This window comes from Peromyscus maniculatus, chromosome 11, assembly GCF_049852395.1.
Source record: "Peromyscus maniculatus bairdii isolate BWxNUB_F1_BW_parent chromosome 11, HU_Pman_BW_mat_3.1, whole genome shotgun sequence".
Lineage (NCBI taxonomy): Eukaryota > Metazoa > Chordata > Mammalia > Rodentia > Cricetidae > Peromyscus > Peromyscus maniculatus.
In genome coordinates, this window is record NC_134862.1 from 56,745,966 (window position 1) to 56,890,144 (window position 144,179).

Here is a 144,179-nt window from a genome sequence, read left to right on the forward strand (position 1 = left end):
GTTGTTCAGACAGTGTTTGGGTACTGTGAGATTCAGGCTGGGTATGGCGAACTATGGAGAAGGCACGGATAGGAAGGGTCAAGAGACTTATCAGGCTAGGTGCTTGAACTGCATGTAGGAAATCTGGCTGGGAAAAGAGGTTAGATGCAGAGCAGAGAAGACCAGTGGTAGTAGTACATAGGGATATTCCCAAAGGAGCAAAGTTATTATTATTATTATTATTATTATTATTATATTTACCATAATATATTACAACCTCAGTTTCCCCTCATTTTTCTCCTCCTTGTCCCTCCCCCACCACCTCCATTCTTCTCCAGATCCACTCCTCCTTTATTTCCATTTAGAAAAGGACAGACCTCCCATGGATATCAAACAAACATCACATATTATGTGGTCAGATTTGTAGAAATGTCTGTGAGGTGCTGAGGAGAAGGTATATACTGATATATCTGTTAGGTCTATTTGGTTCATAAATTTTATTAGTGACAGTACGTCTCTGTTTAGATTTTTTTTCTGGATTACATGGCCATTAGTGAGACTGGGGTATGCGTGTCTGAGACTATTAATGTGTGAGGTTTTCTATGTAATTTAAGCTTTACTAATGTTTCTTTAACAAATGTAGTGCCCTTACCTTTGGGGCACAGATGTTAAAATTTGAGATGCCATCTGGGTAGATTTTTCCTTTGATAAATATGGAGTATCTTTCTTCATCTCTTTTGATAAATTTTGTTTGGAAGTCTATTTTGTGAGATATTAGAGTGGCTCCACCAGCTTGTGTGTTTGGTTCTTTTGCTTATGGAATCTTTTTCTAATCCGTCATTCTGAAGTAATGTCTGTTTTTGATGTTGAGATATATTTCTTATATTCAAAGAAAGATAGATTTTATTTTCGCATCCATTTTGTGTCTTTTTATTGGGGAATTGGCTCCATTGATATTTAGAGGTATTATTGATCAATGATTGTCAATTCCTGTTATTTTTTTGGTGGTGGTATTGTGTGTGTGTGTGTGTGTGTGTGTGTGTGTGTGTGTGTGTGTGTGAGTGTGTTATGTTCATAGTCAAAAGAAAACAAGTGGGAATTTGCTCTCTCATTCTACCATGAGGGTCTAGGGATATAACTCAGTTTTCCAGGCTTGGAGGTAGAAGTCTTTGCTGGTGGAGCCATCTCACTGGTCCAACATTGTTAGCTCTTGCTTACCCATGTCACTCATTCTCTTGTTGATCATTATATATTACATATACATATTATGTTGGAGAATTCAAACCATTATGACAACATCTATAAACTGCATGCTCTAAATAACTGTCATTACATTTCACAAGTAGAGAAGCTGGGTCATTCAATGCTAAGTTGCTGACTGATTAGGTCTTGCTCAAAGCTTTCTTGTATTGCAGAACACTATCTTTGTTCTCATCTGGAGAGTAAAGGCAAAGGAGAAAGAGAGATAGGTTTCCTCTCCAGTCTCTTCTTAGTGTAATATTTCCCTCATAAAGACTACTTGGCTCCCAAAGCCATCTTAATGCCATCCTCTTGGTGAGGGCTTCAATGCGTGGATTTCAATAGCATACAAGTATTCATTCATAACACATATGCCATCTTGGCTTCAATCCCATGTGGAATTTTGTTAATTTGTCTTGATTATTTTTAAGTATTGAAGAAATAAAACATATTTGGTTGATTATATATTATTTTAGAGAGTATATATTTAATAAATAGCAAAATATGATAATAGAGTAGTATACAAATTGCATGACAAATTGTACATAACACTTCTTAAATTTTAACAGAATATTGCATCTACTAGAGCATTTCAAATACACACACACACACTCACAGACATATATATATATATATATATATACATATTTATATAAAAACTATCATTAAGGAATCTTTGAAACTTTACTAAATGGATCAAAACAGTATTTTCATACTTACCAAGACTGCATTTTCATCATAATTCAATGAATATAACAAATTAGATTTCCACATTTATAGAGAGAATCTGAACCATTTATCCTCCATCAAGTTTATATATTTTTTATTCTCAATTTTTTTCTAATGTTAAGGCATAGATAGCTTGAGAGACAAATAGCTTGGCAGGGGTGTCTGTAGAAAGAAGTCAGAGTTTCAAGGCAGAAGTGGAAGTCTGAGCTCATGGCTTTTTGAGGATGGGGGATGTTTGACAAGAACCTACAGTCAGTCTCTCTAATTCCCAAACAGAAAGTAAGGAAGTGGATGAGGACCAGGATGTATGGCTGTGGTGTAAGCTCACTGCCTAGGTGAGATATCTGGTACCAGGATGGTTGGTTAGCTAAGGATTCCCACATTATTCCTCAGTAAGTTGCTTGTTTCATATTTGAGAAAGGAGGAAGAGGGGGAAAGGAGACTGTTGGATGTATTTTGGCCTCAGCAGTGGGTGGATTTTGACAGCACATTGATTAGATTTTATGTGAATCTCTTTAATAGAAAGTCTTGGAGTTAGTCTTTGATAGTGTGTTAACTTAACAAAATGTACCTCTACATGATATGTTCAATTATCTACATCCCTGCCATATGTGATGGTTTTCAACCAATTTTATGCAACAGTCTAAAAACTATCCAGACACAGTTCTGAGAACCTAAATACTGCTCACATAAAGAAGTGAATTATTAAACTTTAATTTATTGAAATTAATTTAATTTTAAATGCAGTAACTGAGTGTTACCTATAAAAGTCATAGTGAAGAGAATGGACTATGTGGCTTGGATGGAGTCCAACATGGAGGCAGTTCCCTTAATTTCTCTAAACTTTTGAGTTAACCCAGAAGATTTACTAGGAAATAAATCAAAATAGAAAATGTGAACTATTACAAACAGTAATTTAAATGTTTTATTTTAAAGCCTTTGATGTGGTCCCATAAGTAATCCTGATTTTTAGTGCAATCTTTTCATCTTGTTTTTATTATCTTCAAGATGATAACACTACAATGATCTACTTCATATAATTTAGAATTAGCCAACTGAAGCAGTTCATACATCATACCATATCATGCTTTACAAAGCATGAAGTCAGAATAATGAGGTTGTACAGGGTATGAGTTTGGAGGTCAGACTAGGCTTGGGGTCACAAATAGTCCTGACATGGAATGATTATATTGCACTGAATATACTCACTGCTTTAAGTTTCAGATTCATCACCTGTAAAATATCAGTAGTAGTGCTTAACTCCAAAGATGTCTGTACAAATTAAGGAAGACAACACCGATTAAGCCCTTGGCAAATGGAAATGCCTCAAGGTTTTACTGTGTCCACATTGTCACTGTTATATAAAAGCAGTATGAATATAGACTGCTTCTCCAAGATTTTTTTTTAAGTTCCTTTAGGCATTTCCAACACCATGCAATAAACAACATTTAATTTGAATATTCTTTTTACTCTAATTAGAAAGCATCTATAAAACATAAACACAGTGGGGTACCAAAATTAGATGACTTTTGGCTATACTCAGGCAGTCACAGTACATTTTGAGGCAATCTGCATGATCAGGGTCTCCCACAGGCAATATGAGTGAGTAGCATTGTCTCATAGTCTGCTGATCTAAAAATTATGATTAGTAACTTGGAATCACAGCCATTTGTGCAGACAGTTTGTGTCCAAATTTGGCTTGGCCAGGGTCCTAAACAGCAGAGCTTTTGTGAACCTTCTAATGATAATTAACTACTATGTGATTGGCTAAGACACTTGGGATGGTTTCTGGATTGTGGTGCTCAGATAGGCACATCATCACATGACTGTAAGTTTTAGTTTCTATAGAGATATACAGGAAAGCAAAATCTTAGACGATTTTCTAATTTAAAAAAATTATAATCATTATTTGGATAGGCATATAAAACAGAAACATTTTTCAGTTTTTTTTAAAAAACATGTAATACTTAAAGTTTAAAAAAGTGCCTTTAGCATAGTTGTACAATAATACACACTGAGTCCCTATTCTTTTTAATGTTCTTTAAAGTTCTAGTGTTTCTTGACCCTGAGGTGTGGCAAATATAATTAATATTTTTCTTTGTGTTACACACCTGCGTTGTCTGCTTCACTTTCTTCTAGAGATATAAGTCCTCTAAAGGTCCATCTGTCATGGGCACTTGCTATATATCATAATTTATAACCACATCTATACCGAAGAATGTTTAGTCCATCATCCAACTACAGATCTGCTGCATTAGAACACTGCTGTAGGTCTTTGCATACTCAGCTATGGAGAGACAAGCAGAGCTGTGTGCCACAAAGAACAGCCATTTATAAATAAAGCAACCTTCACTACAACACAGTTAGCAAGCATCACTTTGAATCTTAAAGATTTAAGCAGGATTTCTGTGGTTTTTTACAATGATAAAATATGATAGTCCATATATAGTTTGCTAACCATTACATCTGAATAAATGCTCTTACATAGTTAAAAACATGTGCACAAGTTTTTATTGTAGAAAATTCACTAACTATTAATGACATCAGTTATTACCTATAATAATATTCATGGATTTAATTCTTAATATGTTATTTTGGAAAGTATATATTAAATAATAAATACTGTATGGAAAACTGAATAATACATTATGACACATCATTAACATGAAATAAGTTCTATTTTATGGTTTTAATTTTTATTCTGTCAATAAAATTTCATTATTTATATTTGTGGAAAATTATAAAATATGACCTTACTTGTTGAATATTTTAATTTTTGACATTTAAAAACTAAGCAAATATTTTTATTTAACTTCTATGAAATATGCTTCTAAATATCTATATCATTCTATTAATGGATTTGACTGCAGTTGCCAGCCACTACCAAAGGAAAGTATCTTCAAACTGTTTCTGATTACTTTATGTGAAAAATGTAGATCTTAGTTCATGCTTGCAATCCAGTTTGTACTGGACATCAAAACTTTAAAACATTCCCAATCTTTTATGCAATGCATACATTATCTTGAAGCTTTGTTAGGGGAATGGGTTACGTGTATGATGGATGTACATATAAGTGTGCAGGCTTGTAGACTCCATAGAAGGCCATCTGGTGTCTTGTTCTATAGTATTTCTTTTTTTTTTTTTAATAGAGAGAGTATTTCACTGAACTTAGTGGCCAGCTAGTTCCAGTGCTGCTCTTTGTATACACAGTGCATTGTGATTGTCCATCTAGTCTTTCCTAGTAAGAAATCTCTTCTACCACATATTTGTTTTACTTTATATAAAAAAATATAGTTATAGTTTTTAATACAAATATTTTTATTTAATGTAATTTGAAAAATGCATGGATATTTTAATTTTATTGTCCACACAGCATCATAAAGTGTGTGGGGGGGTTATAAAGATCATTCTGACATTATATACCTTATGGCAAACTCCCCGATTAACAATGGCATACTCACAGCTGGGTGGTGGTGGCACACGCCTTTAATCCCAGTACTCGGGAGGCAGAGCCAAGCGGATCTCTGTGAGTTCGAGGCCAGCCTGGTCTCCAAAGCGAATTCCAGGAAAGGCGCAAGGCTACACAGAGAAACTCTGTCTCGAAAAACCTAAAAAAAAACCAAAAAACAAAAACAAAAACAAAAAACAATGGCATACTCACTTATCAAACAATAACTATAACCTTCAAAGTATGGTTTATAAAGTTTTAAGAATGGATAAATTTTAGTCTGGGCTTAGTTTCAGTAACATAATGTGTGGTGATATATTGTGTCCTCAAGTATATTGTGTACCTGAATTATCTTATCTGGGGTCAGAGAACACAACAGCTACTAGATAGACATAGAGGCCAGAAAATGGTGGCACACACACCTTTAATCCTACCATTCTGGAGGCAAAGAACCATCTGGATCTCTGTGAGTTCGAGGCCACACTGGAAACAGAGGCAGGCATGGTAGCACACACCCTTAATCCCAGGACTTGAGATCTCATGTCTTCTTTGTGAAAGACACATGTCTTTAATCTCAGGAAGTGATGGCAAGAAGCAGAAAGGTAAATAAGGCATCAGGACTAGGAACTAGAAGGTTTTAGGTTTTTTAGCAGCAGTTCAGCTGAGATCCATTCCAGATGAGGACTCAGAGGCTTCCAGTTTGAGGAAACAGGATTGGCTGAGAAGTTGGCAAGGTGAGCTTGAATGTGGCCTGTTCTGTTTCTTTGATCTTTCAGCATTCACCCCAATACCTGGCTCCAGGTTTGTTTTTATTAATAAGACCTTTTAAGATTCGTGCTACAAAAATGTGCTTCTTAAGCAAGCCTAACAAGCTGAGTTTGGATCTTCTGGAATCCATGTGAAATCCCAAAAGGGTAGTACATATCTGCAAACTTGAAACCACTGTAATGTGATTGGTGCCAAAGATAGGAGGATAACCCACAAGCTTATGGGATCACTAGCCTGGTAGTAACAAGAAAGTTCTCACCTGCAAACCAGGTGGAAGGGAGAACTAACTCCTAAATCCTGAAAATTGCCCTTGACCTCCACCTGGGTGCTATGGCATGCGCATATCGACATACACACCCACACACCACATGCACATACACAAAGATTTTTCTAATGGTACTGTTAAAATGGATAAATTAAGAATCACTGTTAAACATGTCTTCTCTTTAACTGGTATTGTTAAGGTAATAAAAGCACAGTTCTCTGGCTGTGAGAATGTTTTTAGGTAGGCTATATAAAGCACCATGAAAAGATACAAATACAAAAAAAAAAAAGAAAGAAAAAGAAAAAAATAGTAGAAATGTGGGCCCAAGTTAGGAGCAGTCACTTCTGTAAAGTGGTTAGCTGTGGTGCATTAGTGATGGCCTCCTGAGGAACTTGCTGAGAGAAGAGCTGGCAGCAGCTGGCAACGTGAAAAGCAGACTGTCTCACAGCCTGTCCTGTGTTAGTCTCGATGCGCCTTAGATGGACACCCGCTTCAGCTTCAGACTCTCACTTAAGTTCAGTGAAAGTGCTATATGCCTTTTGGAGTCTCTTTTAAGGGTCTTAGGGTGACAAGAAGAAAGCCAGTTCTGAGCTCCTGTGGTTACCTGAAGAGTCAGAAACCTCAGACCCAGTCCCGAGCTCCCTGGCAGCGTTTTGGACAAAGCTGGCTCCAGTTTTTTTGGTCCAATGAGAAGCAAACTTACATCTTGCCAATACTTTAAAAGGGAGAATTCCACAAGAGTGTGGCTACAGAGTAAGGATAATCGGACCCTGTTTTATGGTCTATCTATTGCTCATGGCAGATGGACACAGAAAAACCCGGTATCACTGATATTTGGGGAATGTTCACTTGAAGCCTTGATATACCACACCAGTCCTAAATAAGAGTGAGTGAAAAAATAAAGCTGACTGTACCGGTGATTAAGCTATGAGAATAAGTGATCCATGTAACACCTCCAAACCATAATCTTTAATAAAACTTTCCTCGTTTCAAGTTGATTTAGTAAAATACTTCTTATAGTAACTGACAGCATATACATTATGTTTATTTCTTCTCTCTTTCTTAATATGTGGAATTCAGTTTTTCTGTTAAATTTATTAACAAACTGGTGGTTCAATATTCTAATTAATATGTTTACATATATGTTATTTAACATATTCAACATTATTTTATGTAATTTGAATTCATATGCTAATATTATATCCACATATACATATATTTATTATATGCTTGTTTTAAATTGCATCATATAACTAATTGTCTGATGATTAATTAATTAAATGAAATGCTAATCATACTGTTTAAGCTTAACATTACTAACCTCATCATTATTCTCAAATGACCCAAAGAGAGAAAACTACTTATCTGAAACCACTGAGAAGTTGTTATATAAAAGGAGGGACATCTTCAGAAAGAGAAAGAAGAATCAAGAAGACAATGTGATGATTCAAGGTGACTTTTTCCTTGTATCATTAAAAAGCTAGCCTATATCTGAATACGTTTGTCAACTGATGTGAACCGGAGACTTAAAGGAATTTCTCACATGCTCTGTCTTATGATAATGTGACTATCCTGTGCTGTGGATATCGCTCTATATAAATAAAACACTGATGGCCAGTGACCAGACAGGAAGTATAGGCGGGACAAGGAGAGAGGAGAATTGGGGAAATAGGAAGAAGGAGGGAGAGACACTACAGCCACTGCCAGGACAAGCAGCATGTAAAGACGCCAGTAAGCCATCAGTCACGTGGCAAGGTATAGATTTATAAAAATGGGTTAATCTAAGATATAAGAACAGTTAGCAAGAAGCCTGCCATGGCCATACAGTTTATAAGTAATATAAGTGTCTGAGTGATTATTTTATATGTGGATTGTGGAACTGCGGGGCTTGGTGGAACCTGGAGAGAAGCTCTCCAGCAACAATCCTGTGCCTTTCTCACTACTTTGTGTTAAGTGTAGGAAAGCATTCAACATGCCTCTAGTATCAAGATCTTCAGCTCCAGAGGAACTGCCTTTAAAGCACAGTGCTTCTCTAAATCAGACCAAATAAATCTGATGAAACGAGATCTGTTAAATTTGGGATTCAAAGTGAAACCTGGTCTCATAATCTGATGAAAACTGGGGGAGATTTTAAATTTTTCTTTTGCCAAATGGAATAGTACAGTGTATAGAGACATAAATGAACTTTAAAAATTGCACATAAGGATTTTATTTCTATAAGGAAAATATGCTGGTGTATGAAGCTGGCAAGAGGTTAAAATTATCTTTTAAAATAAGATGACATGTTTATTGAATATCTTTAATTATGAAAGAGTTATACTGAAATTTTAGAATTTGGCAGTATTATTTAAAATATATGATTTGTCACTGAGACTGGAAAATGAGATACTTCATTGAGAAATGAGCACTTACTGTAAATTCATCATGGTTTGAAAATAGGTATTTTTGTATTTAAAAGTAGTTAATTTCCTGGATCCTATTTTTCTTATCTGCAAATTTGAAGTCATTTAATTCCACTACTAAACACAAGTGATAAATTATTCACAGATGGTAGGTATATGCTTTCAGGAGGGTCCAATAATGATTAATAATGTATGTACCTAGTCATATTGGACATTGCTATTGAAACTCAAATTCAGTTTCTCATAGATATGTTATTTTTTGCTTCACAACAGTCTTTATTACAAGAGAATAGGAAGGCTAACACTATATTCCACCTCTTAAAGAAGTGTCACTATTAATGTTGACTCTGTGAAAGTGTCACCCACTTACCCTTCCCATTTTTATGAAACCACCAGAAAGAAAAAAAGAAGTACATTTCTCTGTATTAAATTTTTATGCTTATGATTCCTTTGTATAAAGAGATGTGCAAATTAAATATTTTAAAGAATTAATCAGAAAGTGAAAATATTTCAAGTTCCGGTTTATTTTAAGCTACAGCTCTTGCTGATGCTTTCATATTTGAAAATTTATAGCTAATTTTCCCAAGGTATAAGGTCTTGGATTACATATCCCCATACCCATGACATCCCCTGCTTTTAAAGCAGCTTAACAATTTATTATAGCAATTTAACAAAAGTATTGCTGCTTACTGTCAGGATTTACTGGCATCTCTGCTCATTGCTGGAGGTTAAACATGTCAGTGTGACCCTTAGCAGTATCCTTGAAGTGTGGCGTTGATGCTGTGTGATTTTCCTTCTGGCTTTATGTGTGTTTGCAATTCACATACACCTGGAGATCTCAAAACATCTTTAATATACTTCTTGTATTTGATGAAAATAAAATTTCTATTAGTGGCATAAAAATTAGAAAAATCCAAAAACTTAATGCAGGAAACATTTACTATGAAAAAAGCAACACACACTGAGCTATTTAAGGGCAGATCTGACATGAACAGAATCACCTAATCATAGCAGAACTACAAACCGGATATTATGAGTCAGCTTCCTCAAAGGGGCAGGACGGGTGTGCCAGCTTTCTCTAGCTTTCCTCATACATTCTTGCTGAGCACTCTGGAAATAATAATCATGCTTTCTCTTCACCATTCTGCTCTCCTCCCGTTTTTTTCATGTGGAGTATGATGTTTTACGAAATAGTAAGGAAACCCAATACTACTTTAATCCTTTGTTATAACTCAATATACTGGAGATGTTTTCTAAGTGTGGTTTTCTCCTGTGCCTAACATCATCGTGTACCTATTTCCATAACCTTATATAACGTAGCTGACCCACAAGGAGGCTATTAAAGTTTCTCCTTTGCTTAATAAGTTTGCCAGACAGTGAATGGCATCAATGAACTTTCATTATTTACACAGAAGCAAACCTCTATTCCTGAAACAACATTCTCAATAAATACTATTGTCATGATTTAATGGAAGGCTATTTTAAAATTGTGATGATGTTATCTTTGCATTTTTAAATAATCTGAAGCCAATCATTGTTTCTGGAGGGGTGGAGGTGGACCTAGCAGAGCTCCAGAGAACACTGCTGGACTGCAATATACCTTCCCCAGACCCCGCGACCTACCTTTCCCTTTTTTTGTAAGTTACCCACTAAATAAATCTTCCTTTTAACTGCGTGGAGAGAAGCCCTCCAGCAACAAATGGTGCCCAATGGCTTGAGTTTCCACCTTAAACCTGAAATATTTAACAACCAGTTCTAAACAGAGCCAAAACCAGGTTCCTGCTTCATGTCTCATACAGCAGCTAGACACTGCAAAATGTGGGTTTGAACTACTGGTGGGTTCCTGGCATATGCATTTGACTGGCAGTATGGCATTAATGAGGCATCTGCTAGTGGCACATTACGCTGTATTCTTTACTAGTATAGGGGGAAAAAGGTTTCTGGGCTACATAATGCTTTGATAAAAGCGTAGACCCACTATTTCTGAGACTTGATGGCTCACAGAACTGGAGGAAAACACCATGTTGGGAAGCTAAAGTGGGCGGAGCCAGCAGCCACAGCGCTGTTTCAGTCTTAGAATGCTACAGTTTAAAGCAATAGGCTCACAAAAAGACTGATTCAGATAAAATCATTTACAATGTGTGTAAAATATACGTAGGCTTGAAAGAGACAAAAAAAGATAAATTAATATAAAAAGCCACATAAAGATGAATATTACACAGAGAATCTGGATTGTGTTGTTTTTGGGATTTTTAACTACAAAAAAAAAACATTTGATCAAAAAAGATGTTGAATTAAACCAATATGTATATTTTAAAGGTACCTTGACTTCAAAATTTGGATGTAAGGATATGTTGCTTTGGAAAAGAGGTTCTGCTTTTGTTTCCACAAAAAGCCAGAGGCTATGGATTTGTTCCAGATTAAGATACATCAGGTTTCACCAGCCAAGACCACTAGAAGGTCTCCAATGACCCTATGGTCCAGATAATACAACATCCAGAATGGTTTCAGGCAACTGGCTCAGATGATACACCCTAATGGACTACTCCATAAGCCTAAATTTTTTTTTGCATCCCCATAAGATACAGCACCCCCCCCCCCCAACAGGAAGTAGTAAGAGATGCTATGCCCAAATTCCCAAATATACCAAGCTGGCTTTAGAGGTGGAATTGGCTCACTCCCCCTCTAAACCCAGACATATTAAAAAAAATGGTTAAGAGATTCTTGTGTCCCAAATCAAAAGAGCCCTCTGGTGTGGGACAGAGAAAAACCAATATTTTTATTTATAAAAGGTTGATTATAAATGCGATCTCTTTCTAAAAAAAAAGGAAATATGATATAGATATATAGGATATAGAGATGATAAGATAAAAGGGTAGATTAATGAACCTACTTTTAAAGAATAACTTGCTTAAAATGTTTTACATTGGTATAGATTTTAGTTTATGTTTATAATGTTTTACATTGGTATTGATTTTAGTTTATTGATATAAATTTAAACTTAATTTTGTTATACTGTATATATATATTCTTGTGTGAGGTATGTTTTTGTAACTCATTTAAAATTGTAATGGATAATTAAAAATAGAAGTCTTCTAGGTATACATAGATATATTTCAGATAGATAGGTAATCTTCAAACACTTCATAGACCTAGAGAATATGGCATTTAAATAACTTAGAATTCTGTTGACATGAGACACAATTGCTCCTGGATGCACCAATTTGATCCCGAGAGAATGTTGGGCTTCTAAGACATTTCCATTTGGAAGTTTGTCTTCTTGGCACAAAATGGCCTACTGGGCAAAGAACTGCCCTCGCCTTGATGGCTGACAGTACAAACACAATGTTGTCCTTTCTGGACAAGCAGGACACAAAGAAAAGTGACTTCTGAACTCTGCCAAGACAGGGTAAGATGGTCTCTCAGAATTCCTGCTTCTAAAAATGGTCTGTCAGATATTCTAGGCCTGTAGACAATTTGAATGCACCAACAATCCTGAGAAACATTAGGTGACTGTCCAGGCTGCCAGCTTCCTCTGTCTATTCTTGCAAGATTCCTGAAAGTTGCTTGAATCAATCTTCCATTTCTCAGGGTCCAGGCACAGAGAGAGCTCTGGCCCACCCAGGTCTCAGGTCTCCAGGCGCCTCCTCTGGCTCCGCCTCGTAGGCGTGACAGTTGCCAGAGTCTCAGTGGGGGTTGGAACATCCAGATCCAAGCTGGAATGACTACCTACTACAAATCATTTTTATATTTAATTCAATATCTTGATCTGAAATATTTCCATGTTCTTAATTGTAATAAAATCATGTTTTAAAATTTTGAATATGTTAATTGTATAATACATTAGAGTGAGAATTCCTAAAGAAAATATAACACTTGTTATACAAATATTACAAGAATATTATGCCATCTGAAGAAAAACTTTGTATAACATATATGTATATTAGCATACATACATAGAATTATGGACTGAAAGATATAGGCATGAGTGTGTATATAATACATGTGTGTAACTATAAATGAACATATATGTGTATATATATACATATATATTTGCATAAACATATATGGAAGAGATATCAAAACGTTCATTTTTTATGAAACTCATTCAAAATATGTAATTATTTTTGTTGTAAGTTAAGCAGGTTTTGAAATTTAGAGAATGATGAAACAATTACATGTTAATATGCCACATACTAAACCAAATGTTAAACTAATGATTCTTTTGAGTATATATATATATATATATATATATATATATATACACACACACATATATATATTTACTGACACTTCAATGACTTTTAACTTAGAATCATTCTTATGCTTGTAGCACCCACAAGTAAAATTTAAACATGTAGACCTAATAAAGTGATAGCAAATTGAAAGTTGGAAAAGTAGTGAATAAAAATTTATAACATTTTATTTTTAAAATGCTTAAATATACTGTCAAATATTAAATAATCTCTTTATTTGAAAATATTTGCTAAGTACTTGTGTAAAGTCAAAACTAGCATCTAGAAATAGGTCCCTGGATAGAATTCTGTAAAGTTGCTTACTTTTCTTTAATTTCAATTAAAATGTTGGAACAAAGAAATTATCTGGGAAGGGATTGTAAAGCTAGAGTGTCTTGGCATCTCACACTGTGTTGCCTGTGTAGAGACTGGATTAAATAAAGTAACAGCAGAATTTCCAAACAAAATAGAATGTGGTTAATTCATAATTCTTGTGGCCCTCCACACTTCCCCCCACCTCCAATAATTAATGCTATGACATTGAGTGTTAGGTTTTTAACATGTGAATTTTGAAGGGCACAACACTCTGTGCTTAGGCAAGGTTATTAGATAAAAAGACATGTTCCTTTAAATTTTCTCTGCATTCTCTTCCCAAATTACGTTTCCCTGGAACTTCTCAAATCCCAGTCTAATCTTAAGTCCTTGATTTACATGTTCCACTTCTGGTGTTAATGACAATTCTTTCTCACATATTTATGGCCCTTCTCACCAATTCCATTCTTTTAATGGCACCTTCTCAAAAATATTTTTCTTACCTGCCTCACACACACACCAAAAAACACCACTGAATTTCTCAAATTTCTATTTTTAGCTTGCTTTCAGCAATAAAACCTCCACTTGATACATTCTACGTTTTGACTTTTTGGCTTTTCAAGACAAAATTTCTCTGTGTACCTTTAAAACACACTCTGTAGCCCAGGCTGGCCTCGGACTCATAGAGATCTGCCTGCCTCTGCCCCCTGAGTGCTGGGATAAAGGGTGTGTTCCACCATTGCCTGGAAACCTTCGATGTTTTTAATCTTATTTTAAATTTACTTCCACCTGCTGTGGAATAATCCCTTTGTACATTGGGAAGATTTGCTGTGGTGGCTGGTTTAATAAACAAGCTGACTGGCCAATAGGTGGACAGAATAAGGTTAGACAAGAGGGCCAAACTCAGAATGATGAGAAGAAGGGCAGCCTCTGGAGTCACCAGCCAGAAACAGGGGGAGCAGGAGATGACCGTGCCACGTTGAAAGAAGGAAATGAGAGGCTGTGGATTCATTATGGATTAAAGAAAATCAGTATTGATCTGAGAAGACCCCCTGAAATCTTGACTACAGATATAAGAATATATCTAGAGGAACTACAAGACATGTAACGTATGTTTTACCTGATCAAACATCAAAGTATCTTCAACTAACTTGTGCACACCACATATTGCATACTTCTAATGTATGTTATCTTTAAAAGTTTAGGTATTTTCAGAACAAGGGGACCAAATGCCAATGAAAATGAATAGCCCAGGTGATGCAGCATTTCAAAATGCCTCTGTTATAGTCTCCTCAAAATTCTGCATCCAAAACAGCTTCAAGGCAGTTGATCCAGCTTCACAAAGTACTCCAGCCAATATATAACAATTATCCTAATTTTCTCAAGGGTTCCTAAAAGATGTCAACACCCACCAAAAACAGGAAGTGTTGTAAAGAAATCAATGCCGGCATTCCCAAAAGATGGATTGTGGATGTTTTTCTTTGTTAAGGGGGATTTGTTGCAAATTATTATTGGTCATGGTAAAAAAAAAAATTAACCAAAGGAGCCAGATTCCGAGATCTCCTTCTGAAAGAAAAAATTGGATATATAATATAGAAATGACCAGATAAGAGAATGGTTTATTGAATCTACTTTAATTCAGAAAACAGCTATTAATCTTAACTACATTGGAATAGATTTGGGTTTGTTAGTCGTGCCAGAAACCCCATCCAAGGACTGAGGAATCTGGATGCATAGATCCAAGGCTAGGCCCTGGGTGGAGCTCCAGGAGTCTAATTAGCGAGAAAGAGGAGGGTTTATATGAGCGAGAATTGTTGAAACCAAGGTTGGATAAAGTACAGAGACAAATAGCCAAACGAATGGAAACACATGAACTATGAACCAAAGGCTGAGGGGTCCCCAACTGGATCAGGCCCTCTGAATAGGTGAGACAGTTGATTGGCTTGATCTGTTTGGGAGGCATCTAGGCAGTGGTGCCAGGTCCTGGGCTCATTGCATGAGCTGGCTGTTTGAAACCTGGGCCTTATGCAGGGATGCTTGGCTCAGTCTGGGAGGAGGGGACTGGACCTGCCTGGACTGAGTCTACCAGGTGGATCTCAGTCTTCGGGGGAGGCTTTGCCCTGGAGGAGGTGGGAATGGGGGGTGTGCTGGGGGGAAGGGGAGGGGGGCACTGGGGGGAGAACAAGGGAATCTGTGGCTGATATGTAGAACTGAATGGTATTGTAAAATAAAATAAAAGGAAAAAAATTATTTCCGTTATACTGTATGTATATTTCTTCTTGTTTGGAGTACTATGTTTCTGCAGCTCATTTAAAAATGTAATGTATAATTAAAAAATACAGGTTAATAGTCATCCATAATAGTCAAACTTATAGTCATGTTAAGTATGTTTTCAATGTTATATATATATATATATATATATATATATATATATTCAAACAATTCAAAGACATACAATTATGACATTTATTTTTTTAAGACCTAAAGCTTTTCATGATAATGAGACATGTCTGCTCTGGGTAGCACCAATCTACTTCAGAGAAGATGATTGGCATTAAAGAAACTCTATATGATGTTTACTTTCTTTGTGGCAAAAGTTAGCCACTGGGCACGAAACTTCCCTTGCCTCAACTGCTGATAGTGTGGTTTACAAACTGGACAAGCAGGACACAAAAGAAAGTGACTGCTGAACTTTGCCAAGACAAAGTAGGACAGTTCTTCAAAATTCCTGCTTCACAGAAAAGTCTGTCAGATGTGCTTGACTTGCATGCTGAAGATTGGTGCCCCAGTGCTATAGAGGAACTTTGGGTGACTGTCCAGGCACCTAGCTATTCCTGTCACCTCCTGTTCACTCAGGTAATAGTATATCCTTCTCAGGTCTCTGATGGAGTTGAAGACTATATAGCTATAATTATACTTTTTCTTAGTTATGATGAAAGAGTAAATTAGATGTAAAACTTTAGACTCACCAAGATAAAACAGATAATAGAGTATTTTCTCTAATTTTGTCAAATACAAATGGACTGGATATTGTAACTGTAATTTTTACTTAAAAAGTATTTTCCTTGTATATAATCTTACTATGTTGCATTTAAAAACTTTTTAATTAGACAAAAATAGGAAATGCTGTGGAATAATTCCTTTGTACACTGTGAAGATTTGGAGCTATGTTTGGTTTAATAAACAAGCTGACTGGCCAATAGCTGAACAGAATAAGGATGGGGGGATAGGCAACCCCGGGATGCTGGGAAGCAGAAGGGTGGGATTGGAGTAGCCAGCCAGATGGAGAATGAGTCAGATATACAAAATGGGATAGAGGTAAAAGCCACAAGCTTCAGGGCAGCACATAGATTAATAGAAATGGGTTAAGTTGAAAGAGCTATTTAGTAAAAAGCTGGAGCTATTGGCTGAGCATTTATAGTTTATAATAAGACCCTCTTGTGGTTTTTATTTTTGTGGGGGAGTGGCTGCCAGTTATTTGGGAGCAGGTGGCCAGGACAGAAAAACCCCACCTACATCCACCTGAGAATGGAGGCTATTTGACACATGCTCTACATCCAGTGCTTGGAAAAACATCCATTATTTTACATAATACAAATGCTATGTACTTAAAAGAAATGAGTAGATTAAAAGAAGGTATTAGTAGAACTCACTTCTAAGCAACCCACCATGAACAGGTGCAGTGGTAATGTTTCTCAAGGAGATTAAGCCAATCTAGGTTAAAATTAATTTGAACATCATGTTCTTGATGCCTCTTGCTCATAGAATACCTCTTCCCTCTCTTTGGATGGACTTCTGGAGCTCGTCTTGGTGATTGTCCATGGCTCTCTGCATCTGTTTCCATCAGTTACTAGATGAAGGTTCTATGATGACAGTTAGGGAATTCACCAATCTGATCACTGGGGTAGGCCAGCTCAGGTACCCACTCCGAGACTGCTAGTAGTCTAAGCTGGGGTCATCCCTGTGAATTCCTGGGAACTTCCCTCACACTAGGTTTCTTCCTTTCCCCATGATGTCTCCCTCTATCAAAGTATCTCCCTCATTGCTCTTCCACTCTGCCCCTGTTCCAGCTCAACCACCTCATTCCCCCATGCTCTCAGGTAACATACAGATACAACCGAACCAAGCTAGTTGGAACTCATGTACATTTGGCCTCAGCTGTTGAACCTGCATGGGACTGGATTGGGTCCTCTTCATGGGCAAGACACTTATGTAGCTTGGTCTCTTTGAGGGGTCCCTGACAGTGGGAATAGGATCTACCACTGATACATGAACTAGTATTTTGGAGCCCATTGCCTTTGGTGGGACATCTTTCATAATCTTGATGCAGGGGGAAGGGCTAGGATCTTCTTCACCAGAATGTGCCTGGCTTTGCTGTTTCCCCATGGGAGGTCATATCTTTTTGAAAGAGGGGATAGGGGATGGGCTGGTGAGGAGGAGCAGGAGGATAAATGAAGGGGGGGGATTTGTGGTTGGTATGTGAAATGAATAAAAAATTTCTTAATGAAAAATAAAAATAAAAGATACACAAAGAAAAAATAAAGTGTAGATTTCTGGTAAAAAACAAAACAACAAAAGCAAAAAAAACATTAATTTGAACAAATGACATGTTGTCATTCATAAAGATGCACACATCCATACGCTACTATTTTAGAGAGACAATTTTGAGGTGGATGTCTAATCCAACTGGTCTGCTACTGGAGAAAAATTTGAAGCTGAGATCATGAACGTAAACTTCACTTATTTTTAACTGATTGATTCATTAACAAAATAGATTTATATATTTTCTATTAGGATAAGAGCAGATACCCATTCAGAAGAGAAAAACAGTTTACTATATCATAATGAAACCATACTGCACATAAATCTCATTTGGGGTTTATTCAGTGCCAAATGACTGTAAGTTCAGGTAACATGGTTCCCCTCCTAGAATAAAGAAAAACAGGAAGCCTTTAGATATGCACATTTTGTTATTGCTGGACAAATCCAATGTAGATATAGAAAATTGGATCAAAAGAATCAACATTTATATTCTGTCCTTACTCTTTGAAGAAACAACTTCATTGATTGCCAGGGTTATGACCAGGACCACTATTAACAACACTAGAAGCAAGCAGAGAAGGATTAATCAGGAGGATGAATCAGAAGATCAAGAAGGAACAAGGATAACAGTCCTCAGCTCTGGCTGCATGCCAAACACATTCTGGACAGTGCAGCCTTCCTCACAGAGACAAGAACCAAGGAGACTGCTATCTGAATTTGTATAGAAGTAACAGTTTGCATAGAATGTTTTAATTGCATGTTGATGTTAGTATGGAAAACTCTGGAATATACTTTAAACTTGATTGAAATCTGAATTCTGATTTGAAGAGTCCTTTTGGTGCTAAACTAAACATCAAACCAATATCCAGTTAAAATTCAAATACCTCAAAAGGAGAAAAAAAATGAAGATTATAGTTGACTAAAATATTTGATAAAAAGACAAATTTAAAATCAATTTATTGTTGATATTACTATTCTTAAATTGATAGAGGTATCAAAAGGGGATGGGAAAGAAATTATTTTGATGGATTCATGATTTACATCCACTTAATAATACCTTTTGTTCTTAGAAAACCCAGCCATGGGCCACTTTTTGACATACTTGCGTCCATAGGACAGTACATACTACCCATGATAAAATGTGGTTCCATAATAAGATCATTAGGAAATACACTTGAAAACTAAAAATTACTGGGATATTGTGGAGATATTTTATTAAGGACTTTGTAATTTATTAGCCAATTAAAATACAATATCAGAGGTTCATGATGGATGTTTTGTATACAAATTAGTTCTTAAATATGTGGAGAAAGCCTTGGTTCTGTAGTGGAAGGTTTTTCTGTGTCCTGCCTGGTCCTGCAGCCACTCAAACCCAAGTAAACACATAGAGGCTTATATGAATTATAACTGCTTGGCTATTAGCTCAGGTTTAGTACTGATTAGCTCTTACATTTAAATTAACCCATAATTTTTAATCTATGTTTAGCCACATAGTTTGGTACCTTTTCTCAGTTCTGCCTTGTCATATTGCTTTCTCTGTGTCTGGCTGGTGACTCCTGACTCTGCTGTTCCTCTTCCCAGCATTCTCCTCTTCTGCTTGTCCCACCTATACTTCCTGCCTGGCTACTGGCCAATGTTTACAGCATACAGAAGGACATCCCACAGCAGGGTTCAATGAACACAAAGCAATATATGTTATATCCTATAAAAAACATTTATATAAAAGAAACTACTGTTTGTAATAAATAGAGAAGATAATAGAAAACTGTAACTGATTGAAATACAGACAGCAAGAATACAAATGTTGCCTCTTCCCAACTGATACACCCACAACACAATTCCTTCACCTCATCTTCAGGGATCATTATGGAAAGGTAGCAGAATGATTCAAAGAGCCAGAGAAATAGAATGTTTCCTGTGAAATAGTTCCTGCTAGGAATACCAGAGAGGTTATACCCATGAAGTTTCATCAACATGACTGCCTAAAGAAGGCATCGGCAACTATCACATCAATGCATACACTAATATGTAAGAGGGAAAGCTTGAGGGATCGTAACCCTAGACAAGGATCTGCACACTACAAAGGAATGCTGAGTGGAAGAAATGGTGTTCTTCAGGGAACACCCCTCCCCATTCGTTATCTAATTCCAAGTGGTCAACTAAAAGATATGTGTGTGTGTGTGTGTGTGTGTATACATATATATGTATAGATAGATAGATAGATAGATAGATAGATAACATATTACAGAATGAACAAGTTGTATAAAATTTTGAATATATATTTATATGTACATAAGAATATATGTAAAAACAAAAAGAGAAAGAGAGGCCATAATTTTGAATGAGAGCCAAGAATGTGCATGGGAGCAGCTGGAGGATGAAAAGGGAAGGAACAAATAATATAATGATTTTGGTGGTCTGAATAGAAATGGCCCCATAGTCTCATGTGTTTGATGTTTTTGATACCAGGGAGCAGCACTCTTAGGAGGTATGGCCTTGTTGGAGGAAGTAGATCTCTGTGGCTTGGAGTGGTCCTAATTAGTCTTAATAATAAAAACCTGAAGTCAAATATTGGGGTAAAAGCTGAAAGATCAGAGAAGCAACGGAGCAGCCACAGTCACTTCTTACCTCTATATAATCTCAGACCTAAAAAGGATGATCCTTTCTCTAGGAATCGTCCAGGCTGTGTGGTTTGAGACCCAGTCTCTACCCACCTTATATTCCTGTCTCCACCTCCCAAGTGTTGGGATTAAAGATGTGTACCACCACTGCCTGGCCTCTATGGTTAACTAGTGGCTAACTCTACCCTTTTCTCTCCGGGCAAGCTTTATTTGTCAGAACAAAAACAAAATATCATACAACAGTGTGTGGGTAAGGATCCAGTTTATCTATAGTGTGCATTTGCGGGATTTGTGGAAAAGCTGGATGCATCATTAATTCCAGAGCTGGAGGGACCACTACGTTCTGATGAATGCCCCCCACTATCTGAACTCCCAACTGGTGGTCTTTGACTAGCATTCAAGTCTTCATCGCTTCTGACAATGGCATCATAATTTCTGCTGGGGAGTAATTACAAATGAGAATATATCACCCCTTATCCTTAACAAAAGGTGGGAGTATTAGGGTCTAAAGGAAACTGGGACCCTGCTGGAAGGGACCACACCTGGTCATCCTTATCACCACCACCGCTGTCAAATTGCACTTCAACACTTGGAAATATCACACCCAGGTCAGGTCACAACGGATGATTACCAGGCTGTAGAAAAATGGAACACCACCAAATCCTGAAAAGATCCACTAAAGATAAGACTGACCTGGAGTGCATATTAATAAGGTTGTTTTGTCTGAGTATGTTCCCTCCTGTTCTTTCATGGGATATATGTCTGGATCCCACTTTAAGATCAAATCAAAATTTGCAATAAATGTCTCACAGCTCCTGTCCACCACTTTGTCAGGTGGATGTTCCTTTCCTCAACTCTCTGTTGAAAATGTATGCTTTGCTTAATATGAGAGATTGCATCCCTCCTTGGCTACTGGCATGTTCATCTAGCCCCAACATTGTGTATCTTAGTATTCCCATTTCCCCGGATGTTTGTATATGATGATGCAGCAGGAAGCGTGCACTTGTATTTGCAAATCTTTTCAGCACCCCGGGGCAGAAAGAAACATGCATTTTTTTCCTTACACCCCTCATAGTAATTCTAGGATTGAGATCAGCTGGATCTGCTCTTAGGGTCAATAGGCATAGTAATGGCTGCTGTCAACTATAAAAATTGAGGACATCAAATAACCCAGGATTTATTTGCATTAGAAAATTCTATTGCAAAAGTAAAAGAACAGGTCAAATCATTAGCTGAGGTAGTCTTACAACATGGTAGGGCACTTGATCTGCTTTATGCCGAACAAGAAGGTTACTGTATGTCCTCGGGGAAACCTGCTGCTTCTATGTGAATCACTTAGGAATTACCAGGAATAAATTCGTGAAAATTTGAAAATGCCACAGAGAGAGAAAAAAGGTCCCATGAGAAGGGTATAAATGGCTCCCTGTTCTACCTACTTATGACCTTGAAGGACGAGCCCCTGGGGCATGGCCTCAGGGCTACCCTTAAGACCCAAGACACAGGTAGGACTCACTCTTCTTTTCCTTGTGGGCTTGGATGGTGCAGACTGACTCAGGCAGCAGAACAGCATGGGGCAGTACCTCAGCCTTCCAGGACTCTGAGAAGAAGATTCTCCTATTTTGTTTAGTGAATTTTCTTTCTTAGTAAATTCTTTGACCCTTTAAGCAGACAAGCAGACTCCCATGGATTTCTCTTTATAGCTCCATTTCTTTCTTTCTTTCTCTCTTTCTTTCTTTCTTTCTTTCTTTCTTTCTTTCTTTCTTTCTTTCTTTCTTTCTTTCTTTCTTTCTTTCTTCCTTCCTTCCTTCCTTCCTTCCTTCCTTTCTTTCTCTCATTCATTCATTCATTCGTTCTTTCTCTCTTTCCTTATCTAGCTATTTATTCATTTATTTTTATTGATTCTTTGTGGATTTCACATTATACATCCTAATCCCATCCATCTCCAACCCCTTCATATTCACCCTCTGCCGTTGCAACCTCCCCCTAAACAAAACAAAATTCAAAACTAAAGCAAACAAACATACAAAAAACAAAAACAATCAAACTAACATCAAAAAAAAAAAAAAAAAGGTCCCAGCATGGTTGCTGTAGTGTGAAAGTAAACCCTTTAGTCTATAGATCTTTACTTGTAAGTATTCATTGCAATAAATCATTGGTCTGATTAAAGGCCTCCAGTTTCTGCTACACTCTTGATACTGGGCCCTCAAAGGGACACTTGAGTGTCCTATTGTTGACTTGTGTCATGGAGATTCTGCAGGTCCAGCCCCTTCACCTGTTCCAGCAATTCATAGATAAGGTGGATGTTGGGGTGGGCCAACTCATAACCCTGGTTCTGGGGCTGCTTGGTAGCTGAGTTGATCAACCCACCAGCTTTCCTTCATCAACACTTACAGGGGAAGCATTGCCCTGTCTAGTTCACCAACTGCAGCATGCACTAAGGGGTGAGGGGCAGTTCCCTTCCTCTCCTGCCTTCCGGCCTGACTTACCTGCAACATACCCACATCCACACCTCCAGGGCCAGCACGACTCTTTTGTCCATGCAAGGTACCTGGCCTGCTCCTTGTGGTGCTGCAGCAGGTTAGGCAGAGGGCCAGATTTCCCCCTCTCACGACTCTCAGATGGGGGAGGGTATCTCTCCCTGGCTCACTTCGCAATATGGCAGATGAGAGGTGGGGGCCATATCTCTCCCACAGGCAGCTGTCCTGAGTGCTGCAACCAGTGAGGGACAGAATAAGCTCTCCCACTCTCTTGACCCAGAGAACAATTTTCCTGACTGCAGTAAGTGTTGAGGGATGAAGGGGGTTATCTCTCCCTTGCTCATGCCACTGAGTGACAACCATTTTCTTTCTTTGGTTCTTCTTGGCTAGTAACTCTGCTGTCATCCATCTCAGGGCATATAGGTCTCCTGTTCTTGCTGACTAAGTTTGACCACAGTATAACTAATGCCTTAATCAGATAGATGCATTCCCACTTAGGGAGCTATTAAGCTGATGATAATTAAATCCCAAAACGAACAGGTACTCACCATCAAGAATTTGACTCAGGGTATAACTCAAGTGGGGAATGTGATGGCTAACCTTATGTTGATGGCAAATTTATGCTTAAAAGTTGAAAATCTCTGTGCTTAAGAGAACTATCAAGCAAAATTAGACCTCCAAATGTTAAGGGCTGTAAAGGATTACATTTTTCACTGCTGTTTCTGCTTCTGTAAACAAGCTTGTTTTGCATAAGAGAACATTCTACTTACAGAACAGAAAGTAACTATGTGCTGTTTGCCTTTATAAACCCCTGTCTAAGAAGGCTGGGGGCTGCATTTGGGAATCCCGAGTCTATGTCCTTTTAGACCTGACCCAGTATCTGAATAAATGCCTCTTTTTTGGTAAATTTATTAATGGTCACATTGGTGAATCTCTGAGGAACCTCAGACTCATACCAGTGGCCTCATTTAGAAATACACTCTATCCAACAAGTTTACCTTCAGACTGCAAGGCAATTAATTTTTAATCAATTTTAGGTTTAAAAAATTTCTTAATGAAAAGACTTATTGATGATTTTTTAATCTTTTTTATTTTTTCATGGTAATAAATGAAAACTAGAACCATAATTTTATATCAATGCCATGGCCAAACTTAGGCATAGAAAAATAAAATCAGTTATTATTTTTTCTACATCTTTGTGGCACAGAATCTCACTCTGTGGCTATGGTGATTTCAGTGACAATGGCCACCATAGTCTCATATATTTGAATGCTGGCTCAAAATGGAATGGAATGTTTGGGGAGTTTTAGGATGTATGCTCTTGTTGGGGCATACATCAACTAGGGGTGAACTTGGAGGTTTCGAAATCACAAGCCATTCCCAGTTACCTGCTTCTCTCTCTCTGTCTCTGTCTCTCTCTGTCTCTGTCTCTCTCTGTCTCTCTCTGTCTCTCTGTCTCTCTGTCTCTCTCTCTCTCTCTCTCTCTCTCTCTCTCTCTCTCTCTCTCTCTCTCTCTCTCTCTCTCTCTCTCTCCCTGCTGTCTTTTCAAGATGTGAGCACTCACCTACTGCTCCAGTGCCCTGCCTGTCTGCCTGCTGTGCTTCCCACCATGAGGGTCAAAGATTCTAAATATCCCTCTGCAACTGTAAGTCGCAACTGTAAGTCACAACAAACTCTTCCTTCTATGAGTCCTTTAGTAGTGGTGAATATATATATATATATATATATATATATATATATATATATATATGTGTGTGTGTGTGTGTGTGTAGACATCATGAAGGACTAGAATGCATTCACTCATTTGTGAATGTATCTGTACATGTATATATGTATAAGTGATTTCTGAATATGTTTTATATTAAATATAGGCTAAAGTAATGTATCTGGAATAAAAGAAAAGGAAGGACTATTATTTTATTATTTGATATAATGCAGTGAATTGCCTTATCCTCCATATTCTTATTGCAATATGGAAAATATATATCCTTATTTTCAAACTTTCTATATGGTTTCACAATAGTAAATAAAACAATTGTATCAAAACATTTCACTGACTTGTTTTTTTTTTTAACTTATGACCCCAAAGTAGAGAATTTTAATCTATTCAGTGTCTTTTTTCCATATATCTGTATTCATTGTTTTGCTTCTGGTAATTTTGAGTCTCAGCACTATTAGAACCACTTATAAATTCAAAGATCATGCATTGGACAAGCTAAAGTACAAAAAATGTTTTAAATAATTATAAAATTGTAATTTATTTCATCATTTTCCATTACCAAGTATGCTTCAAATGCACACAAGAAAGGAGGAGCATCTGCAAAAGTTTCCACCTCTTTAAGATAAAAAATATTCCAAGGCAAATGTAATAAATTAATACAAGACAAGATTATTGGAGTCAACAGTTCCAAGAAGATTCATTTGCAACATTTTGTGTAATTAAATCTTATGGGATATAGGATCCAAATTAAAAGACACAAAAAATCTTTTATTGTTTTAAAAGACATTTTAAATATTAGAGAAAACAGTTACAAAATAACCAATGGTATGAATGTTTGATTGAAAATTTTATCAAATATATGATGACTTCAATTAAATGTAGAAATAGATTCTAGAAAGAAAAGTGACTCAGCTACGGTTTGATTGTGTTAGAAAACAAATTAATAGCCCTTACAAGGACCAGCACTGAGAGGTCCACACTCTTTTGTCCCTTCTCTCAAACTTGCATCTCACAGTTCAGTTTTTCTCATCAAAACTTTCTTTAGATTTAAGATATGCTAGTAAATTTTTTCTTTATTTTTCTGCATGCAACTCCATTTCAACTTAGGTTGCTCATTTGCTCTTGTTTCTAAACATGAACATTGGCCTAATTTCCTCATACATTTTCATTATCTAAGTTCACCTATGTCTCTTTATGGGAGGTGGCATGTTGTAGGGGCAGGAAGAAAGCAGGAAAGGAAAGACAGTTGGGAGACAATTTCATTGTATATGTTTCTGAAATTCTCAAAAGAAATAATATAAATGAAATATTTTACAAAATGCAGAGGGATATATTAACAACTATAAAAAATGATCAGAAATCTAGAATTTTCAATTTAATGCATTATAATAAAGGATTTTTAGCTCTGATCATTTATCAGTTCTCTCTAATAGATCCTATATTAATCATCATACTTACAAAACTATATTGCAACTGTCATTTACATCTTTGTCTCTTTCAATATGAAGTAAGCTCCTGAAGGTCTAAACTGCTTTTTTTCATTATTCAGCTATCATTTCTAATTATATGTCCTGTTTCATGTATAATAAACTACAGCAAATATTTGCCTAACCACTGAGTGACATAAGATAACAAGGATAATTAATTTTCATAAAGCTATCCCTGATGAGAGCCAAATTCACTAAAGACCCCAAAGCCATTAGATGTATGTAATTTGGAATGCATAAATCTCTATGACTGTAGTGAATATTATTGTCACATACAAAGAGACCACCCATTGATCTTCATTATGATAGTTTATTTAGTTAGTATTTGGTTACCCAAAATTAAGAGTAATATCAACTAATCAAAGCCACATAAAGAAAATATTAAAAAATTATTTCATTCATCTCCCTTTTCCTAGCTTTCTGAAGGTTGATCATTTCCCATAGAATTTGTTTCAAATAAAATTTCCTTTTGCCTTGCAATACCTCTGTTAGTTTTTTCAATATGCTGTGTGGCTAGTCTAATGGATTGGATTTGGAAATTGCTTCAGTTCAATCCATAACACATTTGCATACTGTATCCAGTGACAGGGATCTTCCACATATGGTTAATCACATATGTCATGCTGATTTTAATTACTTTCGATTTTATATCATGTACTTAGTGTCTTAGTAGAACTCATGAAGCTACTTATATTAGGAAGAACCTGCATGTAAGACAGTTCAGTTCTTTGTCAATTTATTGCAGCAAGACATAATAAATTCAAAAAATAACATCTTAAATTTTTATAAACCAAACAAAACCCTACAATTACAATTAATTTTATCAAATATTTTTAACATTCTCAATGATACCACTTATGAACATGTCCCTGCTTGGTACTTGGTACTTGTCTAGAAATCCTGTCTTCCTTTTAACAGAGTTTTATTTGTTCAATGAGTGTTCTCCTCCTACCTCTGGCTAATTTCATTTTACTTGGCTTCCTACTCCTTCAGATATCAGGTTCCCCTGTCTTCTCTTTCATGGTTTGACACCAAGCTTCTCAGTGGTCCAAATTAGAAACTGTGTTTTCTACACTCAATTATATATCTTTTATCATTTTCTTTTTTGTGTGATTTAATTCTTTTTTAACTTTATATAAGAGACTTAATATTTTATATAAGAGAATAGAAACATTTATACAGTGTAAGGTTTTCACTTCTTCGTGCAGTGATAAATAGATGCATTTGTTGAATTTAGAAGACATATTCAGCCCTATGCTTTCTTCATATGGTCAAATGTCTTATGTGCTTATCACTAAATAGCACTATGGATTAAATTGGATTATATTTATGAAATATGTTCTTATAGAAAAATTATGAGGATCACTGTAAGATTAAATAATTGAATTAATCATCTGATGTGTTCTTTATATTTTTAAAGGAGATGTTTCACTTTATATAATTTGTATTTTGTGTATGTATTTAGATGTTAACTTTTAGAGCTTATTTCTGCACACTATTTTTGCATATATTTGCTGAATGTATTACTTTTTAAATGAAATGTTATAAAGTTATTACAAAAAGTTGAGAGCTATTCTAGTTAATGGGTCTTTTCCTTTTATGACTTTTTTTTTAGTTTTAGTTTTTTGTATATGGATGCATCTTTGTTTGGATGTGTGCATGTGACTACAGTGCCACAGAAGCCAGAGACATCAATCCTCCTGCAGCTGCAGCTACACGCAGATGTGAGCCACACAACATACATGTTGAGAATCAAACCTGGGTCCTGTTTAAGAGCAGCATATGCTCTTAAATCACTAACCCTAAGCCATTCAACAACAGCCCTGTCCATTGGTAAGATTGGGATGTTGAAGTCTCCCCCTACTAGTGTGTGGGATTTGACATGTTATTTAAGCTTCAGTAATGTTTCCTTTATATATGTGGTTGCCCTTGTATTTGGGGCATATGTGTTCAAAATTGAGATTTCATCTTGGTGGATTTTTCCTGTAATGAACATGTAATGTTCTTCCTGATATCTTTTAACTGATTTTAGTTTGACATTTATTTTATTAGATATTAGGTTAATTACACTAACTTGCTTTTTAAATCCATTTTATTGGAAAGCCATTTCCTAGCCTTTTACTCTCAGGTAGTGTCTGTCTTTGAAGTTGAGGTGTGTTTCTTGTATGCAACAGAAGGATAGATCCTGTTTTCATATCCATTCTGTTAGCCTGTGCCTTTTTATAAGGGAATTGAGTTCATTGATATCAAAGGATATTAATGACCACTGATTGTTAATTCCCATTTTCTTTTGGTGATACTTTATGTCTATTTACCTTCTTTGGGTTTGGCTGCTGTGGGGTTACCTGTGTTTTCTATTACCTGTGTTTTCATTGGTGCAACTAATTTCCTTAGGTTGGAGTTTTCTTAATGTGAATTTTCTAAGTGGAATACATTCAAAATGATATTGGTTCATTTATTTCATGGAAATATTGTAGGCATTACATACTTAACATTTTTTAATTCACTAAATAATTTTACATATCGACAAGGAACAGAATTTGGGAGGTAAGCAAAGTTAGGATTGCCTCAGAAATAAAGACACCAAGTTAGATCAACTATTTGGGTGAAACAAAAATGATTATTCTGAGAAAACCACTTTATCATACTGATCACTCCAATTCTTAGCACGTAGGCCAAAAAGAAAGGTAACTATTGTCGGGACAATTCACACACAAAGCTCTCAGAGTCCCCTGGATCAGTGTGTACCTTATTTTCCTCTGTATCTTGGCTTTGTGGGAAAGTGAAGGGATTATTTTCAGCCTTCCCAATATAAATAGATCACTCATCATGAAGTTAAAAGTTGAAACGTTATCAAGAGAGCCGATAAGTGACAGTCCAGTTAAGCTGTGATCTTCACAAGGAAGCACAGCCACCAGTGTTGCCAAGGACTGGCCTTCCTTGCTTTGAGTCCATAGCATACTGTAGTTTTCCTGACCAAAAATTTCCAACTTGGAAAAATACAATCCGGAAAAAAAAATTGCTTTCCCTCTTTGTTATGCTTGAAGGTTTTTTCAAAATTAATATTGTATAACTTATAGCAAGTTTATAAAATTTTGCAGCAATGACAGCAATGATTGAGGAAATATTACTAATATCAAGTTAGAAGCATTTACTTCTCTTCGATACAACAGCAATAACAAAATGAATTCAAGGGCATTAAGTTCAACTTTTTAATGAAATAAATTCAGAAATTAATTCTTTTATTTCACTATCCTGTAGGTAACAGCACAACATATATTTTATAAGGCATCATGAATCTGTAATTAAAAAACAAATATGAAAACTAAAGGAATAATTGTCACATGGAGGTGCAGCACAAAAGAGATGACGAGGAAAATCAATACTAGAAGCCAAATATGAGAAAGCGGTAAATATAAGCATATTTGAGAAATAGAATGAAATTATGTATGGGAATACATACATTTTCATGGAAGTTCCTTTTAAATATTTCAAAAACTAAAATAGAAATTTTACCTAGAGATGATGATTTCCGTTATAAACAATTAAAAACCAAAAACCATATTGAGCTGTCTCAGTTAAGAATAAATACTAACTAGGAGGAGAGAATTCATTATGTCGTATGCCATTCAATGTGCTAGAAAAGACAGGATTCAAATCTTGATTATAAGACAATTTAGTCTATTTAAAAGTATTTTCTTCGAGTTTCCCCATCGTGATCTTGGTGGGAACTCATGAAATTTAGACCAACACCTGTGGAGCCTCCAGACTGGACTAGGCCCTCTGCATAAGGGAGGCAATCTTGTAGTTTGATCTGCTTAAAGGGCCCCCTGGAGGTAGAATCAGAATCCATTCCTGGTGCATGAGCAGGCTTTTTGGAGCCCAGTAACTAAGGTGGGACACCTCACACATCCTTGAGGCAGGGAGAGGGGCTTGGACCTGTCTCTACTGGACGTACCAGGATCTGCTGACACCCCATGGGAGTCCTTGGGAGGCAATGGGGGTGGGTTTGGGGGGGGAAGGCTGGAGGGGGGGAGAGAAAGAGGGGGATCTATAATTGGTGTGTAAAATTAATAAAGACATTTCTTAATAAAAATGTATATTCTTTATGTAGTTGAGAAGATAGCTCTCAGAAACATTCTAAACATTGCAAGTATATAAAAGAAAATATAGAAAGCTTTAACTGCTATTATTTAAGGAATTAAGTACCATTTCCATATCTTTAGACCATTTTATACTATGTAGATAGAGTATGTATTTAGATTATGTAAATAGAATTCTCATTTTGGAAAACATTCTTCCTTGAAATTCAGTTGAACATAATCAATTTTCAAATGACTATATCTTATCTTTAAATGAATGTGCTTTTGGTAAGTTGTTTATCAAAATTGAGAAGATCACTACTTTTTTAATTATTTAAAAATTAATACTGGCATCCCAAGTTGGGGCAGGACCAAGCGCCTCTCCCTGGATCAAGGCTTAGCAAGGCCTCCCACCATAAGGAATGGGCTCTAAAAAGCCAGTTTATGTACCTGGGATAAGTCCTGGTCCCTCTGTCAGGGGTCCCACAGACAGATCAAGCTACACAACTGTCACCCACATTCAGAGGATGTAGTTCGGTCCCATGCAGGTTCCCCAGCTGTCAATCCAGAGTCCTTGAGCTCCCACTAACTATGAGGAGTGGATGGAGGATGTGGAGGGAGTGAGTCTGGGGGAATGGGAGAAGGGGAGGGAGAGGGAACTGGGGTATGTATGTAAAATAACAAAGAATTTTTAGATAAAATAAAATGTAAAAAAAAAATATTGTATTTTTTCTTTTTTTACCTGTTTGTAAAACATACATTAATCTTACAAATTTTAAACTATAATAACATGATAAAGCTGAGTTAAAGTAGCCAAATATTTTAAAAAATAGATAATAGAAAAAATAAATAGACACCTAAAATAGTGTACACAAAATTTAAAAAGCTACCAAAAGTGGTTGAAAGACATATTCAATCATGGTATAATGCCCCTTCTCATTGAAATATAAACTGTTATAGAAAAATATACACATGTTCTGTAAAGGAGTAATCAAAATAATTCCTCTCCTTGAAGGCTCACTTGTGTCTTGAAATTTTATAGATTCTCCTTTTTTTCTAGTTGACTTTTATTGTTAATTCTATGCCATTTTTTAAAACTAAAGTTATTTCCTCAGGGAAAGAGAGACAGTTACAGTACATGTATCATTAAGTATCTCCCCTACTGTGTGCACTTATAGTTCCACAGAAAACACACTGTGATTCTTAAGAACATTAGCTATGAGGAATAAATGGAGCAAATGTGTATTTGATTATGAAAAATCAATATCATTTCTAAAATGATGTCCATGAAAATGATGTTTCCTTTCAATAAAAATAAAGCCTATTGCAGAGTGACCATAAAGAAAAACATTTTTAACATAACAATAAATCTATATACTACATCACCTCTCTTGAATCACAAATGAGAAGTCATGCAGTGATTGGTAAAAAAAAAAAAATTACACAGAATCAGATTCAGAGAATAAGTGTTTTGTAAATGTCTTCAGGGTACAGGTGTGCTCATTCTTCTCTGACTGCAACAAAACTTGTAGGGTGGTCGTGGACTCATTCGGAAAACAGTATACAGTTAAAAGACACCCTAGGTATTTATACTTACACTTCACACGCATGCATACACGCACGCACACGCGCGCAGGCGAACTATATTTCCTCTAGTTTATATTAGAATGCCCATTAGGAAGTGCTGGTGATAACATGAGGATCTGCCTATTTGGGAAGAAAAAACTACTGAAAATATCACAAAGAAAAAAAGAAAAAAAAACTAAGAAAATACTAAGATTAAGTTGGATGATAACAGAAAAATGGCGTTACTTTTGATAGTGAAGTGTTGTTGGTATTTGTGAAGGGTAGAGGAAGGTAGAAGTGCTGGGCTGATGAACGCACTCACTTGCAGTGAATCCAGAGAGCAAGTGAAATCCATCATGCGTGACCATTGATAGCTAAGGGAAACACGTATGGCGACTCCATCTCAGGTCACGTACCAACCTGCCAAAACCATAAATCTTTCACGATCAAACCCCTTTCTTTGTGAATCAGCTCCCAAATAGGGAATTTCTCTCACTTTCTGTGTTGCTAAATTGTTGACGGATTCCCCAGAACGTGTTGATTTCTTTTACAACTAACATGACTCTTCAGTTTCCGGCTTTCTTGACACACTCATTAAAGCTCATTGCATGTGCATTGCTTGTCATGCAGTTCGACAGGAGATGAGGTCAACAAGTTAGCGACGAAGACAAAGCTTCCTCCTTCAGAAACCTTGTTTCGTCGTGAACTTTGGGAGAGAGAAGCAGAAAATAAAAAGGATGTTTTGTTTTAGGTCCTATGCAGTGGAGTCACATGCTGTAAAATAGAGTGCGTTTACTAAAGAGGCAGAGACTGCACCAAGGGGACCAGGTTTATATTCGTTTTTCATGAAAGGCTTGCTCATCCGGGGGACACGCAAGCAAAGACCCGAAAGAAGGAAGGGGGAGCTGGGAAACTCAAGAAGCTGGGAGGAGTGAAGGAACAATGGCTATGTGCTGGTTTAATTGATGAAGATTCAATAGAATGGTCTGTGATAATGAGGCAGGAAGAAATTAAGCGACCCAAGAGGACCAGACTTAAGAGAGACCTTCCCCACCTAGGCATTGTCTGGATTCCTTTGCAAGACTCTGAAAAGGGATTGCACATTGAACTGCTTCTTCAGCTCTAGATATACACCATGACTACCAGTCTCAGAAATCTAGGTTTCTGGACCTAAAACCTCGTATTTGAATATCTCCCCGTGGGCTTGGTTTTTTCCTATCTTAAATGACAATATTTCTTTGAAATTGGAAAGAATTTGCACAGATGAATCGAAATTAGAAAATGGTATAAGTATAGTCCTACCCTAGTGGATGAATTAAAAAAAATGAAATGAATTCCCATATTAAAATTAACAGGGAATTAAAACAACAAAACTGAGAATGGAGAAAAGTGAAGACATTTGCTTCATTAAAGAATTAAGAAAACAAATTAAGATATTTCCAGCCCCAATCTTCTCTCCAATGAGTCTAAAGCACGATGCCTCACAGTCCACTCATCTGACTACATCCTCATTACCGACAGACACTCCTCTCATCTGAATATACCCCTCATTACCTATAGACACATGTTTCAATTTGTAAATAAAACTAGAATAATCAGTTCATAGAAGTAAATCAAGGTACTTATGTCTATTAAGATGTGAATGAGAAAGGAAACTAATTTGAGAAAGGGATTGACAATAGATAGGAAGCTTTGAAATATCAAGTGAAGCACTATGTAATGAGGAAATTTGGAATTTTAATACATGCAAAAGGTTTTATTGAACCTCTGTAATAGGAAATAAGCTATGTAGCTCCTGAAAATTAGATGCATGAATTAAACAATAGAATCATCTTGTAAAATCTCTGCCTTTGCCATATGCATCAGGACTATTTGCCTAGAATGAACAGTCCTCTCGTTAGACATTTTAAAAAAGAATAGAGGCCTATTTAATATATATAACATGTGACAAAAGTAATGAGAAATAAAGTGACATTTTAGAAACTGAACATTGCTCCCCCTTTATTATGTTGATAAAATAGATAAAATTAAAAAGTAGCTAATATAACATAAAAAAGAATATAAGTAATAAAGAGCAAGGTTATGGGATGTAAGCTAAAGCCATTGCTAAAGACAACTACAATAAAACCATTTGCATTTTCTAATCTATTGGTAATAATACTTGCATTTCATTATATTCATATTATTTTCATAATTTGTTTCATTTCTATAAAAGAATGTAGAATCAAGAATAACAGTATTGGAGAAGTATATAATCATTTTGGAAACTAAATAGAATTTAACTAAAACATAAAATTGTTGACATAAATGGAAACCATGTGATACTTTGATATATATGCATATTGTGTCCTGCTTGAACTGATCTACATAAACAGGATGGGAAGAAATCATATACAAACCTAGGGCTAGAAAGAAGGATAAGTAGCAAAGAGCATTTGCGGCTCTTACAGAGTATCCAAGTTCCATGCACAATGTAGGGTAGATCATAACTATATATAGAACATCAGACAATCCTTTGGCTTCTATAGGCACTGTGTGTGGCATATACACACTTACACACAAATAAAAATATATGTTAAAAACAAATATACAAGTAAAGGCAGAGCTACCAGGTTAGAGACTTCATTACTAAGCATATTTGAAGTAATAATTTTGAAATGTTCAAAACATAATCACTAGAGAACATTAATTGGTCAACAATATTGAGATCATATTATGTATTTGCCTATGTGACTCTTTCTTGAATGAGTATCTTGGATCAGTTCCGAAAGGGTTATATATTACGGTCCCTATGGAGAGGACATAGAGAATGTAAGGGCCATTTCAATTGCTTACAACATAAGGCATAAAGATAGCACTGATAGTCATTTAATCCCTTATCATAGTCTCTAATGCAATTTTGCACTTGAATGATCTTGAGAGAATAGCTGCTCTTTCCACTAGAATATGAAGCTTTCCTAATGAACACCTGTGAATGATATAATAAATGATACACTGAATTGCCCACATCAGAAATCAAATTCTGATCTATGGGAACTATTTTGCAACCAACCAACCTCTACTAAAATATGCATTGTTACCTATCTTGAGAAACTATAGATAATAGAAATAGACAGGTTTTATTATTTTAGTGGATTAACTAGACACAAATATTTAATGTGAGGGATATACCTACTTATGGTTTATACTTTCTCTGATTGTCTGAAGATCTGAGCCCAAATTAGAGAATATATTAAAAATATACTTAAGTTATATTTACTTCATGCACCAAAGTGAAATAAAACAGCCCCCAAACCATTAAAATTACTGTTTAAAATATTCCAATTTCCTTTGAGAAAATGAATCTTAATGTATAATCATTGCAGCATCCCCTGAAGTTAAAAATGATATCTAGCTTGGTTACATGGGAAATGGTGAGCAGAAATCTATATTTAAAATAATCACAGTAGTTTATTCTGATGTATGTGGTTCAGAAGCTAGACTTTCAGAAAGAGTACCAAAAAGATAGGTAAAACACATATTTCCCACTTTATTATTTTTAAATACTTTATGATATTTTAGTGATACAGTAAATAAAACAAGTGTTCATAAATAGCTTCCAATTCCTCACTATACAACTACAAACATCATTCAAGAGCTCTCTGTTTCTTGATAAATAATGTTAATAATGTGATGTGTAGGTTTCATACTGCTATCTTGCAAACATACATCAATTATATTTTACAAAAAAAATGGTTATTGCTTCAACACATTTTTCCTAGGTTTGAATTATGGGATAAATCCATGTACTTTATGCAGGCAAGGATGGGATAGCAGCCATCGAATGATTACTACAAAGCAGACACATGTGGAATCTTGTTGAAAGAAGATAAAGAAGTGTCTGACTAATCAATGCAAACACATTCTTCAGTCGTCACTGAGTAGTCATGATTAACTACAGAAGCTAAGCTGTAGATACGGACAGAATGTCTCACATTTCAGGGACAGGACAAAAGAGTGACTGGCAGGCTATATGAATATTCTTGGACAAAGTAATGCAGTGTTAAATGGGAACATGAACTTGTGTACAAAAATACCAGTATAGACACAAAAGATCCTATCCAGATTATGGTGGAAAGGATGGAGAGTGGAGGAAGATCTCAAGGAATGAACAGCCCAGAGCCTGAGTACACACTGGAGGACACCAGAGACTTTGCTATAGTCATAACTCTGGGAAAATTTTATCATTGACTCACAATGTATCAGAAATAGTCACCATATTTTAAATGAATAATTAAAAAGAGTTGAATCTTGTATTGATATTTTTGGGAGGAGAAACATTATGACCAAATAACAATCTTGATAATAACAGAATAAAACCAGAAAATGTGTATCCCCAAATATAAGAATACTTCAGCGTGTAGTTTTGAATGAAAACATTAATTAAGGATCAGAAAAATTAATATAAATCATTCTGATTGCCTAAAGAGGATACACATAATGAGAACACCAGTTAACAATTTAGTGTGGATGGGGACCTCATACCTAGATGAAAAGCTTCAAAGAAATAATGATAACTAAGATCGAGAGAGTCTATTTTCTCAAGGGAAAAGCTTCTAGATAGATCATCCTGTCATTACTTCTCAGCGTGAAATGCATTTATATACAAACAACACTAAATGGACGGAGTGTATATATGTAACTAAAACAAAGTTGAGGTCACCAGTTAGGAAAGAAGTGGTAGTGCTTAGGAGGAGCTGAAGGGGAAGCAGAAAGGGTGGGAAAATGAAAATGCAGTGCTAATGAGTAAAAATGTCCCAAATAAAAATTTCAATTAAAAATAACTAAAAGCAAAACATAAACAAATCATAGGTGATTAAAGAAAAATTTGAAATTGAGGAATAAATAATCAGAAAAGAAAATGGTAAATATGTAAGAATACACCTGGGGTTAAGAACCCTGATACCCACATGGTACAAGGACAGGACAAGCTCTAGCAAATCAAATCAATCAAATCTCCACATGTGTGATATAGATTCCACACATGTACACACATGCATGCATGCATGCACACACCCACCCACCCCCCACACACACCATGCTCATTGGCAAAGTAATACAAAAGCAGCATAGTTATTAAATACATAAAGAATATCCACAGTCAAAGCCATAAAAGTATTTGGAAGATGAATAAGGAAGACATTCAGTATAACATACAGAAAGAGAACAATGATCCAGTAAGTTTTCTACACAGATTACACACACAGAGAGAAGTAAATATTCCATATGGATGATTCCATAAAAGCAAGCTAATTCCCTATAAAAGAATTACATTGTTATTGTGAATTAAAAAAAAATTGAAAGATGCAGAATTAACCAAATATTTAAAGGATAAGTCTAATACACTGGAAAACAGAATTATGTAACCAGCAACAAAACCTATTTTACTAAAATGCACAAACTGTCCGAAATCTATACAACTGACCTAAATATTTAGGTTAAAAGCAAAATCACTTATAAAAGAAAAGAGCTGGAATCAGCCCTCAATTGATTAATTTTAGTTTCCACATGCCATAGCCAGGAAGAGACCAATAGCAACTACCCAACATCTGACTCAACAAGTTAATATGCATCTTTTTGTTATGTTTAACTGTATTGATGGTTTTCTGTGGTTTATTTATATTTAATTAATATAATTTAATCTAAATAACTCAAAAATATTGTTTCCATTTGTTCTTTGACTACACATGCTCAAAAATAAACAGAGGGTTCTAAAGTCCCTGGAGAATCATCAAGACCAAAGCAGGCAGATTCCCAGGAGCATGCTGTACATGCAGGTTAAAACAAACAAACAAACAAACAATAACAACAACAACAAAAAAAAAACCACAGGCAGTGAACCGTGTCAGCTGACTGAAGAACAGTGTTTTTTTTTTTCTTTCTTTTGTTGTTATTAATGAAAGCTTCATCTTTTAAATCCTTCATTCTATGCTGAAATTTGGATACAGAGAGCTAAAGTAAAATCACCTTCAGGTTATCAACACCCTGTTGTGTTTCTATTCACTGGGCTTTGAAAATAAAGTTGCTTATTTTAAAACCCAGTGAATATAAATCCAAATTTATATTCAATGGTTAAGAGCACTTATTGCTCTTTTGGAGGACCAAGGATCAGTTCCCAGTAACCATATCATGCCTCACAAACATCCAAAATTACCATTCCAGAGCACCTGATCCCCTCTTCTGATATCCATAGGCTAAAGACACATATGTGTACACATACATACATACAGGCAAAGCATTCCTATACTCAAAATAAATAAGTACAAAATAAAATTGCAGAATAACACTATAGTTAAGATCTTGCATTGCTTTAGTATATTTATCACATCATCAAGTCAATTTTCATAGAGTGTCATTAGCAAAGAATAGACTTCTTTCATGTTTTCTCAGTTATCACCTAATTGAGGATTTTATTCACAATCTCATTTAGGATACCTGTAGAATACCTGTGATAAAATTATATGAGACTCTCTATATATGTTCAACTTTATGTTGTGAAGTAAGTATATTATTTGTAAAACATTTTTTAAAATGTTTTGACAGTGGGAATACACTATCAAAATTTAAATTGCGATCATTAATAACTTAGTAAATTTAATATTTTCAAAGCCTTTTTAAGCATCCACATATAGAAATACCTGGTAGAATATAACCATTCCTCCTAGTACTTCTGTGTTTTAAAAACTAGTAATGAGGATTAATACAAATATCTTCTGTGAAGACTCTGAACATGATTGTGACTCTCTTTTGTTGTCTAAAACCTACCTAGAAGAGAAGAAAATCAAACTGTACTCACACAGGTACAAAGTTTTACAATGGTAGAACATGTCATCAATTTAGAAATTTTCAATACCATGCTTATCTTATAGTATCAGTGGAAAATTACGCCAGTAGATCTTAATTCAGCTGAGATGTTGGTTGAAATCAATGCAGTTTCTCTGAGAATGACTTTTATTGAGTATGCTGCTCATTGTTCATCCAGACACAACATTTTCTGATGGTATGAACTGATTATGCACTTTATAAAGTTTGTCAAGTGAGTGCAAATTAAAACATTAGATCCCTTCCTGAAATTCCACAAAAGAAAAAAATAAAAAGGTTATTAGATTATAATTTAACTAGAGAAGATAATTTAAGCACTCTTATTAGTTTTTGTTTTTAATGTGTGTGTGTCTTATGATAGTGTGTGCACACATGCATGCATTTGTGTGTGTGTGTGTGTGTGTGTTGTTTTGTGTATATACTCATGCACTCATATGAGTGCATGCCAAGATGTTCACACGTTCATTAGATATCAGAGGACAGCTTTTAGGAATAAATTCTTTTTCCTTTTTCTGATTGTTCTATGGATGAAAATGAATTCATAATTTTGGGGTAGCAAGTGCTTTTGTTAACCCATTGAGCAATCTTGTCTGTCCAGTGCTATACCATTTTTATTCATGTTTTAATATTTTATCTTTTTAATTTATAGTATAATTGCACCATCTCTTCCAGTTCATTTACTACCTCCAATACTTCCCATGAAGCCTTTCTCACTCTCAAATTCATGACTTCTTGTTCTTCAATTGATGTTACATATATACACATATGTATTACATATATACATAAATATATGTATATGTATTCCTAAATACTTAAATACAACTTGTTCAGTGTGAAATCATTTACTTGTATGCATGACATCTCATAGTTAACTATTTTATCCTGGATATGACAACCTTGTATTATCAATCCTTAAAAAAGGGGGTTGATCTTAAAAATCACCTATACCTGTACACTTATTTAAATGGCAGAAATTTAGTAAAATATCAAATATTTTTTTAGAATATATGGCAAAAAAGGTCTTATTCTAACAGGAAGGAATGCAAAATTTATCTGCTCTTAGGAGAGTTATAGAGTTTTACAAAGCTCAACAGTCTTACCCCAAGTTGTTCATTCTAAGAATAAGCTAATAAAAGAATTCATGGGGATGTATGTAACAGTTTTACTCAGTGTTGTTAGAAAATGTAAGTAATATTGTCTTTAATATATGAGCAGATAAATAGAATATTACAACTGTATAAACTTTATTCAATGACAAAAGGGAAGATTCAGAGAACTAATGAGTATTTGTGGAATAAAATTAAATTTGTATGACTAACAAAAAATGTCACAATGAAAAGTCAGCATATTGGATGCCTCCAACTTAATGAAAGGGGTAAAATTACAATAGAGCATTGGTTGCTAAATATTAGAAAGAAAGTAGAGAAGGAATAACAGGTGAAAAACAGGTCAGTTTTGCAGCTGTGGAAATTATTTTGTATGTCATTACAATGGAGGACTTGTGACATTTTGAAGTTGCAAAACTCATTAACTTTTATGAAGAGTGGACATTTATATATTCAAATAAAAATTGCTAGGCAATTGACAGTCCCATAAAAATAAAGATTATGACAGAATTATCTAATGATATTATAGGAGTAGGAATCCATGTAGCTGAAGGGGTGGGGGGAAATGCAGAATAAATGATGTCTATTAGACTAAGTCAAGAGCAAGTTTGTGTAATTGCTTTTCTCTTGTTCTTGAAACATTCCCCTGTGCGGGCAATGATTCACAACTTTGCTATTACTATCTATGTATACCGAAATCAATCAGATGAGTGTAGTTATGGCACAGAGTCAAGTTCCATGCTGATTGCAGAAAACTAGAGATCCAGAATAGATAAAAGTGAGGCATCCTACTGCATTGCACTTTGAGTTCAGTTAAGATATTTATCTGCTTATATAAAACATAACTACGTATGTAATTGGCAGTTAGGTTCATTGATGTATATGATCATACATCTGTTTAATCTGTCAATCCAGGAGCTTTAAAATGACACATTAGTTGTAATAAAAACATTAGATATCAAGGTATTGCTATTTATTAATGATTGATTGCCACTGGAATCGAACTTGGCTTTCAGTTATGTTGGGCAAACACTGTAACACTGAACCACACATTTAGACATAGGCAGTTTAATACTACTATCATTGATAAAATATCAAGGATCCTTGGAGAAGTAGGTGATTCTAAGACTAGGACAGAAAGTATAGAAAACAAACCTGAGATGTCTTGTATCAGAAAGTAAGCAATATTTTCCCCTCTTTCAAAACAATCACTAAAACCAAATCCAACCAGAACATGCACTAAAGGATATAAGATCCATTTAAAATGTCTCAATGGGCAAGGATAAAATTTCAATCATAAAATAAAGTAATATTAAGATAAGGAAATATTGGGTTACAATTCAAAGTATAAACAAAGTATCCATAGGTTATAAAAGAAGTATCCATAAATCTATAGACTTATTTGTGTAATTAATATTATTATGTATAAAATGATACCAAATCAAAAAGACAAAGCTTTTTCATGTTAGAAGTTCAAAACAAATTATATGAATCTTCCTTTTTTTTAGAATTAAGGTTTGGTTTTATTTTAGTTTCTTTTTTTTTTCTTTTATAATTTAATTTAATTTTACATATCACCCACGGATTCCCCTGTCCTCCCTCCTCCTGCCCCCCAGCCCTCCCCCCAGCCCTCCCCCAGCCCTCCCCCCAGCTCTCCCCCAGCCCTCCTCCCAGCCTTCCCCCCAGCCCTCCCCCCAGCCCACCCCCCAGGTGGAGTTCTGGGAGTCCAATCAGCAAGAAAGAGGAGGGATTGTATGAGCGAGAATCGTTGAGACCATGACTGGAAAAAGCACAGGGACAAATAGCCAAACTAGTGGAAACACATGAACTATGAACCAATAGCTGAGGAGCCCCCAACTGGATCAGGCCCTCTGGATAAGCGACACAGTCGACTAGCTTGAACTGTTTGGGAGGCCCCCAGGCAGTGGGACCCGGACTTTTCCTTAGTGCATGAGCTGGCTGTTTGGGACCTGGGGCCTATGCAGGGACACTTTACTCAGCCAAGGTGAAGGGAGGAGGGGACTGCACCTGACTCGAATGAATCTTCCTCTTATAGAAACACAAATAAACCTCAAGCAAAGCGTGGTCAATTTGTAGTGACATTCTTTTTAAACTGGAGTATAACATGGAAGTAAGGAAAGCTAATTTATAATAAGATGTGATAACAATATTTTGGGTGGTAATTGGCTTTATAAGTACAAACAAGTGCAGAAAATCAGTAATTACCTGATCTGTCTTCTTCCCTTTAAATTTTATTACCTGTGTTGGTAAGAAGGCTTGCCACTGGCCTGACAACATGGATTCAATCCCTTGGATCCACCTGGTGGAAAGAGAGAACTTACTCCAGCTTGTCCTGATCTTGACTTAATAAGATACAATGGAAATCCTTATGTTCTACCCACAGCTATTTACTCAACTACTGTGTGTTGTGTCCCTCTTCACAGAAGCAAATTCTTTGAGTGTTATTTCTAAAGTCAAATAATTTTGAATGGCTTACCTCATTTTTTTTATTTGTCTCTTTTTAAGGTGGTCAGACAATTGAAATCTTTGACAAAAGCCTGTGTCTTTTCTATCCAAATACTGTACTTATTGCTCCACAACCCCCTTGCTGCCCTTCTGTCCAGAGCCTCTACAACCTCAAGCTGGGATGGTGATAAGGTTAACCAATTTCCACACCACATGTTTTGAACTATGAGCCAAATTGTTGTTGGTTTTTTTATCTTTTATTTATTTATTTATTTTACAATACTATTCAGTTCTACATAATAGCCACAGATTCCCTTGTTCTCTCCCTTCCTGCCCCCCTCCCCTTCCCCACAGCACACCCCCCATTCCCACCTCCTCCAGATCAAGGTCTCCCCCGAGGACTGGGATCGACCTGATAGACTCAGTCCAGGCAGGTCCAGTCCCCTCCTCCCAGATTGAGCCAAGCGTCCCTGCATAAGTCCCAGGTTTCAAACAGCTAACTCATGCAATGAGCCCAGGACCTGGTACCAGTGCCTAGATGCCTCCCAAACAGATCAAGCCAATCGACTGTCTCACCCATTCAGAGGGCCTCATCTAGTTGGGGGCCCCTCAGCCTTTGGTTCATAGTTCATGTGTTTCCATTCATTTGGTTATTTGTCCCTGTGCTTCATCCAACCTTGGTTTCAACAATTCTCGCTCATATAAACCCTCCTCTTTCTCACTAATTAGAGTCCCGGGGCTCCACCAGGGGCCTAGCTGTGGATGTCTGCATCCAGATTCCTCAGTCCTTGGATGGGGTTTCTGGCACAACTATTAGGGTGTTTGGCCATCCCATCACCAGAGTAGGTCAGTCCCGGCTGTCTCTTCATATTGCCAGCAGTCTTTTGTGGGGGTTTCTTTGTGGATTTATGTGGGCCTCTATAGCTCTTTGTTTCTTCCTTTTCTTATGTGGTCTTCATTTACCATGGTCTCCTATTCCTTGTTCTCCCTCTCTTTTCTTGATCCAGCTAGGATCTCCTGCTCTCTTTCCCTTGATCGTCGCCCTTCATTGCTCCCACTCATGTCCAGGCTGTTCATGTAGATCTCATCCATTTCTCCATGTCTTTCTTGGGGTCCCGTTTTCCAGGTAGCCTCACTGGTGATGTGAATATTGTATTAGACTATTTTCATTAATGCTCAGTCTTTCTCTAGTTTACTCATAAGAATAGCTGGTATCTACTCCATAGTTGTCCTTCCATTCTCTCTCTCTCTCTCTCTCTCTCTCTCTCTCTCTCTCTCTCTCTCTCTCTCTCTCTCTCTCTTGCATGTCTCCTGTGTGTGTATACAAACACCACAGAATATACATGAATGTCAGAAGAATACTTTAAGGAATTGGTATTTGCTTTCTTTCATGTTGACCCCAATATTTAAGTTATGATGTGAGGCTTGGTAGGAAATACTTTTACCCCTTTCCCCTGACTAATTACTTCAGCTCCTATTCTACCTTTACCTGCATTCAAGCTTAATTTTATAAGTCACTCGATGAACATAGTTCATTTTATGAATAACATTGTCTATGATGCATGTTACATATACCAGAGATTACCTTCTATATTGGGTAGAATTAACTCTTTTGGATAATCAGTATGTTATACTGTTATGTGGACATTTTACAAATACACTAGCATTTTAATTCATGTCCAAATTATCTGGGCTCTACAAAGACAATCCTAATTTTTTGTCAGCCTTGTCCTCTTTACACTTACTGAATGAAATAGATGGTTTATTTAAAGTGTACTTCATTGAATTTGAACAAATGTTACATGAAAAAAGGGTATAGACTAGAGTGCAGATTTTCATATATGATTAAAAAAGGAAACTATATTAGGGCTAATTAACTCAGGATACATAATTCACACAAAAGACATTTGCCCCACATACTGATAATATACTGTATAATATATAACAAGAAGTATTTTTTCTGGGGTGGTGAATTTTTTCCACTCTTTCAGTTTTATTAATGTTAATCACACTCTGCTCCTGAGGTTGTCTGGAGGTAACAGGTCAATAAACATTTCTCATGTCCATAGCCAAGCAACTGATTCAAGAATTAGAAAGTAATTGAGCAACCAATGCAAGTAGCTATCTTATCGCCATTATCTAAAAATGGAAATGTATAAAGTGTTGCCCAAGTTCTATTCACTTCTGGAGAGATCATGTGCCAAGTCAAGCCTGAAATGGAACTTATATCTGGTTTTCAGATGCACGAAATAGATATCCTTCTGGTTTAATATGGTTTTAGAGAGTTTATCACACAACATAAAGATTTTAAGTATCAGTATGAATATGACATGAAGGGAATAGACTTTTGCCTGGAGTGCTTAAAAGTGGGTTTTCGAAAAAAAATAAAATATTTAAAATAACTGGAGCTTAAAGATTAGAGTGGAATAAAGGAGGAAAACATGAAACTGAGTGTGTTTACAAGAAAAAAGTCATGGTGTCCTTAAGAAACAATGATAAATTCAATAAAAACATAAACAAAGTTTCAATAATGTATAATTTTTTGAGGTTATGACATCCATTGGACAACTAATGATAGGCTCCATCACCCTTCAGATATCCTGAGTGGTCATACAACTTAATGAGGATGAAATAATAGCATGAGTTTTGATAACTCAAATTTCTATAGAACTACACCCATACCTATGGGAAATTTTTAATTATGCTCAATTAAAGGATGTATCTGAATAAAAACAGCAGGTTGTAAAAGACAAAAAATAAAAATGGCAAAACACATTGATATGAAAATTGTCATTATTATTCATATGAAGGCATCAAACCTGTAGAAAAGCAATGAAGCGTAAAGAAGGAACAAATAGTAAGGATGCTGGTCTGGTATTTTTACTAATAATTTTGGTCTTAATTGTATTTTTAATATTTTAAACATATTGTTAGCAACCATTGTCTACCTATGAGGTTGCATTTGGTACCTAAATCTGCTGTATTTTATAATTGCCAAATCATAAAACCAGTAAAGGAAAAAAAAACCCAGAAAAATGAAAACACCCTGTGTGAGAAAATCAAGTTATTGGAGTACCATCAATTGATTTTCCCTTTTAATAATCTTCCTATAATTTTCTATCTTTCCTTTTTGAAAAAAGCATCCTTATTTGTCAAGCACTTATACTATGTCTGGTGCTCGTCTTCTTATAAAGAGTGTGTTAAAAACATATCTCTAAAACCAATCTATAAATTAAACATATGCAATAGCATTCATGGTTCTATGGAGTAGTGAATAATGCATTCATAAGTGTAGACAGATGTTGAATTGCATAAGGATTTAGGCTGGAAACAGTAACACTGCCTGGAGTCCTTACAAATGAGTTTGGGGAATAAGCAAGAATTAAACTAGCTAGAGCTTGAAGAGCTGGGTTGAATTTAGAGACAAGCGATATGGAAGCAAAGTAGTTTTACTTTAAAGGGTAATGATGTGACAAAAGGATAAGGGTGAAAAACTCCATGAACATTTTGCTTGTCAAGTTGCCTAGCTTCACAGAAGCTTGTGTTCTGGATAGAGAAATGATGGAAGGTCAACAAACCTGAGAAGACACTGAATTGTAATGTTTTGAAATGATGATTGGGTTATTTATATTTTGGCAGTAAGGACTCATTGAAGGTGTTAATAGTAAAGGCTGAAACTAATATCTGATTTTAAAATAAATAAAAAAGAAGAGACTACATGGTAGAAAGCATTTCTGATGCAGTGAAAACAAAGTTACTGAAATTTTTCAGATAGGATAGAATAAAATTAGTATAAATACAAAAGTTCATTAGGACTAAAGTACATAATAAGGAGAACTAGCGGTTGCTGATTTCCTGGGCAGCTTCTTATAGAAAACCAGAGAAGGTACTGCTGAAATGCTGGCCCTCTTACATGCCTATTTTAGTACAAACATTCAATAAGTACAAATGTTTTAGTACAAACATTTTTCTTTTCTCCAATTTCATGTGATAAAAATAAAACATTGCTAATACTTGAACACTGAACTGATACAAAAACATACTGTGCATAAACATTTAAATTTGAGTTTGAGGAAAAGAATAGCTTTGTCTTCTACAAAGCTATTATGATTTTGAAGTGTAGAAGACCTGTATCATATTCAGATAAACTAGGTCTATTTACATTAAACTATGAAGAATACCAAAAGAAAACACTACACATCATTATACATAAAGTAAATCGCCTTGAGTAGCTGGTTCTTATTATCAAGTTCTGAAGTGTAATCCAGGCCATTGGCAAGAGTCTGTTATGATTAGGGATCTGTGGCCTCTTATTTTCTCATTTCTCCAAAGGAGTTAACAAATTCCTTCTACTGGGCTTGTCTTTGTTATCTTGTGGTATTTAGTGTGTGCCTCGTTCTCTTCTTACTGGGTAAGCTTTAAACTCTTTTTATGTTATGTATATTTTGGACATTTCTGAAGTAACAGATTTCCATGTGACATTTTCTTTTTAAAGTTTTATTTTTCTGTTTTGTGTGTGAATGCTTTATCTGGATATGTATACATGCCCATGGGTACAGTACTTGCAAGAGGCCAGAAGACAGCTTGGGTCTCCTAAAATGGAGTTACAGAAGGCTGTGAGCCACCCTGTGTGTGCTAGGAAACAACTCAGATCCTCTGGAAAAGCAACCTATGCTCTATAATGCTGAGCCACTGTTCCCAGCCCTTCGTGTTATTTTACAACAATGCCTTTAATGGTATTTATTCCTCCCGCATCTACATTTTCCTCCAATCTGCCTTTACATGGAAATTGGAAAACACAAACACTGAGAACTTGAAGTCAACTTTCAAAATGCTTGCATGAGTTAGAACCCATTTACTTTAAAAAGAACTGTCTTGCTTTCACTGAAGTAGTTAATAGCTTTATACTATTAAATTTATTTGACACATTATTTTTCTCATCAGTTGGTAAATTTTCATCCCTTACTAGTGAGAAATGTTATAGAGATACCTTCTGTGAATTAATGTGAAGGTAAATGTGATCTTGCCCTGTCGTTTCTCCTTCTGCATGCTTTGTCCTTCTACCCAGTGATTTCCAACTCTGAATATTAGACTGAAATGGTTGATATTAGTTCAGACAAACATGGCAGCAACAGTGGATTGGGGTGGAAGGAAATGGTACTAACTGTAGCTGCCTGTTAGTTATGACACTGAGGTTGGGATTCATAAGCTTTGTTTAAAAATTGTCCCTCAGCTTTAGTATTACTCGAATAAATTTATTTTTAAGAATCAGTTATGTTGCCGGGCGGTGGTGGCGCACGCCTTTAATCCCAGCACTCGGGAGGCAGAGGCAGGTGGATCTCTGTGAGTTCAAGGCCAGCCTGGGCTACCAAGTGAGTTCCAGAAAAGGCGCAATGCTACACAGAGAAACCCTGTCTCGCAAAAAAAAAAAAAAGAATCAGTTATGTCAAAGCAAAGTTTTCAGTTCCACTCCAGTTTCCCTGAGTCATGTTTCCTTCCAAATGAAGTGTTGCAGATCTTGATTTATGGTACACTCTACCATTCTTAGCTATGAAGAAAATTAGCATAGTCAGGACAGATTTTTATATATATTCCTTTTATACCTTTATACAAAAAATCGTGTAGCATTCTACTTTATGCTGGGGAAATTTAGGAATCTTCCCCAAGATGTTGCAAATTAGACTTGGAACTGTTACCTGCAGTTTTGGAACACATTACATTCATTGTTTGAAAGGAAAGTTTTCAAGTCTATACTGTAGGATATACATATATGGAGATTTTCTGTTCATAATTAATGAGATATTAAATGAATTGCTATACACCAGCTTGTTTAGTCAATGCTGGGTAGACAAATGCCAAAGTTAGTTAGTATAGTGATGAGAGAAAATAGACAAACGGTTTACATCAAACATACTATTGATGGAGATAATTACAGAGGAAGGAGGGGGAAGGATTCAACAAGAGTGAGGATGCCCAAAAAAGTTACAGGATATCATTCCATTAACTATCTACTTAAAAAAAATCCATGTAATAAAATGTATATAAAAAACATATATAAATTAAAACATAATTTTACATCTTGGCTGATAATGTTCACTCCCAAAGCCTAAACAATAATAATAAACCTGACAAAGACTCCAACATCAGCCATGAGAAGTCCTTTTTGAAGTTGTTGGTCAGGGTTTCCAAGAGACTCCCCAAAATTACAAACTTTCTCTCTCGCCCTTGGTTGCTCCTTGGACATTTCTAATCTGGAACTGATCTGAATTTCTCCCCTACCAGAAAGCTCCATGCAAACTTCCAAATGGTGTTTTCAATCAATGATCATACCCAATTATGATACTTCTGAACCACAACAGTGACCATCATGGCACAAAAATCCAAAGGGCACAGTAGTCCCATGGATACCTTTTTGGTAACTGATACTCTCTAATTGACTTAAACCTACTCAACAAGAGGGAAGTCAAATCTAGTCCTGGAAGCTTAGCCAACTAACAGGCCTGATGAAATCAAGATTTTTTAAAGGAGAACCCAAAAACTGCCACTATTCTAAATCAGTCTGACACCTAACTACATTCTAAATATTTGTCCTTATGCTGACAGGTATGTTCAGTGCTCACACCTTATCAAGGTAACAGATGGAGATCATTACAGAAAAGCACAACCAGTCCAGGCAGGTCTAGTCCCCTCCTCCCAGATTGAGCCAAGTGTCCCTGCATAAGTCCCAGGTTTCAAACAGCTAACTCATGCAATGAGCCCAGGACCTGGTACCACTGCCTAGATGCCTCCCAAACAGATCAAGCCAATCAACTGTCTCACCTATTCAGAGGGCCTGATCCAGTTGGGGGCCCCTCAGCCTTTGGTTCATAGTTCATGTGTTTCCATTTGTTTGGCTATTTGTCCCTGTGCTTTATTAGATGGATCTCAGTCCTCGGGGGAGGTCTTGCTCTGGAGGAGGTGGGGATGGGGGATGCGCTGGGGGGAAGGGGAGGGGGACAGGAAGAGGGAGAACAAGGGAATCTGTGGCTGTTATGTAGAACTGAATAGTATTGTAAAATAAAATAATAATAATAATAATAATAATAATAATAATAATAATAATAAAAGAAAACCACAACCAAACAAAATGCAGAGTTGTAAAATCTAGTTCCAATGGATCTATCTACAAAACCACTCCCTTATCTAAATCTCGGGGTTTCTTGCAGAAGAAGCAGTAGAGAGATTTTAAGGGCCAAAGGATCAGGGGGGTTGTTGTAATAATGTGCATCCTAGTAATTTCAGAGCTACACCCCAAAAAGTCTCACCAATGTCACTACATGAAAATGCGCTGGAGCCAGATCAACACCAATAGACATGCTAAAGTGAATGAGGGTAAGACCCTGAGTGTCCAATCCTACACAAAGAACTACAGAAAACTAAGAAATGATTATAATTCAAAAAATAGCCTTCGTTAAGAACTAATGCTTCAATTGATTATCTAATAACAAATAATCAGATTTGAAACTACACATACAAATAACATTAATCAGACTGAGTAGGTTGTATCTAGAAACGTATTTATATATGCATACATATACATGTATATATATACTTGTAACAACAATAAAGAGAAAGATCATGAAGAAGTGTTCATACTCACATAAATGTGAGTAAATAAATATATCTAATAATATTTTTTTCAATAAAAATCTTACAGAAAAGTAATGGAAATAGGACTTAATTATAGGTTATTGGTAGAACACTTGCTTAGCATGCCTGAAATCCTCTAGCACCAAAGGACTAAAAAAATAAAGGAGAAAAAGAGCTTAAGAATTTCAAGAATAGTGATATAATAGAAATTTTCAGATAGTGCTACCTTTAAAATATGGAAACAAGAAAATATAAGGTTCAGTTCAAATCTGGAAATCCAATAGGTAGTGACTAGAATGCATTGTAATACAGTTACACTATATTGTACTTTGGAACATAGAATAAAATTTTGTAATATATAATAAAATGAACACATTAATAATAGATTTATTTAAATATTATGTAAAGACTGATCATTTAAAAATAAATAATACATAAATTGGCGCTCACCAATGCAGGTTTCATCTAAGAACAAGAGTCAGTGTGTTGTTTGTTTTATGCTAATTACAGCATTCATGAAACCGATTTTAAATTTCCTCTTTACTCGCCACATTTTCATCTTCCTCATTTTATATGCTGTCAGGAAAACCTTTTCTTTATGCCTCAGGCCCTTATGTAGCTGCATTTTATGCTCTGTTTGAAAGTGACATGGCCAATAAAAATCAGCAATTTATTGACAAAGCAAACGACTACTGTACATATTATAAAGAGTTAATAAAATGCTTTATTGGTGTGATTTATTCATGCCATATAAACAAGGGTGAAAAATATATTCTTGAAGCCTGCCAATACCACAAAATAATATCACTTGAAATGCACAAAAATATAAATCATTTTCCAAATTGTCACCAAATCTTTCTCTTGTGAATAATTATTTTCTGGATGCCATTATTTTCTGGAAAAAAATGTTAAATGGGTAACTAGGTATGGTTAGGAATAAAGCCATGTTTGGCTCCTGATTTCATGTGACTTGTGTGCTCACATCTTCTATAATTATTTATTGAGTTAGAAAAAATAGCATGGAGTTTGTGTTGTAAATATTGTAGACATAATAGGAAAAGGCATGCACCAAACATTTGGATGGATTTTTCAAACGTGAGAATTCTGCTTATGCAAGAAGCACACACATATGCACAAGGCACATGACAGGCACATTATTTTAAATAATTTCAGATGATACTTTTAGCCTTTTATATTTTTGTTTATATTTCATAATGAGAGTGTGTTACACACAAGCCCATGAAGACAAACAGAGAAGATTATATCAATGTATCCATAGTGTCAAAAGACATGTTTAAATATGTCTTTTCTTTATTAAAGCCAGGCACATAATTGTGAGTCTTTAATGCACATACATGTTTTGTCTTTAATGTCCGTGAAGTTCTTATTTTATATGTACAATTGTTTTAGAATTAAGGACTCCTATTTTGGATTTCCTAACTCTTAATTATATAGTAAAAATTGTCATACTTATTACTATTATTTCAATATATTTTTGTGATGCAATGACCTGACATATTTCAGTTAAATATTTCAGTGGCACTCCACTCTGAAGATTGATGCTAGTACAAACTTGCATTTAAGAAAATCAAAGCCTTAGATCAGGTTGTTTGTTTAAGCTACTAGTTGCAAATTGCAGCAGAAATTTGTTTATCTGTAGTTTCATCAAATTATTGATTAGAAAAAAGTTAAAATATCAGGCATTATATAGTCACCAGTAGACCTTATCACATGTGTCTAGATAGGGATCTTCAGAAACATGGCCTTCAATTTCTCATGCCCATACTCAAATGTACATTTTGCATATTTTACATTATTACCCATTGAGTAAAATCAATTCTAATCAAATATTTAACACCAGGGAAATAAGAAATGTCATATAAATTTAACGGAAATTCAATCGTGCTATCACATGTAACCCAATAGTTTTCTTTGCGTATATACCAGTATTTTCAAATTATAATTCTTAGGTAGGTTCACACTAATTCATTACAATTCTGTAGTGTATGTCTTCATCTTTCTACTTAACTTTGGCTTTACTTTTGGTATTATAGCTTCTGTTGAATCATATTTATAAATACCAGGTTCAAAATACAAAGTAATTTTCAAAAAAATTAGTATATTTCTTTTTTTTTGCAATTCTTCCCAAATTTATTAATCCTACAGCAATGTCCTCCTGTGAGGTCATAGGTGCATGGATGGATTATCAAATGAAGACTATAAATTGGAGAAAGAACAGCATTTTAACAAACAATGATAAGAAAAGTAGAAAACTACAGGCGGGAGAATGAAGTTAGATACTTGTGTTGTAGTGTATTTCTTTATCCTAGCAGTGATATTATAAATATTACTTGTTTTAAGATAGTTTTATTTTGTGTTTTTGTATTATTTAATCTCCATTTGGCTGTGTTAATAGCACTTTTTTTCCTCTCAGAGTCAAAATAAAATAATAATTCTCACTTCATAAACTGTGTATTGCATTAGTAAGTAGTAAGTGTAGCACATTTACTAAAGTTTCAGTTCATCTTCTTACAAGATACTAATGGAAATAAAAGCATATAATTAAGGGGTTATGTTTTTTTGTTTTGTTTTGTTTTGAAAGGGAGCTGAAAGTAAGTATATCTAACAAGAAAATGTGATATTCCATGTCTTACTCTAGGCAAAACAGATTTCCCCCTCAGGATAAATTTCCTGTGTATGTGATTTATTAATGGTTTGTCATCAATAACTCAAGAATTGGTTTTGATTTAATTGTGGCAGACTTTGTATACTAATTTATAAAATTGTAATTTTAAAATTCTGAGAAATTCACTTCCCATTTTATTAAGAGGTGATGCTTTCACTTTATGATCTGTTGTTAAGACTGGTAAATTTATAAAAAAAAAATACACCCTTCACAGCCATTTACCATAGATATCCTGATCACGTAGCTGGCACTGTTAAAACAAGACATATACACATACATTACATTAATTTTAACTTTCATGAAGTCTTGAAAAAAGTCACAAAGACTATTAAAAAAGGCAAGAGAACAGTAGTGAATTTTGGGAATTGTTGTAGTTTGAAATATAAGTTAACTTTTCTCTTGCTTTCCAAAACCCTTGGCCCATGATTTTACAGATGGAGAGCATGCATCCTCCATGGACTTAAAGAATTTATAAGTCCCTGTGTATCTATGGATGTTTATAGTGGCAAACTCTAATTGAAAGTCACCCTGAAGATAACATTTCACTTTGGAAGAGAAATTAGTTTAGCATTGAGAAAACAGCAGTCTAATTTTCCAAGATATTTGCATTTATTTGAATGACTGGCATCTTTAGATATTTGTGTCATTACAACATGATCCAAATTCATATGTTTTGTGTTTTATTCACTCTGTTTTTTTAAATCATTATCATTGTCATTGTCATCATCATCATCATCATCGTCATATTTTACTTTATCTTCCCTTTAATGTGAACATTTAGAGTGTTTCTGTAATACACAAGGCAGTCTTATTGTATGCAAAGCTTGGAAAAACCTTTATCCAACTAGAAATTATGTAACTTACTGACATTATAATTAGATATTTATAACTAATTTTACATCTTTCATTCATGGCAAACATCAGGTTAAATTTATGGTCATTCCAATATACATGAGTTCTTTTGAAATATGATATGTTAGAGGGCAGTTTCACACATATAAACTTTACATCACTGCCAATGTGAGACACTTTCATGACACATTGGCATCACCACATGTAGACATGCACATGGCATCCTGTTCTGACATACTTTATTACATTTGTATATGGAAACAGAGAGATTGAACAAAATTAGTCTATTATAATCACCAAAGCTGAACTAAGCGGTAGAAAGGATAATAGTTGTAGTAATTAGGCTGAGGACATTAGCTGAATCAAGCAAAAACATATTGTACTTTGTGAATTCATAGGAGGAGTACTTTGTAAGGATGATGAGGAGACAGAGGCCAATGCATTTGAGGAAAGTACATTCTAGTTTTTTATTTAAAAACCTGTTTCTTGTAAGTTACACTTAAAAACCTTAGTATGATCTGCTTAAGGGGCCCCCTGGCAGTAGGATCAGAATCTATCCATTGTGCATGAGCAGGCCTTTTGGAGCCCACTTCTATGATGGGGGACCTCCCACAACCTTGATTCAGGGGGAGGGCCTTGGACTTGCCTCTACTAAATGTACCTCCCCTTGGGAGGGCTTATCTTTTTGTAGGAGACAATGGGGGGTGGTTGGGAAGGGGAGACTAGAGGGATGGGAGGAGGGAAGAGGGGAGGGAAGAGAGGGATCTTTGGTATATAAAATGAATAAAAATTTTTTCTTAATAAAAAAATCTTTTATAGGTCCTTCTTTTTTATAGAATTGAATTCATATGGCAGGTAAGTCATGGAAGACATTTGACTTAGATTTGAAAGGTATTCATAAGGCAGATTAACTCTGTGCTGGGGATTTGAATACCGTTCTGGTGCCGTGCTTGTATAGTGCCTTTAGATGTCATTAGCATTCACTGGCCTTGTAGGCAGAAAACTGTCCCACAAAACCACTATTATCTCTAGAATCTCTCTGTTCAACTTCTTGAGTCCCATTCTGATTTCACAATGGACAGTGTTATACAGGAGGAGATTCTGATTCTAAGTTGTAAACTTCAGGGCAGAAAGAGTTTTATTGTGGCCAAGTCACTGCTGATTTTCCACACATCAGAGTTAACAGTTTAGTTCACTTTCTATACTTCTGTCATTGTTCTTCCTGATTGGCAAGCTCTGCAGGAAACTACAAAGCCAGAGACACTGTCTAGTCCCTTGAGGGAGATCTTCACAACACATCCTAAATAAAATAAATGTTTCTATAAATGAACATGAATCTAAGTCTTGTGAGCAAACTTTAAGTAAGAAATTGCCTTAGTAAAATGAGATATCATTCTAATATATCTGCTTTATCTAATAAATTGTGAAGGCTTTGTGCTCTTATCTCCATTGTTTAGTTTCTTCTGATTCTCACAAAATCTTTCAGAGGGCAGAAATGTATAATAACTTAAAAACTCATGACCTGTAATATTGGAATGAATAATTCAAATATTTCAGATTTGAAGACTACCCTACTTCATTTGTATATAATCAGTTCTGGTTCTAAAGACAGACTCAAGCATGTAGTACTGCCATGATCATCAATTCAAGTGTATTCTTCATGGACACAATAGCCTCCTTGTAAATTGAATTATAAAGATATTTCCTAAAGTAGTGTGTGTGTGTGTGTGTGTGTGTGTGTGTAATGTACCTTAGAGTTTTAATTTTTAACAGATCACAAATAATGTTTGTTTCTTTCAACTTTTATATGCCTACTTTAAACATATAGATAATTAGTTTACATAACTTTAAACTTATGCCATATGCACACATTCATAAATTACGTGTGTGGCTTTGATGTAATTGTACATTGGACATTAATGGGTTCAGAAAAATTACTTGAAATTTGATAATTTATATCTGATTTAACTTGTCTTTTTCTCCTTACTATGCTTTGGACTCACATACTTTTTCTCATTTCCACAAGCTACCTATTGCTGCTCCAATAATCTATTGCAGATGACCAAACCATACAATATTTTCAACATTAACATTATTGAGTTCACAAAAATTCCATTTACATTAAACATGCACAAATAGTAGAAATAATCTCCATCATTTGTGCATCCATCCTTTCACAAACTCAGATTTACAAATGAAACTATTTTAAACTTACAAATTTTTTTTTATGTTTTTGAACTAATCTTAATACAAACAACCTGTTTGGTTTTGAATAACTAGTGCTGTGGGTCAGTCCCAGGGTCTTGTGCATGCTAGGTCAGCACTTTTTATTCCAACTAAGATCCCAACATCTTCTTCCTACTGTTTCTCATTTTCTTTTTCTTTTATGGTAAAAATAAATATTGCCATTCATATTCTGTTGCTAAAATTTTATTCCTTCTGCATTTTTAGTTTTTCATCTGTGATCTTTTTTGTAGACTATTTTCATATGTCAAAAAAAACTCCAAGGTTAAAAAATAATTTGATAAATAGACAGTGCCAAATATCATTTTATATCTTTGAAGCTAATTAAATTGATCCATTATATATCTAACTGTATAATATACAGGATGGCATAGAAAAGTTTGAAACCAAATGACTTTATAGGTTCTGTTTGATTGAAACACTTTAGGTGAGTTTACATACTTATGTTCATAAGTCAACAGAAGAGAGCAACTAAATTACTCTAGATTGATTTCTTTTATACATCACATCAATAATATACACCTATAATTAAAATATCATACATAACTTGAAGTCGTTTTGCGTAAGCCAAATGATACTATTTATCAAGGTATCTCAACTTGTCTCTCACTTGTGAATAATTAATTATATATATATATAGTCACGTTGTTTTTTAAAAACAATAGAAATAATAAAAAGTCATGGTTTTTATAAAGCTGTTGTTTTTGAAAGAATCATTTTCAAGGTTCTGTCAATCCTCTGAATGAAGGTAATTGTTGTTTAAGGATTTACTGGTAGAATTATGATGGCTATAACAGTTCCTAATTAACATGTGCTAAATTATGAATGAGACATTCTGTGTGTGTGTGTATACAGACATGATTTCATATATGTATTATTCTTAATATGATTTTTTGTTTATTATATTAGCAGACTAATAAGTTATTTTTTTGGTAAAGCTCTTGGGATTCATAGAAGCAAAAAATATATTTCACTTGAATTAAGAATTGTATGTTTTCATTATCCTTTTATAATTAGTGTGTTTAATTTCATTAAAATTTCCATAAAATATTTTTATAATTTTTTGTTTCTCTATTTTGTCAGTTTCATTATATATATATAATGATTGTTATTATATTCACCTGCCAATACCCTCTAATTTACCTTTTCCTGTCTCTGTGATTCTCTTCTTCTCACCCAATCCTCTAGTAATTACATGGGCAGAGAAAATGACAACCCCCTTTTATAGCGTAGTGTCCTATGAGTGGGTGGGACCTCATGACTATCCTTTCTATCTGTAGTTAGAGGAACCAATCATGTGTAGGCATCCATAACTACTATGTCTTAGTAACTACTGTGGTGGATTGAATTGTTAATGTCCACCGTGGACTTCATTTTAGTACACGATCCCCATTTGGCAGCACAAATAGGGTAGGTGTAGAAGGGATGACCTTGCTGGAGGAAGTATGACACTGAGGGTGGGCACTGGTTATAAAAAACACCTTGCCTCCAGCTAGTTTGCTTTCTCTGTTTTATGATTGTAGATCAAGACATGAGTTCTCAGCAATCAGTTCCTGCTGCCATTCCTGCCATTTGTCCCATATTTCTCTACAGTGATGGACTCTCATCCCTATGAAAATATAAGTCCCAATAAACTCTTTATTCTATAAGTTACCTTAGTCTTGGCATTTTCTCATAGTGACAGAGAAGTATGTATTTTAGCTACAATGACAATGATGTGCCTGTATGGACACATTCCATGGCAATCTTCCCTGTCCTCTGACTCTTAAATTAGTTCTGTCCTTTTTCTATGATGTTATCAGGGCCTTGGTGTGAGTGAGTGAGTGAGTGTGTGTGTGTGTGTGTGTGTGTGTGTGTGTGTGTGTGTGTGTGTGATATACACATCCTCTTTAAAGATTAACATTCATCTCTCACTGTCAGCACTTTGACCATATATAAGACTGCACGTAAACCATCACCCTGTACACAAACATGCTTCTCTATTCCAAACGGAGAGCAACACCAGTCAGTCAGTGAGTGTTTATATATATATATATATATATATATATATATATATATATATATATATATTTAGAATGCACTTTGACCACATGTCTTTATGGAAATAGCAGCAGTGTGGTAGTTTGATCTTCTTGTGGGCTCATAACTTTTCCAGCCATAATATTTTGATCAAATTGATAGGAGACAAAATATATATTAGAGAAAAAAACTACTTTTTTCAATAAGAATAACAAAAGATTATACCCACATATGGAATTCAACTGAATTTTCTCTCTCTTTCTTAAGACTTTGAAATTGGTAGAGGAAAAAAATCAGACATAGAAAAAGACATCTTAAACAGTTTCTGGTCAGTCAGAATTAAGGACAAAATTGAAGAATAATGATCAATGGATTTTTAAAGTTTCTATCTAGTAAAACATACTTTCAATTGGGTGAAGAGGTCCCAACTAGAATGGGAGAAAAGATTGTGTAGCTATATATCTGACAGAGAACTAAACTTTAGAGTATAATTAATTCAAAGAACTAAACATTATGACAACAAACCTAATCAACCCACAGCTTCTTATGTAGCACCCTCTGGGCCTGTACAAGACTGGTCTGTAATTAGTCAATCAGGGTTCGAGGAGGAGGACTTCATGAGGATCTATTCCTCCCTGCAGAACTATTGACTTTTGAACTGATGGGGAGATAGCCGTCATTGTCTTTATGTCTATATCCATAGTTTAGTCCATTATGAACTGATGAACAGTTCAAACCCATGATCATACAGATGTCCTTGACTAATCTTAGTGGGTAACAACACAAAAACTTAAAGACATGAGTCTATGAAAGGTGTTTGTAGGAATGAGGGTCTTTACCAGCGTAGTGGGAACAGAGGAGAAGCCAGGTAGTAAAAGTGAGCTAATGCATTATGCATAAGTAATAAATCATTAAACACATTTCAAAACACAAAAATTTTAAGATTGGGCTTTAAAGCTGGTAAGAACTCTTCTAACAAGAAATGATAGTTGCTTGCGCACTGTTCAAGTTACCCTCAATTTGATTCTTAGCACTACATACAGACACTGAGAGTGATGACCAGCTCCTGTAACACCAGGGCTCTGGAGTCTAGATAGGAAGATCAGAAGGTCAAAGGCATCTTCAGTTGCATAGCTAATTGGAGTCAAGCCTTGCCCAAAGGAGACATTGACTTAAAATTTACCAATTAATTAATTAATTAATTACACATACATGAATAAAAAATCCTATATTTGTAACAGTATTAATGAATGTGGAAGACATGATAAGTGTGGTAGTTTGAAAGAAAATGCCCCCCAAAAGTGAGTGGCAATATTATATACATGGAACTGCATATACTTAAGAATATATATGTACATACATATACATATGCCTATACATATATATATATACATATACATATACATGCACTCAATAACAATTAGTAAAAAAAGAGGCAAAAAAACTTGAAGGATCACAAGAGAAGCCTATGAGATTATTAGAGAGCAAAAAAGGAAGGGATAAATAAATTATTATATTTTATAACCTCAAAAATAAATTTTAAAAATGTATAGGAGGAGACTTAGCTCAAATGATACCCATCTTATTATACAGGAGGAAAGTTGAGTTAGCTGTTGTACGTCTTTTATTATTTTTTATTTTTTTGGTTTTTCGAGACAGGGTTTCTCTGCGTAGCTTTGCGCCTTTCATGGAGCTTACTTGGTAGCCCAGGCTGGCCTCGAACTCACAGAGATCCACCTGGCTCTGCCTCCTGAGTGCTGGGATTAAAGGCATGCGCCACCACCGCCCGGCAGCTGTTGTACATCTTAATGCCTGTGGTTAACAATATTCCATGATCCTGAGAGCTGCTAAGAGAGTGAATGTAAAACATATTCACCATAAAATTGATGATAATTTGGGTTTATTTTGAAAACGAGTTAAAGCATCCAGTCTTTGTCGCATCATAAGATTTTTATCAAGGGTATGTCTTTCTGCTGGATGAGTGAAGAAGAAGGCTTCATCCCTATACTGCATATTCTTGAAGGCCACTTCAATGAATAGGATCAATGCAGCATAGAAAATAACAGTACATTTGATGTCTGAATGTTCAGACCACAATTTAATGAATATGCGAACTTTGCAAAGTTAATATCTCTGAGGAGCAATCATCTCATTATATCATCTCATTGTAACTATGTATTTTTTATGGATGATAAAAAATTTTGATTCAATATTTCTGAAAGCTATTTTAAATAAGGACATATTTTATTAATTAAACACTTTGATATAAATAATGTGTTATTAAGTTGTGTTTTGATATTTAAAGACATAATTTCATTACATGTAAGTACCAAAATAAGCAGTGACTAATTAATAATCTCAAAGATTCCTCTCAATCTCTGATGTGTAAAGACCAATGATGGCATGTCCACAAATGCAGGCCTCACCAATTGGAACTTTTTAAAAACGAAGTGTCTTTAACTTGTGCTCATTTATGCAAGAAAATAAATAACACCACTCACACTTCTGATGCGATAAGGGAAAAGCAAAATTGTGCTGTGAGTTGTGTAAACATTTTTTAAATTGACAGGAGTGACCTAACTAAAAAAAAAAAAAAAGGAGGATTATTTACCATTGCCCAGATTACCACAGACTTGGATTGGTATTAAGGAAGACAATCATTATCATTGGCCATAGTGTTACCACAGGTAGCATTGTGAGTAACCCAGTTGTCATCCATTGTCATGCCTCCAAAGGAAATGTGTGCCTATAGCACACATACAAAAGAAAAGATAAAAGGGTTAATCTTTCCGGATAGAACAGACAACTTTTCTATCAAACATTCTTGAATTACTTGGCTGAGAGAGTACACAGTGAAAAACTGCAGAGAAAGTTCATGTCAGCAGAATATCTTGGCAGGAAATCACTGGACATGTAGAAGCAAAATCACTGTCTTATTTATTTGCCACTCTTGGGAACACTAATATGAAAGTGACTAATATGGTATAATAGTTCCCAGAACCAATTAATTAATCATAGCATGTCATTAATAGGTAGGCTCCTTGGAGAGTATATTTCATGCTCAGGGAAATTAAACCATTTTATTATGATAAAGCTTCCACCGTCAAAGATGTTTTAACTTTACATTTTCACACTATTACAAAGGAAGCTCTTTCCTAAGTGATGAACTTATTTTCCTATGATCTACATGTAATTTGTGTGTGGGGGGGCAGGGTATGTCTGTTTGTGGGGTGAAATTAAAAAACTGATTCTATTTCTCTTTTTAAATTTATATTAACTGAATATTTAGTACATGGATCTCATTTCCCACATAATGAAATGAAGTTCTGAAATCTGAAGGGATTTACATTTTGTACCAAAGCTAATGAGAAGCAACACTTTCTTAGAAACATAACTATCTGATTGAAAATCCCTTTAAGGAGAACATTCTTCTCAGAATAGCATGAATAAATTTAACAAAACACAAGAAAAAATATTTAGGCTGAACTTGACTATATCATCAAATAATTAATGTGGACACACATGGTGCAGTAGGTTCTATTACTTCAATTTTTATATGTACAATCTGAATAATAATTTTTAATTTAATATACTCATGTCATCTAAAAACAATAACTAACTGAAAGAATACACATGTTAATTAACAATTCAATTATGCATATATACTTTAAAATATCATGTTGTCAACATTCAATGCACAAAATTTTATCAAATAAAATACTAAATGACAAAAACTTTAAGACGTACAAATATTTACTGCTATGAAAAAATACTTACAGACTACTCAGAATAAAGCAAAATTGTGTCGACCAGCATAGACTGTGTAATTTTAATATTGTTTGAATGCGTATTAGTGCCTACATCTTTCATCTTTATGTGAAATTATTGAGGAAATATGTGAACAAGTTTGCTACATTTATCTCTAAATTGTATAATAACAATTAGTTTTAAATTTATTCATTAAATTAAAACAATAGTTTACGGGACTGGAAAGGTGGCTCAGAGGTTAAGAGCACTAGCTGATCTTCCAGAGGTCCAGAGTTCAATTCCCAGCAACCACAGGGTGGCTCACAGCCATCTGTAATGAGATCTGGTGCCCTCTTCTGGCCTGGAGACATACATGCAAGCAGAACACTTTATACATAATAAATAAATAAATCTTAGCAAAACAAAACAAACAAACAAACAAAACAATAGTTTCCTTTAAAAAAAAATCTTTCAGACAATCCCAGCACAAGGAGACAGAGAAAGGTGGATCTCTATGAGTTCAAGACCAGCCTGCTGTACAAAGTGAGTCCAGGACAGTAAAAGCTACACAGAGAAAAAGAAAAATTCTTTCAGTGAATTCTTCCATTCTCTAAAAGCTAAACTGTTACTGAACCACCAATCTTTATCTTTTATGATTCTCTCAATATCTCTTTTCTACATTGAATAAATGAGAAAAAAGTTTTGTTTTAGTTGAAACATTGAAATTTAAGTAGGTCATAGATGTTTCTTTTGTTATAAAATGTTAGACATTTTTCCATGACAGCTTGTAAAAAAATCAAAGTATCCTGAAGATACCAAAGTGAAGATTTTAAAAGAGTTGGGTATATCCATATCTCTAAGTTTCAGGGTGTTTTTTTTATGGAAACATGAAATATTTCCTCCTCCAAGATGTATCTGTCAGTATGCTACAATCAATAACCTATTTCTCCTCTGACCATAGAAATGTCATAATCAAATCATTGTCAATATTTCCAATTTCAGACATCAGGTGAAATGTTCAAACTTAATGTGACTTTTTTATTCTTTAAACATTTCTATATTTTAAAACTTTTTGTTTTTACTTTCAGACATATGTATTTGTTGAGAATTTTATTCTTTATATTTTTATCATATACCTCTTTATCCCTAGAACTTCTTCCAGTTCCTCCCCCATTTCTCTATACACCCAATTTTGCATTTGGTTTCTCCCATAAAAACAAAGCAAAAGAGACCAAAATCCATGTTGAATAAAAATCTAAAACAACATGGAGTCTAATTATTGTTTGCCAACTACTCCGGAACATGGGTCCTGACTTGGAGTATGGTTGATACACCCAACATATTCTTTTGAAAAAACAAAAATTCCTCTTTTGGTTAGGGTTGGGACCTTGTGCATGCTTTACCTTCTCAGTGTCTGGTTTGACTTGTGTAGGTCTTGTGCATTCTGTCATTGACTCTGTGAGTTCATATGTACACCTGCTGTGGATATCATTCTGTTTAATTAAAACTCTGATTGGCCAGTGGCCAGGCAGGAAGTATAGGCAGGACAAGGAGAGAGGAGAATTCTGGGAAGGAGAAGGCAGAGGAAAGAGACTCTGCCATCTGCCGCCATGATAAGCAGCATGTGAAGATGCCAGTAAGCCACAAGCCATGTGGCAAGGTATAGATTTATAGAAATCGATTAATTTAAGATATAAGAACAGCTAGCAAGAATCCTGCCACAGCCATACAATTTGTAAGCAATGTAAGTCTCTGTTTTTACATGGTTGGATCTGAGCAGCTGTGGGACTGGCAGGTGACAGAGATTTGTCCTGACTGTGGGCCAGGCAGGAAAACTCTAGCTACATACACCAAATCTATTTTGTCAGGAAAATACTGTTTTCTGGGAGACAGACAGACACACACACACACACACACACACACACACACACACACACACACACACACCATATTTTACAATATTTCTGCCTTTTGGTCCAAATAGATGCCCGAGCTTAGAGGAGAGGGGTTGTCCGGAAGATGACCCATTTAGGATTAAAGCATTCAGAATCTCCTATTCTCTGCACATTGTCCAATTGTGGGTCTCTGGGTTAATTATCACCTACTGCAAGAAGAAACTTCTCCTCCGACGAATATTCAGCTAAATGAACATAGCAATTAAATGATTCCTAATGACATATTTCTTGGATAACTGTTTTGTCCTTCTGTGTCTTTCTCCTTAAAGTACTGTGTTTTGTTCCTTTTATCATTTTAAGCCTCTTTCTGTTGATCTGATGTCAATGAGTTTTCTTCACAATCTATTTTAGTATACAGGATGGTTATTAACAATAACCTTTTACTGCATAACACAGAATTATGCTTTTATGAGATCTTTTTTCCTTACAATTTCAAAATGTAACCACATTCCCATTTGGAAACAGTTTTTAATTATTTAAGAATAAATCTGTGATAAAATGCCTTTTCTTACCACTATTGCACTCTCATTTTATGCATGTATGAGTGTGTGTGTGTGTGTGTGTGTGTGTGTGTGTGTGTGTGTCTGTATGAATCTCTGTATATCTTTGTGTTTATAGAATTTGTCTCTAGGCAAGGTGGTGGTGGCGCATGCCTTTAATCCCAGCACCACTCGGGAGGCAGAGGCAGGTGAATTTCTGTGAGTTTGAGGCCAGCCTGGGCTACAGAGTGAGTTCCAAGAAAGGCGCAAAGCTACACAGAGAAACCCTGTCTCAAAAAACCAAAAAAAAAAAAAAAAAAAAGAATTTGTTTTTATTAGAGAACAACTTCTTGTTTCTAGAAACAGTTTGGTCAATTTTATTGCATCTGAAGGAAACAGACTACTCTTCTTTTGCTGCGTGCCATTCTTCAAAGAATGGAAACCATGAAAATGGCTTTGTTAGGCTCATTACATGATAGATCCTGTGACCAGTCGATACATATGTCCTCCATTTCCTGCTGCAAGATTGATGTAGACATCACTTGCGTTGTCTTTTCAGATGCCACTACGATAAAACTCAGGAACGAAAGGAGAGAGAATCACACCTAACAAACTTTGTGTAGACACAGGCCTATGCTGTTGATGTCCAGATGGAAGCTTCAGGAGCAAGGAGTTGATTCTGTCTCCAGTAACTTTTTTCTCTGATTCATGTAGTGTTCATAGTGGCCAAATAGGGGCTCATAAGCTTCAAAATCCAGTTGCATTAACCATGGCAACACTCCAAACCTGAGTTATCTCCACCTACAGACATTAGACATAATGCAACTCTTCCGGTATTTTACCACTAAAACGCAGGGGAGCATCTCGGTTTAAGATAGCTTTCCTCATCAAGTGAATTGAAGCATTCATAATAAGATGGAAAAATGACGTCTATTTGATATGAGACTGTGATTTCTATGTTAAGCTTTAGCTAAAATAGTGATAAAATTATATATTTTTTTCAAAATAAAATAATGTATAAAACGATAGCATAATATTAGGACTAGAATATGTATAAAAAGAAAAATTGAAAATCTTAATGTAAGGGAATCAAAACAATTCACAATAAAGTAGGTAACATGGTGTGATCCAATGAGATGGGGACTGGAAAGAAAAAACATATCTTACACTTTCCCAAACTCTGCCTAATGTTTGGCTGTGGATCTCTGCATCTCCCTCCACTGGTTGCTGGATGGCACCTCTCTGGTGACTATTGGGCCAGGCACCAATCTGGTCACAAGAATCAGACAGTTCAGGTTCCTTATTCACTATTGCTGTGAGTCTAAGCTGAGGTCCTCCCAATAGACTCCTAGGGAGATTCCCATGAGCCAGGCTTCTGCTCACTGGAAATGCCCCTTCCCCCTGTAGCAGTTTCCCTCAGAACTCTCCCTCTCAGTGCCCATACCCAACCTTATCACTCAAGTTCCCATACCCACCCACCCTCAGTCCACTCACAAGAAATTTCTGTTTCCCCTCCCAAGGGAGATCTGGGTGTCTCCCAAATGAACTCTTTTAATTATCGTACTGAAAACAATATTAGCCATAATGCATGAGAATTCTAATTTGATTCTGTTCTGTGTATGTAACAATAAAATGGTATATTTTTGGTCAAATGGGTTACATATATTTCAATGACATAATTTATATTGAAAACTGAATATCATCTTTATAGTAACATTTTTATTTTCATAGTTATTTCTGGTTTTGGTCACTATCTTAAATTAAATATGCAGTAAGCTGTCATAAGTTTCTTTAACCATTAAAATAATATTCTCAAGTAGAACATAAATTGAATGTTGAGTGTTTCCTGTATAACAATGGTTTTATGATGAGAAATTTTGAAGTTCATAATACCCAACCACAAAGACACCGTTCTTCAGTATTATCCTCTTGTATTTCTTCTCTTATGTTGCCTTATTTTACTTCTTGGTTCATTTTTGTTTGGACTTATTGTGGCATCCACTAGAAAGAATCCTTTGTAATGGTCTGTAATCATTGAAGGCTACAGTCTAGTTTATAAATCCTGGAGCCATCGTTTGTTCTTAATAGTGAGAGTGAATTTCATTTTTCTGATAGTAAAATAGAAACAAATAAAACAGTAATTACAAATTAATAAGATTGCTGTAATATCTTTAGCTCAATATTTAGCTGGTGACACTGAACTGACAAGTCAATAGTGACAACTGGAAATTCAATCTATTTCGTACTGTCTCCAACATCCTTGCTCACAACCATAGATAATAACAATATCTTTTAAAATATCTGGGGGCTTGTAAGATGATTCAAATAGTTGCTCAAGTAAGAGTATTTGTATTCAGATACAAATTATCTATGTAAACATTCAGGCACAGCAATGCATGCTATAACTCCAGTCCTAGAAAGTTCAACACAGAAGGACTCTGGTCATGCTGGTCAACAAGTCTTACCAAATTGGTGAGATTCAAGATCAGTGCGAGAACTTGTCTTAGAAAATAATCTGTAATGTGGTTTGGAAAAACCACTAATGTTGGCATCTGGCCTCCAAAAACACTTGTATATATTTGAATATAAACATATAGGTAAACACATATAAAAGCCTAAGGTACCATGTTCCACATGGTGTTGTTCTTATTGATTTATATTATTTATTTATTGTTTTTTGCTGTTTGGTTTTGTGAGATGATTTCTTGTTATGTTGCTGGATTTGACATAGATTTCTTTTGTAACCCAACCTGGTCTCAAACTAAATGTCTTTTCTCCTCAGCCTACAAATGCTTGGATTACAGATCAGTAACACAAAATCCAATTTGATATAATGTCTTAAAAATTAATATTATTAAGATAATGAAGTTTCAAAATATCACAGTCTATTTGTTTGAAAACACATTATGGAAGACTATCAAGGACATTCTGCAATTTAACTTATTGATGATTTTGTTATTTTAGAAATTACTATACTTGTCTAAGAGAATATACTGTTTTGATGTATTCTTTAGCTATAACAAATTATTTGACAGAGATGAGTATTGCAGTTCTAGAAATCAATAAAATAATCATGAAATAAGTACGGCTAATAAATGAAATAAGTACGACTAATAAATGCTAAGCATTTGTAATCAAAAATCTCTAGTTTCCTGGAATTTACATTCTAGCTAACACATGAAGCAATATATAGTACATTAGTGAAATATATACTTTTACAGACGGTTCTAAGGTGCACAGTGATGCAAGGGGAAAGTGAGCATTTATAATGGTACACTAAGAATTTTTTTGTTACATATATAAGGATCATAACAGTTTAGGGAAAATATGAAAAAAAATGAACAATAATGTAAGTGGTTTGGCATATGATGATCAATAGAAAGAATTGTACATCCATGAAGCCATATGACACAAATTCAAGAATGTATGTCTGAAAGTTTTGCAAAAGTGTGTGAGTTGACTTGAGAATTTGAAACTTCACAAAGAAAGATAAATATGAGATATGGATTCTATTAGATGATGTGGGTCTACTGAGGTTTGGTCATGGTATATCACTAGACAGGGGAAGTCATTAGAGGGTGGCGCCCGAACGTGGGGCTAAAGAAAAAAAGGGCTAAAGAAAAAAAGGGAAGAAAAAAAAAAGAGGGACTAAAGAAAAAGGACAAATGAACAGGGATAAAGGCCGGTGTTATGAAAAAAAAAAAAAATACTAAAGACAAAGTCCCTTAACCAAGAGGCGCTCCAATAAAGTGTGATCTGAGAAGAATCCTCGCGTGGTGGTAAAGAGGATTCAGAACTCAACACACGGAGCGGTGAAGTCGGTAAGTTCTCCAGGAACGGTGATGTCGGTAAACGCCCCACAGTTCCTAATTCTCTCTCTCAAATGAGCGGCAGCCGCCGGTTTGAGTTACAAATTCCCAAATATACCAAGCTGGCTTTGGAGATGTGTAAAAGTTAAAACTTTCCTTTTTAAAAAAAAGAAAAGGGGAGGTGCTGTGGGATGTTCTGTTTGTCCTGTGGGAGCCCTTCTTGGGTTCTTTGTGGCGTTACCCAGCAGGTCCATATAGAAGATGATTAGGACCATGGGCCTGAGTGCAGGTGTTTGAGATGGTCTGCACTTGGCTGTGCTGGGGGATGGTCTGTATGTCAAGTTGCTCTGATTGGTTAATAAATAAAACCTGATCGGCCATGGCTAGGCAGGAAAGATAGGCGGGACTAACAGAGAGGAGAAATAAAAGGACAGAAAGGCAGAAGGAGACGCTGCAGCCGCCGCCATGACCAGAGACACTGCAGCCACCGCCATGACCAGAGACACTGCAGCCGCCGCCATGACCAGCAGCATGTGAAGACGCCAGTAAGCCACCAGCCACATGGCAAGGTATAGATGTATGGAAATGGATCAATTTAAGATAAAAGCACAGTTAGCAAGATAAGGACAGTTAGCAGGAAGCCTGCCACGGCCATGCAGTTTGTAAGCAAAATAAGTCTCTGTGTTTACTTGGTTGGGTCTGAGCGGCTGTGGGACTGGCGGGTGACAGAGATTTGTCCTGACAGTGGGCAAGGCGGAAAACTCTAGCAACAAGAGGGTATTTCCCAGCATAGCATATCCCTAAGTTTCTGTCTTGTTACTGATTGTTATGCGTTTTTGTGGAATTATGGAAATATCAGATAATTCAAGTGACAAAGACAGTTGTGTGCAACATGAAGATACATGAATGAGTACAAAGAAAAATAAACATCAGACAAGCAACCAGATTTATTAGTTGCTGAATGATAAAGAATGGCTATTTTGAGAGGGAAATCAGTTTTCTCCGAGATGAACTTCAACACCAGGGCTGTCCAGTCCTAACACAAGCTACTCAGTTTCAAGTGGCCCTGGACAGACCTACACTCAAGCAAAGATAAATGAACTGAATAACCTGTGTACATAAGTACATACATGAACACACTCACACATATATGAAATGTATATGCATGTAACAATAATAAAGAAAAGATCATGACCTTGATAATAAGAAGACAGATGGACTTGATAGGAGGAACACATCCAGTGTCCATGTATGGGAAGTTCTCAAAAAAAATAAAACTATTTTTAAAAAAATTAAAAGGAAGAAAAGAATCCATCACTGGAGAGTTATATTGGACAATTGGTATGAAAGAACTTTCAGCAAGTTGTGATGAGGAATGTAAAGATTTTGACATTTTGAGGCATCAGAAGTATGACATATTGATTAAGTATTTGATTATGAAATTTGATCATGCACTGATATTCATTAATATGAAAAGTGATGAGAATTGTAGCCTGACCAAAATTGGAAGTCTTTGGCACATTTATCAGGCAAATTAAACTTCATGGTTCTTAAAAATTAAGCCAGAACCTGGACTTAACTAAGACCATAAATTGTGTCATATAGTTCAACAAAATATGGCATCAGATTCTCTAGGGATTTGAATGTCCATATTTAATTCTGTTTGAGACAGAATTATGAAAGTGAAATTATTATAGGTGAAAAATGCTGATAAAAATCTATGGACTTGTTCCAGAGGAAGAGAACAGTGTGTTTTTATATTTATGATTTGGATGCAAATAGATGTAAAACAGTAAAATTGTCAAGAAATTTAACACATAGGTATGTCACTCTATATAAGCAAACTTAAAATGACACCATTTTTAGCATCATTGAGTCTTTGTCTGTACACAATATTTTCATGAGCACTCCCATCTCATTTCTGGGACTTTAAAAACCAAGACCATCTGTTTAGCAATAGCTGTCGGTGCCAAAATGGATCATGGTTAATGAAACAGAGACTTACAAATAAGAAACCTGAAAAACAATTGAGTTTCCCCCACTCTCTTTACAGAGGTGTTTCATAATTTGTACAGCATTGACAGAGATATAAAATAATTCTGCGTAAAGCTCTGATTTTACAGAGAAGAAAACACGGACACAAAGTATCATTGATTTACCATCTCTTCAAAATCATACTTACTGTCAGGAAATGTGCCCTTATGAAGTCAGTTTCCAGTGTGAAATGATGTGTGGATGTTCTAATTAGGCTATTAGTTTCTTCTAACGAAAAACAAGGTTAGATACACATAACACAATTTGATAAAGGCATTCCTCATAAATTCTCTGTTACTTATTTTTAGAGACCTTAGGGGGATTATAAGGTAAAGATTAAATGATTACAGAACAGTTACTACTTTGTCTCCAATGCAGCAAATGTCTATTTTAACTTGACAATTTTTTCAATACTACAGATAGATAAACATTTGAAACTTAATGTGATATTAGGTTCTCTAGCAAGGAGAGCTGAATTACAATGTGTGTGTCACCTAAAAACCCTCTTCCTCCTCAAGAAAAGTTCTTGGATTATCTATTTTTTTTGTATTGTGGCTGTTTTGCTTTGAATATAAAATGTTTATCATTGGCTCATGTCTAGAATGCTTTTGTCTCAGTGTATTGCTATGATACAGGAGGCTGTGGAACATGTAGGAGGCAAAGTCTGGCTACTAAGAGACCACTAGGGTTGAGAAAAATGCTGATAGCTTGACCCCTGGCTCCATCTAGCTCTCATCTGCTGATCTCACCCACAATGTAAAGCTGCCTCCAAACAGACTCTTTCTACTATGATATTCTGCTCATGGACACAGTGCCAACCAGGCAACTGTCCTCAATTTTCTGTAACTTTAGTTAAATTAAATACTCTGTAACTTGAGTTAAAATAATTGTGTGATCTTTTAAAATATATCTGTCAAAATTATTTTCAAATTATTGCATGAACAACTAATAAAGTTGCTACACCATGTATTTATATGGTATTATTACATATGGAAAGGAATTCAGTGTATTATTTTAGTTGCTGCTCAGTAGATATTTGGAATAATTTTTATTAATAATATACATATTAATAGAGATAAGCATTATGTTTGGTTTCAGAGAAAGTAAAACATTGGAACCAATACTTTACTATGTTTTACATTCAAGTTAAAACATCTTGGGTCATGTCCCTCGACACTTGAAAATAAGAAGGTTCTGAAATAATTTGAAATGGCTTTAAACATAACTACACTGAAATGAGAGATCACAAATAACTGAAAATGATAGAATAAAACAATTGTTTGCACTGCAGGGAATTCTTTACTACCAGAAACAGTAAACTGTTAAGAGTATCAGACTGAGTTGGTTTATTACATATAAAGTGCGTACACATGATTGTATTTTTTCATTTTGTCCTTGAGTTTGAAAGGTAATATACAAGAAAAAATATAATTTCCCTTCCACATATTGACATCCAATAGAAAAAAATGCCAAATAAATAGCATAAAACTCTATCTTGGAGGGAAAAAGAAAAGCCTAATTTAGCAAGCTTCAAAAGATGGTTTTTTACTACTTATTTAATCATTGCAAATGTCTCATTAATGATTGTCTACTCAATACAAGGTGAGGGAGGAAAACCCATTTAGCCACAAAATAATTATAGTTGAATGTCCAACGTGGGATTCCTGGAAGAATTTGGTTGTTACAATTATAATTGTGATACAGATTAGCTTTTGGTTGAATTTGAGTACAGAAATAATATTTATAAAATGATTTAACTTTTGTACATTATCTGTAGTAAAATATAGGTAATGTGGGACAGTGGATGATATGAAAGTCTATAAAATATTTATTTGCAATTATGTAGTTAAATACAGATATTGAGCAACTTATTCTCAAAATATCAACACAAATGTCATCTACTAAAAGATAATTCAATATTTAACTCACCATGTAATATGGACTTGGTGCTGTGTCAGCATACAATCCTTCATGAAAACTAAGTTGTCAGCCTTCATTTTTTGAAGGACATAGGAGACTTTTGAAAGACACATCTTCTAGCCTTAGAATGGATAGCATGTATACTTGATAAAGCTTATCACCTTACTTCAAAAGTAATATAAAATATAACTCTTTAGCTAAAATAATTGTAAACCCAGACAATTTTTTAACAAATGTTTTATTATCAGTACATATGTGTAACATGGATTCCTAAATGGTCTTATTACTAAAAAACCTGAGCCACATATTGGGGTGAAAGCTGAAAGATCAGAGAAACAGAATAAGCCACAGTCAACATCACCTCTCCATCTCCTCAGCTGATCTTGTTTCCACGAATCCTCAGAATGAAAGCCTCTGAGTCCTTGCCCCTGAGGGTCTCAGTTGAACTGCTGCTTAGTTCCTGTCTCCTCATGCCTTGTATACTGTTTTCCACCCAGCCAGGTCACTTTCTGGGATTAAAGGTGTGTGTACTTTCCAAGCAAAGACATGAGATCTCAAGAGCTGGGATTAAAGGTGTGTGTCACCATGCCTGCTTCTGTTCACAGTGTGGTCTTGAACTCACGGAGATCCAGACAGATCTTTGCCTCCTGAGTGATAGGATTAAAGCTGTGTGCCACCACTGTCTGGCCTTTTTGTCTAATCTAATGACTGGCTCTGTCCTCTGATCTCCAGATAAGTTTATTATAGTGCACAGTATATCACTACACATATGTATATTTTATTACCTCTCTCTATATACATATACATGTATATACACACATGTGTGTATGCATTCCTACAGTAAAATAAGTAGGAAAAAAAACATACCTGTACACTAATGAATCAGTGTATATATGAGAAAGAAGCATTTTGAAGAAGAGAAATATAACAAAGAAAACTCTTCCCCAGATAATTATAAATCCTGTACTTAATAAATATCATTGTATAGAATACACATTTACTTCAGTATCATAATCTAATGATAAGTGCTTTGATACAAGGGGAGAATATTTACACAGTCAAAATTCCATTTATTATTGAATTGCTGAATTTATTTTCAAATTATTTCTGTGACAATTTTTGATATTACAATACAATCACATCATTGCTTCCTCCATTTTTCTAACTCCAGATCCTCCAATATACTCCTACTTTCTCTCTTAAATTTGTGCCCTATTCTTTCATTAATGGAATTTATATGTGTGTGCATGTGTGTATGTGTGTGTGTGTGTGTGTGTGTGTGTGTGTGTTCCTAAATACAAAAATACAACCTTCTCAGTCAGTATAAAATTATTTGTAGATAGGTTTTCAGGGCTGACCATTAGGTGTTGGATAACTAACTGGTGTTCTATTCTCTGGGTAAAACTATTATATCCCCCACTCTCAGCATTTCTTAGTTATCTGTATGTCCTTGTGTAGAGTTGAATACTCTTGGCTTCGCTCCATCCACTTTAGCATGTCTCTGTTTGTTGTCCTTGTTAAGCTCATGTTTATGCCATAGTGTTCCTGAGACCTTTTCAATGTAGCAATATAAATGAATTTGCTTTTATCATTTTTGTTTTGGTTCTGAAAAAATTCACCTTTCTGCAGAGTAGAAAGATGAATCTTGTTAAAATTTTAAATAGATGTTGTGCTCCTTGACAATATGTCTGTATGTTGTTTAGTATAAAGTTCATTAATATTTATAAATTCAGATTCAAAACTAAGCATCATACTCATAGTGTATAATATTTTGATAGTATGGGCATTAGCTACTCAAAATAATTATGTAAATATTATTGCATTTTATATTACCTTTAATGTCCTGGGAACAAATTTTCAGTACATTATATTTTCTGTTCATAATTCAAATTTTAAATTCCACTACAGTTCTTTATCAAATTCTTGTAATTTTCATATGAAACAATGAAATGTGAATAACACACATTTTAAATTATTAGTATTTATAGAGAATAGATTTATTTGTAATGTTTATCCATCATCAACTTCTTCCCTAAACTATTTTTATATTTAATTATATTTATATTTATATTTATTTATAAAGTTAAATTTAATTTTATAAATTAATAACAATAGGCATTGTTATTAGGAGATTGTTCACCGAGTATGAGGCCCTACTACTTCCTTAGAGGACATAAGTTATATTCTCAGAATCCAATTCCAGCAGCTCAGGACTTCTTGTATCTCTAGGTCCAGGGATCTGAAACAGTGTTCCATTCTCCACAAGCACCTATACACTTCTAGCAGACAGTTATATATGACCCACAGACACATAAATGAAAATGACATAACATTTGAAAGTCATTAAAATAAAAGGGCAATTTAATTAGATTTTTTTAAATAAACTATTCTTTAGAATAGGCAAATTTTGTATCCCCTGGCTTTAGACCACAGCTTTATTTAGTAAATTGACCCAATATTGGATTAATTACACATAAAGAGTTAAAATAATGTCAATTTGATGATATAGTACATTAGTATTTTTCTAGACCGAAAATAGAGTGTCTACTTGACTGATAGAGAGTAGATGAGAAGCTGAGCAAACACAGTGCCAGGGCATCTATCTGCATGTCGGAGAGTGAGTGCTTTGATCTTAGAAGCTGGAGTCCTTGGAATATTTGAAATAGGCTTTATTTTTTGTTTGTTTTGTTTTTTCGACAAAGTGTTTTTTTGTGTAGTTTTGGTGCCTGTCGTGGATATAGCTCTGTAAACCAGGCTGGCCTCAAACTCATAGAGATCTGCCTGGCTCTGCCTCCTGAGTGCTGGGATTAAAGGCATGTGCCACCCCATGAAATGGGCTTTATTGATATTTTAAACATCTTTCAATTCATTTTCTAAGTAAAATTAACTATCACGTGCAGTATTGAAGATTAAATAAAATAGGACAAAATTGCTATTAGCAATTAGTTTATAAAATCTCTAGATCTAGATTTCCATAATTTAAAAAGCTTTTGCAGAATCAGTAATAAAAACAAATACTAGAAACACCATGGAGATATGGTCAAAAATCATTACATTACCAATTTTAAATGATAAAATGTTGTGATGTTGAAAGTTCTTTAATGATTTAAATATATAATTTATTAAAGAAGATGAAAAATACATAAAATAAATTTAGAAATTATATATGATCATTCTCAAATATTACAGATAATTTTAGTTTTGGAAGAGGAAAATGCAAATAAAAGTGCAATATTTCTTCATGTACTGACAAGTCTATGAAGCAGGTCTTCTGGTTTATGCAATATGTGCTTCTTCCTGCAGAACAATCTCACAAGCCCTAAAACAAACTTATTTTTTGAATTATAGAAATTACCTCCCTCTAATTGAAAAAATGCAACAATTAATCAGGAACAATATATAATAAATAATAAAATTATAATTAAAAATTAAATTATCATATCAAATAAAATCTCTATTAAAAATGGCTTTATTGTTGTTATGTTTTATGGTAAGAGAATAGGCAGTAAGTTTTTGTCACCTTTAATAGCATGAAACTTTTATACGGTACAGTGAGCAATATAAGTAGGGATAAATTAAGCTGTACTTTCTAAGGAAAAAGAAACAAATTGTGTAGAAAATTTCCCTGCAAAAAAAGCCTGTCACCAAGGTAACTTCCAATTCTTAAATGTTTATCATTATCTAGCAAGAATACAAAGCTAAAAAATCACAATTGTCTTGCCAAATGATGAATACAAATTATTATATTTATTCAAACAAAGACATTACATCTAGATCATAAATGACTAAAAAAATAGAAAAAAAAACCCTCAATATACATTTTGGGAATCTGTAAAATAAAAGCTGCCAGTGTGACCCAGGTTTGGATAACCCAAAAATAATCTATGTGAATTAATTTCTAAAGATGGAGAGCTTTCTTGACAGCAGCTGTTCTGACCATTCTGTAGGTTCTCATCATCCAGGACTTCAAAATCATATTCTATACTATCTTGCTGAGTACAAAATGTCCTTAAAAAACAATAGTGTGAGCAAGTAGTGAGCCTTATAAATTTGCATATGTAAATATGTGCACAAAGCACATGACTACATTCAATAATAGTAAAAACAGATCAACATAGACATTAAAAACAGACCAGGTGATGGAGGTCTAGAGGAAACATCAAGAACTGGAGACATAATTTTACATAATTAACTTTAAAGATGATTTTCAAGTATTAATATCATTGGTCCTCTAAAACTGTGATCATCACATATGTCATGCATTTGATAAAATGTTTGTGTGATTAAGATCCAACCTTATTAATTAGATGGTACAATTATATGCACAGAACACAGGCACGGGAAGATTAGGCCCATATACACTCTTCATTATACAATTTGGAATATATAACAGTGTTAGGACAAACAAAGTTGATACTAGGTAATTAACATTACACAAAATTACCACCACTATAAAATTACAAAAAGAAAGTTAAGATTATGCTAATTTTCTAGAAATGCTTGCTGTATTGAATTATTACTGTATATTTTAGGATTACTTAAGGCAATCTTACCATACATTTCAGTAGTGCATGTGTGTTTGCTTCCTACTGCATTTTTAAACTTGATAAAATTTATTAAGCTATAAAATGAGTTTTTCTTTATCAATAATGGCATTGCAATATTCATTATGTACAATTTTATGAGATGGTATTCCATTATTGTCTAGATTTAACATTTTAGTTATCCATTCAAATAAAACAAGAATAAAGTAGTAGCTGTTATGTTTATTGAGAGTCTCTGGGGAAGTTACATAATCTTCCTGGGCCTGCTTTTCTTCTGTTTTAAATGGTATCACACAAGTAAAATGCTTTACAGACAAAAAGTACCTGCAAATTCTGGCTGCACTAATTCAAATCTTTAATACATTCTACATGTACAACTTTCTGCAATCATTACTTGACTTTAAGGATGAGATAGCATTTGATCATTTTGTATGAAAGTAAATAATATATTAAAGTATCATAATTCTTTTACAGTCATACAGCTTATACTGTTTTTACACTCACCAAGTCTTACATTTTCTTACTTTCTTCCTGAGCATGCCACTTTATTTTGATGTTAATGTTACATTGGCAAATATCATCCACAAATCCTCCCCAGATTTGACCTTTGCAGATTATGTGGTTAATGTCCTGATTTAGTAATTTTTTTTCTACTATCTTTCTGTTTTGATTTTGGCTGTCTTCCTTGTGATTTTATTAGATTGTAGTATCCAATAGAAAAGTGCCACTGCTCATATATTGTGAAAGAATTTAAATTTTGTTTTAATATTTGATTTAATATTTAATTTTTTTTTGCCAAAACTTGCCAGCAGATCTTCAACTACAGATCATGTGATGCCCCAGGGAAAGCCACCAACTCTGTATTCCACAAGAGTGCAACAGTTCTGTTTATTGTGACCTTCATTGATCCACCACTGCTACATCATTCATGACCGTAGCCTTGGTGATCCTCCACTGTAGATGGGTCTTTCAGGATGTCCACAGATATACGAAGTAGAAGATCATCACTTTGGAGGGCATCCATACCAGGCAGTTTGTGCATTATGGAAAGAAGAACATTATCTGCAGTGTTCTGCTTTTGGGAATCATGTTTGAGAGAAGTATTGTGTGCTGTGTAGAGGTGATGCCCAGCCTACCAGAGCCTCCAGGAACTAATCCACCATCTTCCAAAACCCAGTGACTAGGAAGATCTGAGAGAGGTGCCATTGAGTTTCATGAAGGGTATTTCCTATGCCAACAGAGCTGTTGTTGGTGTAGTGGCTAGTTGAAACTCAATGATAAACCTATCTTAAGTCTGGTAATGCCTCTAACAAGCACAAGGTCCACGGGCCCTGCTAGCCACATGCATTGACTGGGTATGGCTATGAAACCCGTGTAGCACCCCTTTGGGGGTGGCGATCACAAACAGCACAAAAGGATCCCCTTCTCCATCTGCAGAGATGGCCTGCTGCTAGATCGGGCAGCTTGTAGAACCAATACTATATGAGACAGAAGACCTGTGAGGCTAAAGAGATGGCACAGCACTCGAGTGCATTTGCAGCTTTTCCAGTGCTCCCAGGATCAGTTCCCAGAACATACATGATGGCTCTCATCCATCTGTACGTCCAGTGGGAAGTGATGAGATTACTTCTCCTGGTCTGCATGGGTACAAGGAATATACATACATACATAAATACATGCAGGCAAAACGCCCACATGTGTATATTAAATAGAATCTTAAGCCACCCTCAAAACATTATATTTATTTTTTAAATGACAATTTAAAATAATGAAACATGTAGCATGAATCTTAAAAGATCTTGCCAACTTCTCAGCCAATTTTGTTTCCTCAAACTGGAAGCCTTTCAGTCCTCATTAGGAATGAATTTCAGCTGAACTGCTGCTAAAAGCCTAAAAGTTTAACCAGTTCTAGTTCCTGGTTCTCATGCCTTATATAACTTTCTGCTTCCTGCCATCACTTCCCGAGATTAAAGGTGTGTGTCACCATGCCTGGTGGTTTCCAGAGTGGCCTTGAACTCATAGAGATCCAGATGGATTGCTGCCTCTGGAATGCTAGGATTAAAGGTGTGTGTGCCACCATTTTCTGGCCTCTATGTCTATCAAGAGGCTGTTCTGTTCTCTAACCCCAGATAAGTTTATTAAGGTGCACAATATTTTGGGGGACACAATATTACCACAAAAACATAGAAGAATCAATACTTTTTGGAAGATATTCTAATAAAATAGTACATTTTATGGTAATATAAGTGAAGTTTGTACTTTATCAAAAAAGAGTATAATATTTTATGATAGAATAGCATATTTAGTTAGCCAAACAGTACAGAAGCCAAATTTGGCAAATATTTATGTAATTAGTGAGAATAGTCAAATCTTCAAAGCAATATTTCATAGATATTGAAAAATATTATTTTACTATAATGGTAAACAAATCAAAATTGTTATTGTCCATCTAATAACAAATTGTGTTATAGTTCTCCAATACAACTTTACCAATAATGTCAGATTTAAATCTAAGCATGGACATTATCTTAAATGTTAAAAAAAAAAAAAAGTTGAATAAGGCAGATCAATGTAAATGTGTGGTAGTGTACACCCAAACTCACTCTTTTAGCTAAAATTCACCTAGAAGGAGATAGGCCCTCTGGATAAGTGAGACAGTCATTTAGCTTGAAATGTTCAGGGGGCCCCAGGCAGTGGGATCAGGATCCATCCCTGAAGCATGAGCCAGCTTTTTGGAGCCCAGTGCTTATGATGAAACATTTTGTGCAGCCTTGGTGCAGGGAGGAGGGGCTCAGACCTGCCTCAACTGAATGTACCAGACTCTGTTGACTTCCCATGGGAGACCTTGCCTTGGAGGAGGTGGGAATGAGGGGTGGTTTGAGGGGGGAAGACTGGGGAGGAGGAGGGCAGAGAGGAAAATCTGTGGTTGGTATGTAAAATGAATAGAAAATTTCTTAAATATAATAAAAAAGAAAAAAGAGGAGATAAACTTTGAGCAGAAGTAGGGTAAAAGCATTTTATTAGGAGACTACATATTAATGCTTAGATTATTTTTGTAATAAATTCATTCCCCAATTTCTCGGTATAATTGGAATTTGTAATGCTTCTTCTCAAATTCTCCATTCAAATTGTTTTGTTTTGGTTGTTATAGATGGTAGGTTATTAAAAGTCCTCATATATTATGAGGGAGATATGAGAACGAAAGTGAATAAGCAATCTAGGCAGTTTCTTTTCAAACTGATATTGAATATCAAGCTTCCTGAATAACCATGCGATAAAATAACCTGAGTCTGTGAAACAACCCCTCAATGTTGGTAGTTTATTTTGCTTACATGGAAACTTCTTAATGGTAAAATTTATTAAATGCTGGGAGAAACTATAACGTATCAGAATATAGAAATATGAGACATAAGGAAGAGAAATCACTGAATCTGTGTCTCAGATTTATGTGAACCTATAGTAGTGTATAAACTCAAAACTCCCTCAGAGCTTCTCTAATGATGTGACAACAGCTTACGATGGGTTGCCATGGATGTCTTCTCTCTCTCTCTCTCTCTCTCTCTCTCTCTCTCTCTCTCTCTCTCTCTCTCTCTCTCTCTCTCTCTCTCTCCCTCTCTCTCTCTCTTTCTTTCTCCCCTGCCCAGGCATCTCTCTCTTTCTTTTTCTCCCTTTATTAACACGTGGGAAGCTTTACATAGTGTGGCAAGGGTTATTGCATGGGAAACTTTTGTCTTTCTAGTTTCTCCTCTTCAGGTAAGAAATAATGAATAGACAACCCTTAACTAATAGTTATAATCTCCAGAAAACACACTTTCCCCTCAACAATTATTTTAATTTCTTTTGAAATTATCTGAAGTCTTCTTTTGAAAATTAAACAGATTGTAAAATTAGCATACTAGAAAACTCTATGCTTGCCATGATAAAAACACAAAGAAAGGCAACTTAGTAACCTCAAATATGAAGAGAAAAAAATTGAAAAAAAACTATACAAATTGATTTGGTGAAATCATTAGAAAAATAGTTTAGTCCCCTAATTTACTGTTCAAATAAAGTTGTCCCCACCATTGTTATTATCTTCATTTTTATGATCTATGCTTAAACAGTTTTCTGAAAGCATCCTATATTTACATTCTATTTTTAGTTAGCAGGAGATTATATTCAAATTATACAAATATCATTGGAGAGCCAATAATACGTTTTGTCAATATTTTCTGTGGTTTAAAAACTGTAAGAATTTTATTATATATGAAGGCTATTTGGGTATTTTGTAGTTTTGGGTTTATTTATTCATGTTTTGGTAAGAGGAAAATGGCTTTGTATTAAAATCATTTTCAGTGATTATGTTAGAATAATAAAAATCTCCTGGTTGTAGAATCTCTGGCCTGGGTGGATACTAACATTCCAGTTAGCCTGCTTAAATCTCCTTCACCAGCACTCCAACCTAGGAGGATGGTTTCGTCTGCCACACTGAAGAGACAGAATAATTTTATTCCTTAATGAGCTACTGTACTTTTCTTTCCCAGAATTCTTGCTCCTAGTGAAGCAATGTATGACCGAAATCATGTAAACTAGTATTCATATTTCAGAAAAGTGTATTTTTTTTCTTTTCTGTTCTTTGAATCTCTTTTCTAAGTGTACTTTTTCTAAAGTCCTCCTCCTTGCCACATGGCAGCTTATCCCCATCCCCCATATGTCTGACTTACATGTCAGATTAAGATGCTTTCCATTTTCTTCTCAATTTCCCTCCTCCAGGGACCTGCTGAGTTTTTACAGCTTCTCTTAAACTGAAGTTCCTCTTTCAAATCACAATAAAGTTGTCCTTGAGTTTTTGTTTCCAAACTCACTGAACACAGGGAAGTAGCTGGTGCCTACCTAGAGCCTACACAACTCATGTTCATGTTCATGGCCTCATGTTCATGGTACTTGTAGGCCCTCTGTGCACTACCAAAGGAGAAAGGTAAGCACATGATGACCTGCCTGCAAGATGCATGCTTGCCATCATTGCAGAAAGCTTGTGAGAGTAAGGAACATATATTTAATTGGATTTAAGACTCACTCCATGAGATGGAACCCATCCCTGAAACTACTCAGGTGAACCTGAGACCAGGTCGAACAGATAATAGGGGAAAACCAAATACCATTTTTCTGCCAAAAGAATATAGCCATAAAATAATTACTAATGTCATTCTGCTATATTCATAGATCAGTACGTTGGCCAGTCATCCTCAAAGAAGCATTCTTGTGGTGAAATATTGTGTACCCTAATAAAGCTTACCTTGAGGATCAAAGGACAGAACCAGCCACCAGACAGTGGTGGCACACACCCTTTATCCTATCACTCGGGAGGCAGAGATCCGTCTGGATCTCTGTGAATAAGGCCACACTGCCACACTGGAAACAGAGCAGGGAATGGTGGCACACATCCTTAATCCCCAGTAATGGGAAGCACACACACCTTTAGTCCCAAGAATTGATGTCTGGGCAGAGAAAGGTATATAAGGGGAGAGGAAACAGGAACTCATTCTCTCTTGAGGCTGAGGATTTTGTAGAGGTAAGCTCAGTGGCTGGCTGTTCTGCTCCTCTGATCTTTCAGCTTTCACCACAATATCTGACTCTTTTTTTATTATTATTATAAGACCTTTTAAGATTCATGTCACACTTCCTCCTATAGTAGAAGGGGATAAATATAGAGACGCACAGCCAGAAAATGTGCAAAGAGTGAAACACCTTGGAACACTCAATCCTAAATAAAAAATCTCCACCAAATCCTTCCTGCCAGGGCTCAGGAAACCCTTCATAAGAGGAGATGGAAAGATTATAATAGCCAGAGGGGATGAAGACACCAAGGAAACAAGGCCATCTAAGAAAAAGCAGGACAGGGGCACATATGAACTCACAGAGACTGTGGGAGCAACCACAGGGCCTATGTGAGTCTGTGCCAGATGGTGTTCCAGTGCTGAGACAAAAAATAGACACAACCCTCATCCTTATCCAGCTATCTCCAACTGATAACCATGGTTTGTGCCCACTCTTAAATTACTTTATTTTATTCTTTTTTTTTGAACAGGCTGACTTGGCATCAAACTAATAGAGATCTGCCTGCCTTCCTACAACTGGGATTAAAGCTGTGCCCTACCACCACACAGCTTAAACTTTTTTTATTGATGAGGACACAAACCTCAAGAGGGTGTACAAGTCTTTTTTCCCTCTGGGCCTTTCAGTCACCAGGTCAAAGGGTAAAGAGACAGAAGGATTGACAGAAAGCTTTTGGGGCCCATGAACATGAACAGAGTCAGCCCTCTGAGACAGATTTCAATGAATCAGCTCAATTTTCTTGCAGATTATAAGGAATATATAGGATTGGGGAGCCTAGGGACAACCCTAATTTGCATTAAGTGGCTCACTTCTATCACAAGGCTCATTATGTGGCAGCAGGGTCCTGTATCAGAGAGTCACTAGCACAGGTATTCCCAGCAGAGATCTGTGCCAAAGGTCAAGCTAAAGATGAATCAGGCATCTGGTTTTAGAAGCAGCTTTTACATAAGGTCAGTCATCTAGTCCCAGGGACATTCTCCAGATAGGGCAGGTAAAGAACAGGGAGCTTTGCTGGAGGGAGGGAGCTCCATTTTTTCCAGCTTATTGAGATCAGCTGCTAAGTTATGGGAAGGCTGCAACCTCTGACCAGCCAGCGATGTCTTCCAACAATAGGGGACCATAATTACCACTTTATCAGTTATACTATAGGAAAATGAGGCAGAATGAAAATGGGTCTGTCTCTCTCTGTCTCCATCTCTGTCTCTGTCACTGTCTCTGTCTGTCTGACTCCCTCCACCCCCCTCCCACCCCCCCACCCACCCCCGCCATAAACACACATGTACATACAATTATTTTTTTATTTTACAATGACATAGTATTTGTTGGACACTCATATATTATAATGTTTAGGTATATTTTTTCAATTAAAATATTAATATTTCACTTCCTTCCCTTTCATCTCTCTAACACCTTCCATGTCTCCCAACAACTCCTCAGTAGAATACCTACTTTTTCACAATTGATATATTTCAGAAGCTTTGGTGATGGTTTAATTATTTAAAACTAATACTTCATTTTATAAACCAAAGTGATTCTTTTATCACCAGTCTTAAATCCTATTAATTCATTTGTTTCCTCCCAGACACCAAACGTTTGTAGGTGATCAGTAATTTATTTTCTTACAAATAGGTTTATCACTATATATTCATATATTCATATCCCCTCATGACAAACTCCAATCTCATTTGTTAGTTCTTTGTTAGCTAAGCTTGTACCTTGGTTATCTGTGGTATGAGGCCAGCATTTATGTGAGCTTTTACTAGATTATAGAGAAAAAGATTTTATAAGCTCTTTAATCAGTATGTAAAACTGTTCATTATCTGTGATGAAATATATGAAACAGATAATATATATGTAGAGAGAGAGATTATAATTACATGATTTTCTCCTTCCCTATCCTCCCCCCAAATCCTCCTATATATTACTTGTCCCCTTTTGAATTCATGGACTCTTTCTTTAACTGTCCTCATGTGTGTGTGTGTGTGTGTGTGTGTGTGTGTGTGTGTGTGTGTGTGTGTGTGTATACAACCTATTCAGTCTTCATAATATTACTTTTGTGCATGTTCTTAGGGATGATTAATTGGTATTGGATAACCAAATGGTGTGCTCTTCTCTGGGGAAGACTTTCTCACACTCAGCATTCTTTACTTGGCTGCAGTTCTTTGTTTAGAGTTGAGGCCTCATTGTCTCTCTGCCTTCCATGTTAGCCTCTAATGTTGCTTTCATAATTAGGCAGCTGCTCTGGTAAGACGTCATGGTGTAGCTTCTGACAATATAAGGAGACACAATCTCACCTCCAACTTCTTAATCGTCTGATTCTTACACTATTTCCACCCCCTCATTTTCAGCCCTCCCTAAGCCTTTGGTACAGGATTTGTTTTGGAGATTTATCCATTGGCACTACTGCTCCACAACTCTGTGTCTTCATTGATTGTAGCTTTGTGGAATGATCTCCATCTCTTGCATAGAGAAATTTCTTGAGGAAAATATTGTCCTTTAATATTTTTGTCTTTTATTGAAAAAAAAGAGACAAAAATATTATATCCCTAATCTACCAGAGTCACTGAACTGCTTTTTTCCCTGGACTACTCTGTGGGGAGAATTTGATCTGACTTGACAGCTTTTTTGACATAAAAATATTACAGATTGCTTTAAAGAAATAACAATAAAATTTCTAAATTTTGTGGTAGTTGAATTTTTAGGTTTTGAAGAATATTCATAAAAGTGTCAAACAGCTGTACTGATTTGCATTTGTAAAAAAAAAGTTTGCAACTTCTCTGTATCTTGCCAACTTACTCTCTTGGGTCTATTTGCTAACTATACAGATAATTATCTTCCCAGAGACATGTGGGTTATTGCTATACTCTTATATGTAAATAAGAATTGTGGGGTTGGTGAAGATATTTTCCCATTCTGTAGGCTATCGCTTTGCCTTGTTGACTGTATCCTTTGTGCTACAAAAGCTTCTCAGTTTCAAGAGGTCCCATTGATTGATTGTTTGTCTCAGTGTCTGTGATACTGGTGTTATATTTAGGAAGTGATCTCCTATGCCAATGCATTCAAGACTACTTCCTAATTTCTCTTCTAGCAGGTTCAGAGTAGCTGGATTTATATTGAGGTCCTTGATCCACTTGGACTTAAGTTTTGTGCATGGTGACAGATATGGATCTATTTGCAGCCTTCTACATGTTGATATCCAGTTATGCCAGCACCATTTGTTGAAGATGCTTTCTTTTTTCCATTGTACACTTTTGGCTTCTTTCTCAAAAATTATATGTTCATAGGTGTGTGGGTTCATGTCAGGGTCTTCAATTCGATTCCATTGGTCCACATGTCGGTTTTTATGCCAATACCAAGCTGTTTTTATTACTGTAGCTCTATAGTAGAGCTTGAAGTCAGGGATTGTGATGCCTCCAGAGGTTGTTTTATTGTACAGGATTCTTTTGGCTATCCTGGGTTTTTTATTTTTCCATGTGAAGTTGAGTATTATTCTTTCCAGGTCTGTGAAGAATTGTGTTGGTATTTTGATGGGGATTGCATTGAATCTGTAGATAGCTTTTGGTAAAATTGCCATTTTTACTCTGTTGGTCCTGCCTATCCATGAGCATAGGAGATCTTTCCATTTTCTGACATCTTCTTCAATTTCTTTTTTCAGGGACTTAACCCACATCTGACAGAGTACTGATATCCAGAATATATAAGGAACTCAAGAAATTAGACGTCAAAACAACTAACAGTCCAATTAAGAAATCGCTATAGAACTAAAGAGAGAATTCTCAACAGAGGAAACTCAAATGGCTGAAAGACATTTAAGGAATTGCTCAACATTCCTAATCATCAGGGAAATGCAAATCAAAACAACTCTGAGATACCACCTTACGCCTGTCAGAATGGCTAAGATCAAAAACACTGAAGACACTTTATGCTGGAGAGGTTGTGGAACTAGGGGAACTCTCCTCCTCTGCTGGTGGGAATGCAAGCTTGTACAACCACTTTGGAAATCAATATGGCACTTTTCTTAGAAAATTGGAAATCAATCTCCCCCAAGATCCAGCTATACTACTCTTGGGCATATACCCAAGGAATGCTCAATCAAACCAAAAGGGCACTTGCTCAGCTATGTTTATATCCGCTTTGTTTGTAATAGCCAAAACCTGGAAACAACCTAGATGCCGTTCAACTGAAGAATAGATAAATAAATTGTGGCACATATACACAATGGAATACTACTCAGCAGAGAAAAACAATGACATCATGAGGTTTGCAGGCAAATGGATGGATCTAGAAAAAAATCATCCTGAGTGAGGTAACCCAGACTCAGAATGACAAACATGGTATGTACTCACTCATAGGAGGATACTAGATGTGGAACAAGGATGACTGGACTACTACTCACATCACCAGTGAGGCCCTCTGAATAGGTGACATAGTTGATTGGCTTGATCGGTTTGGGAGGCATCTAGGCAGTGGTACCAGGTCCTGGGCTCGTTGCATGAGTTAGCTGTTTGAAACCTGGGATTTATGCAGGGACGCTTGGCTCAATCTGGGAGGAGGGAACTGGACCTGCCTGGACTGAGTCTATCAGGTCGATCTCAGTCCTCGGGGGAGGCCTTCATCTGGAGGAGGTGGGAATGGGGGGTGAGCTGGGGGGAAGGGGAGGGGGGCAGGAAGGGGGAGAACAAGGGAATCTGTGGCTGTTATGTAGAACTGAATAGTATTGTAAAATAAAATAAAATAATAAAAAAATTCTGAAAAAAAAAGAATTATTACTTCATTATATGAAGGTGTAGAGACAGGATCATGGTATTTCTTTAAAAGCAAGAGTAAATATACACAGCAATTTTAGTATTGCAGAAATATTAAATTTTACTATGTATATGCATATATACATAAAATAAAAATAATGTATTTAAAATTTCCCCTCTTCAACAATGCTCTGTGACCCTGTATGGGATGGTAAAATGATAGAGCTGTCCACCTCTAAACTATTATGTATTCTCTCCAAAGCTATTAGAATTTTGATAAGCATTTTCAACACCAGACTTTTTTAGTACATTATATAGTTTCATTTTTTTTTTTTGAGAATTGCATCACAAATTGTCTTTTGGTGAAGTAAAAACAAACAGTGAAAATAAGTAGAATTAATGCTCATCAATCACAAAAACAGCTTTTTAATTGGACTTTGGGTCTATTCAATAGGAGTGAATTCAACCCTGGTCAACTACCTTTGGCTGATGAAGCCATGGACCCTCAAAAAGAACCTACTACAGCAACTTTCCTAAACTAATATAATTTCTAGCTACATTTCACTTTCTTAATGTAATACCCACTAGTAAATGTCACCCTTCATCAAGACAGAAAAAATCAACAATTTTTTCAAAATATCAAAGACAACTGACCATGAGGTACAAAACACAAATTTCTAAATCTACAACACAACACCTATATCAGAGGCTCAGGCAACATCGTAGAAAAGGGGGGCATGATTTTAAGAGCCAGAGGGCTAATACATGCTCTGTGAGACTGTATCTTCTATGTAGGACAGAGAAGTTGCACCCATGAATTTACAATATGGTTTCTTAAACAAGCCCTGAACAATGAACTGTCAGTTGACATGCCAGTGTAGATAAAGAAAGGAAAACAGTTCTAGCCTTACATGAAGATTTTTCATGTAAATAACAGCTAATGAGAGAGGGAGAATAGTCTTCTCCCAGAATATGCACTCTAATAGGGTTATCCAATAAGAACTGGTAAACAATAAAAACATTTTACATACATACTTACATACATACATATAAATATATATATATATATGTGTGTGTGTGTGTGTGTGTGTGCTCATGTATATATATGACCAACACAAATGGATTTAGAAAGCTTTGTCTATATATTAATTTGCCTATATATACATGTATTAATAATAACTAAAGAATAAGCATCATGAATTTGAGTGGAAGCACAGAGGGGTAGATACAGGAGGGGCTGAAGGAGAGAGAGGGAATGGGAAAAATTGTGCAAATACAGTATGCATTTGAAATAAAAGATATTCTACATGAAAATGTGATCTAGAAAATATTTAGAGACATTTCTGGGTAGTAAAATTGGTCATTACATTCATGCAGGTACATGAGCACAGGCCATGGAGGGCTTTCCTGTAGTACTGCAGCACCTCACCACCCAGGACCCGAAATTTACTTTCCACTTTAAATTCAAAGACAGGAAAGAACATTTGCTATGAGAGTAGTTTCATCGAATGTAACATATTTCATATAAAAAAATTAAGGCATGAACTGTTTCTTTAAATGCCATCAGGAAGTATAAACCTTTCAATTATATTCCTCAAGTATATATTGATATCTACATCATACTATACATAAATTGTATATTGACTTCAAAATTACATAATAAATAATAAGATTGAGAATACACAAAAAGAATAATAAAGGCAATATCATGAAGACATTAATTATATATGCATACCCCTAAGCTACTCTCTATGGACATATTTTTATTAAGAGACAATACTGTGTGCATGTACACATACTTGTTTTTGTGTACATGTATGTAAGCTTTCAGGTTTCATATAGAAGAAGAGAGTAAGGAAATTGATGAATGAGAAGAAATGGGAAAAAGAAAAGAAAAAGTGGGAATAGCTGTAAAATTCTGGGTGGTTTTGTAATTTAAGTTTGTTACATTCTGAGTTTAAAGTAATAAAGAAGTCATGAGGCATTCAAAGTCTTCCATCAAATGACCTAAATCACAAAATACATCTCCTATTTATTTTATTAATAATTAATTAATTAATTACTTTTAAGTAGACTGTGCTTCAAGAGGGAGAATCATGTGAAGAAATTCATGGAGCTGCAGACATAATACACATATTTATAGCTCAGCCTTACTTATGTGTTGTAGAATATTATTTCAAGGTGTGTTACTTTTTTATGCTCTGGAATGTTTGTTTAATGATGCAAAGATGTGTTTGATTAAATAAAATTCACCTGTGTTCAGGAGGCTGACAGGAAGTAGCAGGGGGGAGCCAGGTGGGAAAGAGAAGCAGGAGGATGTTTTTGAGGACAGGAGCAAGGAGAGGAGGTGATCTACTTGCGATTCAGCTTCTAAAGAGCAGAATTCCACCTTAACCTTTGAATCTTGAGTTCTTTAGAGGGAGAGAAGTTTAGTTAAGTTCCCTTTGTAGCTTAGCAAGAGTCAGGGCCAGAGGGAATAGATTTCCCTCTGCCTATGGCCCTTGTGGCCTGACTGCTGCTGGTAGCAGCTAAGTTGGAGTGCTGATTCAGACAGCTGTGGCTTAAAAGGCAGCAACCATTTTTAAAAAGGACAATTGGTGCCCCACATTAAGCACCGAATTATTTGGTCTTTGGTCTTTTGGGCGGGGTAGACTCCACCCAGCTCCCAAATAAATCACTCACGGAGGCTTATTCTTACTTATGAGTGTCTGGCCTTATCTTAGCTTAGTTTCTAGTCAGATTTCCTTAACTTTAAATTATCCCATCTACCTTTAGCCTCTGGGCTTTTCCTGTTCTCTTACTTCCATAAACCTTCCTCTTACTCTGTGGCTGGCTGTGTAGTTGGGTGGCTGGGCCCTGGTGTCCTGCTCCCTGTCTGACTGCTAGATCTTTGGTCTCTCCTCCCAATTTTCTCCTTCTATATATACTCTCTGCCTGGCAATCCTGTCTATCCTTTCTCCTGCCTTGCTGTTGGCCAGTTCTTCATTAGACCATCTGGTGTTTTACACAGGCACAGTAACACAGCTTCACAGAGTTAAACAAATACAACAAACAAAAGTAACACATTTTAAAATATTCTACTGTACTTATGTTTATTTTCCTTTTTGTCTTCCACCAAATACTTCTAATGAGGCTGGGAAATGATTTAGTCAGATGACAATGTGGGTCCCATCATTATGCTTAAAATTAATGAGTAAGTAATTTTATGTATGTTGTGTAATTTTTTATGCATGATGCGGCGCTCTTTGCAAGTAAACACTATGTGTCCCACCTGCTCTCTTAATTCTAATACCTTTATCCCTTTACAAACACACACACACACACACACACACACACACACACACACACACACACACACACAGAGAGAGAGAGAGAGAGAACTAAATAGTCCACTGTTGTAACTCCCCACATATTTACTTGTCCAAAATCCATTTCAGTTCTTCCATCACATTCTGCAATCTTATCCTCCCAACTTCTCTCTCATTTTAAATTAGTATTGCAAATTTAGTTATTTGCTTCTTGCAAATACATGATTTCTCCCACGTAAGATCTGGAAAGGCTATTGTTAAAATGTGTAGTAATAATTATGATATGTTGAACAACTGTTTAGCTCATACTAGATATGCTCATAGTAAATATTTTGTAATTATCTATTGTTAAAAAAATAAAATCCAGTTTTGAGCCAGGAACTTTAATTCTTTACAATGTCAGGACAACACCTGATGTTTTTCCAAGCAATACTAGCTATAACAACATCTGACAAGATTTGAGAAATCATAGTTCCATTTGATTATTTTGATAGCTACTGATTCTTATGTTCCAACTTAGATTCCAATGTACTTCAATATTTGTTAAAGAAAATAGATTTTGAAAAACCACTTCCTAGCATGTGTTAGCTGTTGTTATTTAGTTTTTCACTCTATTGTGTATGTTCGTAAAAAAAAGTCAGGTATGTGGGTGGTAGAGACATGGCTCGGTGCTTTAGAACTCTGGCTGTTCTTCCACAGGACCTGAGTTTGATTCCTGGTATCCACATTGCTCCAAACCATCAATTGTAGTTCCAGGGGATCGGATGCTGTTTTGTGGCCTCAGTGTGAGCCACATACAGAAGTGTTATATAGTCATACACACAGGCAAAACACTCATACTCATTAAATAAGTGAATCATCCATGATCCTCAGCTTCTAACCTTAGAGACAGATTTGTAAGGAAATGTGTCAGGTTATAAACATTTGCCCTTTTTATTAAAATATGATGATGCTTAAAATTAGAGCCTGTGTTTTTCCCTATATTTTAACCTTCAATTCTAACATCCTCCTATTCACAGTTTTGACAAATCCTAATTCTCAATATGTTTAGGCATGGATTCATAGATAGTGAAAAATTAGTCTTTAATCACAAAGCAATATAATGTATTTCAATTTAAATATTATTTAAAATATTGATTTGTTTGAGAGAGAAAGAGAGAGGAAGAGGGAGAGAGAGAGAGAGAGAGAGAGAGAGAGAGAGAGAGAGAGAGAGAAGAGAAGAGAAGAGAAGAGAAGAGAAGAGAAGAGAAGAGAAGAGAAGAGAAGAGAAGAGAAGAGAAGAGAAGAGATGAGAGAGAACCAGGAGCTCAGAAAAGTTTCAGATCCCCTGGAACTGTAGTTATAGATACTTATAAGGTACCACGTGGATGTTAGGAATTGAACCCAGGTACTCTGCAAGAACAGGAAGCATTATTAACCACTGAACAATCTTTCAACCTTATGAATCTATTATTTTTTAATTTGTGACAATTTGATCATGATGCATATCAAATTAGAGTTTATTTATATTTACCTGGTTACAATATTTTGATGTTTAAATGAAAAGAACTTTACTTCTTCAAGGGTCTGAGTGTGAAATTACAGTAGCTTTTATATTGTGTATTGAATAATTTGGGATACATAAGTCACCTTTTTCAGAAACATTTATCATTTATTTGTATTAAGATAACATTAAATCCTCTATTGTGGGAAATCTTAGTTATACAAACAATGTTAAGTACAAAAGACGCTTCTGTGCAGTGTAATGAGAGATGCAGCCCTCCTCCCTGCCAATCGTCCGACCGCCATAAACTAATCTTTGATTATCACCTTCGTCCTCTCCCCTTTGCAACTATAGACAACACTACCCTGTTCTCTACCCGTGAATTTACATTATTTGTAAAAATACACTATGGTGATATTTTATTTGTACTGAAATGTGATTTTAATTTTATGTTAATAAATAAAGTTGCCCTGGGGTCAGAGCTATTAGAGCCATAGCAAGAGCGTGGTGGTTAGAAGAGCTAGGTAGATTTCTGTGTGTTCAGGGATACAGCCAGTATTGGAGACATACACCTTTAAGACCTGGAGGGCGGTACTTACAGGCAGTGATGAGGCAGTCATGTGGTTGGGTTTACAACCAATGAGAAGGCAGAACAGAAAGACTATTTAAACACAGACAAACAGGAAGTAGCTCTCTCCCGAAAGCTAGGAGCACTGCAGGAGGTAAGATTTTATCTCTGAGCTCTGACCTCTCGGCTTTCTCTTTTACATTGGCTCTGTGTTTCTTATTTTAAAAAGACGATTGGTTACATTTACAATACACATTTATTTAATTCATACATAAAATTTCAGATATTTGTATCAGTGATCACATTACTCTCAAAAAGCACACTTGAGTTTTCTGTTCTTATGTTCTAAAAGTAGGCAGCTACTGAACAACCATTCCCTCAACCCTCGTAACACTAGCATCCCATCTTCAACCATGGTGGTTCTCTGACTTTTGATGAAGCTAATGTTTTATGTTTCCTATGAAAATGAGCTCCTGTATTTCTCTTTCTATCCTTATTTACTTCACTTCATGTCATAAACTCTATTTGCGTCCATTTTGCTTCAAAGTTCAGGATTCTATTATTCCATGGGGGGCTGCCAATCTTGTGTGTATAGATTTATTTTCCCCATCCATTCATTGTCAGTGGAGATCACAGATGATTCCATATCCTGGTTATTATGAATAGTGAATCATGCTCTGAAAAGTATGAACAGGTACATTTGTAATTCCTAATATAAATATCTGTTGTAACAAAAAAACTCAAATAATGTTATATATAATTATTCAGGGAGAACTGGCATGCTAACAGTAAATAATATTTAAATAGTAATAGATTATTGCTAATGGTCTCAATTTCAAATTTCAATGGAATTGAAATTCATTATTTTTACTTATTTTAGGTGGTTTTTTAACTTAAATTTGTAATATAAACCTATTTTCTATTTGAAATATGTAAAATATTTGATCATTGATTGAAACAGTCTATAAGTATAAAATGCCCTCAAACAGTGTTATCCTAGTTGCTTTCTGATTTCTCCAAATTAATTTCAAATTTAAATCGACATAAAATAAAAATTTTAAATATGACATCAATAAGAATGAAGGGGCTTATGAGGGCTACACTGTTTTATTTGTCTTTATTAACATATTTATCCCTTTTCTGTATCTTTGCAAATTCATTTAGTACAAAGATTAAAAACTTGTCTATAATAATCCAATAATACATGACAAGGCAGAAGTTTGTAAGCAAGGTAAAAATATCATTGTAGATAAAGTATCAAATGGATCAAGTAATTTTACATAATTATGACTGTATTGTACCTAGTCTGGCTAAAAAAACCTGACAAAATATAGCTTTATAAATCGGATGCTGCTCAAAGAATGCTTGATTTTTCTTTTATTCAGAATTTCATACATGCTCAGCATTTTACAAATAAGAATTTAACTTTAAAATATTTGAAAATTTAGGTATAAAATGCTTCAATGTTTTCAATGTTCACACTTCAATGTTACTATTAACAGTTTATGAAGTGTAAAACCTTTCCTGTTCAGAGATTAGTACTACTGTCCTTGAATAAGAGTTTAGACAAAACCAATTTTAAGCATGCTACATCCAGTAAGTGAAATACATTTGCAGAGATTATAGGTCCTAAACATCTCAAGGATGTAAAAGGATAAAATACTACAAATAACAATGAGAGATGTTCTCATTTCTTTTCTTTAATTTCATACCTTATGAGAGGAAATATACCATATGATGAATATCTGAATTATGATTTATACTTAATGTGAAATTCTTGTTCAAAGAGTTGCAGAGGATTGTCTCATTTTACAATTATTTGGAGGCATATTATATAGGTCATTTTGACAAAAAATTAAATAATCTTGTCATTATGAACATAATAAAAGAAAGGTGACTCCTGTCCCTCTCTCCTCCATGATATTAGCGCTATGCTAAGGAAAGTAGCAAACTTCCAGATTCCTCATTCCAGGACCTAGGCTCACAGTGCTTCTTTTTTATTCTTCTTCCCATCATTTCTTGCTTCTCCTTTTTTGTCCTCTCTTTTCTCATTCCGTCCTTCTATTATTTCTGTTTTTAAATCACCGTCATCAACAGAACAAAATAAATAAATAATAAATAAAAGAAAGGAAGAAATGAAGAAAGAAACAAAATTCTCCTTGAGAAGAATGTACGGAGACACCTTGTGTACATTATTAGTCTGCATGCAAATGCACCATATTATTAAGATCCTTCACCGGTTTTGGAATGTAAATACCAACTAAAATCCATATGAACACTAGAATTTATTCATGGTGTTACATAACATGTGACTGTCTTAGTTAACATTACTATTGCTATGATGAAACAGAAACCATTGAAGGGTGCTGTTTACTGGCTCCATTTTCATAGATTCCTTATGGAATTCAGTACCACCAGCTCAGGGATGTGTCCTTGGCTGGAGCACTTTGCCATTTATCACTACTGAAGAAAATGCTCTATGGACTTGCCTCATTATTTTGGAGGCATTATCTGAATCAAACTTCCCTCTCTTTAGATAACTATACCTGTCAGGTTGACACAAAACTATCTGTTTGGGTGGGAGCTCCACCTCAAACCCTGGCACCCTGGTACCCCTATACCCGAAGAGTCTGGAATGTTCTGGTGGAAGAGCCACCTCAACTCCCCTCCCCCAACTCTTTCCCCAAACCCACCCCTTCAAAGTCTGCCAAACACATCTTGTTCTAGTGGAAGATCTACCTCAACTCCTCTCCCCCATCTCTTTCCCCAAACCCACCCTTTCAAAGCCCACCAAACACAGCTCCTCCCTCCCTCGTAGAGGCTCAAGACCGCTCCCACAGGGTATATAAGCTGCATCTCAGAAAACCGACATGTAATTCTTCCAGTCTCTCATCCAGGTCTCACTGAGGGGCCTGGGAATCACCACGGAACAATTTACTCATTAAACCTGGGCTTTTCCAATTCGGTCTGATTCAGTTTAATTTGGATTGCTGCATCTGTGGAGAGGCCTTCAGGATGCAAAGACTTATCACTGTCCTTAGGAAAAACAGTAACAATTGCCTATCATTATAATGCATGCAGCCTCATTTCTCTGGTTTGGAAAGCCTCTCTTCTCCATTTACTCATCACTGTTCTTGCCCAATTTTTAGCAACTAGAGGTTTTACTTTTTCCATAGTTTTGCTTTATCCTGGAAGCTGTGTATCTGGAAGCATACTGTTTATGGGGGCTTTCTGAGTGGCTTCTTTCAATTGTCATGTGCACTTAAAGGCCACCCATTTATTTTCAAGATATAATAATCGATTTCCTTTTGGGGGGGAATATTATCACAGTATCAGGTTGTATCACAGTTTGTTCATCCATTCACTTAATGAAAGGCATCTTGTTGCTTTCTGATGTTGCTTGTTATAAAGAAATCTAATAAACCTCAATTTATAGAGATTTGTGTAATCATAAGACTTTACATAAATACCTAAGAGCATCCACCACAAGTTCACCAGGACTGTAAGGTCAGACCAATATCTAGACCAGACCTAGATTGAAACTCACTCTATAACTCTAGGAATTTCTCACCTTTTGCCTTTGATTTTTGTTACTTGATTTCTGAAAGCAGGGAATGCTCTTAGCCTGCCAGTCCCCTAGCGCCCCTCAACCTCTCAGCTGCTACTCCACAGTCTTCAATCCCTTTCCTATTCTCCCAAACTAGAATTCTTTACTTCTACCTCTCTACAAACTAACTTCAACCCCCTCCTTATCCATGTCTTCAGGACCCTGTCTCCTACCCTCTCCTCCTGTTCTGCTGTATGCCTTCTTCATCCTTGCTCTCTTTCTCACAAGTATTCCTCCCACACATCTATCCATATGATTCTCTTGAGGGAGATTATAGGACATGATGGACCAACCTAAATATATGTCCCTTTCCCCTTCAGATGTGAATCAAATAGAAGAAAGGGTAGGCTTCTTTTCAGAAAAACCTCATCCATTTTAGAAAATGTTTGTTTGTTTGTTTGTTTTGTTTTGTTTTGTTTTTTTTTTGCCTAACCAAATTTATCATCTGGCTCAAATGGTACCACTTAACCTCACATGATGCATACTATATTGCAATTTCTACTCTCACTTGAGATGAAAAAGAAAAACACATCTGGAGTTTTGATCCATCTACATAGACTATTTGCATATACTAAATAACCACAGACCTGCTGCTGTAGAGGTGGTATTACCAGTAATGGATGCCCATTGGAATTACCAGCCCCCCGGGAAGGACTCTGCTTGGTTGAACCTGATGGTCACATGTCTTTCAAAAAGAGTATGCAAAAAAAATTACCACATCATGGTCAATTATGGTAAGGTTATAGATATCATCAAAATTGATCAAAAACAGGCTCTTATTCTTGGCCTGCTTCATTGAGCCTGTAAGTATACTGAACTGATATTTAACAGAGATGATAAGGTAGGGAAAACAGAAAGGACAAAGGGATAGGGGGCTTGCAAAAGCAGAGAGGTCAGAGAGTCCGTTTCTAGCTCCTTGCTTCAATTCTCAACAGTACACACTGTTGAGCCTGGAGACACAGCCCCACCAAACTCTGCTTCAGAAACAACCACACAGGGCACTGGGTAAGAGCACAAGAACTCTGTGCATTTCAGTAACTGTCCTATAAATGTTTTTCATAGATCAACCATCAATTATAGAAATATAATACTTTTAAAAATTATTTATTTGTGTGTGTGAATAGTGTGTGTGCACACTCATCTGTATCTGTGCAGAAGCTAGAAGAAAACATTGGGAACCCCATTCTTTCACCCCCTGAGATGGGCTATTTCTTTCCTTCACTTTCAGACTTGGAATTAGAGACACAGCAGCCACACCTGGATTTTACCTGTTGGAGGAATTAATTCAGGGGCTCCTCCTTGCACATCAAGTGCTCTCATCAACCATCTCACCAGACAGTCACACACATTTGTGTTCTGACTCGATTCTCTTGTCTACATATACCATTCTTACTGGCATACATGTTAATTTCTTCCCCTGTGTACTTTGAACTAGGTAGCAAATTGTTGTACATTAAATAACTAATATGATAATAACCATAGTGTATGAATTACTTTTATTCATTCAGATACTATTTGCCAAATTCTCATTCAGCTCTAAAATGGATTTGCTACCTTTGCAAAGAAATAATCCTTGCCTGGTTATAGAAGCTAGCCAGGTCAGACTCTGTATATCCCATCACTAGTAGTCTTCACTAGGGTCACTCTCAAAGATTCCAGGGAGTTTTCACTGCACTAGGTTTCCACATAGCACCCCCTAAAAGCCCCCTAATTCCAGTCATCTCTCTCAGCACTCTCTCCCTTCATCCCTCCTCAACCTTGCCTGATTCTTCCTGTTCCCATCCCCACCTGCCCCCAGTGCACTTGAAAATTTTATTCAATTTTCCCTTCCCACGGAGATCCATACATCTCCCTTTGAACGCTTCTTGTTGCTTGGGCCCTCTAGGTCTGTGAATTGTAGCATGATTATCTTTTCCAACTTGAGGACCATTCCATGAGAGGAAGCCCATGCCTGCCACTACCAGGATACCCAGGAGACAGAGACTGGACAACCCAGAGACTCGGGATAGAACCAAACACAACTGTGGAAAAAAAATATCAATGAAATTGTTCCTAACGATATTCTGTGATACTCATAGATTGGTACCTAACCCAATTGTCATCAGAGAGGTTGCATCCAGCCACTGAAGGAAGCAGATGCAGAGACCCATAATAAAACACTAGGAAGATCCAGGGGAACCCAGTGGAAAGTGGGAGGGGAAGGGGAAGCCAGAGGGATTGAGGACACCATGAGAACACAGCTCATATAACCAACTAAACAGGGCTTTTAGGGCATCACAGAGAGTGAAGCAATAGTCACTGACCCTGTATGGGCCTGAGATTGATCCTCTGCATATAATTTTAGGTTTGTGTAGCTGGGTGCTCTTATGGGACTCCTAACAGTGGAAGTGGGGGCTGTTTCTGACTATTTTGTCTGTCTTTGGGATACTTTTCCCCCAACTGGGTCATTTCATCCAGGCTTGATATGAGAGTTTGTGCCTAGTCATTGTAAACTGTTATGCTTTATTAAGTTGATATCCCTGGGAGGCCTGCTTTTTTTAAAAAAGAAAATGGAGGAAGAGTGGATCTGCAGGAGAGGAGAGTTTGGGAAAAGTGGAGGAAGGAGCAAGTATTGTTGCAATGCAATATATGAGAGAAAAAATAAAAGGAAAAAATAAAAATTCCATTTGAAAGAAAAGAAATAATCTCTGACAATAAAATATGTCCATATTTACCAAAGAAATCAAATTTAAGACTTTTTTTTACTTAAATAACATATCAAATAACTCATTTTTTTTCTTAGTAACACACTTACCTTAAATGTGGTGACCAACCCTTTAACACAATATAGAAATAAATTCTATGTATTCACAGCATGGATTTGTAACTTTTGCTTCAATTTTTTTTGCTGTTGATATTTGATTTTTTTCAAATTTATACCAGTGAAAAAGTATACATTTTAAAAAGTCTTTCTGCAAACACCAAGTCATCAAAGGATAGGAAGAACTGCATCTTTGCTGTAATGATTTCAGGTTTCCCCGAGGAAAGTATTTAATTTATATTCTTTAACTGTAATATTAATGTTGATGTTTTTCTTTGAACTCTTTACATGGTGCTGACCTAGTTCAGAAATATTGAAATTGTGCAAGGAAACAAATATTAATAGTAGAACAGTAGCTGCATGCCAAGATTGTGGCTTCAGTACCTAATTCACATGCACAGTTCTGCCTCAATGCTTTCTCCTACACTAAAAGGAGTACACATGCTCCCTGGTTAGTTCAGTCTCTATTTTTCCTCTTGGATAAATATCCAGATGTTTTCACATACAAAAAATAATCTGGCAGAGAAATAAAAGTTTATTTTAGAAAGAAAATTATAAAGGTAAAAAAAAACCCTTTTCTCTCAAATCATATAGCACATCTTTTTTTGTTATTCTTCTATTCCTCTGAATGTGGCAGTTGCCAATAAAACACAAAATTCAAATTAGTAAAAATCAATAATTAGAACAAATGAATCTAGATTACAGTGTCATAGCACTGTCATTTTTAGGCTTAAATAAACAATACAAGTTACCTTTCATTTAGTATAACTGTTTCTATATAATATTAGTATATTATTAGATGGCAAGAGGTAATAATGTACCTCTTCCTGTATTTCTGTATGTACCTATGTACACACACACACACACACACACACACACACACACATACACACACACACACACACACACTAGTAGATATATATAATGACAAAAGGAAGATAGTTGACTAGTTCCTAGGTATTTTATGCAATTATTATTTGTACATCTCAGACTTTCACTTATTCAGTGTGGAAACAGAAGGCCAGTTGTCTTTGGAAAATATTTCAAGGGCACACATGCAGGATTTTCTTCATCCCGAGTCACATTTCTCTTGAAAGACTACAGAGTAAAATTAGTAATTGGAGTTTTCTGTATGTTTCAGACAACTTAACTCTATTCATGGAGGAGGTCATAGGATACTGTAGAATGAAGAAGTTAATTTTTGATGTTGAGGAGTGATGACCTCCTGATTTATGAACCCCATGTATAAATACGGACCAAAACTCCAGTTTACAGAAAAAGACAATAATGAATCCATGCTGGAGGAAACAGAAACGACACAAAAATAACGTAAATGGAGAAGAAGTAAAACACTAAAGACAGCTCAACTGATGGTAACTATGTAATATTCTCTTACCATCTTATAGGAAAACACTCAGAAATTTAAAAGCAAAATCCTTTAAAAACTGAATGTGCAGCTTAAAAATAAGAAACACTTGATAATGTATGGATAACATGAATAATAGGTAATATGGAAATATGTATATATTTGGGTTTTTTTGAGACAGAGTTTCTCTGTGCAGTTTTGGTTCCTGTCCTGGATCTCACTCTGTAGACCAGGCTGGCCTTGAACTCACAGAGATCCACCTGGCTCTGCCTCCTATGTGCTGGGTTTAAAGGCATGTGCCACTGCCACCTGGCGTTAATATGGAAATCTTTATCATTAATTCTAAATAAAGCTACAGTAAGCTACAAATGTGTGTGTCAGTGCCTGCATGTATCTCATGCTTTTTCCTTGGCTCTTTTTCTTCTGTTTGTCTGCTTTTGTTTTTTCCCTATGCCAGTTTGTTTGCTTTTGTTTTGTTTTATTTTCTTAATATTGTTTAGATGCTTCTTTGTTTTCTTATGAGAAACAGAAAAGGTGGAGAATGCAGGTGAAATATTGGAGGTGCTGGAGAATATATTGTATGAAGGAAGTATTGTATGTATCTTTAGTAAAATGTAGAAAAAATTTCATGAGTAGACTTTTATATACTTAGACAATATCAATCTAACACATATACAAAAAAAAACAACAAAGTTCTTTTCTTTGAATAAAACATTACTCACAGCACAGAGAGAAAAGTCATGCATTAGTTTGGTCCAATGGGAGGGTTTTTGTGTGGTTGTGTGTGTGTGTGTGTGTGTGTGTGTGTGTGTGTGTGTGTGTGCATTTTGATAAGAAATTATAATAACCAGGAATTAATGAGTATGGGCAAAGAGAAATTTTAAATGTATATTAATAACAGGACCAGTTGTAAAGATAAGATATTCTATAGACTCTGCCCAAATCACCATAGTATCTCAAGCCATTGTGATGTTGTGCTGAGGGAACTAGGAAATTGTCCCATTGGAATCTGGAAATCTCAACTACTAAGATGTTGGAGAAGCTGCTCTCGGGTATTGTCTCTTCAGAGACACTTCCTTATAGACCTTCTCAAGAAAGGGGTGGAAGAGAGTTGCTGACTTTATCATGCTGATTATACAAACACCAGGTGCTGGTGTGGAGAAAATGTCAGCATTGCACAAAGAACAGGCACAGCCACAAATGCAACCTAGGCTGGTGAGATGCCAAGAGCAACTGCTGGCTGAGTCCTTCCGGCTTCCATGCACAGTTGGAGCTCGGGACTGAAAACGGGGCATCCTTGGGAGCCAGATTCTGGATAAAGCTGTGGACTCTGCAGGAGCCACACACAGTGAACACACTGGAACTGGAAATAATTACCCTAGCAATATTCTCCGGTATCCTCTACTGAGCAAGCTTACTGCTAACTGGGAAAAAAAAAGAGATAAAAGTGTTTTAATGATCTCATCAATCTTCCCAGAACAGGAAAACGGATAAAATGGACCTAAAGACAATATTGTAGTCTCCTCTTTACACAATGAATACATTCCATTACATGGCTGAAGCTGCATGTGATACCAAACTCAGCCTATGCTTTATCATGTACAAAAGTAGTCACATACATAGGCATATGCCCACCTATTAAGAGATTAATAACAATAACTTACAGTAGATATTAACAGTCTCAATATAAAAGTTTCCTTTACTTATTCATTTCATACTTTGGGTCATTTTATATAAATAAGGGAGGATTCTATGGCATCTTTTTGGTATACACTTACTTCCAGAATCATTTTCTTAAAGATTGGAGAAATTATTTAGTAAGGACTACTAGATACCTAACAGTGTGCCAACATAGCACTATGTTCAGTAACTGAAAGGGTTAATCAGTGAATAGCAAGTGGGCAGAGAGTGTGCTAAAGACTTTCTGGAAATATGTGGCATTATGCTCTGAATATGAAAGGTCACATATGAGTTCATGTTTTGAGCACCTGCTTCCCAGCTTGAAACACTATGTTGAAGTTCATTGATCCTTTGGAAATTGGCTTCTTATGGTAGAAGTAGGTCACTAGGAGCAAGCCTTTAAATGCTATACACAGCTCTGGTTCTGCTTGTTCTCTTTGCTTCCTAATCTGTCAACAAAGAACAAGCTTTTACTATGAGGTCCCCTTCCCTGGATGGAGCCGCTCTGTCTCACTTTCACCAATATTGGGCCATAGGTCTCTGAAATCATAAGCAAAATAAGGTTTCTTCTTGTACTGCCAGGCATTCTGTGAAATTACCACTGCTAGATTATTGATTACCTGGAAAAGAAAAATAAACCAAAATAAGTAAAAACAGTTTTAGCACACTGGTCAGGATTCATTGCAATTTATAACCCGTGGCTTATTAATTTTTTGGAATTTTCCACTTAGTGTTTGTGGAGCACAGCTGGACATGACTAAGCAAAGTCACAGTTATTGAAACAGTAGATAAGGGGGCAATACTGGAAATGAGCAACTGGAATATTTATTTCTTTACTTATTATTCAGCTTCCATGTGATCTCTTATGAATACATTTGAACTCACAGCCCAATAAGTAAATGTCCGATTTCCACATTTTCACCAAAATAAGTAGACATATCATTGTGATAGTCATTGCACTTTTCACTGTATTCTCTTTTTGTTCTAATTTATGACATGTTTTTATTTTATTTATACCCTTCGGTAGAATTTTTCAGTTCATTCCTGCTACAGTCTCAAAATGCATGGGACATGGTAATTTGTTCTTATTTGGAGATAGTGGAAGAGTTGGTGTCTGGTAATGTTGCTGTCTGCTTCTATCATAGTATTCTTTACTTGTCCTCATGTTTTTTACTGTCTCAAAGAACACTATGCCCCCAATTGGAAAGATAACTTTCTATAATTTAACATAAAATAAAAATTAGAAGGAAAAGAGTTTTGGAATAGTCATTTCAATTAAAATATTTATATGCATAATACATATCATTTGAGAGCTAAAGAATATTTTTTCATAATCAATTGACACAACAGATATGTTACTTCCATCTTGTGATAACCTTTCCCTCCTTTTCGGCATCAGTCAGAGGCTCCATTATATTTGCAGTCACATAGACACTTCAAAGATCAGTAGATACTGTAGATAATGAGGTCCAAGTAGTGGAGCAACTTTTACATTTTCCACAAAATGCTGCAGAGGATTGCCTTAGTTACCAAAAAAGCTAAATCTTTTAGGAAGGTGCTGTGCTATTTTTGCCTCTCTTCTCAAAACCTCTGAGTCTTACACCTTTCTTTTAAGGAAGGTGGTGTAATCTATAGCAACCTATCTTTCAACTTGAGAGTGATATTTCATCTTGCTCCAGACCACTGAATCCTACATTTTTTAAAGATTGATATCTCTGTCTCTCATTCATGTTTCTCTCTCTAAAACATCTCAAGTACTCATTATTTTCTGGGCAACAGATCCCTTTAGAATAATATATAACTGCTTCTGATGGAGCTTGAGACTTAGTACAGAGAAAACTTAATTATCTCAGTCAAAAGCAATACATCAAGTGCAAAGGTCTATGTTAACATTTTTTTCCATAAAGAATATATTTTTAAAAAGCAACCATGAATGTTATTACAGATTTATTAAATCTGTTTTAGCCCGTAATTATTCTCCAAGTCCATTTAACTTATTAACTGGCCATACCTGAGTATAAAAGGAAGATGAGTTAGATATATACATGCCTACTTATTTAACCTTTTATGGTGAAATTAGTGCTTATGACTTCCACAGTAATGCAATATTGATTTGAATATATTGTCTTAAAAGATGAAAATTCTGAGGACTTCCTTTTAGAACTTCTTGTCATCACATTGCCCCACTGTGGTCCAGTGATGGGATGTGTTGAATTTTAGCTCTTATGAGCGTGTCCATGCCAGCTGGGATGCATGCCTGCTTTATGACTTAGCTTCCAAGAAGCTTCCTATAGGGCAGGAGTTGAGCACACCAGCATCTACCAGTAGAGTTTTTCTTCTGACCAGACTCTTACCTGCCCTCTGTTGTCACTGTTTTGGTGACATTTGGCCAAATAAATAAATTATATTTTAAAATAATACAAAGAAAGAAAAAGGAAAAAAAACAACAACATGAATCCAGATTCATTTTTATCAAACAGAAAATAAGGGGAAACTTAATGATGGATAAAAATAATAACTGACACATCATTAATTTGTGAACAAACACATTCATATTCATATGTGAAGGAAATTAATGAAATAAAGCAGTGTTTTCCTTTTATCATGTGTTATGGTTCCCAACTAAAAAAAATCTTTAAATGTTGTGTCTAGCCCAGTTCCAATGGATACATCTATAAAACAGCTCTCACATTAGGCTCAAGGATCATTCCAGAGAAGGAGGCAGAAGACTTTTAGGAGCCAGAGGATAAGAGAGTTTGGTGTGAGATTGTGTCTCCTACACCACTAGAGCATATACCCAAAGGACATTCCCTCCATCTTACCACAAAGACACTTGCTCAACTACATTCATATCAGCTTTATTCATAATAGCCAGAACCTAGAAGCTACAAAGATGTTCTTTAACTGAAGAATGCATAAAGAAACTGTGGTACATTTACACAATGATATATTATTTTTTTAGCTATTAAAACAATGACATTATGGAATTTTCAGGCAAATGGAAGGAAGTAGAAATACTTATCCTGAGTGATGTAACACTGACCCAGGAAGACAAACATGGTGTGCCCTCATTTATAAGTGGGTATTAATGATAATCATGATAAAATCCACAGATCCAGAGAGGCTAAATAACAAGGAGGGCTCACAGGGAAATGTATGGATCTACCTTGGAAGAAAACAAAAATAGATTTTGCTGGTAAACTGAGGATAGGTGTGAATGAGAATAGGAGAGATCAAGCCTGGGGGCAGGGAGAGTACATGGAGAGAGGACTAGAATTGAGGGACATTTGGGGTGCCTTGTAGATAATTAGTGCAGTGGAAACTTCCTAGAATCTATGAGGGTGAACCTAGTGAGGACTTCTAGTAATGTGAGATAGTGAGCCCAAACAAGACTTTCAGTGGTGGGAGTGGAATACCAACCCAGCCACAAAACTTTCAATGTTCAATTTGTCATGCCTGCAAGATGCACTGGGGTAATGATGGCATAGAATTTGTGGGAGTAGCCAACCAATAACTAGTCCAACTTGAGGCCCACGTGATGAAGATGTAGCCCATGCCAGACACTGCCTGAATAGCCCAAAACTGGATGCCAAACAGCAGAGAAACCTAGGATAAAACCAAACACAACTGCCAAAATTTTTTTTTGAGTCAATGAAATGTTTCCTAATGATATTCTGCTATATTCACAGTTTGGCACCTCATTCAATCATCATCAGAGAGGTGTCAACCAGCAATTGATTTATGCAGATTCCAGATCCATAGCCAACCATTATGCAGGACTGAGAACCTTGTAGTAGAGCGGGAGGAAATATTGAAGCAGATAGAGGGTGTGAGAATACCACAAGAAAATGACCCACAGAATCAACTAAGCAAGACTCATAAAGGTTCATAGGAACTGAAGCAGACAATCTCAGAGCCTTCATGGGTCTGTGTTAGGTCCTCTGCATATATGTTATGACTGAGTAGCTTGGTGTTCTATGGGACTCCTAATAAGTTATGATTGTGTAATTTGTTGTTCTAATGGGACTCCTAAAAGTGGTAGTGAAACTGTCTCTAATGATTTTGTCTGCTCTTGAGACCCTTTTCCTCCTATTGGGTTGCCTTGTCAAACCTTGATATCAGGATTTATGACTAGTCTTATTATAATTTGTTTTGCAGTGTTTGGTTGATATCAGTGGGAGGTCTGCTGTTTTCTGAAGGAAAATGGAAAGAGGGGAGGTAGTGTTGGGGACTGGGAGAAGTAGAGTAAGGGGAGTCTGTGGTCATGATGTAATGTATGAGAGAAGAACGAAAATAAAAAAAATATATTAACTACACACAAAAAAATCAAAGATAAGAGTTTAGATAAATACAAACCAATATCCCAGTTCTGAGATGGCATATGTATTAGACTGAATTGTTCTCTTGAAAAACAAAATACTTGAAATTCCATTTAAAATTGCATGTGAATATTCTTTCTGAGAAACACCGTGAAAGCTAAATGACTACCTAGGCTGTCTATAATTCAGTAGGAAAGCATATTTCACACACATGCAAACAGAGTAATGTGTTAGTGGAAGCCTTACTGACTGAAAGAGCACAGTGAAGGCATGGAGAAGGGTAAAAACTAGCATTTACTTATGAAAGCCATAGTAAAAGAAAAAGTATAAATCCTTAACATATCAGGTAATACAAACGTTAAAAGAACTTTTTAGTATAAATTTTATGTCACTCAATAAATCACCCAATAAACATGAAAAATACACAGTTATTAATTTTATCTATTAATTTATTAATAATTAAGTGAGTTAATTTTTAATCTTACATGATATTAAGAAAATGTAACTCATATTTAATTTACATAGATCCCTGGAATGAAAATTATACACCTATACACTATTGCAAATATGAAATATAAAAGAAAATTAAAATAGAGATTATCATTAACATAGACCTGTGAGTATAGGAATGAGTAGGAAAAGAGCCATGGAGGTCTTTTAGGGCTAGCATTAATCTATTATTTATAAAATTACTTTACATGTTTACAAGAATGTTCATTTAATTTAAAAAACATATAAATTAACATAGTATGTTTTTATATAGGCATTCAACATTTCAAAATAACGTAAAATTTAGGAGAAAACAAAAATACAGAAGAAAAATGCAAGAAAATCTTGGAAAGTATGAATATAAGATTTGAAGACATGTTTCTCTTATTGTTTGATTCTAAAAGTTCTGTATTCTGTACATAATTAAATATATGTATTTAAAACACTTTCTCCTAAAAATACTGTGTGCTGCATTTTTTATATTAATTGTATCCTTCAATTAGCAGATGAGTTATTATGAATACTTTTTTAATATTTTGTCCTTTCATGGTTCATGGAAATTTTCATTTAAGATAACATCTCTATGATTAATTACTTGATTGTTTACATATGCAGATATATAACCTACTTTGGAATAATTTGCATATATTTACAAAAACTGAATCTAAGATAATTTGTTTATGTGAATTCACACTTGCATATTCATGTAATTAAACATACTACTTAAATAGTGAATGAATGTCCTTTTTTTCATATATGTGAAGATACTCATGTGCCAAGGGAACTAAAGATTAAATTTGTCTTTGTTTAATAGTGAGAAAGTAATTTGAGTGACTTCCTCATTTTATAAAGAGATAGGATAAGATGGCAGTTTGTCTTTAAGATTTGTGATGAAGACAGAACTCGTTTAGTGTAGCCATATTACTCTTCAGGCTCTCCACAAGGTGAGCTAGTCCTGAGAGACCAATCCAATGTCTTGAAACTCACTGCTACACAAAACCTACATTCTTTTTAACATTTTGATTTGTGTGGAAGATGCAATTCCTGTTTTAAGCATTAAAAATCAAAGACACAACAGATAAATTTCCACACCTCATAAAACTCTGAGTCATGCTTCTTAGCATTTTAACTTGAAACAGAGTTAACAATGTATTAAGTACCACCATTTAGAAAAGAAAATCTCTTTAACTTTGTGACATCATTTAGGTCACTAAACCACCTTCGCTCTCAGTATGTTATCTGTAAAGTGACAGAACTGGTAAGGGAATATCATTCCATCAACTTCTTACTACAGTTTTGGCTCTGAATGTATAGTTGATGAAAAAAAGAAAACCAGTGGTCAGCAACATAGGACTATATATCAATTCTGTGCTTTCTGCTTCTCTTTACCTCCAAGGACACAACGAATGGGGAAAATAGTTTCATTAGTTTCTTCTCATGGAAAGTAACAGAACTTCTCATCCTGCCATGTATGTACCTTCCAAAATTTTTCTTCCATGTAAAATGATCTGAAAATGGAGACATTCAAGACAATCTTGGGTTCCCAACAGAATTTGATAGTAAGACACTATTTATGAGTAAAATACACACACTGGACAATGGGCATGAAGTTCTGATCAAGTTGGTATGGACCAAGTAGCTTCTAGTGAAAGACTACAGCTAGATAAAACACCCTTTCTATGACTTGATCACATTTTATGAAACATGAGGACTCCATGATAAGGGAAAAGATTATGTACTTACAAATATAATAACTGTCTAGACATCTGGTTTATCTGTGTTTTGTCTACTTTGATCATTGAAGCTCCTTTTTGTACTGCACAGAAGTCAACGAAGAATTACATGACTGGTTAGAAAGGTAACAAGAACAAGAACCTGAGTGCTTAAGTCAAAACAGGACATGTAAATTAAATCCCTACCCCAAGGCTCAGTAACTGTCATGAAATAGGGGCAGAACAAATGTAACAGTCAGTAAATGGGAGGAGTGCTGTGAGATGCCGTCTTCCTGACATGGTGTGGCTATTGCGAACATGAACTCATGGTAGCATTGGTTAACTGCCCAAAGCCAACACAAGATCATGGCAGTCAACATTCTGGCATAAATGGGAGGATAATCTCCAGGACTTGCCCCATACTGAGCAATTGTTGGTGTGGTAGTTGTTAGAAAGGCAGAACCATTCTTTTTCAAGGATATGGACACTAGTAGGATTACCATGCTCCAGTAGATGGCCCCATTCCCATGCACATATGGACAACACTAACGGGACTTAGCGGGTTACAAAAAGAGAGTGGTGAGGTAAGTTGGGAAGGTGGTCATGTTACAGGGATATGGAAAGAATGAGAGGGAAAAAATGAAGGTAGGTATGATATTTTGCATTTCCTCCACTCTCAGAATTCCCCCAGTTACCCAGAGTTCTTTATCTGGAGTGCAGTCTGCTCAAGATTGTAACCTGCTGTGTTTGTATGTGCAATGGAGTCATCCTTGTCCAGGTCTTCTTGAGGCAACTACCATTAGACTTTATAGATGCAGCCTCGCTGACATTTCTAGGAGACACAATCTCAGAGCAAAAGAACTTCCAGCTCTTTTGGCTCTTACAATCTTTCTACCCACTCTGTGATGATCCCTGAGCCACATGTGCAGAAATTGTGTTATAGATTGATCATTTAGGGCTAATATCCCGTGATTTCCTCATCTCTGCATTTTGATCAGTTGTGGTGTTCTGTAATTATCTCTATTTCTTGCAAGGAAAGTTGCATGTTATGCATGCAATATTTTGCATATTATATATGCAATATTCTATAGGTTGAGAAAGGTTTGTTTCTGTATCTAGGAATATAAGGAAAAAGAAGCAATGAAGCTGAGAAACAGCATGGAATGTAGGATACATGGGTATTTTGGAGGGAGGAAAAGGAAGTGGTAAAACTATGTGTTTATATTATAATTGAAAAAATTTAAAAAAAATGTTTATGAAAGAACCTAACCTAACTCTTGTTTCTGTTTAAAGACCAAAAAAAAAAAAAAGACAAAAATAACCAATAGGATAATAAAAGAGACACACATTTCAATATAAAAAAATCTGTATTGATTGTGAACCATAATCCCTTCCTGGCAATGTTTCCCCTCTGGGAATGCAAAATTTCAGCTATGCTAGGAGGGAATCTCAGGAAGGGCTATACAGAGCATGTTCAGTTGGATTTGAAATGATACAGATACTCAGCAGAGACCTTCTGTTTCCACATTTCTTCAAGACAGTGTCCAGAAGTCTTGGAACAAAATAGTAAGGCTTACAGGATGACAGACTTCTTCCTGATCTCCTCCTACCTACACTGAATTGATTGGCAATTAAATTCAGGATGTCATCTAATGTAACTAGATGATCCACAGGGCTTATGTCTTTGGAGAAATTGTTCATTCTTCTAATCATCCATCCTTGAATATCTTAGAATGAAGAAGCTATACAAGCTATTACAACTCTTATGTCATTCTCCATAAAGTAATCAACATTTATCTCAAAAGAAAAACCATAGTCATTATTTATTTCTGATTTAAAAGTCAAAGTAATTAACAGCATATCTGACTGGAACAATGACCTCACAGATTGGGTCTAATATCTTTTAAGAAATGCCTCCTTAATAGTAAGTCAGTTTCCACAGATGTATAACTGTTTAATTGTCCACCTTGTTGCTTCTTATTTATGTAAATATTTTTATATAATAAATGATAGAGGCATGTTAAACAACAGCTAATGTTGTTTCTCAAACCAATAATATTTAAGTGTCATATAGAGTTACATTTAATAGCTTTCATAATTAAAGTTGCTGTACATCTATGAATTACATCTTTTTCAATAAAATTTGACAGAAGTAAATAATTCATCTCATGTCTTTGTAAAATGTAACAAAAACATTACAGAAATATTAATAAAATTTTATTGTTTTTAAATACATAAAATTATAATATTTAACAATTCAATCTTCAAAAATGTAATTGGATCCTTGGTTTGTGTCTCATGCCTGTAATCCAAAAACATGGTAGGCTAAGGAATAGTTACAAATTCAAGGTGGCCTGACATACATAGTAAGTTCCAGAACAACTAAGACTACTTAGTGAAACCATGTCTCAGAAAACAAAGCAAGAACAAAAGCAATTGGCAGTTAATATCCATAAACCAAGAAGACCAAGAAATATCCCTTGGAAAAACTATTACAAGACAGACTGTTTTGAAAATTTCTTAAATGTGGATTGCTGATTTTTACTGTTCGACTCATGGAAAGCAGAGTCAAATGTATGCTGTGTGAGGAAAGAGTCTCTGGGGTCTAGCATCCTCCGGGGGACACTGTTTACGGAATTCCCAGACTGTACTGCTGTAGCTTCCTTAACAATAGAGACACAGAGGTTAGCCGATGGCGACACTGCAGTGATTTGTGCAAATGGTCCGTTGGAGACTGGGTCTCAGAAAAAGATGAGTCCCTTCCACATTTAAATTAATATTTGCTCCAATCTTACTCTATTTCTAAAGTTAAACTATGTTGCTGCCTTACTTCTTTTGAACAACGATTGCTGTTGATGTCATCCATGAAATATTTGTTTTTAACAATGTTATCCCTAAAGTGTTATTTCTACAAGAAACCTAAGATTTATTTTTTTTTATGAAGTAAAATTTACTCCCTGCAGAGCTTAAGGAATTTACTATTCTGTTTATGTTACACAAGAGTCGACAAATCCTAACATTAGAATATTCACTATTCATAAAAGATCACACTCTCTTCATATCAAGATCTATCCCTGGTGCATGAGCTGGCTTTCTGATCCCGTTGCCTGTGGTCCGACACCTTGCTCACCCTTGATGCAGCTGGGAGTGGCTTGGTTCTGGCTCAACTGAGTGTAGCAGGCTTTGCTGTCCTGCCATGAGAGGATTTACACTTTTGGAGGAGGGAGGGGGAGTGGGCAGGGGAAGAAGGTGTATGGGGAGGGAGCTGGAGGAGGGATGACAGGGAAATCTGTGGTTGGTGTGTAAAATAAATTAAAAAATTAATTTAAAAAAACACAAAATCTGCCTAAGTGATCAGAAATCCCAAAACTTATTATATGGGGAATAAATTAAATTATTTCCCTAAGGTTAATATACAACTTCATGCATTGAAATAATGCGAAAATGATCACAAATCATCAGCATGGTATGCTTTCATCATTTATGATTTACTTAGCTTAACATTTAGGTAGGTTGCCCATGTTTTAATGTATGTAATATTCATATCAACAAATTAATTAATGAAATTGTTGTTAGTATGACATGAATCCCATAATGGGCTGCACTGATTGGCCATATATGAATATATGTACATATATTACATTCATAATACACACATACACATTATACATATACATATATATATATACCTATATATGTTGTGTATGTGCTTGCACATGTGTGTATATATGTATATGAAGACACACACACATATATGTATATATACATAAATCCATAGACATGAAGTTGAGAGGGGGGAAAAGGTAGTTGTCTGAGAGGAGTTGGAGGGAGGTGAATGGGATAGACAGAAAATTATGAGACTCTTAAGAATAAAATTGTAAAAATAAATACCAGGAAAAACAAAATGCATGAAATCCTCTCCTCTCCTCTCCTCTCCTCTCCTCTCCTCTCCTCTCCTCTCCTCTCCTCTCCTCTCCTCTCCTTAGAATTATGGGGGAGTAGAAGTTAATTCATACGACCTCTGAAGGATAGGAAGGAATAAGGTGAACTAACATTGACCAGGTTGCTGTTAAAACGTATATCACATTTCAAGTATAATCTCCTTCAAGTAACACGTCATGCAACTCTACGTGTGCAGAGATATCCTTGCCTGTGCTAGACAGACAGCATAAAAAGTGACTTTCTTGCCTGAAAGTGACATGAGAGGTGAGAGATTCAATTTAAAGCAAAAGGTTGATTAATGGAACTTCAGTTAGTATGATACATGCTGTGCAGAATTGTAGATGATGAACATGGTTAGTAGAAATTAGTAGTAGAAGCTTATCCTTGTCAGCAAGATCAGAAGAAAGATTTTTTTCTGAATCATATAGGCAAAAAAATTAAGAATGACTTGGAGATTCTTAATCTATGTTAAAATATTCTGTTTCTAAAGATATGTGAAAAAATAATGAACGGATGAATGAATGAAAACCTAGCTGTCATGATAAAGGTTAAAAGTTAACAACTGTAAAAGCAGTTGCCTTCACTTGAGTGACACCGAGAATATCAACCACTCCAGGACAGGCTTCATGTTCAGTAGTTTATCAACATATAATGGACTCACAGATATTTTTGTGTATTTTTATTTGTATTAAATAAATAACAGGGGCCGCTGTTTTATTTAGTTTTTGGTTTTAGGGGCTTTTATTTACTTACTTACTTATTTTGAGAAAGAACTTGAAGTAGATTGATTAGGAAGGGGAAAGGATTTGAAAAATTGCTGGAGGGCACAAATATGATCAAAATATATTTAAATTTAAAATGGTTTTAAATAATAAAAATAAAAACAAAACCAATATTTACTGACAATAAAGATTTTTTTTAGGATAGTAATATAGTTAGAATTTAAAATATATACGTTAAGGATGTGACATAACTGGTAGGTACTTCCCTGGCAAGTGCAAGCCCTGGTTTCAATTCCCAACAAAGAATATGGTGGCACATGACTAAAAGCCTAGAACTGAGGTAGTGAAGTCAGAAAGTTTAGAAGTTCAAGATCATCATAGTATATACAGTGAATTCAATGATATCAGGAACACATAAGGCCAGGCTGAGAGAGGGATAAGAATTTAATTCAGACAAACAGAAAGTGAACATGCTAAAAAGATTGGTAAACTGAACATTAGGTAAAGGATCTACAAGCTTTCAAAAACACAGAAACTAGAGAGTAAAAAGGGAACGACTATAAGTCTCTTTCCATGCTTATGCAGAGCTGATTTGCTGGAGGACATCTGGAAGCCAGTATCAAGGATACCTGTCGGTCTATTGCCAAAACACACAGTCCTGGTACTGAGTCAGGAGCATTGTTGTTTCTGCTCAGGAGTTGCCTCCTAAATTTTAAGAGAGATTTTAGGATGTTTCAAACCTGGCATCTGATGTTAAATGAGTCAAGAATGTAAGTTCTAGGACTAACTCCTAAAATACAGATATATATATATATATATATATATATATATATATATATATATATATGACAGATAAAATGGTAGCCTGTTAGTATTGGCAACTAGCAGTCTAGTGTTAGCCCTGCTGGAAATGAAGACAATGGATTTATAAGGTTATTAAAGTTTAGGATAAGGTAATGGCTTGCAAATCTGAAAATAAAATCTGAATTAAAATAATTTCAGGATCTTTTTACATTCTTGCACTCATGGGGCACATTGTTAGTCCTGACAATGTATTTCTAAACTTTATGATTGTTTTGTTTTTAAATAAAGTTTCCTGATACTTTGCAAAGGATAAAAAATATCTCTCAGGTTGCTTTAGAGACGTGACATTCTTAGGGATATACAAAAGACTGAAAACCAAAAGAAAACAAACACATGTCAGTATTTCTCTAGTAAACATTAAAACCAAAGACAAGTTTTAAAGATTTAAAAATGTACAAAAACACCAGTGGTCACTAATGCATGGGGATTTCTTCTAAAGCCATGAAAGAGAACCCTGCAAAGCTGAGGTTAAATCATCAGGAGAATAAACTATTGATTAGAAAGTACGACCTAATCTCGTAGAACAGAACGAAAAGGAAATTGTCACAATCTCTTTGGGGAAAAAGGTACAGTTTAGGCATCCACATAAGGAAACTAATCAAACCAAAATAAGAGATGTCAATTTATTTCCCCATCTGTAATCTGTCATTCATTCTCTCTCTTTATACATAATATATACATAAATATTTGTGGTTATAGATGTTAGGATTCTGTACATGCACAGCTTGGGGTTTTGTCTGGCGCCTTATGTCATCAGCGGGTGACTTAAAAGCAGGACACGGAACTCTATGCTCTCCCTCTGCCCTCTCTTCCTATATTTCCTCTCTCTGTTCCCTCTGCCAGGCCTGGCTTCTCCCTCTTATTCTCTCTTCTTTCTAATAAAGCCCATTCTAACTCTGGTAACCATGGCCAGTGACTCCTCCACAGATGCACCAGCGCCATTCATCCTTTCAATAGGTAAATATATATATATATATATATATATATATATATATATATATGTAGTTGTACTTTGATTCAGTAATATTCCTAAACATATTTATATAAAATAAATGTGAACATGCACTCACATTTACACCAGAATATTTAGATATTATTTCACAACCATATAAACATGGAAATACTAGAAATCAGACAAGTGTATATCTAATGGCCCACCACTCATCAAAAGATTCAATGATATATTGAACTTCAAAAGTCTAACTGATTGTATCTGATATGTCCAAAACTTTATGAAAAATGTAAATAATATTAAGCCAATGATACTTGATCTAAATAAGTGATTTTCTAATTTAAAAAGATTGCTATTAGTTTCATAATTTTACATTGCTGAGAATTAATCTCAAGGCATCATTTTACGTGAGTGCAAAGTCCATTTAACACAGTAATACATAATCTTAGTGTTAAATCAAGCAAATCTGACTCTAAAACCACCTTAGTTCCTTGATAAAGCATTAATGATTCCATGGTCATGCCTAAAAGAACAATGTAAAAAGAACAAAGCTATACCCTCATTTCCTAGTATGTACATGTTTTGTGAAGGCTGACATATTCTATACCTTTCTCTATTCTTGTGGGTCTAAGTTCTTTCTTACACAGTCATCATAATATTTAATGAAACATTTTAAGTATCTGCTAATGAGTCATGATTTCAACTTCAAAGACAGTAATGTAATACTCATTCTTCCATCTACAAACAAGTTCAGACAACTTTAGTACTTGGATTAATGACTTCTAAGGCTAATTTTCTTATCTCTACTTAGGAATAACAAAACTGCTTCACACCTTCACTGTGCTATTATTAAGATCAAACAAATTAATATGTGCTAAAAGTGGAATGGCATTTAATTACACCTCTTTCCTTTCTTGCTTCTGAATAAATTCACAAAATAGACATAAAAGTTGAGGACTTAAATATAGATTTCTTTTTATATAATTTGAATGTATTGAAGAACACAGGAGTAAATCAACAATGATCGTTTAAATTAAAATGTTAGCAGCAAATGGAGAACTAAGAAGAACTGATATGTTATTAAAAGACTTATTCATGTAAAGTTTGCTGACCTTAATTCACTCACTGCCAGACACAAAAGGGGGAGGGTGTTGGCTGGGGTATAAATTGTTTTTTGTTGGTTTTTTTTTTTCAGCCACTAGAAATTATACGTGAGACCTGAACTAATGAGGTTCTTTAATTCCAAATCAGAAGCAGTCAATTCAAAGGCAACTTTAATTTGGAGTCTAATTCTTACCTAATATTGTCACCTCCTCACAGAGATACATTGCATTAAGTGGGAAAACAATTACCCTGGAAAAGCCCCCTCCCCTCAGCAAACATGGAGATATGATAGGGTTTGAAAAATGGAAGAACAAAGATTGGGCCTAAAGAATCTCATTCCGTCCTTCTATTGATAAGAGTTAGCCTTTCTTTCCATTTCTCCTAATTTAGCCTTCTCCGTGTAGGGCAGAGGTGCAGAAGCAAGCCAACTTCAATTATATACTGAGGCAAATTCTAAGAATCAAGGCCAAGGGATGAGTGGGAGAAGTGCTTGCTTTCAATGGCAGGCCAAAACCATCTGCCTTATCTTTGATGTTGAAGATTAAAAAAAAGTACTCTTGTGTTACAACCAGTATATGTGGCATGTCTTTTATAGATAACTAAAAGAAATACTAATAATATCTGCAAGAACAATTACTGTCCATTTAAATCATTAAGTCACTGATTATCTTGTGAGCATATACCACCTAGATGGCATTTTCTCAAGGAGAAAATGACTTATCACTGAGCACACATTTTATCTGTAGCAGAGAACTCTACAAAACTTGTGATAAAAAGACTGATAAATAGTATTCTTATTTCATAATTAACTAATTTCACCTATCAGCCACGGATTCCCGTGTCCTCCCTCTGCCCACCCTCCAACGCCCCCCCCCAATCAACCTCATTCCTACCTCCTCCAAGAGAAGGTCTCCCCTGGGGAGTCAGCCCAGCCTAGCAGACTCAGCCAAGCAGGTCCAGTCCCCTCCTCCCTACACCAAGGCTGAGCAAAGTGTCTCAGCATAGGCTCCAGGCTCCAAAAAGTCAGCCCATGTACCAAGGACAGGCCCTATGCATGTGTAAAACCCAGATTTTTCTGCAAAACAAACAAACAAACAAACAAACAACAACAACAAAAAAAAAAAAAACAGCAATCCCCTGCAACAACGAAAATGAAGGCTTAATCCACCTAAGTCCACAGCTCTAGGAATACCTCTAAATGTTCAAACCTTGCTTGAAATACAGTTACACTTTGGCTTCTGTAATGCCCCTTCTGGCTAATTCTTCTTGTTAACTGAAATTTGTGAACCCAGAACATGGGTTTTGTGCTTAAAATTTCACCCTAAGCTAAGAATGGCTATTTGCTGCACCAGAATCCAGATTATGTTATGTGGTTGCCAGCTAGTGAATAAAGACTTTCTATTGGCTTAAAAATAAAAAGGCTGATAAATAGAATATTATCCTCTCTCAGTTTCTGAAGCAGTGGGTAGAATTGAGAGGCCACACACACATACACACAGACACACCTGGTGGATACACAGGATGCATTAGTGCAATGATCAGCAGCATGACAGACAACAGTCTGCTGAGAGTGTACTCGTGTTTCCTATGGGAAAATTTCCAAGACAACTACATTGAGGTAGATGATCACATTGTCAAATATTTGCCTGCGATACCCACAGTGAACTAGGCATTTATTAAATGAATTCCACAAGCACTTGTACTTCTTGCTCTAGTTATATGCAGCTTTATCATGAAAGATACTGCATCTACGGCTCCTTATGAGGTGAATAGCTGTCACTGTGACTAGTGAGATGAATTGCAGTGAAAGACGCTTGTCGCTGAGCCTGACAACCTGTACTCTTCCTGCAATCTGTCTGGTGGAAGGACAGAACTGACTCCAAGTTGTTCTCTAATCCCCACATATGTGCGTTGGTGAGCATGTGTACCAACCTCCATAACCACATGTCATGCACCCCCCCCACACACAAGTGAATTATTAATATGCATAATTTTCATAGCAGCTATGGTTAATTTTGGACTGGGTCAACTTGACTGTGGTAAAATGATTCTTCCTAGATGGTTCTTCCTTTGTGGTTCACAGGTTCTCTTTGTAAAGAGAATTTTAACGAGGAGTTTTAGAGGAAAGAGAGCACGGTAATTACTACCTGGAGTCCTTGGTGATTATAAACAGAGGCACACGTGCACATATAGGCTGAGCATGGTACTCCTCAAACTGATCAATGGTTTAAAAAAAGGCTCAACAATAATATCAGATTATAATTTTAAAGTAGATGGCATACCTGAAACAATCTAAATAAAACAATTAAATATTTATTTATTTATTTTTATTATTAAGAGATTTCTAATCATTTTACATACCAACCACAGATTATCCTCTCCTCCCTCCTCCCACTCCCCTATGTAGGTCACTAGTTAATACAAACTGTGTGGATTTTTAATTTATGTTCTTACTCAAAGCATTGGCATTATTTTTTTTAAATAAAATATCTAAATCAGAAAAAAAAAGAATATCAAGTTAATGCCCGTCTTCTTCTGCTGGGCTCACACAAGGATGCTACATTTCCCAGGTGAAAAACTCCTTAGACCACAAGCAGAAACATTAACACCAATCTCCTGCAGACTTTTGACTCACTTTTGTGATTTCTTCCCGGCAAGTGCACCTGTCTACTTTCTCTAGATTTTGCTGCAAGTTCCCAGTTGTCTATTAGTTCCTTTAATGTTTGAAAAGGACTGTTAAGTTATTTTCTAGTATACTTCCACTATCTATCCCATACCTTAATTTTCTTCCTATGAGAGTAAGTTCCAATTATTTCTTAGACCAGTGGTTCTCAAACTTCCTAATGCTGCCACCCTTTAATACAGTCCTTGTGTTATAGTGACCCCAACCACAAAGTTATTTCGTTGCTCCTTCATGACTGTAATTTTGGTACTATTATGAATTGTAATGTAAGTAACTAATATGCACAATATATGATATCTAACCCCCAAAGGGGTCATGACCCACAGATTGAGGACCTCGATTATGCTGGCCTGCTCTCTGTGGCTTCACTTCTTTGATTAAATACTGAATGATCCAACAAGTGCCTAGACTGGCCACAAATGCAAATGTAAATTTCTCCACAGTGTTGCATTACTGAGGGGAAGTTCAAGTTGAGTGACTAATTGCTTTGAAAATTAAATTTCAAAGAAATAAACATATGAAGAAGTGAATACTATAAACCAAACTCCATTTTCCTTCTAAGTTAAGATCAAGGAAATTAAACAGCTCCATTAAATACTCTGAATGCTTTATTCTCAGATGGCAAGCCTCTGAAATTAATACATAGAGTGTGGAGTCTTTCTGCAAATGGATCCCTGCTCCTATTTTAGCTGGAAGTGTTTTATGATCACAAATAGTGAGAGAGTTACAAGTTACAATAAAACATATGCCCCATATAATTTTTATATAGTTAAATATAGAGGTGGTGTGTGTGTGTGTGTGTGTGTGTGTTTGTGTGTGTGTGTGTGATGTATACTAAATTAAGTGACCAATAATTGGCTAAAAGTCCCAGTATCTGCATTTATGAGACATAGGCTAACAGTTTCATTTTTGTTTCATGATTTTTGCCAGACTTGCTTCAAAGTACATATTTGGGAGTAATTCTTCATTTTCTAAATTAAAAGAAATTATGTAGAATTAATGTTAATGAGTCTCAAAATATCTCAAAACATGTCCAATGAGACAAGGTTGCTTTTATATGAGATATAACGTATCTGCTTCATTCATTAGCCAAATTAACATGTGTCCAATCATGTTGCCAATCCTTGCATCATCCATTTGTTATCTGAAGAACTTATTATACTTCCTGTTTCTTTTCTAATACTAATATTTTCAGCCTTTCTGAAGTTAGACAGTTTTGTAACTCTTATGACCAAGTAGCATTATATATTAGTACCTATTACATATTAATTTATATAGCTACCATTTTCTGTCATCATCTTTATCATTTCCTTTTATATGCTCATTATGTATAAATTGTATCCTTCTTTTATTAATATAAAAACTTAGGTTATTTTTTTTTACTGTTTTTGAGTGCCTGCCATCTAGCTACCAAATAAATCACACACAGAGGCTTATTTTTAGTTATAAATGTCTGGCCTTAGCTTGACTTGTTGCTAACCAGATTTATAGCTTCAACTACTTCAACTATCCCATCTAGCTTTTGCCTCTGTGCTTTTTCCATTCTCATACTTCTGTAAATCTTACTCTTACTCTGTGGGTTGTTGTGTACCTTGGTGGCTGGCCCCTGATGTCCTCCTCCTTTTCTGGCTCCTAGATCTCTCCTCCCAGATTTCTCCTTCTATATATTCTCTCTCCCTGCCAGCCCCAGTTACCTTTTTTCTTGTTTTGCTTTTGGCTTTTCAGTTCTTTATTAGACCATCAGATGCTTTAGTCAGGCATAGTAACACAGCTTTACAGAGTTAAACAAATGCAACATAAACAAAAATAACACAGCTGAAAATAATATTCTACAATAGATATTGAAAATTTTTTCCTAGCATAAAAACTTAGGACAATACATTTTTGAATTAGCCGAGTCCCACATATTTGGATATCCTGCAGCTTTGTTCCTATACAAATTAATGTAGTTATAATTTTCTTTTATTTTATTTTTCTTGTTTTGGTTATTTGATGGGATACATATTTTTATTGTGAAATTCTGGATGAACTGGAGCTTGTGTTCAATCATCCCTGACAGACCTGCTGGAATTACAAGTTATACCACTATATTTTGCTCTAAATAGTTTATAACCTCTCAAGAAACTTCCACTTTATAGTATTGATTGCTTAGAAACATTTTACTTTCCAAATATCTGAATAATTTTCTACTGTATATTCATTACTGATTTCTAATTTAGCTCACTGTGATTAGTGAATACGATTTTCAAAATACAGAGTAATCTTTTGGGTTTAAATTACTTTATCTATCTATCTCTATCTATCTATCTATCTATCTATCTATCTATCTGTCTGTCTGTCTGTCTATCTATCTATCTATCTATCTATCTATCTATTTATCTGTCTATCTATCTATCTATCTATCTTATATCTATCTATCTTATATATATACATATATATATATATGTATATATATATCACATCCATGAGCCTTTGTATTGTTCTACTATTTTTTGACAAATTGATATATATATTTATTAGAGAATTTTGATGGAAAATATTTTTTGTTCTATATTTAATTATTTTCCCTCTTCTTTTGTGGAATTTATTGACATGAGTTTAAATCTTGTGAGTCGAATTATACAGACTTGTCTATATTTTCTTCAAAGCTTTGTTTCTGTGTTATTTGGCACATGCCCTTACAGCAAAGTTGTATGTTTCGTAAGTGGTGCTCTGTAATTATACAATATCCTTCTTTTTCTATGATATTAGTCATGTCCTGAATTATAGTTATTTTAATATCAAAAAAGTTACTCAATTCTTTCAAATGTTTGCATAGTATATTCGTTTACATTTTAACTTTAACTTTCTATTACATTAGTCTCTCTCTCTCTCTCTCTCTCTCTCTCTCTCTCTCTCTGTGTGTGTGTGTGTCTCTGTCTCTCTATATATGTGTGTATGTGTGTGTGATATGGATGTGGGAGTACCTTAGAAGGATAGAGGAGGATGTAAGGTGCCCCTGGAATTGGAGTTACAGACTCTTCTTAGCTGTCCAACATGGGTGCTGTGAATCAGACTCAAATCCTCTGAAAAAAAATGTTTGTGTTCTTAAATGCTAAGCCATTTCTTTGGGCCTGATTTCACTGGATAATATTTAAATGTATTATTTATTTTAGTTTTTATAATACAGGGTTGTTATATTTTTTCAAAACAGGGTTTCTCTGTGTAACAGTCCTGGCTATCCTAGAATTCACTTTGTAGACCAGGCTGGCCTTGAACTCACTGAGATCTGCCTGCCTTTACTACTCCAGTGCTGGGAGTAAAGGCATTCAATACCACCACTTGGTGGTTGTGTTATTTTTTTAATTTACATTTAAGATTTTACAATATTTAGCATATGGACATATTACATTGTTTTAAGTTTGCTTTGTTCTCTGTGTCTCATTTCTATTTTATTTTTTTCATATTTCAATATGAGATATCTAAATAGATTCAAAAACCAATTTTGACTTATCTATTTTATTGTTTAGACTAATACTTAATCTACTTTTAATATTTACTTTAGTTTTTATATTATACATATAGCATAATATAAGTGCATTTATTTTTACACGATTGTTTTAATTATATAACTTTATATTTACATATCTTTTGAGCTTCATAGTCAGCATAATTACTATATTTTCTCTAAAATATGATAATCACATTATATATTACTTCATAAACCTTTGATTATGACCACATTACACAGATATTCAAACCATCTCATATATATAAGGTTAATACCAGACCAAATTGTTCCAAATTCTAAAGCTTAACCTCAAATTGGGTGAAAAATTACACTAATCATTATCCTATACTTTAAAAATTTATATATTTGTGGACTGATTGGCATTTCAGTAATTAAACAGTAGGCCTGCAGAAGTTCTATCAATATTCTAGATGTTTAAGATGGAGACATGTATCATATGAAAGACAAATTCTTTTTACTCAGTACTATGTCTTTCATTCTTAGAGACTTAAAAATAAAATGTTGACAGACTTAAAAATAAAGGTCAATAATTTAATGTAAAGAAGACATGCTTAAAGCATTCATAAGAACTGATATTCTGATTATTGACTACTTGAGTTCGTGGTAGTGGTGTGACATGTAGCAGAAAAAAAGATAAAGACATTCTCTTTTGTAGATGAGACTTTTTGTCAAATTTCTCGCTTTTTTGGAATTTTAAGCAATCAATATAAATGAATGTATGAAGCACATGAATTGGTACATCTTAATATAAGTTAAATAAGTTATCTGACATTTGTGATGCATAAGACAATTTCACGTGAAAACATTGAAATAATGTGCAACATACATTTATGGTGGTGCATATTTATAATGCTAGTCCTTAGGAGGTAGAGACAGGAGAACCACTATATGTTGAAGGCCAGTTTATCCTACAAAGTGAATCACAGGCTATCCTGGGCTACATAGTGAGACCACGTCTAAGAAAATAAAAATATGTAAAAATTCAGGATCTATAAGTGAGGTGATTGTTAGCATTTAGGCATCTGTACTGGCCTACCCTTAGGGTCCTGACAAGATATATCCTCAGCTGTAGCCACTAAGAGCACACCCTGGTGCATTCTAATGTGGGGATTTAACAAGGCAACTCCACATAGTTAAAAAGCAAGCTTATTTTGGGGTAGCTTACAGCCAGTAAAGTGGTTCCTTACAGAACAGGGAGGGAGGTTCAGGGGGGTTCTCTGTTGAACTCTGATTGGTCTGTCATCCTGCATCCAGGATCACCAGGAACAAAGAGACCCAGCACATCCAGATCTCTGGTCTTAAGGGCTCCCTCCTCGGCCCCGCCGAGGGGCAGGTCATATGTAGGCATGGCAGTTACAGGAAGCCTTACTACGGGTAGTACTTACAGGTCAAAGCTGGAACAGCTAGACACTACAGCATTTGCTACATTTTCTTATAAAAGGTGGGCCTTGAGAAAAGGAAGAAACAAAGTGCTAGAGAGACCCACAGAAATCCACAAAGATACCCCCACAATAGACTGCTGGCAATGGTCGAGAGACAGCCGGAATTGACCTACTCTGGTGATGGGATGGCCAAACACCCTAATAGTCATGCCAGAAACCCCATCCAAGGACTGAGGAATCTGGATGCATAGATGCACGGCTAAGCCCCGGATGGACCTCCGGGAGTCTAATTAGTGAGAAAGAGAAGGGTTTATATGAGCGAGAATTATTGAAACCAAGGTTGGATAAAGCACAGGGACAAATAGCCAAAGGAATGGAAACACATGAACTATGAACCAAAGGCTGAGGGTCCCCCAACTGGATCAGGCCCTCTGAATAGGTGAGACAGTTGATTGGCTTGATCTGTTTGGGAGGCATCTAGGCAGTGGGACCGGGTCCTGTGGTCATTGCATGAGTTAGCTGTTTGAAACCTGGGGCTTATGCAGGGATGCTTGACTCAGTCTGGGAGGAGGAGACTGGACCTGCCTGAACTGAGTCTATCAGGTTGATCTCAGTCCTAGGGGGAGGCTTTGCCCTGGAGGAGGTGGGAATGAGGGGTGAGCTGGGGGGAAGGAGAGGGGAGCAGGATGGGGGAGAACAAGGGAATCCGTGGCTGATATGTAGAACTGAATGGTATTGTAAAATAAAATAAAAGGAAAAAAATAAAATAAAAGGTGAGCCTTGTACACCTCCCAACTCTTTCTCTTTCTGTTCCTTCTCACTTGTACCCATAAAACAGTCTCTGCCTCCTCTCTGCCTCTGCTCTCCCATCTCTTCAATAAACCTCCCATGTGGGCCCTGTTGTATGGCGTGATTCATTCCCATCATTTTTAAAATACAACAGTTGTAACCAGAAATTCATAATAAAGCAATAGTTAATCAAGTCCTATTTTCTCTTATATATTGCTCAATGAAATTCATTGGTTTTACAAGTACTATAATGTGCAATATAAGCAAATGTATTTATCTCTCAGAAATAAATTGATTCGAAGTTTACACTTATTTCCTTCAAAATAACAACAAGAAGTTACATGGAAATTTAAGTACTGTTTAAGATAATTCATCTTGCTAAAATAAAGACAAATGGAAACAATCAGGAGATCTTGAAGACAGAAACATGTTAATGGAGGAAACAGAACTTACCAATAGAGCAACAACGGCAGTGTTCAGAGGTGTGTTTTCCTGAGAAACCATAAAAGGAACCATTAGGACAGACGGAGAGATTTTTTTAAAAATGTAACCAATCTAGAATTCCAAGTAAAATTGTTTTAAAATTAAATGCTGGTGCAGATGTGGGAACAACAAACAAACAAATAAACAAACAACAAAAACAACCTTTCACACCCCTGGTCACAGTGTCCAGAAGGAAAGTCAATCATTTTACTCCATTGAAGTTTGGCGGTTCCTCAAGACTTCCTAAGAGACTATAAATTTAAAAAAAAAAAAAAATCTCAGTTAAACTAAAAATAACCTCAGCTTAGTTTTCTCACTCTTAACTGATGTAAAAGATGATTATGCATAATGATAGTAATAAGAGGTTTGGGGAGATCATAATACGTGAATAAATCCAGTGACTAGTATCAGCGCTGTAAGGGTTATGAGGGAGAAATGAGGACTATTGCTATAAAAATAAACATTACCTAGGAACGAGGGAAACAATCAGTTTTTAAAAAGTGATGCATGCTAAAGGAGTGAACGTGGGTGAGAAAAATGGCAAATGAAATTAATAAACTGGAACATAATGGGGCAAATACACTCTGTAGAACTAAATCAGACACAAGAAATGCTCAACCTTAAAGTAGTTGGACATGGCATGATAGTTGAAGCAATTGAATATTGTTTGAACTAATTAAATCAATACTTTTTTATGATGGTGTGATAAAATTTTTAGGAACTTCAGGAAGTAGTTGCTTACTAATAACTTGTGATTATAGATAGTTTAAGTGTTACATTTCTGAGAAACAGACCAATTAGGAAAAATTTTAAAGCTTTTTGAGCTCCAAGTGTGCATATTGAGTTTAATAGATTTGAAAAAGAGAATGGAAAGAAAAAATGGTCTGTAATAAAACTGGACAAGGAAAAAGATCTAACTAAAAAACTTAAGGTCATGCTCATTATAAAGTGAAGAAACATTTGCTTAGATGACACCAATCTGTGATGGATCTTTTAAACTGTACTTAACTATTCAAAGGAATCCCAGCCTCTTTGGGTAAGAAAATGTGAAATACCAGTCTTGCAGAGAGACATAGCTTGTTGACTGTACTTTCAAGAACATAAAGAAAACAATATCTGGCCCCCGACTTCCCTTCTGGTCCAGAGGTGAGTACCTGGGTCCAACCCAGACCCCATCCCTGGGCACCAGCCACTCCTGGAAGACCTGCCCAACTTGGCACCAGGTTCTGGCCACTGGGAAGCTCCCCTTCTAGCCCCACCGGGAGGGATCCCCTTTTCCAAGCCCCCTGGCAGCCCCTGCAATCTCCGACCCCTGCCCCCACGCCCATCTGCCCGAGACCACAGCCACTTCCTGAGACTTAGAGACCGGCCCCCTGCTCCCAGCCTGCCCCCGACTTCTCTTCTAGACCAGGGGTGAGTACCTGGGTCCAACCCGGACCCCATCCCTGGGCACCAGCCACTCCTGGAAGACCTGCCCAACTTGGCACCAGGTTCTGGCCACCGGGAAGCTCCCCTTCTAGCCCCACCGGGAGGGATCCCCTTTTCCAAGCCCCCTGGCAGCCCCTGCAATCTCCGCGCCCTGCCCACACGACCATCTGCCCGAGACCACAGCCACTTCCTGAGACTTAGAGACCGGCCCCCAGCTCCCAGCCTGCCCCAGACTTCTCTTCTGGACCAGGGGTGAGTACCTGGGTCCAACCCGGACCCCATCCCTGGGCACCAGCCACTCCAGGAAGACCTGCCCAACTTGGCACCAGGTTCTGGCCACCGGGCAGCTCCCCTTCTAGCCCCACCAGGAGGGATCCCCTTTTCCAAGCCCCCTGGCAGCCCCTGCAATCTCCGACCCCTGCCCACACGCCCATCTGCCCGAGACCACAGCCACTTCCTGAGACTTAGAGACCGGCCCCCAGCTCCCAGCCTATCCCCGACTGCCATTCTGGACCAGAGCCTGCCCAGGACTTCCCTTCTGGACCAGAGAGTTGGACAAGAGAACTCCCTTTTGGACAAGAGAGAGAGTCTTCCTGAATCTGTCAGCTCTTTGTGAAACAAGTACACTGATAAGACCAAGAAGGAACCACAAGGAGATGGGCAGACGTCAAGGCAACAGTACATACAACAAAATGAAGAGCAATACAGCATCACCAGAACCTAGCCCGCCTCCAACATCTAAACCTGAACACCAAAAACTGAAAGAAGCAGAAGAAAGTAGCCTTATGAGTAACTTCATGAAGAAGGTAGAGGCTTGTATAGAGGAAAAGACAAGAAAATTGGAAGAACGCTGTAAACAACTAGAGGAAAGGGCAAACAAATTAGAAGAAAACAATAAAGCCCTCCAAGAAAACAATAAATTCCTGGAAGAAAACAATAAAGTCCTGCAAGAAAACAATAAAGTCCTGCAAGAAAACAATAAAGCACTGAAAGAAAATCATGAAAAAGAAATGAAACAAACAAAGGAAACAGTCCAAGAACTGAAAAGGGAAATTGAAAAAATAAAGAAGACACAAACAGAGGGAATGCTGGAAATAGAAAACCTGAGTAAAAGATCGGGAACTTCAGATGCAAGTATAACCAACAGAATGCAAGAGATGGAAGAGAGGATTTCTGGCATTGAAGACACAGTAGAAGAAATAGTTTCATCAGTCGAAGGAAACACTAAAGCCAACAAAGTCATGAACCAAAATGTCCAAGAAATTTGGGACACCATGAAAAGACCAAACCTATGAATTATAGGGATAGAAGAAGGTGAAGAATACCAACTCAAAGGCACAGAAAATATATTCAACAAAATTATAGAAGAAAACTTTCCCAACTTAAAGAAGGAAATGCCTATGAAGATACAAGAAGCCTATAGAACACCAAACAGACTAGAGCCCCAAAAAAAGTCCCCTCGACACATAATAATTAAACAACTAAATGTACAGAATAAAGAAAGAATATTAAGAGCAGCCAAGGAAAAAGGCCAAGTGACCTAAAAAAGTAAACCCATCAGAATAACACCCGACATCTCAATGGAGACTTTGAAAGCCAGAAGGACCTGGACAGATGTAATGCAGACACTAAGAGACCATGGATGTCAGCCCAGACTAATATACCCAGCAAAACTTTCAATCATCATAGACGGAAGGAACAAGACATTCGAAGACAAAGCCAGATTTAAACAATACCTATCCACAAACCCAGCCCTACAGAAAGCACTAGAAGGAAAATTCCAACCGAGGGAAGTCAGATACACACTTGAAAACACAGGCAATAGATAAAGCCACAACAGTAAACCCCAAAGAAGAGAAGTACACACACACTACCCCCAAAAATAACAGGGATGAAGAATCACTGGTCACTAATATCCCTTAATATCAACGGACTTAATTCACCTATCAAAAGACATAGACTTACAGAATGGATACGAAAGCAGGACCCATCTTTCTGCTGCATACAAGAAACACATCTCAAATTCAAAGACAGACACTACCTAAGAATAAAAGGCTGGGAAAAGACTTTTCAATCAAATGGTCTTAAGAAACAAGCAGGGGTAGCCATCCTGATATCCAACAAAATAGACTTCAAACTAAAATCAATCAAAAGAGATCAAGAAGGACATTACATCCTCGTCACAGGAAAGATCGACCAAGATGAAGTTTCAATTCTGAACATATATGCTCCAAACACAAGGGCACCCACATATGTAAAAGAAACATTACTAAAGCTTAAACCACCTATAAAACCCCACACATTAATAGTGGGAGATCTCAACACCCCACTTTCACCACTGGACAGATCTCCCAAATTGAAACTTAACAGAGAAATAAAGGACTTAACTGATGTCATGACCCAATTGGACCTAATAGATATCTACAGAACATTCCATCCTAACAAGAAAGAATATACATTCTTCTCAGCACCCCATGGAACTTTCTCTAAAATCGACCACATACTTGGCCACAAAGCAAATCTCAACAGATACAAAACAATTGGAATAACCTCCTGTGTTCTATCAGACCACCATGGTTTAAAGCTAGATTTCAACAACAACAAAAACTACAGAAAACCTACAATCTCATGGAAACTGAATAATGCTCAACTGAATCACCAATGGGTTAAGGAAGAAATAAAGAAAGAAATTAAAGACTTCCTAGAGATCAATGAAAATGAAGACACCACATACCCAAACTTATGGGACACTATGAAAGCAGTGTTAAGAGGGAAATTCATAGCACTAAATGCCCACATAAAGAAGTTGGAGAAATCCCACACTAGTGAATTAACAGCACATCTGAAAGCTCTAGAACAAGAAGAAGCAAAGTCTCCCAGGAAGAATAGACGCCAGGAAATTATCAAAGTGAGAGGTGAAATTAATAAATTAGAAACTAAGAGAATAATACAAAAAATTAATGAAACAAAGAGTTGGTTCTTTGAGAAAATCAACAAGATAGACAAGCCCTTATCCAAACTAACCAAAAGACAGAGAGAGAGAATCCAAATCAACAAAATCAGAAATGAAAAGGGGGACATAACAACAGACATTGAGGAAATCCAGAGAATTATCAGGTCATATTTCAAAAACCTCTACTCCACAAAACTGGAAAACCTAAAAGAAATGGACATTTTTCTGGATAGATACCACATACCTAAGTTAAATCAAGACCAGATAAACTATTTAAATAGTCCAATAACCCCTAAGGAAATAGAAACAGTCATTAAAGGTCTCCCAACCAAAAAAAGCCCAGGACCAGATGGTTTCAGCGCAGAATTCTACCAGATCTTCAAAGAAGAGTTAATACCAATACTCTCTAAATTGTTCCACATAATAGAAACAGAAGGAACATTACCAAACTCCTTCTATGAGGCTACAATTACCCTGATTCCTAAACCAAACAAGGATGCAACAAAGAAAGAGAACTACAGACCGATCTCCCTCATGAACATTGATGCAAAAATACTCAATAAAATACTGGCAAACAGACTCCAAGAACACATCAGAACAATTATCCACCATGATCAAGTAGGCTTCATCCCAGGGATGCAAGGGTGGTTCAACATACGAAAGTCCATCAATGTAATACACCATATAAACAAACTCAAAGAAAAAAAACACATGATCATCTCACTAGATGCAGAAAAGGCATTTGACAAAATCCAACACCCCTTCATGATAAAAGGCTTGGAGTGATCAGGAATACAGGGAACATACCTAAACATAATAAAGGCAATATATAGCAAACCAACAGCCAACATCAAATTAAATGGAGAGAAACTCAAAGCAATTCCACTAAAATCAGGAACGAGACAAGGCTGTCCACTCTCCCCATACTTATTCAATATAGTACTTGAAGTTCTAGCCAGAGCAATAAGACAACATAAGGAGATTAAGGGGATTCAAATTGGAAAGGAAGAAGTCAAGCTTTCCCTATTTGCAGACGACATGATAGTATACTTGAGTGACCCCAAAGATTCCACCCAGGAATTGATAAAGCTTATAAACACCTTCAGCAACATAGCAGGATACAAGATCAACTCAAAAAAAACAGTAGCCCTCCTATATACAATGGACAAAGAAGCTGAGAAGGCAATTAGAGATACATCACCCTTTACAATAGCCAAAAATGACATAAAATACCTTGGGGTAACACTAACCAAGCAAGTGAAGGACCTATATGACAAGAACTTTAAGTCCCTGAAAAAAGAAATTGAAGAAGATCTCAGAAAATGGAAAGATCTCCCATGCTCATGGATAGGCAGGGTTAACATAGTAAAAATGGCAATCTTACCAAAAGCAATTTACAGATTCAATGCAATCCCCATCAAAATACCAACACAATTCTTCACAGACCTGGAAAGAACAATACTCAACTTCATATGGAAAAACAAAAAACCCAGGATAGCTAAAAGAAACCTGTACAATAAAACAACTTCTGGAGGCATCACAATCCCCAACTTCAAGCTCTACTATAGAGCTACAGTAATAAAAACAGCCTGGTATTGGCATAAAAACCGACATGTGGACCAATGGAATCTAATTGAAGACCCTGACATTAACCCACACACCTATGGACATATAATTTTTGACAAAGAAGCCAAAAGTGTACAATGGAAAAAAGAAAGCATCTTCAACAAATGGTGCTGGCATAACTGGATATAGATCCATATCTGTCACCGTGCACAAAACTTAAGTCCAAGTGGATCAAAGACCTCAACATAAATCCAGCTACTCTGAACCTGCTAGAAGAGAAAGTAGGAAATAGTCTTGAACGCCTTGGCATAGGAGATCACTTCCTAAATATAACACCAGTAGCGCAGACACTGAGACAAACAATCAATCAATGGGACCTCTTGAAACTGAGAAGCTTTTGTAGAGCAAAGGATACGGTCAACAAGGCAAAGCGACAGCCTACAGAATGGGAAAAGATCTTCACCAACCCCACATCTGACAGAGGACTGATATCCAGAATATATAAGGAACTCAAGAAATTAGACATCAAAAGGACCAACAGTCCAATTGAGAAATGGGCTTTAGAACTAAACAGAGAATTCTCAACAGAGGAATCCCAAATGGCTGAAAGACATTTAAGGAATTGCTCAACTTCCCTAATCATCAGGGAAATGCAAATCAAGACAACTCTGAGATACTACCTTACGCCTGTCAGAGTGGCTAAGATCAAAAACACTGAAGACACTTTATGCTGGAGAGGATGTGGAACTAGGGGAACTCTCCTCCACTGCTGGTGGGAATGCAAGCTTGTACAACCACTTTGGAAATCAATATGGTGCTTTCTTTGAAAATTGGGAATCAATGTCCCCCAAGATCCAGCTATACCACTCCTGGGCATATACCCAAGAAATGCTCAATCATACCACAAGAGCACTTGCTCAGCTATGTTCATATCAGCATTGTTTGTAATAGCCAAAACCTGGAAACAACCTAGATGCCCTTCAACTGAAGAATGGATAAATAAATTGTGGCACATATACACAATGGAATACTACTCAGCAGAGAAAAACAATGACATCACACGGTTTGCAGGCAAATGGATGGATCTAGAAAAAATCATCCTGAGTGAGGTAACCCAGACTCAGAAAGACAAATATGGTATGTACTCACTCATAGGAAGATGCCAGATGTGGAACAAGGATGACTGGACTGCTACTCACATCACCAGTGAGGCTACCTGGAAAACGGGACCCCAAAAAAAGACACGGAGAAATGGACGAGATCTACATGAACAGCCTGGTCATGAGTGGGAACAATGAAGGGCGACAGTCGAGGGAAAGAGAGTGGGAGATCCTAACTGGATCAAGAAAAGAGAGGGAGAACAAGGAATAGGAGACCATGGTAAATGAAGACCACATGAGAAGGTGAGAAGGGGAGGAAGCAGAGAGCTAGGGAGGCCCACAGAGATCCACAAAGATACCCCCGCAAAAGACTGCTGGCAATGGTCGCGAGACGGCAGGAACTGACCTACTCTGGTGATGGGATGGCCAGACACCCAGATAGTGGTGCCATAAACCCCATCCAAGGACTGAGGAATCTGAAGGCAGACATCCACGGCTGGGCCCCTGGTGGAGCACTGGGAGTCTAATTAGTGAGAAAGGAAAGGGTTTATATGAGCGAGAATTGTTGAAGCCAAGATTGGATAAAGCACCGGGACAAATAACCAAATGAATGGAAGCACAGGATCTATGAACCAAAGGCTGAGGGGCCCCCAACTGGATCAGGTCCCCTGAACGGGTGAGACAGTCATTTGGCTTGATCTGTTTGGGAGGCAGCTGTGCATTGGTGCCAGGTCCTGGGCTCATTGCATGAGTTGGCTGTTTGAATCCTGGGACTTATGCAGGGACACTTGGCTCGGTCTGGGAGTGGGGAATGGACCTGCCTGGACTGAGTCTACCAGGTCAACCCCGGTCCTCGGGGGAGACCTTGATCTGGAGGAGGTGGGAATGGGGGGTGGGCTGGGGGGAGGGGTGGGCGAGAGGGGGAGAACAGGGGAATCTGTGGCTATTATGTTGAACTGAATGGTGTTGTAAAATAATAATAATAAAAAAAATAAATAAAATAAAAAAAAAGAAAACAATATCTTATAATAATGCTGGAGATTCTTACATGTGGGGTATGAAAATGGGTAAGCTGGTAAGGGGTTGACTAGTTTGAAGATAGGATGAAACTGGAAAGTTGATTCGAAGAGGTGGAGCGGGAAATTTTTGAGAGAAAACTTAGTGTTAGAGAATGTCAAGTTTAACGAGTACTTTGTTAAGTACATGTGGGAGTCCATGAAGAACGAGTATATAACTTAGGTATAAACTTGAGGGACACCACAAAGAAAGGACATGGTCAGCTGAAACAGAATAATATTAAAAATAAAGATGTATAATGCTAATCAATAATGTTAGGAATGTAAGAGAATAGAAAATTTAGGAGGATTTCGATATGTGAAAGAGAGGGAAGAAGGACTCATTGTTACGTTTCTAAATTTGGAATGACTTCCTATCACAAGAAGCAGGGGAAATCGCTTTAAAGATTTGCTGCCTACATAATTTGGGGATTATCTAGAAAGCGCTGAGATGGGTTTCCTTCAAGGTTCATATGAATCAGCACATCTCATTGCGCTTGGTCTTGTTTCTTTTTCTTTTATTTTTTTTTCTTTATTTTTATTTAAGTTTTTTTTCCCCATTTTACATAACAACCACAGTTCCCACTCCCTCTCCTCCTCCCACTCACTCCCAACTCCTCCTCCATCCACTCCTCAGAGAGGGTAAGGCCCCCATGTGGAGTCAACAATGTCTGGCATATTAAGTTGAGGCAGGGCCAAGCTGCTCCCCACAGTATCAGGCAAGGCTGAGCAAGGCATCCTTCCATAGGGAATGGGCTCCAAAAAGCCAGTTCATGCACTAGGGATAAATCCTGGTCCCACTGCCAGTGGCCCCACATACTACCCTAGCCACACAAATGTCACCCACATTCAGAGGGCCTAGTTCAGTCCCTTGCAGGTTTCCCAGCTGTCAGTCCAGGGTCAGTGAGCTCCAATTAAGTAGGGGCAGCTCTCTTTACGACTTCCTTTACCATGATCTTGATCCCTTTGCTCTTTAATCCCTCCTCCCTCTCTTCAAACTGGACTCTGGGAGCTCCACCAAGTACTTAGCTGTGGATCTCTGCATCTGCTCCCACCAGTTACTGGATGAAGGCTCTATGATGACGATTAAGGTATTCATGAATCTGATTACAGGGGATTGCCAACCAGGGACCCTCTCCACTATTGTTTGTAGTCTTAGCTAGGTTTATCCTTATGGGTTCCTTGAAATTTCCATAGCAGCAGGTTTCTCCCTAACCCCATAATGATTCCCTCTATCAAGATATCTCTGTCCTTGTTTTCCCTCTCTGTTCCTCTCCCAACTAGACCATCCCTTCCCCTCCTGTTCTCTTCCCACCTCCTCCCCTTACTTCATCCCCCTCTCCTCATGTTCTCAATTTACTCAGGACATCTTATCTATTACCTCTTCCTATGGGGGATCCATTCATGTCTCCCTTAGGGTTCTCCTTGCTACCTAGGTTCTCTGAAGTTGTGGATTATAGCCTGGTTATCCTTTGCTTTACATCTAATATCTATTTATGAGTTAGTACATACCATGTTTGTCCTTCTGAGTCTGGGTTACCTCACTCAGGAGGATTTTTCTAGTTCTATCCCTTTGCCTGCAAATTTCATGATGTCATTGTTTTTCTACTGCTGAGTAGTAGTACTCCATTGTGTAAATGAAGGACATTTTCTTTATCCATTCTTCAGTTGAGGGGAATCTAGGTTGTTTCCAGGGTTCTGGCTATTATGAATAATGCTGCTATGAACATAGTTGAGCATATGTCCTTGTGGTATAAATATGCATCCTTTGAATGTATGCCCAAGAGTGATATTGCTGGATCATGGGATAGACTGATGCCCAGTTTTCTGAGAAACCACCATTCTTAACTTTCTATGTGAGGTTGTAATCAAATCTCTTTACTGTGCATGGGTTATTGAAGTCTTTTGGCAAATAAAAAGTTATGCAATATTTAAAACACTGTAGTAAAACTACTGCTAAGACCACATACAGTTGAAACTTAAAAACTATGACATCTATTGTCAGAGTAATACTATATGATCAAATACAAATAAATGTGTATTTAAATTCCCAATTAAAAGTCAAAAAAATTATGATATAGAAAAAAATCAGATGGAATAATATCATTATATATATAATACCATTTTATATATATATATGTGTGTGTGTGTGTGTGTGTGTGTGTGTGTGTGTGTGATTGTGATTGTGAGTGTGTGTGTTTTGGAATATGCATCTTCCAATTAATGTGTGTTGAGTAGCTTTTTAACTAAATATTTCACTTAATGAAATATTGGCTTAATTGAATGTTTACTACACTGAAATGAACCAAATAAATTAATGATATTTTTATAGTTCTCAAAATCAATGAGAGCGTAAGACATAATAAAGACAAATGCAATTAAACAATAACTGCTCTGAAGCTCTTATTCTTAAACATATTTCTTCTGTTGCTGTAAAAACTCACATTGTTTAATAGGCTTTAAAATAAAAGTTAGAGTACAACATACTTTTCCAAATTCTATATCAGACAGTAAAGTGTATTAATAAATGTGGAATTTAATGAGATTAATGACATTTATAAAACTGAATTTATAATGTCCCAGCAACTAATGTGACTTCAACAATATAATAGGCATGGGTGACTTAAATGACAATTTCCTGTGTTGAACCAGATTGGATGATGATTAGACTCAAAAAAAAAAGGCAGAAGTACTTCATTCTGAAACAAGTAAAACATCATAAAAGTAAGAATGCTTGAAAATGCTGACAATAAGAAGTAACTTAAGGTAACTTTGTTTCCCAAGTCTATATGCATTCTGCAAACTAGAAGCCCAGAATCATCTGAAAACAGAACTCATTGAGAGTGGGAATTTTTTTTTTTTTTGTAAAAAATGATATAATTTTAACAGTGAGAAAACTGGAAATGATATCTATGTCAGCCTTTAATCCTCAGTAGCCAAGTTTAACTGGCCTGCATCCAAACAGAAAATTTGTGAAAATGAAATAATGGTCTCTTAATGTAGTCAGTTATGTAAGAAGAAAAAGGATACCAGGTTTTCTAAGGAGGATCAAGTAGACTACCACAGGTATTGTGTAGAGATAGTCTGAGCTGTGTTTCTGCATTAGGCAGCTGTGGCAAAAGTAAAATAGATGTGAAAGACAGAATTTAGTAGATGTTGGGCAAGTTTGAACTATTAAAAGTAGTTGATTTCCATTTACTAATGACACACAAATGATGTATACCACAGAGAGACAAAACTGCATGTGCAGCATGATGGATGCTGTTAAGGAGAAAAGACACTGTGTGGATAAAGAGTGAAAGATATATTTGTATTTCTTTCACCTGTACCAGTAATGACTGATTTGCAATAGTGAGTGAACTCAGTTTTGAAGTCTTTAAGGAAGTCAGATATCCCAAATACATATGATATGTGTGGGAGAAGTAACTCTGCTATTTTCCTCCTTTAATTCTGTCCCAAACCACTAGACTACAGCAGTTTGAGAAAGGGTTTATTTCATCTTACATTTCCAGGTATCAATCCATCACCTAAGGAAATCAAAACAAGAACTGCAGAGACAATGGAGAAGTGCTGCCTATTCATTGCTTTCCATGTCCTGTTCAATTTGCTTTCTTTTCCAAAACAGAAACATCTACCCAGGGATAACACTACCCTGAATAGGTTGGGTCCTTCCATGTCAATCATCAGTCAGGAAAAATTTCCAAAGACATGTCTGCAACCCAGTCTTAAGAAGGCTATTCCTTAATTAGGGTACCTTTCCTGGTGACTCAAAATTATGCTAAACAGACAAACACTAACCAGTATACTAATAAAATAAAATATAGCCACTTTCCTTGATACAAACAGGTGCCATATATACATAATTGTAGCTGAAGTTTTCTCTGGTCCCACTCAGCCCCACCAACCCCACAGCCACTTATAAAACAATCACTCAGAAGCTTATATTAATTAAAACTGCTTGGTCATAAGCTCAGGCCTACCACTGACTAGCTCTTACACTTAAACTCAGCCCATTTCTGTTAATCTATATGTTGCCATGTGTTCCGTGTCTTTACCTGTGTGACTTAACATGTTGCTCCCTGGACGGCAGGCTGGCATCTCCTGACTCAGCCTTCCTCTTCCCAGAATTCTCCTTGTTTGCTTATCCTGCCTATACTTCCTGCCTGGCTACTGGTCAATCAGCATTTTATTTATCAACCAATCAGAACAACACATTGACAGCATATAGAACGTACCACAGCACATAATGAATTTTTTTAATTCATAAATAAAATGAAATTATAACAATTATTTAAAAAATGAATTCAACATGAGATTATCATATTGAATGAAGTAAGCCATACATAGAAACACAAATAGAATAGATTTAAAATTTGTGAATCTAAAATTATTTTTATAAATTCATGTTCACATCCAAATACATGAAATCGTCTGGTCAATAGTTTGTAATGGTGAAAGGAAAGAATTTGTTGAGACAACGCAGTTTTCAAAGGTGAAAGAAAAGAGCAATTCTATAAATATAACAGAATATTCAGAGAAGCAGGTTTCATTAAAGGACATTTCAGACATGGGAACCATTTAAAAGAGAAAATGAAATTATCTGGACTTATGAAAAGAAGTGGAAGAAGAACAAAATGCCATCTCAACTGTTAGTAAAAGTTGGGATTGATCCATATCAAGTGGATAATTCAGCTGAAATATATTTAATGGTTTAATATTGGCACAAGGTGCCACATGTGATTAATGGAAAGATATTTTTCCTTAGCAGCAGTCTTTGATATTAGATAACTAAATATTTGATACAAGAAAACTATATAGTTGAAATAATAAAGAAGTTTATGCATATATGTATATACATATGTGTGTGTATTTGCTTTATTCTTGTTCCTCTTCTTAAAAGAAGCCTAAGAAAAGTAGATCATTTTTAAAGATAACAAAGTTAATTTTAAATATATTAAGAGGAAGTAAATAAATGCAATGCTGAAAATACTATGAGATACTGCATTTCTTCTTTTTAAAAATACTTAATTTTAGTATTTTGATTTCTGTAGTTTTGTGTGTCTGCGTGGGGGTAGGTGCATTCTAGTATAGGTGCCTACAGAGACCAGCTGTGTTCGATCCAAGATCAGGAGTCACAGGCAGCAACCCTAGACATGGATGCTGGGACCTGGATTTCATTCCTTTTTGAGAATAGCATTCATTCTTAACCACCGAGACATTTCTTCATCTCCACATATTTTATTTCTAAATTAATTTATTCATTGACAACTCAATTTAGAAATTACTTTCTATTCACATTTATCCCTCCACCTCTTCTTTCTCAGGCTAGAAGTGTTTATATTAGCACATACAGTGTTTATCAGGTATGCACAGAATCCTATTTTCAATTGCTATTACCTAAAACAAATCACTGATTGTGGAAGCATATGTTTGTAATGCCAGCACTGGGAAGATGGAAGTAGGAAAATCAGTAGTTCAAAGTCACCCTCAACTTGTGATTTCCAAGCCAGTCTGGGATACTTGAGACTCTTTCTGTCAAAGAAAGATGTGAAAGAAAAGAAATGGTGGTATTTCTTTTCTTACATTTTGTGGGCCAAAAACAGTAACAAATGAAAAGAAAGTACACTAGTAAATTCCAAATGTCCTAACATCTCTCACTTATTGTTTCTTCAAGTATATTAGATTTGGATTATAACATGTATTCAGATCCTTGTGGGATGCATACATTTACCCACATATTTTTATATTCTTAGTATTAAATACAAATAGAAATTATCAAATAATAGCTCACAAAAGAACATATAGTTACTTTATTAATTCACAAGTACAAATGTTTCTCAATCTGTTATCCAATACAAAATGGGAAGCCCTTCAATCATAGTTGCAAGTAGCATTACATGAACTGAACAGGTTATATTTAAGAATATACAGATGTATACATATACATACATGCATGCAATAACAGTTAGTTACAAAAGAGGCCATGGATTAGAAAGGGAACAGAAAAAGGCATATGGGACAGTTTGTAGTAACAAAAGAGAGTGAAAGCTGCATTCAACCTGACATTTATTTCTTGGCTGAAAACAATTTCCTCTTGCCTTGATATAGGTTAAATTTTAATAGGCTTCTGGATTGTTATAAGTACTTTCAGACATGCCTTCACTATGTTGGAAGGGTCTGTGAATTCAGCATAAGGCTATTAGATATTCTGAGGCAATCTGTCTTTCACTATACTGCACTAACAAGCATGAACATCATATTGATAAGATGTAATAAGGTGATGCACAAAGCCAGGCAGTGGTGGCACACGCCTTTAATCCCAGCACTTGGGAGGCAGAGCCAGGTGAATCTCTGTGAGTTCGAGGCCATCCTGGTCTCCAGAAAGAGATCCAGAAAAGGCTCGAAGCCACACAGAGAAACTCTGTCTCAAAAAACCCAAAATTAATAATAATAATAATAATAATAATAATAATAATGTGATGCACAATTCCTCCTAAAACACCCTTCCCTTTAGTAACTATAGTATTCAAAGGATTTTGTAACTTTATATATTTATTTGTGATATTATTTTAATTATATAAACCATCATCACAATTACTAATGCTTATCTTACATTTTAAGATAGCTGAAATAGTATTTTATTTTTATGAGAACCTGTTCATAACATAGAAGTTATGTGTACTGTTATAGCATAATATATATCATGTCTTGAGACATAACCTGACCATGCATTCAACACGGCATTTCATAAAATTTGATTTACATAGATACTTAAATTGATTTTGTAAATCTAATTAAGGATGCTGTTTATGATGATCTTTTAAGAGGTCAATGCATTTAAAAATATTCCTTAGGGTATTATCAGACAGATAGTTAATGTTCAAGTACTTGGAAAAAATGTCATCAACAGCTTCAAGACATTAAGCTCAGCTATTTACTCTACAGTAATAGCAGAGGGAGGAAACGCCTGTCATCATCGGTTCCACTTTTCATCCTTTCATTTTCCCTTTAGCTCAGCATGCCAACATGATACTCCTTCATTATGAAAGATTACGATTGGTACTTCAAGGAATTAGTTTTTAACGCTCAAATGATCCAAGTTTCACTGATGCAAAGAATTTTAGTATGATTGAAGGAGAATAATCATGGTTCCTAAACACCTATGTAGTCTGTCCCTCATAACAACATAATTATGAAACTTAATTACTCGTGTGCTGTGAAATATCAGCAAATATGTGGATTTATTGCTATCCAAAGAAAGTTACCTTAAATATATTTTTGTGTTTTGAGACTGTGTCATTCTCATGGCTAAAACTGTTCTAGAATTCACTATGTAATCCATGGTGACCTTGAATTTGTGGCAATGTTACTGCCTCATTGTCCCAGATAGAAGAATCAATGATGAGAAATATTATATTAAACCTGTCTTGTTGATTTCTATGTTGTTTCTAAACTTAACTTTTACGTGCATAATGAATCCTTGTACTTAAAATGTATGTGTACAGACAGTGATCAAAGAAAGATAGTTAAAAAAGTATGTATGCTATATCTCTAAAAATGGATGCTAACTAAGATTCACTGGAATATTAAAACATTCTATGAGGAAAAAAGAAATTGTACTTAAGATAGATATTCAAATTTTATTCTATTATGTGCAACAAGTTACATGTCTTGTGAATGTGTAGTATCTTCTGTCTGCTTCTCTACCTCTTCTCCATTTCATTATATACATATGAACTTGAGTGCTGATAATGTTTTTACATAGGCCTAAAAGCTATCCTAGTTGCAGAATAAAATAAATTACTCTCAATAAAACAAGCTTTATCTCTTACTCATATGATAGGAAAAAACACAGGGACAAATAGCCAAACTACTGGAAACACATGAACCATGAACCAATAGCTGAGGAGCCCCCATGGAACTGCATCAGGCCCTCTGGATAAGTGAAACAGTCGATTACCTTGAACTATTTAGGAAGCCCCAGGCAGTAGGAGACCTGTACTTAGTACATGAGCTGGCTTTTTGGAACCTAGGACCTATGCTGGGACACTTTGCTCAGCCTAGGTGAAGGGAGGAGGGGACTGGACCTGCCTCAACTGAATCTACCAGGCTGAGTTGAATCCCTAGGGGAGTCCTTGTCTTGAAGGAAGTGGGAATGGGAGGGTAGATTGGGGAGAGGGTGGGGGAGGGGCAGGAGGAGGGAAGACAGGGGAATTTGTAGCTGATATGTAAAATTAAATTAATTATAAAATAAAAAAGATATAAAAATGCAAAAAAAAGCTTTAAAGAAATAAATCCTAATTTTCATGATTATTGTCTGAATTAGGGTAAATATGTCTAATGATTAAGCAAAAGTAAATATTTAAATTAAACTATTATCTTATGGTTGTAGTTATGTCACTAAGTATATTAAAGCTTTTCATTCTGAAAACAACTTACTATCATAGGAATGTAAAATATAAGATTTCAAGTTTTATACCTTAGCACATTATTTTAGTTGTCTAATCCTGTAGACTTTGACAAGTAATAATTTAAGGTGCTTTAGTACACTATACTTATTGAATTATTTGAATTATATACATTCAGAGTTTGTGCTACATATGCATATCATGTATAATATATTTTTGAGCAATAAATACATGTGAGTAAAAGTTATTTGAATACATAGTTTAAAGAAAAACATATTATTTAAAATATTAATGTATGTATTAATGTATGTGTGTGTGTGTATTTTATACCTTGTTAGAAAAGTTAGTAACTAGGTCATAATCGGCACTAAATTTTGCCTATCTAGTCTATTATATTAATGCTATCAACAAATAAAATAGGCATTGTATGTTTTAAATGGAAACTTGCTACTCATTTATTTTCCTTTTAAATTTTATTATTACTGTTGTTGTTGTTATTATTTTACATCCCTATCACAGTTTCCCCTTCCTCCTCTACTCCTAGTCCCTCCCCTGTTTCCATCTGCCCCACCATCCATCCTCTATTTTTGTTCAGAAAAGGGTAGGCCTTCCATGGTAAGTATTTATAATAAAACATCTCTAATTTAAAGTTTAACACAAAAAGTCTTTTATAGTATTCAAATCAAACACACAAAAAATAAATCCTGAAAGTTGTACTTTTTAATTTCTCCTAACTGTGATAATCATAATAGCAACACATGTTGATATATTTATTTCATAATTATTGATTTCTTGCATGCAAAATTATGTAAAGTAGCACAAATTGATGGGTGGGGCTAGTTACTGCAGAAGATGACAGTTTGTGTGTAAAAATACACATAAAAACGAGGGTAGATTAAGCCTTGTCCACTGATAATTATACAAATTTTAAATCTTGTTAAATGTTATTAAACTGATTAGTTGTGTATTTGTCAGAAAAAAAAACTCTTTAAATTCTTCTGTGTATTCACTATTAGATAAAACACAATTGATTAGAGTATGGTAGGATAACGTATGAATTGGGAAGGGACTAATATAACCTGAGACAGTTCAATTGAAGAACTTCCAGCAAGATGGATACTAGGAGAAAAGATAAAGATAAATGATTAGGAATATATGCAAAATCTAGTTTCTTGAGACTTAACCAGAAACAACATAAGTCAGTTTCAGAAAGGTGAATACTCCCTGTTTCCTGTCCTATGTGGATTCATCCATCAAAGCGTCTGAGAAATAACTCATGTCCTAAACTTTTGGGGCAATCAATTTTATCTCAATGAACAAGTGTTAGACATTTTTAATGTGGCTTTGTATTAGTAGAAATATACTTTCTCAATAATGAAGTAGACGGTATCAAAGCCCCTCATTGCCACATTATTTGGAGCTATGACTTGTGCAAGGTAAAATTGCCCGGGGAAACACCTCTACAAATGCCTTGGCTCTTCCTGGACAAAGGAAGGAAGGGGAGATTACTGAGAACACTAATGAATATTCATTATGGAAAGACTTCCCTTTACATGCAGAAATAGGCACATGGGTGAGCATACTCATTTCAAGATCATGCTTTTTTATACATCACATGTCCAAAAGCAGAAGACTTAGTATTACCATGTGTTTTGATAATCAAATTGTTCTTTCTATGTGTTTTGGCTAAGTGGTATGACTGGCTTCTATATTTTCTCTTAAAATCCTCATTTGAAAGAAAGAAAATTAAATAACAACTTGAATATATATTATTTAAATTAAATTAATTTGATCATCAATTAAAATGACAGCAGACTTTGACCTAACATCTAGTTAGTTTGAAGCTAATAATTCAGTCTCATGCTTTCTTGCTGCATGATTTTTCTAATAAGTATATCAATGGTGAATGATATATTTTTGTACCCACTTTATAAAGAAAGAAAGAGAGGCTCAGATAGTCACTTGGCTGCCTCCCCAAGGCTTCATGGGGCTTAGAAAAGCACTGCCTGTGATCAGGAGTCCATTCAAATTCAATCCAACAGTCACTGATTGTATTGACATTTAAGGAAGTCACAGGCTCAATTGTTTTTCACCACACTACATAATGGTATAATGGTTCAAAGTTAATTTTATCTGAATTCAAATGTCTTGATTATTGCATGAAATATAATAGTAAAAAGGTCCAGTTGCGCGCCAGGAAAGGAAACAACCAACTCTGAACCTAAAGGGATATTCTCTATTTGTGTCTAGATAAAATATGAAAACATTTCAGCATTCATGTATAACATTATTCTGCACATGTAAATATTTGAGATTACAACCACTAGAGCATTCAGATCACATCAAATCCTTCCACCATGGGGCCTACTGCAATGACTGAACAAAATGGCATGAAGAAGCATTTTATATTATTGCTGACAAGAATGTCAGAAGACAAACTGTAATTCTGTGTAGACACATTTCTCTCACTCAACTATGGCTTGTTAATAATTTTTACTAAAATAACATTTCAGGGGATTAGGTAAACTTTGTAGTTATTTATCAAATACTTGAAAAAATTAAAAAAAACATATTAGTTTTCTTTTAAAGTCAGACTTAGTATATATATACTTTTTATAGCAATTATCAAAGAATTTTTGCTTAGAATAAGAGGATGAGTGAATATGAAAATATATTAAAATGAGATTTTGTTTCTCGTTAGTATGTATCCTTGGAGTAACTACCTTATTATAAATGAATGAACCGTTTTCAGGCATGTTTTTCAGATTAGAAAACACATTACAAAAACATGTTTTGAGAAGGAATCCTATGGATTGAAGCTATTAGCTTTTCTTGTTACTTTTATGAAAATATTTTCATTTTGAATTCACTTATCTGTATTTTCTTGTAGAACACATCCTGTATTAAATTTAAACAAGGAACATAAATATATGTTAGAAAAACAACTGAAAGATGAGCAAATGTTAATGAAGCTGATTTTCAGAGTGATGCAGCTTTTTAGATTATATCTAATTTCAACAGAGGTCAGTCCATCTGTGCCCCTCCCAAGATTAATATGAAGTGCATCTTCGAGCATTTTTAATCATTGAAACCTCAATGACCTTAGAGCAAAAATGAAGTTTAGCTGGAAATATTGCTGCACATCAGCATTTCCATTAAAGTGCAGAAATGCTGAGCACACAAGACCCTCCCAAGCACCATGTTTACATGTTAATGAGAAAGAAACCAGTGAAGGGAATATCAATTTTATTTAAATATCTAAAATTGATTTGAAATATTTACAAGTAGTTAAATTGCCATTACTTATACAAAATACATAATTTTGAAATAGAATATGAAAAT